Source organism: Haliotis rubra, unplaced genomic scaffold, assembly GCF_003918875.1.
Source record: "Haliotis rubra isolate DU_JTF1 unplaced genomic scaffold, ASM391887v1 Scf257, whole genome shotgun sequence".
NCBI lineage: Eukaryota > Metazoa > Mollusca > Gastropoda > Lepetellida > Haliotidae > Haliotis > Haliotis rubra.
Genome location: NW_025766636.1, coordinates 290602 through 426330, shown reverse-complemented (window position 1 = coordinate 426330; position 135729 = coordinate 290602). Strand labels below are relative to the sequence as shown.

Sequence of the window (135729 nt, the reverse complement as noted above, 5' to 3'; positions counted from 1 at the left end):
TCAGTCAGTCCAAGACCAGACCACAATACCTGCATAACTTCCTCTGCCAATTCGGACCGCCTCCGTGGTGTGGGTAGAGCGTCCCCCGAGAGCGGAAGGTCGTGGGTTCAATCCCCGACCGCGTCATACCAAAAGACGTTAAAATATGGTACTTGTTGGTCCCTACCTGGCGTTCGGCATTAATGGGTACAACAAGGACTGGTCGGCTCGGAGTCAGTATAATGTGTCTGAGTGGGGTATTCATGCTTCACTGCGGCATGGTATCTCAGTTGGCTAGCACTATAAAACCAGCTTCAGTCTGGGTTAGTACAAGAAGCCGCACATACACATACACATGCATGCATGTCGTCATATGAGCGAAATATTCTCCAGCACAACGTTAAACCCAATTTCACCTCACCTCACCTCCTCTGCCACTTCCTATGTTCTCCTTGGACAAGTGGATAGACATTATGCTAGCAGAGTGGAAGGTCGGTAGTGAGTGAGTTCAGTTTTGCGCCACACTCAGCAATATTCCAGCTATATGGCGGCAGTCTGTAAATAATCGAGTCTAGACCAGACAATCCAGTGATCAACAACATGAGCATCGATCTGCGCAATTGGGAACCGATGACATGTGTCAACCAAGTCAGCGAGCCTGACCACCCAATCCCGTTAGTCGCCTCTTACGACAAGCATAGTCGCCTTTTGTGGCAAGCATGGGTTGAAGACCTATTCTACCCCGGATCTTCACGGGTCAGTTCTAATCTTGGCCTGTGTCTGGGGTATCCATGTTAGCCTGCTGTATGGTGGACCAGCACAAGTCTGGACAGCACACAACACACACAAGTCCGGACAGCACACACAAGTCCAGACAGCACACACTGCACACAAGTCCAGACAACACACACAAGTCAGGACAGCACACACTACACACACAAGTCCGCCAACACACACCACACACAAGTCCGGACAGCACACATCACACACAAGTCCAGACAGCACACATCACACACAAGTCTGGACTGCACACACAAGTCCGCCAACACACACCACACACAAGTCCAGACAGCACACATCACACACAAGTCTGGACTGCACACACAAGTCCGCCAACACACACCACACACAAGTCCGGACAGCACACACCACACACAAGTCCGGACACCACACACCACACACAAGTCTGGACACCACACACCAGTCCGGACAGCACCCACCACACACAAGTCCGGACAACACAGACCACACACAAGTCGGACAGCACACACCACACACACAAGTCCGGACAGCACACACCACACACAAGTCTGGACAGCACACACCACACACAAGTCCGGACAGCAGCACACACCACACACAAGTCCGGACAGCACACACCACACACAAGTCCGGATAGCACACACGGCTCCGTTGGTCCGTCATCGCATCTGAATTGAAATATCTTAAGAACTGTTCACTAGATTTTGGTACCTTTCATCCAATTTGGTACCTAGGTTCAAAGGTCACACACTACAAGAAAGGTCTTCAAGTCAAGGTTTCCAGGGAAGGCGTGACAGTCAATTTTGACCTTAATTTTCAAGGTCACAGAGACACTTTGAAGATTTCAGCATATTTTACCTACATGTTATGCTTGTCTCGAGATACCTCCCTTCACTGGAGTTTCCTTTATATTTAACACCAAGCTTTATCCAGGAAGGCAAGGCACAGGGCTTTGAAGATTTCAGCATATTCAATTTTGGTGACCTTCACACTTAATTTTCAAGCTTTATCCACAGAGACACTTTGAAGATTTTCAGCATATTAACCTGAAGACATGTTATGCTTGTCAGCTAGACACCTCAAGAACCATTCACTGGAGTTTCTTCATATTTGACACCAAGCTTCATCCAGGGAAGGCGCAGGGCCCAGTTGATTTTGGTGACCTTCACTTAATTTTCAAGGTCACAGAGACACTTTGAAGATTTCAGCATGTTAAATTGCTTGTTAAGATAGTCAGCAAGATATCGCAAAAATTATTCAGTGGATTTTCTTCATATTTGACACCAAGCTTCATCTAGGGAAGGCGCAGGGCCCAGTCAATTTTGGTGACCTTCACTTTAGGGTCACGACGACACTATGAAGATTTCAGAATGTTAACCTGAATTGTCAGCAAGATAAGTTAAGAACGGTTCACTGGATTTTCTTCATAGACTTTCAAGACCTCCCTTGAATGTTTTTCAATAAGCAATTTCTTTAGTACTAGTTTTGCATATTTCATACACTATGACATTCATGTCAATTCCTGTCATCAGTGTATGCCAACACACAATCAACCAAACCACCCAAATTAATGACAATCCATTCCGTAGCATCTTGCAGCTGTTCTTGGGCAGATCACAAGTACTGTCATCCATTCATATACACACTCAGGTCAGTCAGCTGCTACAGTTTGGTACTAATGCTGTTGCTGTGGGCATGTATTTCCCCAAACCAAGGAATGAAGTCCAACTTGAAATGTGCTGTATTGTGTCATGATTTCAGGTTTGCTGACATGGTTGAGATGTCATCATGGTATCCCAGTTGCATAGATCGATGCTCATGATGTTGATCACTTGATTGTCTGATCTAGACTCTTATTATTTACAGACCACCACCATATAGTTGGCATAGTGCTGAGTGCGGTGTTAAACAACAAACAAAAACATGATTTCTGGACTTCTGGAAATTGTGGTTAAGAAAGTGTTCCAGTATTCACAAGTACCTGTCAACATTTTGTAGCATTTATCAGCTCTTATGCAACCACGTGACAAAACATCTATATTGCCCCTAAATTTTCAGAGACAAAATAACCCACATTGTTTCATAAGTATTTAATAACAGAATACATTACTACAACTCATTAGAAGCCATGTATAAAGTTCAGCTTTTCTTCTTTGTAGTTTCGAAACGGCCAATAGACTCCACACAATCACAAATAGTTCACTTCCAACAATGGCCTGATGTAGCCTCATCCTGCTAACACGGTGTCTCAAGGAGAAAGCTTCATTCATACATTATGTACAATCAATATGCCTAGATGCGGTCCCATTAATCTGCCGGCTCAAATGTGTAGTGTTGCACTGCTTTCTCCTGTGCTGCCTCACCACCGTTTTCCAGGTAGAGGTTGTTGAATGGGTGTTGTTTAGGCATCTGAAACACAAACACAGGCACCTATCTGTATGTTCAAGCATGATGGGTGTATCAAAAATGGGCTTCACTCGGTGTGGGGAATCCAATCCAGGGCCTAGATTTTTAAGCTCTCTTAGAGCTAAGATAGTCGTAAGTTAATGTTAATGTAGGGCATTTCTGACCACCTTAACACTAGGAGAGCTTCGAAAACCTAGGTCCAGGTGAGGTGTACTTGAAAGTGATATACCAGCATATATCAATTTCAGCATTCGTATTCCATCAAGACAGCATCAATTAACACAGCGAATACGTCTATTCTTGAATTGTCTTCAATAGTAAAATAGTTTTAGATTTACATGCTAGTTTTATACACCATCTGTGATACTCTAATTATTTACAGTCCTTTGACAGCTGGATTTATAACAACTTGTATTTATTAAGAATTGCAAAACTTATCTGGTCATGATATAGCTGAAATATCGCTGATGTGACATTAAATTTTAACTCACTCACTCAAACAATATTTCAGTTCAGTGGTGTGGTAAAACCTAGGGTCATGGTGCTGACAAATAAAGCAACACAGGCAGCCTGAATTGGGGATTGATCCAGAGACCACCCAGACTTTTGTTCACCCTCTTTTGGGAAGGAATACTATACCACAGAGAGTCTATATAAAAGCATACTAATACAGTGAAAAACAACTTCTACTTACCACTGGCAGAAAGTGTGGGTATGGTTCTGTCAGAATATAGATTGCTAATATTGTACCAAGGAAAGCACCAGTTGATAGGAACATTGTCCGACTGAAATCAATATGCCAGACATTAGAAATGATAGTTATGATCATTATCATGATTATACTATTAGGTATGGGTATTGTGTAATTTCCACACAGTGCTTAGTATTTTCAGGGTTATCAGATCTCTACTTCGACACATCTTTGAAACAAAATGTAGAAAAAACAGCATTTTACTTGCAAACATAGGTTTAAACATCTCAGTTTCTCCATCACAAGCAGTAGATCCATATATTTTACAACTCGTCTCTTGCTGATTCATCTTGTGAAATAGACTTGTTTCATGCTAATACTGTTATACAATCCTTATTGGGACTAGGCTTTGAAGCTGATTCTTTATCTGTGACAACACTTTATGAATCACATTGACTTGTTTCTCAAATGTATTAGGAAATGCAACAAATTTTATCATAAACTTACTATGACAGTCTGGGGTTGGCGTTGATGTTGTACCTGTCTTCACCAATCATATCATGGTCCACATGCAACTGAAATATATAAAACATTTTCATCACACTTTTTAATTTCATAAGGAGCCTGCATTAATCATGAAAATAAACAGGATATTGTATTTGTAAGCACACGTATAATTAATTCATATAATTAGTCACATTTCACAAAATTCAAATTCCACAATCACCTAATGATGAACTTCTTTAATAACGTCAACATTTACATAGTTTAAATATTTAATCAACATACAGGTTCACCATAGTTTCTTTTTATCTCTGGTATATCCCAGTCCTCATTTGGATCCCTGACATCTCCAGATACATGTGGAAGTTTGGGGTAGTCTCCATATCCAGTACCATCATCTGCATACACGTCATAATCCTCGACCCGCAACCCATATCTTTTGGCAGCATTGGCTCGTTCTTCTGGGGTCATAGGATATGGACCTGGCTTCCAATCCTTATTCCAATCTGTAACAAATAATCAATTGACGTTTTACTATCTCATGAAAGGAGAAATTTATATTGTTTATATTAGACTTAAAATTCTCACTGATTCTCATCTCATTTCGTTGCTTTCAGTTGTATTTCACGTTTTGAGAATTTTGACAACTATTTTTTGTTCTTCCAGTCACAGTGTATTTTGCTTTAACTGAAACTAGTGGAATCATTTGGATCACAACATGTTTGCGCTCAGATTTTAGAGTTTAGCCTAAGTTTAGGTCAGTAAATATTTTCGGGCGCTTCAGTGAATGCATACTCTTGAGTATTACCGACTTGACGTGATACTGATTAAACACTCAAAGTAAAGACTCAGTTTACAGTACATACTTGAAACTACCGCTGAGGTCTTGATGGATCTGTTAGTTATGCATGGGCGAAACACTTTGCTTGCATGCAAAACACTCCTGAAGGTCGCCATGTTGGACGTGAAAGTCAAAGACTGAAGAGTGTTAACAAGGGCGATAACCCTTTAGCTTTTTGTCTTTCAACCCAGCTGGTTCACGGTGTATGCTGTGTTTGCACTTCCCGGGAATCAGGGTGCTGGTCTTTGAGCTGTTCTCATCAACAATATTTTCTGGGAATGAAAATATATATTTACAACAGAGTGATTGTTCCCAAAAAAAGGAAAGACTTTGAAATATTGTTTATTATTTTTTCTTCTTAAATCAAAATGGAGAATTCGTATTTTCTAATTCCAAACAGTTTTATACGCAGTTTCTGCTGTTTTTTCCAAAAGTCTTTTAAAGCAAAATTTGATATAACATACAAGTATAATGATAAACTATGAATCCAGTTGAAATATGATATATTTGACCTCAATTACTAAACATCCATCCCGGCAGGGTGGAAATAACTTTAAAATTGCTAGTGTACTCGGGTACAGTGGCACATGTAAAATCACTTGCCCTGATAATTTTTCCACTATACCGGCCATTTTCTTGTTGATTTTTTAAACAAACAACATAATTAACATTGGAATATCAACTGGACACCGGTACAGTGTGATATACAAATTTGCTTGCCCGACAGAAAAAAACACTGGACGTCGGGCGTCGGGCAATGGGTTTTTTCCACCCCTGAATCCCTCCAGGTGCCATTTCAGCCATTTAGTATTGATCAGCTATATTGTCTAGTACACTCCTCACACACTCTACTAAGAAAACTTATTTGTAGGATTTACATTTCATAAAAATATTTAAGATAACAGCTCAAAATCGTCTTACTTTACGCGGAAAATGAACAATGCCTCCATCGCCTATTACAAAAACTACTTTAGTACTGGTAAACACCGACGTACCATTCAGAAATTCGTAACTTTTGACTTTTTTTGTGGTAACTATGACACATATGGTATAAGGAATGAATGAACATACTTGTCAAAGGTTTTCATGACGTATTCATTATTCATATTAATGAAATTTGGTAGATTTGAAAAGAAATTAAACATGAGGCATGGCCAGTCTGTGAAAGGTTCGTTGTTCCCAGCATAACTATGTATTGCATTTATGGTCATTTATTGTTGAATACATTTTGATAAATTCTGTCTTGTAGAAAAAAAAAATAGATGAAAAATGTGAATCATCTAAAGGCCGACCATCCGGGTTCCCGGGCCATATAAGGAGATATAACTAGATGAGAGGCCCGGGAACTATAAAAGGTGAGAGGCACGGAAACCAGGATGACGGCCGACGAACGTCAGAACACTTTTGTGTGGTCTGCAATAATGCGGTGTTCAGAGTTCATTCCCCTTGTAAGTGAGGAAGTCGACCGACCAATGTTTCTGATTTCGCACATAAATCGTGAATGTTGTCAGTTATCTTAATGCAAATCCTGTGTCGGTCCATATAGAGTCCAGATAAAGACTTGGACTTTTAAAAGGCTCCTCGTCGGTGGAAGGTAAATCATTTGTACGGGACGCCAAATATGTACTTTGTTAATTTTGTCAGCTGACTGGCATTTTGACTCACTGTCAACACCCATTGACAGCACCTGGGTTACTGTCAACAATCTGACATATCCACTAACGGACTGTTCTTCATGTAAGACACCGGTCTGTTAATTACAGTTTTGCGCATTTCTACAAACCGTTTGCATTTTTAGTAAGTAATTATGAGGCGTTTTGTTTATTGACTAAACGTTTAACTTAATCTTACAACGCCATGAAATAATGTCTATTAGTACTGACGAGATCAGACATCATATATCGTTAATGGTCTCTCGTTCTGAACAAATGACATGCTAAAAGATGTGTTTGTGTGAAAGTAGTATTTCATGTATTTCATTTATAAGCCAGGGATTGCACTTTTGAATTAGTTGGGGCATTGTTTAGACTTTTAGAGTCTAATTAAGTTACATTTATACATGCATGCATGATTGATTGATTGATTCAGCAATAAAAACATTCCAGGTCGTTTTGATATGCAGAATCATTAATGCTTCATGTCTTCATTCGTATGACTGGAGGAATCATCTCTACGATTAAGTGACATTCAAACAGCCATGTTAATGTCATTAATGTCATGTCAAAACCCTGTAACTTCCATGAGATGTTTTACTCCAGTAGAATATCACTCTATTTGGTGATCTGAGCACACCTCAATAGGCGGTGAGCTATGAAATCAGATGCTTCTAAATCCTTGGTAATAGGAAGCAAAACACATATCTCTGTAATTCCAAAAGGTATATCGTTGAGGAAATTTAAATGAAAAGAAATAATGCACTGTTGTTGAATTGTTTTGGATATATTGTGAATCCTGTTTGTGCATAACATGGCACATACAACCAAAAGGGTCTATCCTCAAGAAACTGAGGCTGAAGAAATGAGACATCTGATTAGCTGAACCACCTACACATCCTCCTTTGTGATTAAGGGCGGTGGGGTAGCCTAGTGGTTAAAGCATTGACTCATCACACCGAAGACCTGGGTTTGAATCCCCACATGGGTACAATGTGTGAAGCCCATTTCTGGTGTCTTCCCACCATGATGTAGCTGGAAAATTGCTAAGAGCGGCGTAAAACCAAACTCAGTCAGTCAGTCAGTCCTTTGTGATTAGGCCGTCCAAGTATACTTAGGGTTTACCTAGTGTTGCTTTCTGTGCAAGTTTTTCAGATCTTGATGCAAACAAACATATACTTGTATCAGAGTAAGAGATGTGAATTTCATGAGGTTGCACCATTCCAGAACTTGAAGTACATTCCTTGTGTTTCCTGGGGTGATATATTGCTGGAATATTGCTAGAGTGATTTGTAAAACATACATGCTTCTTCATTCTTCCGTACTAAAACTTACAGTAACCATGGTAACAGTATAGACCACCAAGCCACTGATTTCAATAATAGAATAATGTAACAATATGCTGCACCCTTTCAACAACTTCACATGTTGGATGGGTACTTCACTTGTGCCAACTGACTCTCCTAATAATATGAGCAGTGTTGACTTTCATCTAAAACTCTTGTCAATTGCTGAAGTGTATTGATCTAGTTGTCATATTGGACAGTGTTCATCTTGTGAATAAAAGAGTTTTGGTAGTTATTTCTTTATCATAAATCTAATGAGGATAGAAATCTTATTGACTTTCCTTTGATGGCATTCATTTAACATTGTTTTTCTAGGTTTCAAAAATGTTTGTCTCTTTATTTCATTTCAGGAATTTGAAGAGGAGAAATATGGCTGAAGACCGAGAGATTCTCCGCGAGGTCTGGGAAGGACGAATCCCAGTGTGTTTTGCCCTAGCTTCAGAAGAAATTGAAACTGTTGAACAGCCTGATCCCTATTATGTAAGGGCTGTAATATGATCCTGTATTGTGTATATATTTCTTCATGTCTATACATTTACATCAGCTTTTTGATAATATCCAATTAGAGAGCTCTGCTTGAGAATGAGTCATCTAGATTTTGAGAGTGAAAAAGATTTTGTTTTGTTTGAAATGTTACCATGAAATGATCCAGGGTATGGTAATGGTTTGAAGACCTAAGGTTCCATTCCAATTTGAAAGCAAGATTTTGTATTGCTGAAATATTGACAAAAGCAGAAAAAACTCTACCTTCTCAAACCTGTTTTCCTCTGGATCCTGTTTGCCATGGTGTTCAAACACCATCATCATTATAATCAGTGTATGAAATAAAGCCCGTCCGAACGCCCGAGACGGGCTAGATTTCTGCCGGATGGTCTAATTTTACGGCTAGCGGTGGACGGGTGAAAAAAATATTCCGATAACATGCTCACTGGCACTCACTGGTTAAACCTCTTCTGGGCTGGTAAGTTTTTGAAGTTACCAGCCCAGATGTCTGGCTGGGTTTTTGGATTATTTCATACACTGTTATAATGTTCAAGTGCATTTTAGATAGTTCACTGTGTAGAGACAATATTTTGCTCATGGTCATAAGGTAAGGTAAGCTCAAGTTTATTTCATGAAAATAACAGTCAGTAACAAGCTGCTGAACTGAGTCAAGTGTACTAATTTTTATTAAGGCTAAGTAAGTAGGCCGCTGCTAAATATCACTGGTAATGGTCCAAATGTTAACATAGACATACAACATGATGTCTGTTCTGAGTGTTCTCTAAATATTTTAATTTCTTTACCATATTTTTAGTTGTTGGTGCCCCGACAGAGTTATTTCCCCTTAGTGACTGACAAGGTACAGAAACACTTCCTGAAGAGTGTGGAAGCTGAAAACCAGGGGGGAGATGTGGCTGGAGTTCGAAGGTCAGCCACTCAAATGGTGAGTTAAGCAAATGTGATTATATTTATTGTTATCATGCTGATAAAACACTCCTTGTCATGAGCACAAATTTGAAGGTCATGATGTTTGAAAGTTGCTAACTTTTATTAGATGAACCCTGCTTCAGCGATTAATGTGCAAATTATATCCTGACCAACATTTTAAGCTGAATTATTAATTTGTAATGATTGGTTTAAAATTGATTTGAAGAGGAAAAGAGGGAGTAAAGATACACTACAGTCATTATCCTTGCCAAGTGACATACCCTATGTCCAGGACCTGATCTTAAAGCTGGCACATGGTACCTGGCACTGAAGCAGCATTGCTAAGTCCAGTACATCTGAATGTTTCATTCTATAGGATATATAGGGTATATTTCATGACAACATGTTGTACATTACAGTAGAACTCTTGAAGATCCGGGTTAGAATTCATCTTCAGTAACCCATGCTTGTCGTAAGAGGCGACTTACGGGATCGGGTGGTCAGGGTTGCTGACTTGGTTGACACATGTCATCGGTTCACAATTGCATAGATCGATGCTCGTGTTGTTGTTCACTGGATTGTCTGGTCCAGACTCGATTATTTACAGACCGCCCCATATAGTTGGAATATGGCTGAGTGTGGCATAAAACTAAACTCACTCACATGACAGTAGAACCACAGGCTTGCTAGGAGCAACAACCACTTTTTCATCAATCAAAATATTTAGTATCTTCAAACAGCTGCCTCTGGGTTGTTAGTGAACATAATGCTGATGAGATTTAGTTTATGTTGATGTTGTGTGCACTGCTTCTTCAGTGTTGGGTGACCATTATCTGCTGAATGTACATAACTTGACCTATGTGAATGTTTACAGGCACTACCCCATTGGAGTGTTGTTTGATCTCTATGGATCAGGGACAAGCTTGCCATGGAATGTAACAGTCCACTTTCAGGTGAGTGTGTTGCAGAAGATGAACTGGGGAAATTGTTTGGATTATGTTTCATGAAGAGGAATTTTTTTTTACCCTCCCCCTCCTTCCTATAATTTTTAAGTATATTTTTTAAATATTTCTATGTAGAAAGTTGTTGACCCCACCCCCACCCCCAGTACATGCATACAAAATTCATGAACCCCCTGCCTCCACAGAACAAATTTGGTGACCCCCCCTCTAGCCATAAATTATGAACTGTTCCTAAGCCAGTGAAGAACCAGGTTTTAGCCTTGGTCCCTGTTCCAGCACTTCCCTGAGGATGAGCTGCTGCACTGTCCCAACAAGGAGGCTGTCGAGTCTCACTTCATGTCAGTGGTGAAGGAGGCAGACGCCCTCAAACATCGCAGCCAGGTGGTCAATAACATGCAGAAGAAGGACCACAAACAGCTGTGGACAGGACTTCAGAACGGTGAGCAGCAGGAGTAGGATGTTGGAGGGTCGGGAGGGCGATTTGTTGAAAGTGTTGATGGATGTTGGGATGTTGGAGGGTCGGGAGGGCGATTTGTTGAAAGTGTTGATGGATGTTGGGATGTTGGAGGGTCGGGAGGTCGATTTGTTGAAAGTGTTGATGGATGTTGGGATGTTGGAGGGTCGGGAGAGGCGATTTGTTAAAAAGTGTTGATGGATGTTGGGATGTTGGAGGGTCGGGGGCTGCGATTTGTTAAAAGTGTTGATGGATGTTGGGATGTTGGAGGGTCGGAGGGCGATTTGTTGAAAGTGTTGATGGATGTTGGGATGTTGGAGGGTCGGAGAGGCGATTTGTTAAAAGTGTTGATGGATGTTGGGATGTTGGAGGGTCGGGAGGGCGATTTGTTAAAAGTGTTGATGGATGTTGGGATGTTGGAGGGTCGGGAGGGCGATTTGTTAAAAGTGTTGATGGATGTTGGGATGTTGGAGGGTCGGGAGGGCGATTTGTTGAAAGTGTTGATGGATGTTGGGATGTTGGAGGGTCGGGAGGTCGATTTGTTGAAAGTGTTGATGGATGTTGGGATGTTGGAGGGTCGGGAGGTCGATTTGTTGAAAGTGTTGATGGATGTTGGGATGTTGGAGGGTCGGGAGGTTGATGATTTGTTAAAAGTGTTGATGGATGTTGGGATGTTGGAGGGTGGAGGGAGGGCGATTTGTTGAAAAAGTGTTGATGGATGTTGGGATGTTGGAGGGTCGGGAGGGCGATTTGTTAAAAGTGTTGATGGATGTTGGGATGTTGGAGGGTCGGGAGGGCGATTTGTTAAAAGTGTTGATGGATGTTGGGATGTTGGAGGGTCGGGAGGTCGATTTGTTAAAAGTGTTGATGGATGTTGGGATGTTGGAGGGTCGGGAGGGCGATTTGTTAAAAGTGTTGATGGATGTTGGGATGTTGGAGGGTCGGGAGGGCGATTTGTTAAAAGTGTTGATAGATGTTGGGATGTTGGAGGGTCGGCAGGGCGATTTGTTGAAAGTGTTGATGGATGTTGGGGAAGGTGTGTGTTAAAAACTGGGATGGGGGAGGGTATGAGGTGGAGGAGGGGTGTGAATGTAAGAGAGTAGGAGTAAGGGATGGGAGGAGTAAGAGGAGGGAAATAAGTCTGTTGATAAAGCAGAGGACTGCCTGACTATGGGGTTGGTTGTGTGCTATTGTAGTAAGACTCTTGGTATCAAACAATGTTTCTCATTGCAGACAAGTTTGAGCAGTTCTGGTCTGTGAACAAGAGGCTGATGGAGACTACTGTAGAAGACTCCTTCAAATACATTCCTTACAGAATATACCTGGTATGTTGGTCTGTCTGTCACAGTTGGTTTAAGTGTGATTAGTCTCTTCCTGTATTGCTTATGAGAGGCAGAAAAACCAGAAACATTTGTCTAAGGTATTATATCGTAAACATGACAGATGTTTTGTCCCTGACCATGTCTTGTCAGCAGCTCACATGGACCACTCACTCAATGACAAGAAACTTTTGCTCTAGGGGGAGTGAAAAGATCATTTTAGCATCAGCTGTAACTGCTTGCTGCTGAGGGCAATCCAAGATGTCATTAATTGCGTGTTGATGGTACTGCTGCGGTTGAATTGGGGCAGGAGGGTAGCCACGTGGTTTAAGCGTTAGTTGTCTCACTGTTCTGGTGGTGAAGTAGTCTAGTGGTTACAGCGTTCACGCATCACTCTGAAGACCCGGATTCCATTCCCCAACTGGTGCAATGTGGGAAGCCCATTTCTGGTGTATTCTGCCAGGATATTGCTGGAACATTGCTAAGAGGGGTGTAAAGCAAACTCACTCACCCACTCACTGTTTCTGGTGTCCTACATCGTGACATTGTCGGAATGTCGCTAAATGCAGTGTTATATTGTCATCTGTCCACCAGTCACCGATCCACTCACTAATTGATAAGATGGAGGTCACCTTCGAACGTCTAAGGGGCGGTGGGGTAGCCTAATGGTTAAAGTGTTGGCTCGTCATGCCGAAGACCCGGGTTCGAATCCCCACATGGGTACAATGTGTGAAGCCCATTTCTGGTGTCCCCTGCCGTGATGTTGCTGGAATATTGCTAAAAGCGGCGTAAAACCAAACTCAGTCAGTCAGTCGAACATCTAAATTCTTTTTCAGCCTGACCAACCACTTATACAAAGGTTGTTTCGACCAGTCAATGAAATGGGGGAGACTGAAACGTTGGGGACGCTGCTGGACATGTCGCTGCCCAGTGACACCAAAGAAGGTAAGCGGAGCACCACTTATTATGAAGACATGATTAGCTACCACAATGGTAGTCTCCCCTATTAACCAGTCCACGAACTATGTATAAAAGGGTGTTAAACTATAACAGTGAGATTATCATCCTTATGAATCACTTATTTTCTTTTTATAATTTCAGATCTAGAAAATGTGCATGTACTGATCCAGGGAATAGAGCCATCGTTGGACACCCCCATCTTGTGGCTGAGTGAGCACTGCAGCTATCCTGACAACTTCTTACATATATGTGTTGTTCTCAAGCGTTTAGTGCAGAGCTAGCACTAACATACAGTGTGACTGTAAAGCTGTGTATAGCTTTCACAATGAGTGGACAGGAGAACAGTACGTTCATGTTTTAAATCGGGAGGTGTTCCACCAGACAGGTGTTCTGTCATCCAAATGATAATGTCTTGTATTATCGTTTTTCAAATCCATGTTTGATGATTGATACTGTAACCATGGTAACCAGGAATTTGTGTCAGGAAATCCATGATCACTGGATAATGAAAAATCATAGATAAAATCAAAGCATAGATTAGAGATAATAATTCATGACTGGATTTTCATCCTGGTCCAACATGCCCCGCCTCAACATCATAGAGTCCCCAGGTAAATACAGGGGAAAGAAAATTGTGTTCAGTGTTTCAGTTTTATTTATATTTTATTTATTCCACAAAAATGACCTGCTTCCGAGTTGCCATCGACCTATGTGGTCGACCATTACTCCTCCCTGTATGAACAGGCGTCCAGGATTCACTGTGGTAAGCACACTGACCAACTTCAGGATAAACCAGTAAGCACTCTTCTTAAGCATCCCTACAAAGACTGCAAAATTGCATGACAGTCCATATATTCTTGTGTATATTACATAATGTTTTCGCAGAACAGGGCATTACAGAAATAGTAGATGATTTCCCTGTTACTGTTATCCCAACTAGTTTGAAACCTTTGAATGTAATTCTGGCAATTAGTTCATTGTGGACTTAAAGATTGTGATATATACATGTATCATGAGTTTTTGGATCTGAAAAGAGGAGCCTTGTTGCCCCAGACTGTATGTGTGTCAGACAGACTGCCTATATACAGCTGCTTGTCATCATCTTGTAGAGATTAACAGAAACCATTTACTACAGCAGCTACTTTACTGAGTTGGCAAAAAGACCTGACTGTACCCTAGTGGGGACGTGAGCTAGAATGTCACCACCACCCTACTGCAAGTCATGTCCCGTGGGCATGGTTCATAGTTCATGCTTTAAGTAACCACATTTGTTTAGTCAAAAATGAATATTTACTAGAGGTGTGATGATACAGAAATTTCACGATATGATACGTATCGCGATATCTTGGAACGATACGATTCGATTCGATGCATATCACGATATGCTTTCTTTAGTTATTTTCTTTAAAAAATCATATTTTAATAGCAAGAAATTTTGTCATAACTGTCAATATCTAATGAAAATTAACAATTTTAAGGTCAATGATACATATCATGATACGAAAAAATGTATCGATATAGTGATCGTCAGATAAAGTATCACGATTCTCGATACTACGATATATCGTCACAGCTCTAATATTTACAGCCAACATTAAAACAGCAGGAATATTACTTATGACACATTTGCTCTCTTGGATGTTAATTGTGTTGCCCATATTGTGTCCTCCAACTATGACATGGGTCAGTTCGTGGAATGTCTGCTTCTGTATTTGTTCTGGTGTGGGAGCATCACGATATGCTGATGAAGGAGGTACTGTAGGCGGGGACAGAGTGGCTGCAGGTACGGGTTCCTGTATCGTGTTGAACGTCAGCTGCTCTGACACTTCCTGCTGCTGTATTTGTTCTGGTGTGGGAGCATCACCGATATGCTGATGAAGGAGGTACTGTAGGCGGGGACAGAGTGGCTGCAGGTACGGGTTCCTGTATCGTGTTGAACGTCGGCTGCTCTGACACTTCCTGCTTCTGTATTTGTTCTGGTGTGGGAGCATCACCGATATGCTGATGAAGGAGGTACTGTAGGCAGGGACAGAGTGGCTGCAGGTACGGGTTCCTGTATCGTGTTGAACGTCGGCTGCTCTGACACTTCCTGCTTCTGTATTTGTTCTGGTGTGGGAGCATCACCGATATGCTGATGAAGGAGGTACTGTAGGCAGGGACAGAGTGGCTGCAGGTACCGGTTCCTGTATCGTGTTGAACGTCGGCTGCTCTGACACTTCCTGGGGCTGTAGATGAACCAGGGGAATTATTAGCTGATGTACACTGTAGGAATTACAATGGTCCATCGTCTCTTGAGGCTCCACCTACATTAATCTGAGGCTGGATGGTGTAGCCAGCACAGAACTTGACTTGCTCACTGTATATAATGTAACCACCATGTTTACACTAAATGCTGACAACAGTGACCATATGTGGCATGTGTGTATTGGGGAGGGTGTGTTGGGATGGGGATGTGTCCAGTGGTGTGGGATGGGGATGTGTCCAGGCTGGTGTGTGTCAGTGAGTGAGTGTGCTGTGAGTGTGTGTGTGTGTTGGGGAGTGTGTGTGTGTTGGGATGGGTCCAGGCTGCTGTGTGTGTGTGTGTGTGTGTGTGTGTGTGTGTGTGTGTGTGTGTGTGTGTGTGTGTGTGTGTGTGTGTGTGTGTGTGTTTGGGTGATGTGTGATGGGGCCAGGCTGGTGTGTGTGTGTGTCAGTGAGTGGTGTGTGTGTGTCGGGGAGGGTGTGTGTATGTTGGGAGGGTGTGTGTGTGTGTGTGTTGGCAAGGGTGCATGTGTGTTGGGGAGGTGTCCAACCTGGTGTGTGTGTAGAGGAGGCACGTGTGGTTTTGTCAGTATTTCCATGTGGGGAATCAAACATGGAACTACAGCATGCTGGGTAGAGACCTAGGGCCTTACAACTGGGAGGTCTCATTGTTTAGTTTTCATAGAGTCTAGTTTAGCCAGTCATGAGTAGAATGTTTTGTTTACTTGATACAAAACAATAACATGAACATTCTGTGGATTCAAACAGTTTTTCAAAGAAAATATCCACTTTCTCTAACAGTCCCATTGATGTTTTTGTAGGTACTAGTTCAGTCTGTGCCACATATGACTTATCAAAAATATTATTGGGAATATTTTGAAATATTTTGAATATTTCTGGGGAGTAGAAGTCTTGATTTATGAGTCTTCTCCACTGTTAAGTCTGCAGGTGGAATAGCTTGATACATCTTACTGCTGTTGAGGTATATCATTTGTTATACTTTCACACTTGGATTATGTGAAGAACAAACTGGCCACATTGAAGTAACAGTCTTGTTATCTTCCTTTGGTTATATAAGGGGCGGTGGGGTAGCCTAGTGGTAAAAGCGTTCGCTGAAGACCCGGTTTATAATACCCACATGGGTACAATGTGTGAAGCCCATTTCTGGTGTCCCCCCCCATGATATTGCTGGAATATTGCTAAAAGCGGTGTAAAACTAAATCACTCCTTTGGTTATATGATAATGGTGAAAGTGAAACTGATATGTTATTATGTTGTTGACCCATATATCTTCCTAGTTTTTCAGATTGGCCTGGTCTGCAAAGTGCAGGAGAAATAAAAATATAACACTTTCAGTGTTTGAGGTTAACTTCCTTGTCTTGTTTTGAACATTAAAAAACTGCAATTTTAATAATTATGTTATAATTTTAGTCAATGTATTGAAATTTGGGATGCTCTCTTTTCCATCTGTAAAATAAGAAAATGAAGTTACCTGACCCTATGGTTTATTAGCTAAAGTTCCCCTTTCAATCTCTTTAAAATCACATTTTTAATATTGATACTGTTTCACTTTCCCTGGGGTCTCAGCATACCTCTACTGCCCACATCAGGTGAAATCAAGGTGACCTTTGACCATCCAATCTGAATGAAAGTGGAAGGCGTTTTAAAATGTTTTGGTCATCTTTCTAACCCACTTTGACTTAGGGATTTCTATTCTAACAAAGACAATCCTTGCAGGACACGAATCTGTCCTGAGTCTACCTCGCTGTTGGGCGTTGATGCCAGAGAGCTCAGACATGACTGTACTTGGAGTGTCTACAACAGCTAATGGCACAGCCTTCAGTATGTACCTGGCTATATGGACCGTTTCTGGGAGAGATATCTCATACAACATCTGATTTTAATGAGGCAGTTTCTCCTTTCCCTTTCCCGGTACAAGTGAGCTTGTGTAATCACCCTGTCTGTGTCACCCTACATTTCACTGGCTTAGAATATATCAACCTCTCGTTCCTCCTGTTGAATTTTATTGGTAGAAAAGCGCACTGACCAGCTCAGGGAGGTTAAGTCATTCCAGGAAATACTCTGTGAATGTTGTCAATACTTGAATAAGAAAACTCAGCTACCATGTCTACACTACTATACTTGGGGGTTTGTAGATAAATAGTGATGTATTGGAATGATGTGCTTGTGTGAAAGTGGCAACACAAAATATAGTGGCATTTTAATGACGGTTGTTGTAAGAACGTACAGGTTATTATGGCTGATATTGCTTAAGACGGCCACAATGCTGATCACGTGATACTGTTGTTAGTGTTGTTCTGTTGTTCCGTTCCGTGTCTGTGATTGGCAGGAAGAGATGTGTTAAGTGCTATGTTGTATTTGCAAGTGTACACTGTGTGCAATAAAGATGTATCCATTTTTTGTAACCAGTTGTTTAATTATTTTAAATTCCTAATTTCATTCCGAACCAGTGCTACCCCAGAACACGGGAGTGGTGCTGACAAACCTCGTGCTTGAAGCTCCTCTGTCATTAGGTTTAACGTACATGTGTAGTAAGGGCCAGTCAAGCAGAGGGTATATATACCTATATCTGACCTATGTGCTTGAAGCTCCTCTGTCATTAGGTTTAACCTACATGTGTAGTAAGGGCCAGTCAAGCGGAGGGTATATATACCTATATCTGACCTATGTGCTTGAAGCTCCTCTGTCATTAGGTTTAACCTACATGTGTAGTAAGGGCCAGTCAAGCGGAGGGTATATATACCTTTATTACCCATGTGGTCAACGTATGGGTAGTTGCATACTAATCTCGTACGTCATATCGTTGCATGACCTGTAATAACCGATGACCTCTCTAACGATTTGATTTAGGTCACATTCTGACGTAACTATTTTTTCATTCATAACAAACACGTAAATTCATTCATTCTACAACTTAAATGCATTGTGGTAATGTAAACATTGCGAACGTTGCCGTGTCGCTGTTTAATTGTGAGTCGAACTGAGACATTATATCCGTCGAAAAACATAAACGCAATGTTTCCACCAGTGATGTTAGCCCAATGAAGCAACTGCAAACCAAGAAACAGGGAGTAGTTTACTGTAGGAGGCTGTATGAGGTGATGACAACTGACATGCATCGTGACGTCGGTTACCAAGGCAGTGACGTCATTACAGTGTGACGTCATGCAAATATTGTACTACAGTACAAAACTCTTCCGCGACCTCTTTATGAAACCGGTTTCGGTTTGAAACCAAAAAATACCAAAAATACGCTATTTTGTCAATTTGATGCATGTAAGACGTGGGTCATAAATAAAATACCACACTCAGTCTCATTACATACGAATTATACGAAACGAAACTCGTGACCTTCCTATGTTATCTGACCTCGCTTTCGCTCGGTCAGATACCATAGGAAGGACACTCGTTTCGTATAATTCGTATGTAATGAGACCTCGTGTAGTATTCTCTATATCTGACCTATGTGCTTGAAGCTCGTCTGTCATTAGGTTTAACCTACATGTGTAGTAAGGGCCAGTCAAGCGGAGGGTATATATATACCTATATCTGACCTATGTGCTTGAAGCTCCTCTGTCATGTGCTTGAAGCTCGTCTATCATTAGGTTTAACCTACATGTGTGTAAGGCCACCTAACCACCACACACACACACACATCTGACGCACGCACGCACGCACGCACGCACGCACGCACACACGCACATACACACACACGGCTAAAAACAACAACAAACAACAGACACCTAAGATACGTGCTTAACAAGATTGTTGCATATGGTTTCCATCGTTGGACTGTGTAGCCAGGATTCGAATAGTAGCGATTATTGAATTTAGTAGCTGAGTGCACCGTGACTGTTCAGTGAATGCGTACGAGAGTGCTACGCCGCTTTCAGCAGTTTCCCCGTGATATCGTAGTGTTGCCACAAGGGTATTGCTTCAGACATTGTACTCATGCACGTGCAGAATCGAACCGGGGTCCTTTGCGTGATGCACAGATGCATGAACCACAAGGCTATCTAACCGCGCACATCCTTAAATCGAAGAATTGTATAGAAGAACGAATGTTTCTCTACGAAATCACATCTGTATTAAGAGCTTTATGTATGTTCTACATACATTGTGCAGCAATTACCCATTGTCCGTCTATGTTCACGAAGAGACAGTGTATTCGTAACATCAGAGAGAAAGGTTCGATAAATACAATGTTTATTCCTAATGCAATAGCGTCTATACACATCTCATTTGTTTATTGACACTGAGAAATGTCAGTACTGGGTTATCATGATAGAACAAAGATCTAGGCGTTACATCAGAAAAGACTACAACAATACATTCCTGATATCGAAATGGAGATGACGCAGTAATATTCATTAACAAGTACAAGACCATCAGCAAGAGTGTTAACTAACAACAATTTCCAAAACCTGAAGCAAATACCATCAGCAAAACTTGTCAAGTGTCGAGGTAAATTTAAACTCAATCTGACAGCTCACTAGCCGTGAAATGGCTGATATAATGGTAAAAACGTAAAACCGCGCATAGCGTCTGGACAGGCCATACCCAATTACTGTAATTGGTTACTACAGGCGACAGACTTATCCCCACGTCTGACAACCGATATGGGCATATGCGAATGTCAAGGCTGTTTATATCATGGAGTTTTGACACTAATATTAATTTCGTCATCTGAAAGAACTATTGGCTGAGATTCATGTCTTACACATACATTTGAAATTCGTACTATATGACGTTTGACAGTTCTAGTTCTTGATACTATAGTCTGTTTGCAGTGAAAACGTACCGATGAATTCAATTTAAACAAAAAAGTAAATCGGATAAAGTGGAATTACGATTGCGAATCCTCATAATTTTACCTTGCCAAATGAACATTAAAATCTCAGAATTTTATTCAACTTAGGATAAAAGTTGTTTAACAAACTATCATAGTTTCAAATCGCTATTATTGGTTTGTATTACAAGGGGTATGCACATCAAATGAAACACCGAGAACAAGTAGAGTTGGTCTAAGTTAACGCTCATCACGAACCGCATGTGCAATTGTTTCACTGTTCCAACTACTGCTCTTACCCCTTTGTAATACAAACCATTAATAGCGATTTCATTGGATGATCGTTTGTTAAACAACTTTTATCCTAAGATGAATAAAATTCTGAGATTTAAATGTTCAATTGGCAAGGTAAAATTATGACGATTCGCAACATTAATTTCACTTTAGTTGATTTACTTTTTGTTTAAAGTGAAATTCATCGGTACGTTTTCACTGCAAACAGACTATACATGATAGTAAGAAAATACCCAAACAAACCCGATCCGCTTCAAGGTGACTGACATGCAATTGACATACCTTGTACATAAACAAGATTGTAATCATGCTGATATTTCTTACAAAATTAGATGCAGGTATTTCTACCTGTTTCGAAGATTTGAAATGATGAATGTATGCACTGTCACAGATGGTATACAGTGAAGTACCCAAATGGTGTGAAATTCGACAACCTGGTTTAACACATCAAACAAAATTTGCTATATCTCAGTTAATGTTGTGCACAACCATGACAACCATGACGATATCCCCCGTGATGACGTTGTGCGACGTGCAAGGTGTGGGTGGTGATAATTTACAGATGTCTGTGGTCGTTTCATGCCAATCTTGTGGAACCATGTCACTCATTTTCTTCTCTCACTCAATCACCTCTCTAGAAACAAGATGGATTTAATTAACGTCAAGCATGTGCTTGAATGCATCTATTCACATAATGCATTCTATACAAATAAGCAAAGTTCTGAGTTGTCAACGCGTAATGACATATGAAACAGTTAACTGGAAGTATAGCAGGGGCGTGGCATTCGGTATACTGAGTTACATACCTTAGATCACAGGGGTTCGAATCACTGTTTGGACAATAATTTTAAAAAATAAAAATCTAGACTTTTGCAATCGTATATTATTTTTATATGTTATGATTAACCTATATTTCAAATTTGAACGAGATCAGTGAAGAAATGAATTTTAAAGAAATTTCTACCGCTACACTAATTGAAACATGAAATACACGTGTTGTCAAAACAGTGATTGGAACCCCTGTGGTTTTGAAGTCAATATTCGCCGCATTTACGTGCCCAGGTTTGATATAGCAAAAGTCGTTGGAATCACCGAAGTGGTAAACGTGTTTGTAAGTTCTGTGTCAGTTCGTGTTTGCCTGTCAGTATCAAATGAAAATGATTGGTTATTTTGTTGTTTTACGCCGCACCTAGCAATTCCCAGCTATATGGCGGCGGTCTGTAAATAATCGAGTCTGGACCAAACAATCCAGTGATCAAAATCATGAACATCGATCACGATGTCAGAGGTCAATCTCGGGGAACATTCGCTGGTTCCCGTAGCACGTCCGACAGTTATTGTGTGCTCCGTGCAAATAATTGTAGGCCTCGAACCATCCTGGTTCCCTGGGTATGCTGCGCTGGCGCTTCAGTGGGACGTTCCGCAAAGCCATCGTAGACCTACGGTGATCGTAACTCCATACTTTTGCGTAGACTTACGACAGTCACTACGCTCGCTTTGTAGCGCCAGCATAGGATCCTCTGTAACCTTCTTACCTCACTGACTTGGCTCTTGCAGAAGACTAGGCCGGTGTAGATGAGGTTGGCGACGAGGATGATGAGCCCGAGCAGCATGAGTACAAAGTTGCTGATCCTGGTGTCTCGCGCTGTACACAGCTGGGTAGACTGAACCTGGACAGTTCCTACACTGTAAAACAATGACCGTCAGTTATACACTGTACACAGCTGGGTAGACTGAACCTGAACAGTCTCTACACTGTAAAACAATGACCGTGAGTTATACACTGTACACAGCTTGGTAGACTGAACCTAGACAGTCTCTACACTGGAAAACAATGATCGTGAGTTATACACTGTACACAGCTGGGTAGACTGAACCTGGACAGTCTCTACACTGGAAAACAATGACCGTGAGTTATACACTGTACACAGCTGGGTAGACTGAACCTGAACAGTCTCTACACTGGAAAACAATGACCGTCAGTTATACACTGTACGCAGCTGGGTAGACTGAACCTGAACAGTCTCTACACTGGAAAACAATGACCGTCAGTTATACACTGTACACAGCTGGGTAGACTGAACCTGGACAGTCTGTACACTGTTCAACAATGACCATCAGTTATACACTGTACACAGCTGGGTAGACTGAACCTGGACAGTCTCTACACTGTACATCAATGACCATCAGTTATACACTGTACACAGCTGGGTAGACTGAACCTGAACAGTCTCTACACTGGAAAACAATGACCATCAGTTATACACTGTACACAGCTGGGTAGACTGAACCTGGACAGTCTCTACACTGTACATCAATGACCATCAGTTATACACTGTACACAGCTGGGTAGACTGAACCTGAACAGTCTCTACACTGGAAAACAATGACCGTCAGTTATACACTGTACACAGCTGGGTAGACTGAACCTGGACAGTCTGTACACTGTACAACAATGACCGTCAGTTATACACTGTACACAGCTGGGTAGACTGAACCTGAACAGTCTCTACACTGGAAAACAATGACCGTCAGTTATACACTGTACACAGCTGGGTAGACTGAACCTGAACAGTCTCTACACTGGAAAACAATGACCGTCAGTTATACACTGTACACAGCTGGGTAGACTGAACCTGAACAGTCTCTACACTGGAAAACAATGACCGTCAGTTATACACTGTACACAGCTGGGTAGACTGAACCTGAACAGTCTCTACACTGGAAAACAATGACCGTGAGTTATACACTGTACACAGCTGGGTAGACTGAACCTGAACAGTCTCTACACTGGAAAACAATGACCGTCAGTTATACACTGTACACAGCTGGGTAGACTGAACCTGGACAGTCTCTACACTGTAAAACAATGACCGTCAGTTATACACTGTACACAGCTGGGTAGACTGAACCTGGACAGTCTCTACACTGTAAAACAATGACCGTGAGTTATACACTGTACACAGCTGGGTAGACTGAACCTGAACAGTCTCTACACTGGAGAACAATGACCGTGAGTTATACACTGTACACAGCTGGGTAGACTGAACCTGGACAGTCTCTACACTGTACAACAATGACCGTCAGTTATACACTGTACACAGTTGGGTAGACTGAACCTGAACAGTCTCTACACTGTACAACAATGACCATCAGTTATACACTGTACCCAGCTGGGTAGACTGAACCTAGACAGTCTCTACACTGTAAAACAAAGACCGTGAGTTATACACTGTACACAGCTGGGTAGACTGAACCTGGACAGTCTGTACACTGTACAACAATGACCGTCAGTTATACACTGAACACAGTTGGGTAGACTGAACCTGGACAGTCTGTACACTGTACAACAATGACCGTCAGTTATACACTGTACACAGCTGGGTAGACTGAGCCTGGACAGTCTCTTCACTGTACAAAAGTGACCATCAGTTATACACTGTACACAGCTTGGTAGACTGAACCTGGACAATCTGTACACTGTCCAACAATGACCATCAGTTATACACTGTACACAGCTGGGTAGACTGAACCTGAACAGTCTCTACACTGTAAAACAATGACCGTGAGTTATACACTGTACACAGCTGGGTAGACTGAACCTGGACAGTCTCTACACTGGAAAACAATGACCGTGAGTTATACACTGTACACAGCTGGGTAGACTGAACCTGAACAGTCTCTACACTGGAAAACAATGACCGTCAGTTATACACTGTACACAGCTGGGTAGACTGAACCTGGACAGTCTCTACACTGGAAAACAATGACCGTGAGTTATACACTGTACACAGCTGGGTAGACTGAACCTGGACAGTCTGTACACTGGAAAACAATGACCGTCAGTTATACACTGTACACAGCTGGGTAGACTGAACCTGAACAGTCTCTACACTGTAAAACAATGACCGTGAGTTATACACTGTACACATCTGGGTAGACTGAACCTGGACAGTCTCTACACTGGATAAAACAATGACCATCAGTTATACACTGTACACAGCTGGGTAGACTGAACCTGAACAGTCTCTACACTGGAAAACAATGACCGTGAGTTATACACTGTACACAGCTGGGTAGACTGAACCTGAACAGTCTCTACACTGTAAAACAATGACCGTCAGTTATACACTGTACACAGCTGGGTAGACTGAACCCGAACAGTCTCTACACTGGAAAACAATGACCGTCAGTTATACACTGTACACAGCTGGGTAGACTGAACCTGAACAGTCTCTACACTGTTAAACAATGACCGTCAGTTATACACTGTACACAGTTGGGTAGACTGAACCTGGACAGTCTCTACACTGTAAAACAATGATCGTGAGTTATACACTGTACACAGCTGGGTAGACTGAACCTGGACAGTCTGTACACTGGCAAACAATGACCGTGAGTTATACACTGTACACAGCTGGGTAGACTGAACCTGGACAGTCTCTACACTGGAAAACAATGACCGTGAGTTATACACTGTACACAGCTGGGTAGACTGAACCTGAACAGTCTCTACACTGTAAAACAAAAACCGTAAGTTATACACTGTACACATCTGGGTAGACTGAACCTGAACAGTCTCTACACTGTAAAACAATGACCGTGAGTTATACACTGTACACATCTGAGTAGACTGAACCTGAACAGTCTCTACACTGTAAAACAAAGACCTTAAGTTATACACTGTACACATCGGGGTAGACTGAAACTGAATAGTCTCTACACTGTAAAACAAAGACCTTAAGTTATACACTGTACACAGCTGGGTAGACTGAACCTGAACAGTCTCTACACTGGAAAACAATGACCGTCAGTTATACACTGTACACAGCTTGGTAGACTGAACCTGAACAGTCTGTACACTGGAAAACAATGACCGTGAGTTATACACTGTACACAGCTGGGTAGACTGAACATGGACGGTCTGTACACTGTACAACAATGACCGTCAGTTATACACTGTACACAGCTGGGTAGACTGAACCTGAACAGTCTCTACACTGGAAAACAATGACCGTCAGTTATACACTGTACACAGCTGGGTAGACTGAACCTGAACAGTCTCTACACTGGAAAACAATGACCGTGAGTTATACACTGTACACAGCTGGGTAGACTGAACCTGGACAGTCTGTACACTGTACAACAATGACCGTCAGTTATACACTGTACACAGCTGGGTAGACTGAACCTGAACAGTCTCTACACTGGAAAACAATGACCGTCAGTTATACACTGTACACAGCTGGGTAGACTGAACCTGGACAGTCTGTACACTGTACAACAATGACCGTCAGTTATACACTGTACACAGCTGGGTAGACTGAAGCTAGACAGTCTCTACACTGTTAAACAATGACCGTCAGTTATACACTGTACACAGCTGGGTAGACTGAACCTGAACAGTCTCTACACTGTAAAACAATGACCGTCAGTTATACACTGTACACATCTGGGTAGACTGAACCTGAACAGTCTCTACACTGGAAAACAATGACCGTCAGTTATACACTGTACACAGCTGGCTAGACTGAACCTGAACAGTCTCTACACTGTAAAGCAAAGACCGTAAGTTATACACTGTACACAGCTGGGTAGACTGAACCTGGACAGTCTCTACACTGTAAAACAATGACCGTGAGTTATACACTGTACACAGCTGGGTAGACTGAACCTGAACAGTCTCTACACTGTAAAACAATGACCGTCAGTTATACACTGTACACAGCTGGGTAGACTGAACCTGAACAGTCTCTACACTGGAAAACAATGACCGTCAGTTATACACTGTACACAGCTTGGTAGACTGAACCTGAACAGTCTGTACACTGGAAAACAATGACCGTCAGTTATACACTGTACACAGCTGGGTAGACTGAACCTGGACAGTCTCTACACTGTAAAACAATGACCGTCAGTTATACACTGTACACAGCTGGGTAGACTGAACCTGAACAGTCTCTACACTGTAAAACAATGACCGTCAGTTATACACTGTACACAGCTGGGTAGACTGAACCTGAACAGTCTCTACACTGTAAAACAATGACCGTGAGTTATACACTGTACACAGCTGGGTAGACTGAACCTGGACAGTCTCTACACTGTACAACAATGACCGTCAGTTATACACTGTACACAGCTGGGTAGACTGAACCTGGACAGTCTCTACACTGTAAAACAATGACCGTCAGTTATACACTGTACACAGCTGGGTAGACTGAACCTGAACAGTCTCTACACTGTAAAACAATGACCGTCAGTTATACACTGTACACAGCTGGGTAGACTGAACCTGGACAGTCTCTACACTGAAAACAATGACCGTCAGTTATACACTGTACACAGCTGGGTAGACTGAACCTGGACAGTCTCTACACTGTAAAACAATGACCGTCAGTTATACACTGTACACAGCTGGGTAGACTGAACCTGGACAGTCTCTACACTGGAAAACAATGACCGTGAGTTATACACTGTACACAGCTGGGTAGACTGAACCTGAACAGTCTCTACACTGTAAAACAAAGACCTTAAGTTATACACTGTACACATCTGGGTAGACTGAACCTGAACAGTCTCTACACTGTAAAACAAAGACCGTAAGTTATACACTGTACACAGCTGGGTAGACTGAACCTGAACAGTCTGTACACTGTAAAACAATGACCGTCAGTTATACACTGTACACAGCTGGGTAGACTGAACCTGAACAGTCTGTACACTGTAAAACAATGACCGTGAGTTATACACTGTACACAGCTGGGTAGACTGAACCTGGACAGTCTGTACACTGTACAACAATGACCGTCAGTTATACACTGTACACAGCTGGGTAGACTGAACCTGGACAGTCTCTACACTGGAAAACAATGACCGTCAGTTATACACTGTACACAGCTGGGTAGACTGAACCTGAACAGTCTCTACACTGGAAAACAATGACCGTCAGTTATACACTGTACACAGCTGGGTAGACTGAACCTGGACAGTCTCTACACTGTACAACAATGACCGTCAGTTATACACTGTACACAGCTGGGTAGACTGAACCTGAACAGTCTCTACACTGTAAAACAATGACCGTGAGTTATACACTGTACACAGCTGGGTAGACTGAACCTGGACAGTCTCTACACTGTACAACAATGACCGTCAGTTATACACTGTACACAGCTGGGTAGACTGAACCTGGACAGTCTCTACACTGTAAAACAATGACCGTCAGTTATACACTGTACACAGCTGGGTAGACTGAACCTGAACAGTCTCTACACTGTAAAACAATGACCGTCAGTTATACACTGTACACAGCTGGGTAGACTGAACCTGAACAGTCTCTACACTGGAAAACAATGACCGTCAGTTATACACTGTACACAGCTGGGTAGACTGAACCTGAACAGTCTCTACACTGTAAAACAATGACCGTCAGTTATACACTGTACACAGCTGGGTAGACTGAACCTGAACAGTCTCTACACTGGAAAACAATGACCGTCAGTTATACACTGTACACAGCTGGGTAGACTGAACCTGAACAGTCTCTACACTGTAAAACAATGACCCAGTTATACACTGTACACAGACTTAGTCTCTACACTGTAAAACAATGACCGTCACACTGTACACAGCTGGGTAGACTGAACCTGAACAGTCTCTACACTGTAAAACAATGACCGTCAGTTATACACTGTACACAGCTGGGTAGACTGAACCTGAACCTGAACAGTCTCTGTACACTGGAAAACAATGACCGTCAGTTATACACTGTACACAGCTGGGTAGACTGAACCTGAACAGTCTCTACACTGGAAAACAATGACCGTGAGTTATACACTGTACACAGCTGGGTAGACTGAACCTGAACAGTCTCTACACTGTAAAACAATGACCGTCAGTTATACACTGTACACAGCTGGGTAGACTGAACCTGAACAGTCTCTACACTGTAAAACAATGACCGTCAGTTATACACTGTACACAGCTGGGTAGACTGAACCTGAACAGTCTCTACACTGGAAAACAATGACCGTCAGTTATACACTGTACACAGCTGGGTAGACTGAACCTGAACAGTCTCTACACTGGTAAACAATGACCGTCAGTTATACACTGTACACAGCTGGGTAGACTGAACCTGAACAGTCTCTACACTGGAAAACAATGACCGTCAGTTATACACTGTACACAGCTGGGTAGACTGAACCTGAACAGTCTCTACACTGGAAAACAATGACCGTCAGTTATACACTGTACACAGCTGGGTAGACTGAACCTGAACAGTCTCTACACTGGAAAACAATGACCGTCAGTTATACACTGTACACAGCTGGGTAGACTGAACCTGAACAGTCTCTACACTGGAAAACAATGACCGTCAGTTATACACTGTACACAGCTGGGTAGACTGAACCTGGTCAGTTCCTACACTGTAAAACAATGACCGTCAGTTATACACTGTACACAGCTGGGTAGACTGAACCTGGACAGTCTCTACACTGGAAAACAATGACCGTGAGTTATACACTGTACACAGCTGGGTAGACTGAACCTGAACAGTCTCTACACTGGAAAACAATGACCGTCAGTTATACACTGTACACAGTTGGGTAGATTCTATCTGCATAGACACTGGACAATCGGTGAATATCTGTGAACAAATTAAAACTATAAAATGATTACTGGAAATTGGCCGCTGTATTCCCGTTGTTGATGGTGATGATGGTAACGTTGTTGTTGTATGCATTAACTTGTCTTGTGCAGTGTGTGATGTCCACTTTAAGGTGCCACCACCACGACATAGCTGGAATGTTGTACTGTGTTCACGGTCAGCTTTAGAATAATGACGTGTCCTCGTTGATTGAAACGACAGTGAAATGTTTCGATTACTGAGCTGGATATGGAGTCCTTTCGCTTTCTCGTAAACCACAGAAAAACTGGACAGGACTCTAAATAAACAAGTCTAATAGTCCGAGACAAATGATTTAAAGAGGTGGGGTGTGTGGGGAGGGGGTTGTACTAAGTTCAAACTGGTTGGAACCGGCTGGTTGGAACTATTTCCTTCTTCTTCTCGCTTGGGGAACTCAAATCCTTCATACATTCATAGACCTTCGGAGTTGTCGTCAGATTTAACCATGAGTTAAATCCCCAAATCCCAGGTTGTCTTAGAGGTTGCGTCTAGGGAGGAAACAGTTCCCAAAACATCAAATCGACAAAGGTTTTGTAACATAAGCAAGGAACGTTGCCGTTGTAACTTTACTCACGTGCAGGCGTACGAGTTTCCAACCTGGTTCAATGTCCACATATCTTGGCACAAGACCGCCAGCAGCCCCGCACTGGCCAGTGAGAGGATGACCAGGTGAACTAAACGCTGTAAGTCAAAGGGCATTTACTATTGTCATACTACCGTTATACATCGGACCTTTCTGAATGATGCAACATTTTATAACGCATTGTGTTTATTACAGCCAATAAGGTGATGTAAATCAATGTTACTTTTAATAACAAATGCTGCATACTACCGCAATATAAGGTGAGCTATAACATTGACCATCCACCCACCCGTCTCACCCCAACCCAAACCCCTACACTGCCCGACTTGCCTGTATTGTACAATTCACATATGAGGCTCTTACATTCTAAATATTTAACCTATCTGAAAATGTACTATGCAATATCGAAATACCCCGAAAGTAGGTGAAAGTAGTACTAGTTACAAAACGTCAGGTGTTATGACTTAATGTAGGACATATACTTACCGTGGTGGGGGATTTCTTCATGTTAGCTACTAGGGCGGTCACGCCAGGTACAATGAACTAAAAATAAAGCAAAAATTAAAACAAACCAGTTTTTGCAGCGTATGCTCCTGACACTTGTTACAAACTGTATTTCCATTTCCTTCGTTTATAGGTGAATGGTCGCATACAGTTGTATTGCACTATTCTGATCGCAGATGATATATACCGACTAGAGCAGATGATAAATACCGACTACAACAGATGTTATATACCGACTAGAGCAGATGTTATATACCGACTAGAGCAGATGTTATATACCGACTAGAGCAGATGTTATATACCGACTAGAGCAGATGTTATATACCGACTAGAGCAGATGTTATATACCGACTAGAGCAGATGTTATATACCGACTAGAGCAGATGTTATATACCGACAGATGTTATATACCGACTGGAGCAGATGTTATATACCGACTACAGCAGATGTTATATACCGACTGGAGCAGATGTTATATACCGACTAGAGCAGATGTTATATACCGACTACAGCAGATGGTATGTAGAGCAGATGTTATATAGAGAATAGATCAAATGTTATATACCGAATACAACATGTGTTATATACCGATTAAAACACATGGCATATGCTGAATACAGGTGTTATATACCGACTACAGCAGATGTTATATACCAATTACAGCTGATGTTATATAGAGAGTAGAACAGATGTTATATACCGAATACAACAGGTGTTATATACCGACTACAGCAGATGGTATATGCTGAATAAAGCAGGTGTTATATATTAAGTAGAGGAGATGTTATATACTAAGTACAGATGGTATGTACTGAATACATCAGATGTTATATACTGAATACAGCAGACGTTATATATTGTGTAGAGTTGGTGTTGTATACTGAGTAGAGCATATGTTATATACTAAGTACAGACTGAATATATAATGAATGGAGTAGGTGTTATATGTTATATACTGTGTACTGCAGATGGTATATACTGACTACAGCAGATGGTATATATGGAATACAGCAGATGTTATGTACTGAGTACAGCAGATGGTATATAATGAATACAGCAGATTTCATATACTGAGTACAACAGGTTGTATATACTGAGTATAGCAGATGTTATATACTGAGTACAGCAGATGGTATATATTGAATACAGCAGATGGTATACATTGAATACAGCACGTGATATGTACTGTGTACAGTATCCTTACAATGAGGACGACAATAAGGACGACGAGGGAGACGGCGATGTTGGGCTGTATGATGTAGGGTTCCATGGCGGAGTTGTTGCTCGTGTGGCTGAAGTTGAGGACTTGGAGGATGCATGTCTGGATACCTGCACAGAGACAAACGCACACGTACGCCGAGACCGTTAAATGTAGAACCTTAACGTCTCTATGACGTCATTGCCCGTTTCTGATCACGTGACAAACTGATGCAAACAATCATGTGCCTGTGCATTTTATATATTGATATATATATATATATCAATTCGGACAGATGTAAACCCTTCAGTCTATGTTATGTTCAAGAGTAGTGAATATTATTTACACCAGTTTGTACGTTTCAGTTCATGCGTGTCAGCTTCATGCGATTGGTAAGCTCCACATGCGTTAGGTGTTCACTACTGTTGCGAGATCTGGATAGTGCCCGTGTGTGAACACTCTCCACCGATCCTTGGATCATTAACAGAGAAATTCCAGATTTGAACCTAGAATTAGCAGATCCTACAACGCCTAAGGGACGAGAACTCGGCCAACCGTCCGAAGATGAATTCAATCTCTAGTCAACTTCCTTGGTAGTTTGAATCACTTTACCATTCATTTCTGTATTTTAGCAAAAATATTCTATCAGACAAATAGGCTACACGTTATTATATCAATAAGCGAGAAACTGCCCTCAATATCAGAAAGCATTATTGGCTACAACCATGCATCACCTTACCTAAAAATATCAACAACGTCGTAGTAAGAATGGCGATTGTTTGATCCAAGTCCGCCATGGCGTCTAGAGCTGGACAGTCAAGTTAGAGCTAAAATCTCTCCATACCCCAACGCCCAGGAATACAGGCGACCGACAGCACAATCTGGTAACACTATCCTGGGTAGCCTGAGAGCAGGTCTGTTACCGTATGTTCTCTGCCATACGCCCTGTTTGACGATCCGATCAACCGACCAATCAATTGATCTCTTCCGCTACTCCGGAATGCTTCAAGCAAGGTCGGAGGTTATCGATAAAGGCATTGCACCTTGTGTGATAACTAAAAGCAAATAAATTCGTTATCGAGTCGTAAGTATGGATTTCCTGTCAGAGATAAAGGTTTTTTACACCATTCTCGACGGGAAGAAATCGTTGTCAATGACATAGCCCTTCTATTTACAATGACATTGAAGTGCATGGAACTCTCATAAGTCGATCTGTCGCTTAACACCGGTTACGGGTTCCGACAACCTGTTCAGAAGTTCTACTCTCCCTTTTAAGGCGGATAAGTAAAATATCGGATATATCTGGGTTTTGTAACATCCAATAAAATACATCCACTCCACAAATCATTCCCGACCACGTCTTTCCTACTTACGAACGTTTCCTACTTACGAGCTCGTAACGCTACGAACGTTTTGTGGATTGGGACCCTGGGTCCCGATCCACAAAGCATTCGTAGCACTACGCCATTCGTAAACCAAACATAACCTACAGAGTTACGACAGGTCGTAACTTTACGAACGTTTTGTGGATCGGGACCCTGGTCCGTAGCTCGGGTATGATCAGTGGTGGTGCGAAACTACTTTACTGTGTTAGTGAGTGAATACAGTTTAACGCCACACTGAGTCATATCATGGCGGCCTGTAAATACAAGAATCACTGCCACCCAAACCAGTGAATGAAAGCGTGAGTAAGATGGGGATATAGCAGTGTAGGAAAGATGTAGAAAATCTAGCCTGTCCACAGGACTGGCAGGTCAAATTTTTTACCAGTCCTGCCAAAATCTAGCCTGTCCTCCAAATATAAATAAAACACCTTCGGCAGTAAATATTCAAAAAGGTTATAATCATTATATATATGTCATTGGTTTGCTAAAATTGACCCAACATGAGGACGGACTAGATATTTTTTTAACCCGTCCTCCACAAAATTCACCCGTCTCGGACGTTGGGACGGGCTATCTTTCCTACACTGGATATAGGTGGGTTAGAGTAAGCACAGCCCTGAAACCCTTACAAAGACTCATATACCCGAACATAGACTTACAGAGCTAAATTTGTTTTGAGGCACGGTTCCTTTGACTCTGTTGCTGGTCAGGAGAGGCGACTGAATTGAATCGTGTGGTCACGATTTGTGACGTGTCGATGTCATGGAGTTTTGCTTACGTTGCTCCCCTGACAAGGAATACCGAGATAACGAACCATGAATACAACATCGTATATAAAGGTCTTTTGAACTTCGGCTGTGAGGTAAACCGATATAACGAACAGTTATAGCGAACTCCTACAAAATAAACGAACCATCTAACGAATCCAGGATTGTACTCCGTCCATAACAAACGCCGGATGTAACGACCTGGGCCTAGATTTTCGAAGCTCTCTTAGCGCTAAGATAGTCGTAAGTGCCATACATTAACCTTAACTTACGACTATCTTAGCGCTAAGAGAGTTTCGAAAATCTAGGCCTGATGTCAGTTACGATAACAGCTTATTGAAACAGAAATGCATCACCGCAGAACTATAAACCTCGGCGATAAGATAATTCCAGACATGCATCGCAGTTGCCTTAATACACCCACAGGAACACCGATATATTAGGAAGCAGAGCATTCAGGTTCACATCCAATGTCTGGCTCACATCTTGGAAGTTGTCCAAACCAACGTGACAATGCACAGTGTCATACAATTCAAGATGGCGCCCATGGGCCTACGTGACACTTGGCAGGTGTCTTCCCTTCAGATCAGGATTTTTTTCCTCGTTTAAGAAGACTATGGGTAATTTATATAATCTGCTGTGTTCTCAAGGACATGGTTTGTGTAATTTATCTAGTGGTTCATCTGACTGGATAAATGTACTTCTTGATCAAATATCGCAATGAGCAACACCTACTGGTAACACGTAAAGAGTTATCACATGACGATATTTGTATGTCTTATTCATGTCTGCGTCTATGTTCTACAGTTTAAAACAGATCCAGTTACAGTCTAATGAGGCGTGCAACATGGCATGTCTTTTGTTAGCCCTGTGTGGCTTTTCTCTATCTATAGAAAGCTGACAGAGGCTTCTAAGGTAGGCAGTCAAACCGTAATTCCATTATGGTCATAATGATAAACACAAAAGTAACGTGATAGAAATCGCTAACTGGGAACCATGACCGTTTCAATTAAACAACAAAAATAACTGCTATCAAATTACGCTAACTCGCAGCAATGGAGGAATTTGTCCGAATCCAAACAGTTTTTTCCGATATGTCGACGATACCCAGAACTTGGAAGGGGCGTACAAGACGGTATTTCACGATTCTGAAACCGTGAATACGGGGTTCGAATTCTATATTCCAAAATGCTCTATAGACCCGGATGACGACAGCACGTATTTGTCTCATCACTGTGTTCTTGCTGATGCAGCGACCCAAAGCTGTTGATGCTGATGACGTCACTGTGAGCTGATGGAGTATGCACAGGCGACGGCCATCTTGTGAGGTGGTCACTCTTGGTCTGTTCTGGGACTGTCAGATGTCTAGCCAGTCGGTTTGACGCGTTTCATTAGTCTGATGATATAGCCGAACATTCTGACAGTATGGCTGTTCGAAAACCCCAATTGCAACATTAAAGTGGCTCGTTCCCGCTCCGCTTTTGATAATGTTGGCATTTTGATGTGTGCCTTTAGCATGTACACGTATACCACTTACAATCTCAGTCGAATTTATTTCATATTGCTGGTTCATGTTTATGCACGTGCGATGCAACAAAATCAGTTTTTTCATGATATCCTACGCTTAACGTCATAAAGAATATTTCTGCTGAGGGGCGGTGTCGTAGCCCAATGGTTAAAGCGTTGGCTCGTCACGCCGAAGACCCGGGTTCTATTCCCCATATGGGTACAATGTGTGAAGCCCATTTCCGGTGTCCCCGTGATATTGCTGAAACATTGCTAAAAGCGGCGAAAAGCCATACTCACTCACTATTTCTGGTGTTTTGGCAAAGCGTACACAATGCTTGTTACTTGGCTTGTTACTAAACAGAACACTTTTTCAAAATATATGTTTTTTTCTTTTGTACTTCTTCGTCATGATGTGGCTGATATATTGCCGATGTGACGTTAAATATTAACTCACTCATTTGTACTTCGGTCTACTCTAAATGTAGTCACTGCGACCACTTTGCACCCGCCGACCGTAGCACTCTACTATAGACTTACGACATCCCTAGCGCTGAGATCGCTATGTGAAAAGGGTCCATGTTTATGATCCTATGTGTCAACGAGACAGCACGGTATTTACATTTGTAGTGGTGGGGTCCTCTGAGCCAATGCTGACCCGTCCTCGAGAGTTTGGATCAATGCATATTCCATCAACCACTGTTTGCTTGCTGTAGTCTCTATTCCACACAACTGCACTGTATGAATGTTGTGCAGGTAAACTCTTCATGCGCAGAAGTGTCATAGATAATGCGCATGGGCACACGTGATGACAGAATCCGGTGTTATAGTTACAACTTTATTACAGTTTGCGTACAAACCATGAAACATATAAGGCATCTTTTTTTAACTTGGGTTTGTAATTAGAAGTGTATTTCTTTCAGAATGTACAATATTATACACATGATACACTGAATCCTTTATATCGTGGTCAATAGGGCAGGGCAGAAGTGCGGAGCCACATACATTTTGTATAAACATTACTTTCCAGATTCGCTTATCCGGACATGTGTGAATATGGACAGTTTCACTGAGAAGGATGTACTCCGGATCAACGGGATTCCACGCTGTTCACTTCTGTGGAATACTTTCCAGGGAGATATGCTGGTACGTACTGGGCACTTCTACTAGAAGCGTTTAGTGAGTTTAGTTTTACGCCGCACTCAGCAATATTCCAGCCATTTATGGCGGTCTACTAGAAGGAACTATCATCATCTCATAGCAACGATTAAGAACAGCAACGATTAAGAACATAATCTAAACTAGTCTCCTTCAGCATATAAACATGTCATTAATCTTCTCGAGGTCCCTGTTGATCACGGAATACTTGATGTAATTCTGTGACTCCAGCAGATTATAGCGGAAGCATCCTACTCGCTTGTAACTCTACTTCCGGTTCAAGATCTACTACACTATGCACATCGGAGGTCCTTTATTCATTCTGAGCTGAACTTATCGCCACTGTGGGAACCGTAGAGTTTTCAGTTGGGCCTTGACCCACAGAAGCAGAAGCCGCGCGTGGTGGACATTTTATCTGAAAAGTTTGTACAAGTAATTGTCTGGTAAAGTATTTGATTTCCGGATTTATTAAAAATATATATATTATGAATCCAATGAACTTTGATCATGCATTTGAACATTTATTGCTTCACTTCATATGCTTGTATTCAATAATGGGAACAAACAAAAAGAATTGAAAAAAGATTTGCATGACGATCTTTCACCACGTATGGTTACAATTGCCCTCACTCACCAAGAAATGTATTTCAACGCAAAAAGCTTAAACAATATAATGTCTTGAACTTGTTTCTTTCCTGAGATAACAAAAGGCTTCCGAGATGAGTTCCAAATGAACCATATACCTTTGCGATGCATTGGTAATCAAAAGTTACAGGCAGTATAATACGCACTTTAATGCATCTAATGGAGTGTCAAGATGGTATACTCACCAACTTTGCTGCAAGTAACAGGCTGAGTATCTCACAACATAATGACAGGACGATGAAGACGAGGTAGGAGATGCGCAGATTTTCGCAAGCACAGACGTTGTTGGATCTGGAAGGTGAAACATGGTCTCGGATACCCTTTAGTTAGTGAGTGAGTCGGGTTTAACGCCTCTATCAACGATATTGCAATTACATCATGGATTTTATGGAGGGTCCGAAGTGATAGTGTTTTGACGTTTATCGCACCACAAGCATACCACTGAAACAATCCGTAGGTTCAGATCATGTGTTCCAACTTAGTGGTCATGCTAATTAAATGACAAACGCCCGACACAGAAATATGTGCAATTTGCACAAATACTGATCAGTACGTTCTGTTTAGGGACCATATCAACGTTTTGACGATAAGTGAGTACGTGAGTGAGTGAGTTAGGTTTTACGCCGCACTCAGCAATATTCCAGATATATAGTGGCGGTCTGTAAATAATCGAGTCTGGACCAGATAATCCAGTGAATCCAGAAACAGCATGAGCATCGATCTGCGCAACTGGGAACCGATGACATGTGTCAACCAAGTCAGCGAGCCTGACCACCCGATCCCGTTAGTTGCCTCTTACGACAAGCATGGGTTACCGAAGGCCAATATTATAACCCGGACCTTCGCGGGTCGTTTGACGATAAAGCACCTGGGTGTGTTTTCAAACATACTAAAGTACAGAACAGGAACGTGCTGAAGTACAGAACAGGCTGCTGAAGTACAGTACAGAACAGAAACGTGCTGAAGTACAGAACAGGAACGATGAAGTACAGTACAGAACAGGAACATGTTGAAGTACAGAACAGAAACGTGCTGAAGAAGTACAGTAACAGGAACATGCTGAAGGCTTAAGTACAGAACAGGAACATGCTGAAGTACACTACATGTTGAACAGGAACATGCTGAAACATAGAATAGGAACGTGCTGAAGTACACTACAGAACAGGAACGTGCTGAAGTACAGTACAGAACAGGAACGTGCTGAAGCACACTACAGAATAGGAACGTGCTGAAGTACAGTACAGAACAGGAACATACTGAAGTACAGTACAGAACAGGAACGCTCCGGAGGTTCAGGCTCAAAGACGTTATATCGGAGATATATTTGTTTTGAGATCCTCTCGTCCTTTGGTGTTAACATACGTGGGTAGATCTGCACAAACGCAGTTGTTGTTGTCGAGATAGCAGCCGACTCCATTGATGTCGCCAATACCTGCCGCTTCGGAAGCCAGCAGCACACACAAGGTTAGTATCCCCACCAGTAGGAAGGTTACATGGACAACTCGCAGCTTCTTCTTGTAGAACCGCTGAAACAAAAACACCACTTTTACACTGCATGCACAAAACCCACACCTGTTCAGAATTTGTTTAAACACTGAACATGTGTAGAATGAAATCATGGAGATTTTATTGGGTGTTGTTGGTACCCGTTTAGATAAAACACTCGAACCGTTCTTTTCTTTATTAAACCGGTCTATTGTGCACTAAACATTTTTAGGAAATGTGTGGCTGAGGTGAGTAAATACAGAACACATTGTCACATTGATTCACAGGAAATGATTTGCATCACTGGCGTTGGTACATTGTGATGAAACACATGAAATGGGACCATGATTTGTGTGCGATTTTCTTCGGATAGCAATACTGACCATATAGAACAGTTTGACGATATAGTACCTGGGCATATGAGATGTATGTTCACAAACTTATTAAACCGTCATCAAACTTTTGAAATGGACCCCAAACAGAACTTATGGGGCAGTATGTGTGCATATTGCACATATTACTTGTGTCGGGCGCTTGTCATTATCATGGCCACTAAATTCGTACACATTGGCTTGTACGCTTACCCGTTGTGTCTCCTTCTTGATGCACGTGTAAAACAATCCTATTAACGATGGAATAAACATCTGTAAAGAAACGTGAAAACACTTATATACACATCGGATGTTTGTTTGCCACATCATGGGTCTTTTATGGTTTTATACCAGTTGGATAATAAAACAGAAATCACAAACTTTCTGGAATATATTTGAACACTATTACATGATGGGCAACAAGTACAGACCCGAACACTACATGATGGTATGCAGCCCCTAGTACTGTATCTTATCATAAAATATAAAACAATATTCCAGTATCGAAATTCATGAAACAACCAGCTCTATCCACCTTATAATTTATCTCGCACACGAGTGTCCTTTGATTCATTAGGATGTAAACATTTACCGTCATTCGAATTAAAGTTAATTTAGTTTTACGCCGCACTCAGTAATATTCCAGATGGCGTTAGTCTGTAAATAATTGAATCTGGGCCAGACAATCCAGTGATCAGCAGTATTAGCATCGATCTACGCAACTGTGAAACGATGACATGTTTCAACCAAGTCAGCGAGCCTAACCACCCGATCCCGTTAGTCGCCTCTTACGACAAGCATGGGTTACTGAAGATCAATTCTAACCCGGATCTTCAAGGGTATTTTCGAATTAGAAACAAAGTGAAGTGAAATGTATATATTTTAACAGAATACTTATGCAATACACTAGATTTTGGATGATGGATTTCATACTTTCACACAACATGACTCACCGCGACGGCTAGCAGCAGCACGTGGACACCGACGGAGATGTTTGGCTCGATCTGGTAGCCTGTCAGTTGAACTTGAACACCGGCGTCGTTGGCTTTAATGAAGGCTTTGTTCAGCGTCATGATGACAGTCGCGAGAAGATCTGCAAGACACAGTCAGCTAGCTCCTACAGGCGGATAAACTCAACAACGGATATAACGAGGTACATGGCCAATAAACTTTACTTACCTATTTCAGAAAAGACGAAGTAGCCCTTTTAGGCTCACTAGAAAATGTTAAATGAAAATTTGCGGAAAAGCGTTACAGAGGATACAGACACGGTCGCATAAATTGAGTACTTGGTAATAATAAAGTCTACCAGTCATTGTCGTTAGATAATTGCATTTAATTACAAATTACAAGAATTGTTTACACTGAGTGAATGAGTTTAGTTTTACGCTGCTTTTAGCAATATTCCAGCAATATCACGACGAGGGACACCAGACATGGGCTTCACACATTGTACCCATATGGGGAATCGAACCCGGGTCTACGGCGTGACGAGCGAGCGCGTTAACCACTAGGCTAACCCGCTGCCCGTTTACGCTGAGACACAGAAGTGTAACATAATGTACATATTAAAATACAACTCATTTTTACCTAAGGAGCAGCAGAACTTCTGCACTTGCTCAGAGGAGAAATAATTGCAAAATTAACATATCGCTGACTTCAAAAATGTTTTTTGTTTGAGTTCTGTTTACAGTCTGCCGTCGCATGGCAAGAATACTGTAGTAGGAGGCAGGCAACTAACAAACACAAATTGGTGGTGGTGATACCTCTAGGGCAGTACACGATCACAAGATCAATGCCTTGTCCATCCGATGGAATCTGTTTCGGCAGATGATCGAGACAAGGGATCCTCATGTGTATACGTTCTATATTGTCATTGTTTTGTTTCCGCCACTGATATTCTTTTATTAACAGACACAGATAAGGGAACTTAGCAAGCTAGTGATCGTGCAAAAGATTATTGATATTATTACATATGTGAATGCCTTATGATTATTAGGTACACGTCATTGCTGGATAATACTGATATCTACACAGTGTAAACACAGATTGAAATACTAACGCTTTAAATCATAACAATTTTAAAATAACCAACAACATAATCATTACATGACATGTTTGCCAAATCAAAACAGATCCTAGTTTCGTATTGTTCTTCGACATACTTCGACATACTTCGAAATCCCGTTGTATAGATACATTCTATTATACTTACATAATAGCAGCAGTCCCAGGTGGACAGTCAAACTAACCACCATTTGTAACTTCATTCTTCATTTGTTGATAAAGAAGTCTGCCAGTTACTCCATGTTTAACAAACGTCCTGATACCGTATTACTTCCTTTAGCGGCAAGGCGACCAGTTCCGTTCTGCTATACTCCCTCCCCCAGTTCTAACCACCCTCCCACCCCGTTTCCCAGCGCCAGAACGCGGCGGGAGCCTTGGTGTTGCGTGCAGCTGAGATCGATTACATACCTACCCTCATACCTACCTAAAGCATTTCAGTGTCCCTGACAGGCATGCTGTAAATCCCCAGCCAGATATCTCCTGACTTGTCAGCTTGTGCGCAACCTCATGGGGTCACACTATATACAGCTGGAAAAAAGTAAAGCACCCTAGGTAAATTTTACAAAGTTCTATGTTCCGCACAGTACGCTGGTAAAGCAGAATGCATTTGTGTAAAATTATGTCTTTATTACAAGAAAACACCCAAAAGGTCATTTTCCTTCAAAGTTTTGATAATGGATATGGCACAATACACAAATCATCTGTGGCTCAAATCGATACCTGATACAAGTATGGAGCTAGAGAGAGGATCAGGCAACATGACGTGTATGTGATGCCGAGACAAAAAACGTAAAAATGCTTTAAAAATATAAAAAAATATAAAAAACACCAAAAAAATCCCCAAACGTTTATTTGTAAACAGGGAACGCGGCAAATCAAATATCTAGTGTTCCCTCCACGTGTTTGGATACCTGCCTGTACCCATGTCGCATGACCCCGTCAGTCGTGGTATCCGTTGCACAGGAAACTGTCGCCATTCTTGGTTCAAAACTGCTTCCAGCTCAAGTAGATTTTGAACATGTGGTATACGTGTTTGAATCTATCGCCCGATAAAGTCGCAATTGTGCTCCAGGGGAAGGCGAGTCACTGCATTATTCTGAATGAAAGCTGTCACTGCACGAGCATGGCGCGGCCCAGCAGTGCCATCCATACATGCGGGTCCTGTAGCAAGAGGATGCATGGTACCCATGCAGATAAAATACCCACATGTGGCACGTGCACAAACTGCACATGTGACAATTCTGGGGTTTTCTTCTGGACATGCTCCACAGGGTGTGTTTTGGAGGCACTCTCCACCATGTACACTTGCAATAATTTCTTAAATGAACATTATCATCATACATTACCATCATGAACAAGCTGAACTTGAACACAGTTCCGTTATCGGTCATCATATTGAGAGGTGCTTAACTTTCTCCCAGGTGTATATGCTAATTGGTGTGTTGACTAAGACGCTCTTAGTGACACATGTGTGTCATCTCCTAGGAAGTGAGATGAAATAGGGTTTAACGTCACCTTCAACATTATTGCTTCAATATACGCGACGTGCATGTATATACATTTGCCAGTTTCATAGTGCAAGCCGGCTGGGATACCATGACTCAGTGTAAGGGGGACAGTCAGCCCAGTCAGCCACACTATACTGACTCGAGTGCCTTGGTTCATATCCGATGGTGCTAAACACCAGGCAGGGTAACAAAAAGTACCCTCTTATTACATCTTTGTGCTGGACGTGGCGGGGATAGACCCACTGAATTTCAACTCTTCTGACATAAAGGGTGGATGTTACCAGCAACACACAAAACACGGTTGTTGATGGGAAACAATATATCACGGGGGCTATTTACGGCCTTCTCAAAGGTCACCCCTTGCCTTCGACTGCTAAACTCGAATGAACTGACACGTGATATCGACGGGTCACAGTTCTTATTGTGTCACGTCATGTGCACTGCTGAAGAGAATTGAAATCTGATTGACAGGTCCTCAAATTTGTTGAATGGAATTGCTCGTGTTTACTCGATGTTTTGAGGGGTGTTACTCGTGATCTCGAGATACACTGGCAATTCATTTATACATTTACACATTTCAACATTTACACAACAATCCGCACAAGCTTATCAACAGCTTGAACAGCTTGGTCCCTATAGGGTTGTCGGCCTCGAAGGGAAGTGCATTAAAGTAGGTGCCGTCGTACAAAGCGATTTTAGCGCTTACGCTAAAGTCTTACGGCAGTCGTAAAGCTAATGCTGTTTTGTACAAAGGAACCAAGTTCATTTTCTACATTTCGCAGTCGATTATTTGGTTGTGACTCATGACGCTCATGGGATCGACGGGAACATGTCGGTGACTAAACCTTCGTATCCCCTAAACCTTTGTTATCGCAACGTTGTCTTTTATCTGGTATACATACTCTCAATCTTATAAATTCCCTAAATGTCAGTAAAATTTATTCAAAAAGACAAAACAAAAATATGATGCGTCGCTTTTCTTTAAATATATATTGTCTGATTTAGTTTCATTGTTAATTCCGATAAAGTACTGCAGCTTTATATCTATTTGATTTGCATTTTGGAAGCTGATGAATAATAAGAAAGGTATGATACTCTATGGATACCAACTTCTTTATTATATCATGATGCGACGTGTCGGTATAGATGTTTATAGCCGTCAATCAAGTCACATCATGATATAATAAAAAAAGGTGTTATCCATAAAGTATCATACCTTTTCTCGTCTTTATACCCTCTAAACGTTATCGCCGGGTCTATAAATGGTATAACACTGTCAGTACGTTATCGGCATATAGATGACCTCTATGGTCCAGTGGATAGAGTGTCTGTCCCGAAGGTCGGCGGTTCTATCCGCTGGACGCGTCATACCAAAGCATGGTACATGTTGTTACCCTGCCTGGTGAAGACTAAACGCCAGGGACTGTACGGTGTATGTGTTGAGTGTTCATGCTTACGGCGGCATGGTTTATCAATGATCTCGCACAATAAAACCGGCATAATTCCTGTCTAGCACAAGCAAACTCAAACACGCACACACGCACACACACTTGCACATCTTGCAGTAATCTCCTTTTTTTGGTCATTTTTCTTTTTCTATTTTTTTTTACTCCACCTTTTTTGTTGTACAGCAAATCATGTAATGTCATGTAATTAAAGTAATCTTGACTGCGACCTTGAGCAGACATTCACGTCACCTCATCGTGATATAACGGTTTTATCGGATTCACTTCTTCTCTCACAATATTAGACCCTTATACATGCAGGTTACCATCCTACCAGAGACATGGTCAGTGATACAACTGAACCAAACTTGCACAAAGGGCACTTGATATTATCGATAATATGTGTGTGATGTCTTTGATAAATATGAATCATAACCAAATATTGATAGCGCTTGACAACAATATATCACCTGGTAAATCGCTTCACAAGCGTGAGGCAACCAGCCATTGCATGATGTCAGATACACTGTATAAAGGAGTAAAATGATGAGATAGCAGGAATCGTTGGATCGACGATCTCACGGGGAGCACACATAAGACAAACTGCCAATATGGCCTACATTTAGTGAGCATGCGCAATCGAGACGGAAACACCGGTGTGAGATGAGTTCATCGCCAATGTTCGTACGTTTGAAATGGCGGGAGAGAAAGCAACGCTCTACGTTTGTATGCTGGTATTATGTGAGTTGAACTTCAATCTGTGAGTGTTTGAATACCTGAATGACTGATTGTGTGACTGAGACCGCTTGAATCACACGAACAGATAATTTCATATTTTGGTTTTCTGGGAATTTGTAAGACGCCTAGCATATGAAGCCAACAATTTCAAAACAGGCAAAATTGTTCTTCTTTAAACTCTTAGATTCTATTCTGGGAATATCCGCTTTTGTATCGGTATGCCAAATGTTTAAACAAACCCAGAGAGATGCAAGTTACAGACATTGCCCGAGTTGGATTCGAACTCGTCAAGACCACTATTTAGGGGAACACCAACAACACAGCCTCGAAATCTTACCATGTTTGATGTTTGTATCCGAACAACAGAAACCTGAAAACATTCCTAGTCTCCAAACAAATTCACACACACACACACACACACACACACACACACACACACACACACACACACACACACACACACACACACACACACACACACACACACACACACACACACACACACACACACACACACACACACACACACACACACACACACACACACACTCGAATGTCACATGGTCTTTTACATCTGTGTGTCCTGTAGTTCATTTCTCCCTCCAAGAGTTGCTTGAGGTCCAGCCGAATATGTCTATCCATACATCAATTACATGGAGAATGTTTTTTCTTGTCACCTGGCAGTTTGTTCACATGAAGTGGCGGGAAGATGTTGATCATTCAAAAGTGACGCTACTTGTCTATTCAATAATAATAACCTTTATTTGCACTTAAGAGGCCACAGGCCTATAGTACATGTATACTGACTATATTGTTATTAGGCAGTAGAGAGTACATTTCTGCTGTGTAGAAAGGCATGGTATAGGAACATTGACAACTTTTCCAGGTGTTCCTTGCTAGAATAGATTAATAGAAATATAAATTTATAAATATTGTGATGTACAAAGTAATATTTCTTAATATACTTATTTCTTAAATTGTGGTAGGCTCGACAAACACAAAGAAAATGATATTCAACTTCAATTAGATTCAAGTCACACATTTTACACACATTCTTTTTTATTCCAATATATCTACCTGTTTCTATTAACAAATCATGGGAGGAGCAACGAAATTTTGTAAGCGTGACTCTATATTTCCGTACATTCAAAGATGGTGGATAGGTTTCATTGTATATAGATTACTTAAACATTCTGTAATAGAAACATTTATTTGATACAGATAATTGGTCGAGCCAAGTCTGGAGACATATATCTTGTAACCTTTGTTTAATGGACATGAGGAAATTTGGATGCGAGTCTATGCACTGTTCTAGCCATATATTACCGAATTTTTGACATCTGTGACCCAATTACGTTTTCCATTTCTATCGTACAAAATCATCATATTGTAACATTTTTTGGGTAATCTGTAAGATGGCATATTTAAGATTTTTAACCAATATTTTACTACTTTCATTTTTGAATCAACAAATAATGGAAACCTACCACATTCACCATAAACCATCATGTTTGAAGTAGTAAATTTCTCACCGAGGAATCTTTTTACTGCATACAAATGTACTTTTTCTAGTGTATCAAATGTTTGTAGTCCCCAAACCTCAGAACCATATAAAAGTATGGGACTAATCTCAGCATCAAAGATTCTAAAAAGTGATTTTTGTGACAAGTCACCTAAAATATAAATATGTCTAATAATACCAATTAGTATTTTCTTTGCTTGTATCGATGCATTTCTGACATGTAAGGACCACGGTAGGTGGTTTGTAAAGTAAACTCCTAAGTATTTGTAAGACGTAGTTGTTTCTATCATTTAACCTTGATTATACCATTTCTCTTTTGCAGCAAGTTTACCTCCATTCTTGAACACAATTATTTTAGTTTTATCTCTATTTACGGTTGGTATCCATTCATGACAGTATGTTTCTAATTCATTTATTTCTGCCTGTAATCCGCGAATAGTGCTAGAGAAAAGTATGATATCATCCACAAATAATAGAAGAAATAGCTGTACTATATCTGGATGTAGCTGAATACCATTTGAACAGTTTTCATTAATCTGTATTGCTAATTCATTGCTAATGAAAGGAAATAAAAATGGACTCAAGATACAACCTTGTCTTACTCCTGTTTGGCTCTCAAAAGTTTCAGATATTTACTTGTCTAGTCTCGAGGTAGCATAATCGGTATTTGTCAAGAAAATTTCAGTAGTCTATTTGTTAGTAACATATCTTATGTTATAGCATTGTGTAATCCTCTACTTATTAGGTATTTTGTCACTGACCATTACTGCTCCACAAAATTCAAATGTCCTTGATGTAGGATGAAAGTAGTTTTTTGACATAAATGTTACCTAAGCCAGTAAAATGACATTTGAATCTACCATGACAATGAAATTTTTTGATTCTAATTGATTTAAAAGATGTCATCTTTTTTCCTACTGAAACCCGTTTTAAATATAGTATGACCAGAAATTATTGAGAATTTTAGGAATGTGTTTAATTGGATTTCTAGTATAAACAACCTTGACCATCTATCAAGTGCTTGGTTTCATTCAAGAGAGACAACTCCGTTAATCCTTTTTCATTAGTTTGTGAAGAGTTAAACCCCTTTGTTTACTTGCTAGCAGACGACATTTTCAGTGATCCTCAGTATGGATGATTTAGAGAAGGGGAAGTTGATTTTAGAGTATTATAACAAGGACATCAGATCAGCTAAAGTGATTTAACAGAACAGGCACCCCTTTGTCCACTGTTTATCGTATTTTGAAAAAATATTGCAAACTGATATGGCATTGAGCACCAGGGAGGCGCAGGTAGGCCCAGAAAATTGACTGTCGGTGACAGGAGGCGGCTTGGTATTCTTGTTTCTAAAAACAAACAAAGGAGTTTAGAAAACTTAAGGCTGGATATGATTGATAGAGGAACTGTGGCTGTCTGTAAGGAAACAATTAGAACTGAGCTGCATGCAATGGGTTGGAAGAAAAGTCGAGGAATTCCATAACCGATCATGAAACCTGAACAAAAGGAGCGAAGGTTGAACTGGTGCTTACAGCATAAAAATTTTAACTGGGACAATGTGATTTTCTCAGATGAAAGTTTTGTGTAGCTGTTTCCTAATGCACTGAAATTCTGGACCAAACAAACTGAAAAACCTTTGTATCAGCGCCCAAAGTACAGTCTGAAATTTAACGTGTGGGGTGGCATATCTGTGTTAGGGGCAACGCCCCTCTGTGTATTTGAAGGGAATATGAACAGTGAGCGTTACACATATATTCTCGAGGGACATTTACTTCCATCTGCTCACGTGTTCTATGGACATTTTTAGATTTTCCAGCAGGACAAGGACCCAAAACATCGTTCAAAGCATTCACAGGCCTGGTTTCGGACCCAAAATATGACATTATTAGATTAGCCAAGCTATAGCCCTGACCTAAATCCAATAGAAAATGTTTAGGGACTTATGAAGGAAAGTGTCAATAAGAAAAATCTGACAAATATTGCTGAAATGAAAGAAGAGGTGGTCTGATACTGGGACAGCATGGACCACGCCTTTCTAACTTCTTTGATCAGTAGTATGCCCCGCCGCATTGAAGCCTGCATTGCTGCCCATGGTGACTTGACAAAATACTAACTGTTCACCTGTCTTTGAATCTGGAGTTATGTTCTGCTAATATTCACATTTAATACGTGAGTAATGAGTGAAAAAAATATAGAACTTTACAATCTTTAAATTCTCAATAATTTCTGGTTGTATTGTATATTATTGCTTTTCACATGAAAAACCGTGAGTATGAATACATCAGTATGGTACATACCGATCCATAGACAATGGATGCCAATGACCCCGGATATTTTGTGTTTTCCCTTGTCTACAATGGCTTTCCGGTTCCAAATGCAGGTATCGAAACGGGCATCATCCCAAATCACAGACAGACTGAAAAGCGATGTATGTTGGTTAATGCAGAAGGTCTTCCCTCAGTATAATCTGACCTTAATTATTTGCTGACGTAATATACCAAATTATATACGCACGAGGAATAATTAAAATGAATCCAAGGGCAATTCTTAAAATTTTGGTTCAAACAGGCGATTAGACTCAAGCATACTGGAATGCACTTGTAAACCATCTTCTTCACACAATATTTCACGGCACGTGGGATACAAATTTCATGACTGCAACATGAGCACCCCACCTTTCTGAACAGATTTAAAAGAGGAATATACTAAAACTTGTCATGGCAACACGTTGAAATTCGGAAAATACACCATGACAAGTTATTGGTATGCATGTCTAGTCGTAATGTCGCCACTAACACGGGACTCTCAGATTGTTGTCGTGGATATTCACGCTTGTATGTATACCTCTCAGACTGCAAGTAAATTGTTACCAACTTTCACTTTCATATTTTTGTGCATTTAATCAGAGTGAAAAATGTTACAGTTACCATTTTAATGTGCGGAATTTGGTTTTCAAAGCATATACAACAATGTTGTGTTGTCATGGGTATCATTGGTGATAATTGATAAATGCTCTTATACCTCGTCACTCAATTACACCATATTCGTATTACACCGTATCCGCTACATTGTTTGGTCACATTCCATATGCGATACTCAGTAAATACTAGTAATTAAAACAGCTAAGAGAGACCTGGTTTTGATTTCTCCATTGCGCCCTATAAGTGACTGTTTATGAACGACGTAACTTGATTTCAGGTCTGCTGGAGATAGGTCTCTTGGCGCTGAACCGCGCCGTGTACAGCACCTTCAGCACCAGCATCGCCACAGGGTCGGGCGTCAGCATCCACGACTACCTGATACAACCGGACATTCAGCTGTATACATCCATTTTCGTCGTGTTGATTGGGGTATGGTCGTGCTAGATACGTGTTGTATACCTGCAGATACGCATTTGTTTCTTGCTTAGGCCCTAACCCACTACATCAACTGCCTGGGTTGCCTTGTGCACAAAATTTCACCCCTTAGCCCTGCCAAAAACATGTGCTAGGCAGTTCGAATCCCGGTTTGTTAACATCATACCCATTATATTCGGACATTTTTATATTACATATGAATTTCCACGCCATGCAAACACGTCACATTTTAATTTCCACGCCATGCAAACACGTCACATTTTAATTTCCACACCATGCAAACACGTCACATTTTAATTTCCACACCATGCAAACACGTCACATTTAAATTTCCACGCCATGCATACACGTCACATTTTAATTTCCACACCATGCAAACACGTCACATTTTAATTTCCACGCCATGCAAACACGTCACATTTCAATTTCCACGCCATGCAAACACGTCACATTTTAATTTCCATGCCATGCATACACGTCACATTTTAATTTCCACACCATGCAAACACGTCACATTTTAATTTCCATGCCATGCAAACACGTCACATTTTAATTTCCATGCCATGCAAAACGTCACATTCACTGTTTGCTAAATGAAAGATGATTTCTTCATTTCATATACAATAGGTCATATGTTCCATGTTCGATTAGACTGGATACGCGTCTGTGCTGCGAATGCGGCGTGTTGTAGACACGTGGGCCGGCTTCATATACAGTAAACAACAACATCTGTGATGAATATATAGCGCTGGTGTTATTTGTGTTCCAGACTCTTCTTCCTGCGGTGTCCGGAATAGCCTTTACCCGAGTAAAGAAACAATGGACAACTGTAAGCATTATAATCCAAAACCGTACTTTTGTATTGATAGTTATACGAACTGCACGACGCTGAAATGTCTGCCCAATCAAATGCAAGAGAGTGACATTCTGTGCTCATTCGTCACCACTCGCCACTTTCCGTAGCTTCGGTCCCGTAATAACGTGGATCGCGAATGATTCTGTCCTGTGTTTCAGGTAGGAGAAGTTTAGGTGATGACGTCACTTCCCATATGAATCTACAGTGGCGAGGCGTTCGCTCGTCAGGCCGAAGACCCTGGTTCGATTCCCCACATGGGCTCAATGTGTGAAGCCCATTTCTTGTGTCCCCCGCCGTGAAAACTAAAAGCGGCGTAAAACTAAACTCACTCACGCACTATAGTGGCGAATCCTGTCTTTTCATAATTCTTGACTGCCTGTATTTTAAATATTGTCCTTTTCACACTGCTTACTCTATAGAGTCTTTGAAGAGCTTACTATTAGGTTGTCATGCTATCATTTTTTTTCATACCTAACTGTAACACTCATTATTAGCTGAAGTGATATTGCATTTAACGTGACCGATGTAGAGTAAATGAAACATTTGTATGACACGTCAGCTATACGATACAATCTCATAATGATACATCCTGTCACTGCCACCGTTACCGCTTCCCAATTATTCTGAGACATGTTTCTGCAACAGAAAGCACAGGCGTGTCTGTTCGTCACAACGGTTATCGGGTTCTTGTGCACCGGTATCCTGACGGCCCTGGACGTCTCTACCATAGGAAACGTGAGCCACACCCAGTGTTGGTTCAAGTCCGACAACGGCTGCTTCTGTGGATTAGCCGTTGAGCCTTACACAACGTAAGTAGGAAGCGTTGTGGTCTAGCTGTACTTGACGTAAGTAGGAACTTGTGGTCCAGCTGTACTTGACGTAAGTAGGAAGTTGTGGTCCAGCTGTACTTGACGTAAGTAGGAAGCGTTGTGGTCTAGCTGTACTTTATATAAGTAGGAAACGTGGTCCAGCTGTACTTTTAGGAAACCTTGTCCAGCTGTACTTGACGTGTAGGAAACGTTGTGGTCCAGTAGGAAACCGTTGTGGTCCAGCTGTAGGAAACGTGGTTTTACTTCTAAGTAAGCATAAATGACGGACGGTCCATGTACGTTTTGAACATAAATCGGACGAATTCTTGAGCTAAGCTGATTTATCCCAATTTTAATTAGAGTTTTCTTATTGGCATGAGTACATAAACTATCTTCCCTATCTCCGCCAATATAGCGAGAAAGATATTCTAACAAACCCATGTTTTGTTCCAGATCTGTGATGGTGTGCGGGCAGTTTGTGGTCCGTCTGTCCTACCTGGTGTGCATGGGTCTCAGCTGCATCTCCACAATACTGTGTCTCATCACAGTAGCCTGGAAGGTAGGTCTTCAACAACAACTCTCCATTAAGTAATTCTCCCAAATATTATTTGTTTATTGTCAACGGCAATTGATTTTTAACTGACTATTCAGACTAAACCGGCCAAGAAGAAGATGCCTGGATTAAGAGACAAGAAGTCATGGCCGAGGGTGGAGCAGGTTCTTCAGAAGAAGCCTTGGCAAGTCCAATTTAATACAGTGCAGCGTGACCAGATCAGTGTGTAGATGGAAACCTGTCAGTAGATCACTGGATTGAAGACCTACTGGGAGAGCTGTGTGTCCAGCGCCTGTTGGTAGATGTGTGACATGTCTGACGGGTGCCTTGTAAACTACAGAACACGAGAAAAGATTTCTCTCTTCAGTGGACCTTCCCTCACGACTGCATACAGTGTGTCATTCGTAACCCCGACATTTTTAGCTGGTCTTGTGGAACCCTGTATTATGAAAGAAGGCCCCCGGATACACCTGCTAATTTCGCAATGTCATCAATACGATACCGCCCTTCATGACATGTCGGTTGGGTGAACATTCTTACTAGCCAATCATGCAGTGGCTGTTAAACTTTCTCCAGATTGCTTGACGTTGATTGGCTGTTAAGAAAGTTCACCTGATGCGAGCTTCTGTGTAGATGATGTCACTGAGGTATCACGTGGAGTGGAATATTGGATTTTAATGTGATTCATCTATTTGGCGACCACCGGGTGTCACTAATATACTATTTCAATACTGTAGCCAGTGTAGTGTAGTGTCCTTTGAACTATATAAGTGTATGAATAACCTTGTACCGATTAACCCCTTTGATGATGAATATGACTCCATTACACGATAGCAGTGTGGGTTCCTTGTAGCGTTGTGCGACCTGCTCTGTACCAGCGATACACTTGCTATTTCTGAAGCATGCATTGTCATCTTTGATGGGCATTTTAGAATCTTATGTCGAAACGTGGCCCTTCACAGAATAAAAGAAGTTGTATATCTATAAAAATTGTCATCATTATTCATACAATACAATGTATTCAATATAATATGTACCATGTTTACCCTGTAGTATGTATTATGTTTAGTTGTTTGTGTTTAAACGCAGTGGCCACCAGATGTACGTCTTGGAGACATAGTGGCCACCAGATATACGTCTTGGAGACATAGTGGCTACCAGATATACGTCTTGGGGACATAGTAGCCACCAGATATACGTCTTGGAGACATAGTGACCACCAAAAATACGTCGTGGAGACATAGTGGCTACCAGATATACGTCTTGGAGACATAGTGGCCACCAGATATACGTCTTGGAGACATAGTGGCTACCAGATATACGTCTTGGAGACATAGTGGCCACCAGATATACGTCTTGGAGACATAGTGACCACCAGATATACGTCTTGGAGACATAGTGACTACCAGATATACGTCTTGGAGACATAGTGACCACCAGATATACGTCTTGGAGACATAGTGACCACCAGATATACGTCTTGGGGACATAGTGGCCACCAGATATACGTCTTGGAGACATAGTGGCCACCAGATATACGTCTTGGGGACATAGTGGCCACCAGATATACGTCTTGGAGACATAGTGGCCACCAGATATACGTCTTGGAGACATAGTGGCCACCAGATATACGTCTTGGAGACATAGTGACCACCAGATATACGTCTTGGGGACATAGTGGCCACCAGATATACGTCTTGGAGACATAGTGACCACCAGATATACGTCTTGGGACATAGACATAGTCTTGAGACATAGTGACCACCAGATATACGTCTTGGAGACATAGTGGCCACCAGATATACGTCTTGGAGACATAGTGGCCACCAGATATACGTCTTGGAGACATAGTGGCCACCAGATATACGTCTTGGAGGAGATATAGTCTTGACATACCACCAGATATACGTCTTGGAGACATAGTGACCAGATATACGTCAGATATACATAGTGACCACCAGAGACATAGTGGCCACCAGATATACGTCTTGGAGACATAGTGACCACCAGATATACGTCTTGGAGACATAGTGGCCACCAGATATACGTCTTGGAGACATAGTGACCACCAGATATACGTCTTGGGGACATAGTGGCCACCAGATATACGTCTTGGAGACATAGTGACCACCAGATATACGTCTTGGAGACATAGTGGCTACCAGATATACGTCTTGGGGACATAGTGACCACCAGATATACGTCTTGGGACATAGTGGCCACCAGATATACGTCTTGGGGACATAGTGACCACCAGATATACGACTTGGGGACATACGTCTTGGAGACATAGTGACCACCAGATATACGTCTTGGAGACATAGTGACCACCAGATATACGTCTTGGAGACATAGTGACCACCAGATATACGTCTTGGAGACATAGTGACCACCAGATATACGTCTTGGAGACATAGTGACCACCAGATATACGTCTTGGAGACATAGTGACCACCAGATATACGTCTTGGAGACATAGTGACCACCAGATATACGTCTTGGAGACATAGTGGCCACCAGATATACGTCTTGGAGACATAGTGACCACCAGATATACGTCTTGGGGACATAGTGACCACCAGATATACGTCGTCTTGGAGACATAGTGACCACCAGAGATACGTCTTGGAGACATAGTGACCACCAGATATACGTCTTGGAGACATAGTGGCCACCAGATATACGTCTTTGGAGACATAGTGGCCACCACCAGATATACGTCTTGGAGACATAGTGACCACCAGATATACGTCTTGGAGACATAGTGACCACCAGATATACGTCTTGGAGACATAGTGACCACCAGATATACGTCTTGGAGACATAGTGGACCACCAGATATACGTCTTGGAGACATAATGACCACCAGATATACGTCTTGGAGACATAGTGACCACCAGATATACGTCTTGGAGACATAGTGACCACCAGATATACGTCTTGGAGACATAGTGACCACCAGATATACGTCTTGGAGACATAGTGGCCACCAGATATACGTCTTGGAGACATAGTGACCACCAGATATGCGTCTTGGAGACATAGTGGCCACCAGATATACGTCTTGGAGACATAGTGACCACCAGATATACGTCTTGGAGACATAATGACCACCAGATATACGTCTTGGAGACATAGTGGCCACCAGATATACGTCTTGGAGACATAATGACCAGATATCAGTTAAGCATAAGCACCGGATCTACGTCTAATTACACGACCGGTGAAGATCTTCAGCAACCCATGCTTGTTCGTAGAGGCGACTAACGGGATCGGGTTGTCAGGTTCGCTGACATGTCATCGGATCCCATTTGCGTAGCTCGATGCTCATGATGTTGATCACTGGATTGTCTGGCCCGGTCTCGATTATTTACAGACCGCCGCCATATAGCTGGAATATTGCTGAGTGCGGCGTTAAACAACCAACCAACCAATCTTAAAGATGCACGTGCTACACAATCAGCTACGTCTTATCACCCAATCTTGGAGACACACTGATTACACAATCCGATCAACCAGATAACTGTGTAAGTGGACAGACATTATGGTGTTTAAACTGCTTGGATGAAACCTGCGACTTTCCGGTACTAATCCCCTTGTACCGATATTTAATATGGCTAGAAAGCTGAGGCATTTCAATCAAACCTAGACAATGGAATGTAGAACATGCAACAGATGTTGTCATAAAAGTATTGCGACCCTTTGATAGTAGCCTTGCAACAGATGTAGTCTTGCACCCTATTGTAGAAAGTATTGCGAAAGTTTGATAGTAGCCTTGCACCCTTCTGTAGATAGTAGCCTTGCACCCTTCTGTAGATAGTAGCCTTGCACCCTTCTGTAGATAGTAGCCTTGCACCCTTCTGTAGATAGTAGCCTTGCACCCTTCTGTAGATAGTAGCCTTGCACCCTTCTGTAGATAGTAGCCTTGCACCCTTCTGTAGATAGTAGCCTTGCACCCTTCTGTAGATAGTAGCCTTGCACCCTTCTGTAGATAGTAGCCTTGCACCCTTCTGTAGATAGTAGCCTTGCACCCTTCTGTACAGCTTTACTGGTATTATTTCACATGCTGACTAAGCCTAGCAGCTCGCTCAAGTAGATTCAGCTGGCTACATGGGGAGTCGAGACGAGGCGTTCGCTCATTACGAACTGTGTTCGATTTAAAAAAAACTCGAATCCCATTCACTTCAAAGACCAACGATCAGCTCGGCTCAGTCAGCTAATCATAAAACTCTCAGAATGTATTTAACCAAACAATTCCCAAGAATACACATTCAGGAGTTTAGATTGTGTGGACTGTACTGACGGAACCTGCCTACAACTGTGAGGGTATTTTCAACATGGACATATTTTATCAGTCATTCGCGCGATGAGGAAACTCACTGAACACATGTGTCTTAATTGTTACTTCCAGTCCTAATGTTCCCGGCAGTGATATTGCTACCAGCAGGGTAAACTGTAATCTGTAGCTCCTTGGAAACATATAGCGTCGCTTGAATATATACATGTATGATAAAGAAGGGGGGAATATAACGATAATCTTATCCTTTGCCTGCCACCTAGTGACTGTTACAAACGTATCATCTGAATAAATTCTACTCATCTAGCTTTGAAGTTTTTAATCTCTTTAACAACAAATACATATGGCAAATAGGCAACCCTCTATCCCACGTAACTGATCTCAATGCTTGAGTTCTGAGCTTTGTTTATTGAGCATGGTATCGGCAGGGCTGTATGCGCCGCTATGGTTGCCGTACATTGATATGGGGTGTGTTTGGGAAAAGTTTCAAAGTTGTCGTGATAAGGCGTTACTGCAGTCGTGGACACCGAGATAATTGACGGGGAGAAGACGAAAAAAATATTCAGTATGTCTCGTCTGTGAACCCCTGCCAAGTTTTATGGTCGACCGTCATAGATGGCACCTAGGTAACCAACTGTCAACACGAATACATGTATCTTGTCTGATTAACTGATCTTTAAACCTCCTGGTCGGCGGGCCGTCAGTCGCTAGCATTCTTTAACTGGCTGTGTATTAGTTGTGATACTCACTTAGATCACCAACATACATAAGAATGTTCATATAAAGTCGGTGTTTTTTGTCAAGACATTCGACAAAACCTAAATAACATGTCAGAGTGCGAATGACACAACATTCTGGAATCTCGTAGTTACCAAGGAGTTACGTCCCTTAGCTTCCAGGATTTGACCTGGACTTGTTTTTCACAGATTATTTTCGGCCACTGCTTCGAAACATTCAAAGTTTAAAAGGAGCAGAGGAACAAATTTATTTTTGTAACAACAGCTTTTCCATCCCTTACAGCTAATCAACAATTTTGATTGAAATCGTTACTTAGACAGAGAACATCATGGAACGGATATCAGCATCAGCTCGGTTACAGCTTTAGATGACCCTTGACCTCCTTGATGTCACTAAAACGTCCAGTATATATCTATTGTAAAGGTGGGTCCAGTGGCGGATTAGCTGTATACATACTCGGATAATCCCCATTGCAATCCATTTGCGTGTTCAAAACTAGTATTGCAGTCTATGTTTAGTTTTGATTAAACCATAAAAAAATTCCAAGAACAAGTGAAACTCTTAAACTGAATTGTCTGCCCTTGGATTGCTACGGACCCTTTGATTGAGGACGTCAGTAACATGTGCGGACCTCACAGCAGTTATAGGTATGATAAAATGACCATGTGTGTTTGGGGTCAATCAGAGTAGAGGTCATTACATCCCGTTAAGTCCCTTCATTGAAGGATTTGACCGCCTCCGTGGTGTAGTGGTCAGTGCGTCCGCCCGTGTTCGATCCGATCATACCAATTAAAATATGGTACTTGTTGGTCCCTGCCTGGCGCTCGGCATTAATGGGTACAACAAGGACTGGTCGGCTCGGAGTCAGTATAATGTGTCTGAGTGTGGTATTCATGCTTAACAGCGACATGGTATCTCAGTGAACTAGCACTATAAAACCAGCTTAGTCTGGGCTAGTACAAGCAGCCACACATACACATACACACGCATGCACGTCGTCATATGAGCGAAATATTCATAAGTACGACGTTAAACCCAATTTCGCCTCACCTCACCTTTGAGGGATTTACTTTCACAACGTAATTGCATTTAAATTGAGAGAAAGGTGGTATGAAAATTGGTTTTTGTACCAACACATGAATGACATGTACTTGATTGATTATATCTTCCGGGATGACAAGCTAACCAGTTACTTCCTGCCACGCCCTTCCTGTCTGCCGACTGCACGTAATAACAACAAACAACTTCCACTGTAAATACGATGGACAATTAAAAGAAGAGCATTTATGTGAGTAAGATATTAGAATGCATCCAATATAGTACCTGCTATTTCATAGATTAATTCAAGTGACACGACTTGATAGAAACTCTGAATGTCACGTTTCTGAAAGACGTACAATAAATACCAATGTTAAATACAGCGCACCAATACGTCAACGAAGAAATATAATTGTTGATGTCACGTTTATCAAAGACGTTCAATACACACCAATGTTAAATACAGCGCACCAATACGTCAACGAAGAAGTATAATTGTTGATGTCAGAGGAATACGCCAATCTTCAACGCCTTGTTAAATCACATTTCATCGAACGTCATTCCAAGCAATGTCAAAATAACCTTTAATGCACGCCTTGACATAGCATCAAATACGAGTCTGTCTTCTTCCGTACCAAACACCGTAGAGCACATCACCCATATGATGCACAACACTATTGTAGAGCTAAGATTGGTAAGTTGTTTGCGACCGGGGCGCCACCATTGTAATATTGCTGTGTCTGACCGGGACATCCTTCCCCTATGAACAGAATACACAAATGAAGAATTTAAAGGTGTACATTCAAACTTGTGCCATATTTCCATATGTTTACTTTATTTAGTCTCAAAAGTGTATCAGTGAGTCAATAAGTCAGTTTGGTTCACCGCCTCTGTGAACAGTGTTCCAGTTATATCACGGTGTCTCAGCTTCGTGGGAGAAAAGCCAGAAGTGATGCCCGTCACAGACGTTTACACCGTGAATCCCGCGAAAACAAGAATGGTGCTGGAAGACCTAGAGAAATAATCGGGGCCAAGCGGGACTGGAACGGCAGCCTTCCACTTGGGTTGATCAGAGACCCAGAACAACATACAGTAACCGAATAATGCTGCACGGGTTTGTGTTTACCGCCCCACACGCGATTGCCCAGCGTAATGACGGCTGCTTGTAACCCGTCGAGTCTGTACAACCCAGTGGTCGACATCATGAGCTCCGCCACACTTCGTCCTTAGCGATGACAGACACTCAGCGAAGTCTGACCACCCGATATCGTATTCTCCTCGCAAGCATATGGAAATGGGAATCTCGACAAAGTTTGTCTAAATATTGATTTTCAAAAAAATATATCTCAAATTGTTGGCATATAGGACTCTGCCATCATAACACTTTTACCGACCATTTTCTTTACCTCTTCATGACACTACATTTGATGAATAAAGTTCTGAATAATATGCCATGAATTCTTTCACAATAAAACAGGAAAGGCAGAGAGCGTCATTGAGGAGGGAAAGATAATGCGCCCTCTTCAGTTTTGAGTATGTTATTCTATATATACTATCCAAAAAATAGAAACGCATAGGCATTTTGCATTGTAAAAAATCTATTAATTACGAATTGTGTTCAAACAATCGTCGAAATATGTAACAAAAGTGTTGATATCATGATTTTGCACAATTGCACAAGCAAAAAATCGACTTTACCTGAAGATATTAATTTTGAGATGATATTTCTTACAAGGATTAAAATGGCATCGTGACAACGCTACAGAAATCACCTTCCAGTAGAAATTGTGCAGCAAAGAGCAGGCACTGTCATGCTATCAAAATCCAGAATACTTTCGGAAATCGTCATTCGTTTTGAAGGAGTTTCAAGGTCAAATCACAACGCCACGTCTTGACGCTGCGACAGGGAACATCGCACGCTGGAGATTACCAATCCTTCTGTTGCCAGGCGTCTGAATGTTAGTCTGAGCACGATATCACGGCTTGCAGCTCGTTACAACCAAACAGGTATAACAAATGGCCGTCCCCGTACAGGAAGACCTCGAGTCACCACTGCAGCCTAAGATCGGTACATCCGGGTCCTACATTTGCGTGAACGTACTGCCACGGGTGAGAGCACAGCAGCCAGGGTGCCTGGACTTCGGAGGATATCCTGTCTAACTGTACCAATCAGAGACATTGGACTGAGAGCCAGGAAGACCCGACGTCGGGACCGTGCTACGTCACCATCGCGCTCAACGTCTCCGTTACCTAACCTTATCTACTTGGTTGTAAAGACATTTCCTTATTCTAAACTGATATAAAAGTTCATTTCCTAAAGTCTATTTGTGGACGAGTTATACATGTTTGAAAATACAAAATTTTCGCAACTGATTTCTGGGTTATGCGTTTCTTTTTAAAAATAGTATATTACTCAGTCGCTGGTTAAGAGAGCAAACGAAGAAGAAACGATGAAATGTCAACAATACAGGAGACATCACTGAATTCGCATTATCATTTGTGACGTCATGAACACTCATTGAACAGTCGATAACGCATATTGTTGGTGCACTACTTTCATAGTGTCTCGTGGGGCGGTGGAGTAGCCTAGTGGTAGGAGCGTTCGTTAGTCACGTCGAAGACCCGGGTTAGATTCCACAATGGATACAATGTGTGAAGCCTATTGCGGGTGTCCCCCATCGTGATATTGCTAGAATATTGCTAAAAGCGGCATAAAAATTGGTCTCCGCTACCGATGCTTGTTGTAAGAGACGTAACGGGATCGGGTGGCCAGGCTTCCACTGCATGTCATTGAACCCATTGCGTAGATCGATGCTGATGATGTCAAACACTGGATAGTCTGGTCCATCGTCACGTGGCAACGTGAAACAACAGCCAAACAAAACCCGTTATGATCACTTGGTTACCGGTCAGCATTCACACTTGTAACATCAAAGTCTCACCATTTTAGTTGAGAAAGACAGACTGATGACGTCACAGACGAGGTTGATACACAGCAGCGCCAGATACGTGATCCTCACCTGCTTCATGACACACACTGCTGGGCTGCTGCAAAACACAATTGTTACAGAATCAGCAAAAGCCATCAATATGTAGCATTACATCTTCTCGTCTCATTATGATATAAACTTGGGATGTCACGTCTATCCAAAACATTGACGCATCGATATTATTTCTCAAATTTTACAATAAACGACACTTACCTGTATCGTTTTATTACTTTATCCAATGTCTGTCACACATAGCCCAATTCATATTTTATTCATTTATTTTTGGGACGCATCTGAGGTGTTTCACAAACAAGCTTCTTTTCAAGACATATTTAACAACAGAAAATACAGTGGAATCTGTCAAATCCGGACTCTGTGTAATCCGTTTTTCTCCATAATCCGGACTACATTGACATGTACTTACATTGACCTTCCAGTTTTATCTGACAAAGGTATTGAAAGAATGAGCTAGATATAAGACCGGATTGTCAGGAAGTTTCCAGCCTTTCAGTAGTGTTATAGACGCTGAAGCATACACATTCACGCGACATTTCGGTAAATAAAATATCACGATACACATTCGCCATCCCGTCTCTGTGGACGCTCATAGTACTATCATAATCACCCAGTCCATAAATGTGTGTGTGTGCGTGCGTGAGTACATTTTGGCTACGAATGTTTTGGGGTTTTGGAGATATGATGGAGAATCCAAGCGACTTGGATTTCTTCCTCCGCACCGGACATATGCTATCAGATATCTTCTATTTCTATATACAATCATGTCCTTGCTTCGGCGGCAGATGTCTGACTTTCACTAGTTCAGTAGGCATACTTCTAAAAGAAGGGGCTCAACCTCGTCAACGTATAACAAGCGAGTACCAATATGGTGCAAGCATTGAGAATGGACCAAACCTTTAAACACGTCAGTCGGGTCCTGTCAGGTAGGAACTGTTCTCAGCAGCATGATGTATACCATTTGGTCCTTGAGAACAAACTAGATTAGTCCTACCATACCACTATTGTAAGGGAAAAGCTCAGATATATTACCATGCACACGTACAGAACACCATAGACGAATAGGCCCCAAACGTCACAGACACGCTTGTCGAAATGTGTGGTCAGCTATAGCTGGAATAGTGTTAAGTGCGTCGTTAAACAACTAACAAACACCCACAGAGAAGTGATGGAAACATGACTTACATTGTATTGAAGTAAAAGTCTCCACACGAGCAGTAGCCCCAGTAGTAACCGCACGACACGGAATGGATCTCATGTATACTGGTGGCCTCCGTTATCATCAGCACTGCCATACATATCGTGCCACCAACAGCGCTCACTAAGTGAACAAGACGAACGTTCTGAAAAGGAAACCATCCTTAGTACACTATGGACCCCGAGAAAAGTGAACGGTGGGTCTCTTACACCAGGTATGATCAATACTGGATAGTGATTCTTGAACATATATTATCGATATATAATATATTCAGAGAATGGAGAATGAATATCTGTCCATGATAGTTATTCTGTCATTAAGAGTATTCGTATGTTCATTTCAATTCTGATGTTGATGACAACGATGATGTTGATGATGACGACGACGACGATGTCGACGATAATGTTCAAGATGATGACGATGATGATAACGACGACGATGGCGATGCTGATGATGACAACGATGATGGTGACGATGGTGTTGATGATGCCGACAGTGATGGTGACGATGGTGTTGATGATGACGACGGTGATGGTGACGATGGTGTTGATGATGACGACGGTGATGGGGACGACGATGTTGATGACGACAACGTTGATAGTGTTGGTGATGACGATGATGATGACGACGGTGATGGTGATTATGGTGTTGATGATGACGATGATGATGACGACGGTGATGATGTTGATGATGACGATGATGATAACGACGACGATGACGATGACGACTCACGCTAGACATCTTCTTGTTGACCATAATAAGACCCAGGCCACTGACCCCTGGAATGTAGCCCTGCACAAAGATAGGACATCCACGATGTTCACAGTTGGCAGATTGGCACATGAATGGTATATCGCAATGTGTGTTGAATATTGGCAATTTGCGTAATGTATTGAAACTGAAATACTGTTCACAGAGGCTGTATGTTTTTCATTATTCATCAGCCTTGAGATATGTGATAACACGTGTTAGTGAGTGAGTGTCTGCAATATAACGCCTACACTTGTGGATGGCCAGTTTTACTTTATGTCTCAACTATCTAACACCCCGCTTCCCGGTCCTGCATCTTGTGGATGGTCAGTTTTACTTTATGTCTCAATTATCTAACACCCCGCTTCCCGGTCCTGCATCTTGTGGATGGTCAGTTTTACTTTATGTCTCAATTATTTAACACCCCGCTTCCCGGTCCTGCATCTTGTGGATGGTCAGTTTTACTTTATGTCTCAATTATCTAACACCCCACTTCCCGGTCCTGCTGCTATGGGACGAGTCGAATGAACTTACCCCGACCAGCAGGAGGAACACATGGACTTTGAAGGGTATGTCTGGCTTCATCAGATAGAAGGAAAGGTTCACGTTGTAGAAAAATACCGAAAAGTCGTCGTGGTGAAGTTTGTAGACGCCGTAGTTAAATGTCAGTAACACAGTGTTGATGACACCTGAAAACACGAGTGAGTGAGTTTAGTTTTACGCCGCTTTTAGCAATATTCCAGTAATATCACGGCGGGGGACACCAGAAATGGGCTCAAAGTATGTAAATATATATGTTTCATAGCCTTAAAAGAAGGCACACATCATTGAATGTGTAACTATTCTAAATAATATGTATGGATTATGTATTGCAATGTACATGTATATGGGCCAACGGCCGAAAGACGTGAATAAACACACTTGACACTATCCATGTGGGAAATCTGAACTGGAACTCTAACACTGAAGCCCTATACAAAAAGTGTCAACAACGTCTTTATCTCATGCGTAAACTGAGATCTGTTAATGTTAACCCATCTGTGATGTCATCTTTTTATGTAGCATTTATTCAGAGTATTTTAACATTTTCCTTCCATTGTTGGTACGGGTCTCTCTCAGTTCATCTCAAATCTAAAATAGACAAAATTGTTAACACTGCAAGTAAAATCGCTGGAGTCAGATTTGAATGTTTATCATCAATATATGAGCGGCAAATCGTGAATCAAGCTGTAAAAATTATATCTGACCGTACTCACTACTTAAATTCGGAATACAACCTCCTCCCTTCAGGCCGCCGCTACAAAGTTCCAATTGTGAAAACTAAGAGAGCCCGTACATCCTTTATTCCAAGTACCATTTCTCTCTTAAACAAATTTGAAGATAACTAAATCAATGAATTTATGTAAATATGTTTTGTATCTCTCTGATGTGTCAGTAGCTCTGCCGATGTAACACAAATTCCTGAAAAGGCATTAAAGTACTATTCTATTCTATTCTATTCTATTCTATTCTATTTAACTCGGGTCTTTGGTGAGACAAGCGAACGCTTTGACCATTTGGCTATTCCATCGCCAATAGAAAGCACGAAATTGACATTACAGTATCGTAGATGGGTACCCAGTGATATGTGAAGACAATGAGGTTGACAACATATGATCGCATGTATACTGAGTTCGGGGGTGAAAAGATTGTGTAAAGATTATGAAACGGTGAAAGAGCATCATGTACATGTATATCATCATATATATCATCATGTATATCATCATATATATCATCATGTTTAGCAGTGTTGGGAATGACAACTGGATTAATCCGCAAATTCTGCTTACTAACGATATACTTGACTTACTATAATTAATACGTTCGTAATCGACCTAGCACAGTCATGCAGTTCACTGTCTTGTATCCATTAGTTCTGTTTATATACGAGCTTCTTAACGACCTTCGTTAAACGAAAATCAGCATCTATAAGCATTCTGACCACGTTCGTGGGCTCCACCAGTCAGCTGTTCGAGGACTGTATTTCACTTCCAGCTATCCACCTCATTTTCCAAGACACACTGATAATCTAAGATAACTGAAATGCTAATCAACCAGGGTTAAACCCGAATCACCTTCTCACACACGTACTTAGACAGCATTCCAGTTATAACACGTCATGTCAGTTTGATGTGGAATAACGGTGTTTTTTGGACGTGTATAACTTTGGTTATACCCTTGCATGGGTATATGATGCTAGCAAAACAAGGAACGTAATCAGGAGATTTCTGGGATCAAAACGCAATCGTGGGTTTTTGGAACTCCTAAGGAAAGCACCTCTTCGCAGCGATCTGTGGCACCCATTGTGAAACAAATAAAGTAGAAAATACCAAAGGATAACTTACACCGCTATTTGATGTTAATCTGAAAGGAGACGATTGTGTACGACTCTCACATCTCCACAGATACATATAATGTCATATAAACAAATAGCTGCTCTGTGACAAAGTATAATTTGTTTCACGCAAATCAAAGAACACTGTGAGCCAAGAGAATTTAGAAACACCAAAACAACAAAAAGTTGGATTTGAACCCACGTATCACAGATTTGTTACACGACTAAGGGACACTACTCTTCACTTCGTATTGTGGGCAAGGCATAATGAAAGCATTTGGTCCAAACTTTATGAAATTAGGAAATTATATAAATGATTCTGTTATGGACATTTAATGAATAGAGAGGCTAAAATGTGACGAAAAGGTAAATGTTAGAGGTTTACAGAAAAGTTTTTTCTCATATCTGAACATGAACAAGTCCTTAAGACAAAATGAGTTTGTTATGAAATGTATATAAATACAAACATGTGGCAAATAATTTATACACATTTGCTCACAGCCCTAAAATCGGCGTATTGTTAGCTATACGTGCGTATACTGGTAGGTCTTGACAATAGTTCCCAGTGTAAGAAACAATGGCTAATATTTCAAAGTGCTTCTTAACTTGGCGATATTTCATTCCTGGTCTTTTGACAGTAAACCATACCTCGTGAAAGTCCGGGTTAGAATTTGTCTTTCCCAATTGCCTCTCGCAAAAAGGACTTACAGGTGGTCAGGATTGCTAAAGTGGTTAATGCATGATATCGTATCCCACTTGTGTAAATCGATGCTCATGATGTCAGTCACTGGTAGAGGATATTTACAGACTGCTGACTTGGACGTTAAACAACAACAAAAACACCTTAAAATATACTTACATAACGCCAGAATGATCCCGTGTAAGGTGTACCCAATATTTCCATTTATTTTGGCCATAATATGTACACATTAAATATCGATCACCACCTTGTACACAGGTGTACCCGTCGGTATATAACGAATATCACAAGCTGGACAAGAATCAGCCAGTGTTTGAAACACGATCGTCTTCCTGGATTTAGATTTTAGACATGCGTCAATGTCATAGGGAAATCATTTCTCTTGTCGTTAATCAAACACAAGTCGATAGGTTATCACTTCGCAAGTCTCACAGAGCATGTACTCTACACCATTTATTTTAGCTAAATACCAAGTTCGTATTGCTGATCAAGATAATGTCTGTTCATATTAACCCTAGACTGGAGAAAGTCCTTGTTTTAAAAAATGATACAAAAATCCGAGCTACATCTTTTCTCTTCCATGGTGTGTTCCGAATATCTAATAACCTCTAGGACAGTCTCTATTTTATTACTTTTGCTTAATAGTCATAGTTTTATTGTTACATTTATATGTTACATAATAAAATGAAGACTGTTCCAGTCTAGCAGCATTCCGTTTTGTCGCACAGAGAGATCTTGAGCTCATGATAACATGCAGCAGGATTGGCATGGCTGGTGTTACGTTAGACACCTAGACATGTTCTGACTCCTTCACAGAGGAGGTCTAGTCTTCCTTGGGTATATCAATATGGGAGGGAACTGTGGTAATGTACAGAGAGCTTTCTTGTCTAAGTTCAACAGAAGAGAGTGAACAAGAAAGAAGAAGAAAAAGAGAAAAATTAGAAGAGAAGAGGGGAAAGAAAGAAGAAATAAAGGAATATAGAAAGGAGAAGAAATAAAGGAATATAGAAAGGAGAAGAAGTAAAGGAAAAGAGAGGGAGAAAGAATAATACAGAATATGTGGAAAGGAGAAGAAAGAAGAGAAGAGGAAACATAATTAAGAAGGGAAAAGAAAAATAAAGAACTAGAAGAGAAAAGAAAGAGAGGCTAAGCAGCAAAAGGAAATTAAGAAAGACTGAAGTAGACTATTTCAGTGCTAAAGGCCACATGGCCAAGAGTATACTATATATAGTACGTAAGCTTTTACACGTCACAAGTCAAATTGTGCATCTGTGATTATTTTAACATTTAAATGACGACGTTCTATTGTTTTAGGTTTTCGTGTTGCTTACTTTTTCTCTTTCTCGAGGCTTACTTACATCTCAACATCGGTTTCTCTAAGTAAATAGTTGATATTAGTATACCGAATTTGTCGTATCTAAAATACTTCTGATTTTAGGAAATCACAAATTCATTACAGATTACAAAAACAAGGTTACATATCAGAACTCAAAACTCGATTTCGTAACTTCTATAAATATTTTGTGATATACTATAAGATAAGTGTGTGCATAAAATCTGTTTAGGGATATCAATAACTATATACTGCAGTTCCAGTAAATGTATTTTTGATATCATGGAAGAAATCAAGAGGTCGGCTTTAAAGTAGGGTTGGGTACCACGAAAACTTCAGTACCACGGTATACCAAGGTTTTTGTTCAAGTACCATGGTATTTACCACGGTATACCGTGCTGCAGTAACTAACTACTAACTATTGAATCCAACTGTCTTGTTAAATGATTTTGAATGAATTGGACCATGAATGATTACACATATCATTAAAAATGGTCAAAATTTGATGGCTGTGAAAACCCAGAGGGGTCAAAATGTTTTTGGTTTTTAATTTTCTGTTTTAAAATTGGTAATAACCACTTTTTCTAGTAGTTACCACTTCATTTTTTCTGCTAATTACCACTTTTAAAACTAATAATACCCATTTTTCCCCTGGTGTATACCACTTTTGAAACAATTAAATTAGAACTTGTAAATGTTACTTATACACTTATTCATATACATATTATGCGTTTTTATTATTGTTATTGCCGTAAACTATTATAAGGATAATGCTATTTTTGAGGGCAAATGATAATGCCCTCAAAAATAGCATTACCGTTATTATTGATAAAATACATGGAATTTGTGTTGAAAATAACAATGAAGGAATTTGACTGTAATTTGACCCAAATCAACTTCTGACGGGGTTGACTGTCCGAATTCAATTACGTCCTCGAACAATTCAAGTGACGTCACAACAGAAAGTGACGATATTCGACCTTGGCCTTTGACAAGACCATAGCCTGCAACATGTCAAACTATGTCAGTGTTCGGTTTTGGTCCATCAACAGTCTTAATAGTGTTAAGGTTAGCACCAACAAGAAAGCCAATATTACCACTATTTAATATTATTTTAGACAAAGTTCAAGTGCTGAAAATGACCTTTCAAAATAGGCTTCATCGAAAATGTCGCCATTTTTGACACAGTACGAAATCGCGATTCACAGCGTTATTTGCTGTATGTTTTGAAATGTGAAAACCGGATAATTACTGGGAGTATTGAATTTCAAAATAACATATTCATGATCACTCATATCAGTTTTACATGAAATCGCTAAGTAAAATTCTTGAAACGTTGCCGATGAATCTAGAATCGGTTGGGATGTTTTCTAAAATGCACTTACACGAACGCCGTAGAGCGCTTTCCGCCATATTGGATAGTGTTTACAAAATCACGTTTCGCGAAGGCCGGTATTGAGACGCATATTACATCACGTATATTTCATATTCAGCTTCGAAAAATGCATCAATAAACTCCCCATACATTTTAGACTCAAACTGCAAGTGGTCTTTGTCACCAATGCCAACTGTCTAGATAAAATGAGACGAAACATATTTGGTGTGAAAACGAACGCTGTGCTCGAAAGACTGCGCTGGTTCGAAATGTAAACAAAGACAAAAACCTATTTTACACTGTGTAGCATTTTCTGAAATTTTCCAACATTCATCCGTCTATTCATTGCTTGCAATGGCTCAATACCTTTGGCATATGCATGGAAAGAGTATCGTAACAAGAAATAGGAAATTATAAATAGATACAATGCAATGATTTGATAATTCATAAGAAATTGTCAAAGTTTCCGTGCAGCGTGACGCCATGACTGACGGAAAATCACGCAGAACGACAACGGTAATTATCTGGATTTCTGTCTTTTTTCTCTTACCTTTAGTGAAAACGATAAAAACATATAACATCGCCACAGATAGTCAGAATCATTCTGATTACTTACATCTCATATTTATGGACAAACGATCCCTGAATCAATGGAAGGGTCCTCGCAAAATCCTGTGTACCCTTGTCAGCAAAGCCGCCATTTTGTAAGAAATCGGTCAGCGGTAGTGATGTCATACGTCAACATTGTTGTACATATTAGGCAATTTCTTTGAGGTGAAGGTCGGTTGAACAAGAGTAAACACAATCGCCCAATCCTTCCGATTACACTGTCAGTATTATGGTGTATATTTTGCGTATAGTTCAGATACTTTTCATGAAACTGACTTCAGTATCCACATTTAGCCTTGTTCAATATCATATCATACGTGCGTATAGGGTTTACGGTGTTTTATTCTTTGAAAGTTTTTGATTGTTTGAATCATATTTACATAGGAAATTGACATATTTAGTGCAATACACCATATTCTAAACCTTTACACAAGTGTTAGAAGATCAAACGTAGCCATAACTGCAATTGCGTTAGTTCCGATGATGTACAATATTCAATGCATTTGGACTAATATTGCAGTTCTCACATGAACAGGTTAATGAACGGCGATTTAATTCAACCTTATAAGTAAAACTGATAAATATTAATGAAAATGATTTATATATGGTATGAAATGTATATGCACACATATTTAAAGGAATTGTCTTGTTTTTTGCACATTTGTGTGTCGGTTTATAGAGAAAACAATGATGTAAATTGATTGGCCAGGTGCGCGTTTGTCGGAAACGTTTTATGATTCACTATCATTGTTTTCGATAATATAATCAATTCATATTCGATTTAAAAATATTGTGATGACAGGATATCAAACTCTAACTATATTTATACGAAAATTGTTTAAAAATATATAAACCATGTCATGTCTTAATTTGGACAAATCTTACATCCATATTCACAATATATAGTACGTACCAGTTCCATATATAAAAAGCTATCTTTTGCATCTTCCATTGCATACTTATGAAGAGAAATAGCTACATAATCATAAACAAAAGAAATTCTTATCCTAAACAAAATATTCGGGTGTTGTGAAATGTTATTTTTCATTTACGTTAAATTGATGCCAAACAGGTGCGCGTGTTTCTCACAAAAGATACACAGTCAAACTGTCTAATTGTTGATATATTCAGGACACTATTTAAATGGAAAAATCAGTCATTTTATGTTTTGTCTAAAGAGTCTTAAATTCTGACATAGAAGCCGAGACCTTTCACACAATTAAAGGAAATAAGGTGAGATATGTACTAAACAGCATACCAGTGTCGTCTTTTTCCGACGTCGCAAAATGCATAAAACAAGCAATGACGTCAACTAAAATGGTGTATTATTTTCAGCAATTTCATTACATTTGAAGATATGGCTAGTACTCTGGTAATAACGATGCAAAAATTAGTCAAAATACATCTACACAAACAGGACAATATGGGAATCTAAGAACTAACTTATATATCGGATAGGGCCATCCAAATCGCTACATAAGTGCTTTCACATGTAATACGTTGTCATTTTTCTTGTAAATTGTGAAACTACCAAACTGCATCCGCTCACATTGGGGAACTTTGAATTGGGATAGTTTGGTTCACCATGAACATAAAATAACGAAAATATAGCGTCCGTATCCACAACAAATTCTCTCCAAGTGATCTGAGTTACATGGACCTAGTGTTACGCATAACGGAGTTATGCCCCCTTATCATTATATGTGTATGACCTCTCTGTCGTCGTTTGACGTCATAGAAGAAAATCCATTTTTGACATTTATTGCGAGTCATTTTTAATGTTGAGCGTATAACGTTATGCACAAGCACATAAACCCAATTCATATACACTTATGTCGTTCAGATATCAAGCTGTATTTTCTTCGCTAACACTTTCCGTAAAGATGCCACATTAAAAAATTCGTAGCACAGTGCTTTTATCGGTGCGCGATAAAAAGCGGATAAAATTACTGTTTTTTAACGCATAAAAAAAATTGGACAACATTTAGCAGTGTCTATTTCTCAAACCGCCGAGGTAGTTGCACTTATATTTATACCAACGGATAGGAAATTTAATATTCTACATTTCTGTGTAATTTTATAGCCGTACGTAGATCCAGGACCACGCGAGCGCAATTCTCACACAACGTTCACTTTTCAAAGCGTATGAAAATGTGCGCCTGAAAAAAAACTCGGCAGCCAGGGGGTTAAAGCGGGAATTCGGGTTGCTTTGACTTGTTTGACCCAGAATATCTGCCAGTCGAGAGCAAAATAATGTCGAATGAACCGCAAGCCCACGCACCCACTATGACGTCAGTTGACAACAGAACTGATAGTGGCCCGTCGTTAAGGTTGAGCGGTCCAATATCATTTGCAGCGGCCCGCAAGTTTCTGATAATGGGAGGGCCGTTTCATGATAATTCCATGTATTTTAGCTATAATACACTGCAGTATCTTCCACGGGCGAGTAATGACGTTAGTTGTTATCCAAAACTGTGTTCCACGGGAGATATTTCTTGTGTGAGATCAAACGATGTAGGAGATATCGTTTTGACAGTAAATTGTAAACCAAAAGTCACTGTGTTCTTTAATCTGATTGGTTGAAAAACATGATCGAATGGTATTCGATTCCCGGAAATTCGCTGCGTATTAATACGAAACACACTTTCGCCCTGAACTATTATAGTTAAAGTACGAATAAGCATTGTGACGTCACGGCCAGAGTTAACAGTTACTGTTCAGTTTTACCTGATGATGGGGCCAGAACAAGCCCTGAAACGTTGTACTCGAGAATAAAAAGAAGATGTAACCCAGAAAAAATCTCTATGTATACCTTTATTGTCTGATAATGTATTTTTTTCCATTGTTCTAACCGCTAGGCATCTTAGAATTTTGTACAATGCCCTGACGTCAATGCATGACTCACAATGCCATGACGTCAAAAACCTGATGGCATCACAAAGCTATGACATCGCTGCACTGCAAGTCTAATAGCAGTACACTCTCCTACCCAGAGTTCCATGCGGCCAGCCAGCATAGTACGTTATGCTAAGTCATCACTGCGCCGGAGTGTGATGGCAGCACCATGTTCAGAGATGTACATTTTTCATTGAAAACTAATGAAGACTGATTTTTTATGATAAATAGAATCTCACCCTCGTGTCTTCTGATATCAAATATATCAACACTCCTTGATAGAAGTAAAAATATCCTCGACAAGTCTTGGATATTTGTGACTTTATCAACTCGTGGTGATATATTAAACACTCTATATATTAAACGACTAAGTCGAAGTTTAATCATCAGTCAATCACAAAATGAAAATGCACAAAAAAAACCCCTCTAGATTTGGACAAGACATTCCTGTAACGATAAAATATGGTAAGCTCTGGATTTTCTTTAATACCGAAGCTGAAAATGTGACATGTATCTAGATATTCTGAAATCATAAAAAATATTTATAGAAACTATATGCAAACTAAAATTCAACAATCAGTACATGGCATTATTTTTTAAAATGGCAAAAATTCAAACATGATATTAAAAGATTATTTTAAAACGCATAAAATATATATGAATTAGAGCAAGTAAAATTCAAAAGGTCTAATTTACTTGTTTCAAGAGGTATTTACCAGAAAAAAGTGGTAATAACTTGTTTCTAAAGTGGTAATTACCAGTATCAAAAGTGCTATTTACCAGAAAAAAGTGGTAATTACCAAAATTAAAGTGGTTATTATAAATATTAAAACAGTAAATTAAAAAACCCCAACATTTTGAACCCTCTGGGCTTTCGTAGATGCCAGCAATATCCTATAAATGGTATCAGTAATTAAATAATACAATGTGCGCGTACACGCAAGCACTTGTATGCATGACGCAATGATGTTGGACGGGACAGTTCCCAGTTTCACACCACCCAAAAAGGGGCGCAGGGGTAGCCTAGTGGTTAAAGTTTGCTCGTCACGCCGAAGGCCCGGGTTCGAATCCCCACATGGGTACAATGTGTGAAGCCCATTTCTTGTGTCCCCCGCCATGATAATGCTGGAATATTGCTAAAAGAGGCGTAAAGCCAAACTCACTCAGTTACTCACCACCCAAAAATCCTCTTTTTGAAACACTAGTAAAATATATGATTGTCTCCACAATCCACAATCAATGGGAAGCAACTCTTGTCCAATCTCACTCGGTGGCTGATAAATATCAACTAGCTCAACTTGAGAAATAGTCACGTGACCACCGGAGGTGTTCCCTGTGGATCTAAAAATACAGGTAGGCGATTAAAGTTGAAAACACACCTGTTTAGGCCTGGATTGGCGACAAGTACGCGTTCCGGCGACAACAGTATTTCCTGCCACGACGTTCCAGTCGCATCTCTTGGTCATACGACACCAAAAACGCCCTCAATATACCGCATTCCACTGGTTTTTCACGGCCATTTTCCTGTCAAAATCAACCTTGTTTTGGTAAATTTTTATGACTTTATTTCTTTCAACCGGTTTCGGTGTAAATTGGTGATATCTCGCTGTGATGTTGGGTGTATACGAAATCGAATTATCGCCTTTCCCTGAGTCAGTTCTGGCTGGGCGTGGGTGATTTCCATGAGGAAGTTGATACTTGGATTGAATTGTCAAAATTCAACGTTAATCCTGAGCAGATGTGATTTGAGAAGGTCAATATTATGGCTATATACAGTGTATCTTATTCCGGAAGCTCTGTTATATGAATTGTAAGTAATTATCAAACGTTAAAGACCAGACTTTGAAGCATAACACTACTATGAGCATACCATTTAAATGTCTATACTAGTGTTCGACAGTTCGTACTTCTACTGCAGTGAATGCGTTAGTGTATTTGTCGTTTATGTTCATTTTGAGGAACAGGTTTCACATATATATTGTGTTGTTTTAGAATTATCCTGTAGTAAGGGAATCTTGATATCAAGAGTGTGGACAGACCCACAGACATGAAAGTGTGTCATTCGTGTGATATATACCCCAGTATTAATCTGGATCTATTTTCCTGTCATAGGGACATTCAGTGATATATCCTGGTGTCAGGTGTTTTCGATGATGTAAGTTTTTATTATACAAACCTTGAATGATAACGGATATATTCATCTATTTCACTCAAAAATATGAAGTGTTTCCTTTAAAAATTGCGTTGATGGCATCATATGGGCAAAACTGTTGCCGCTCTCCACATTTTTGGAGTGGGTATTATGATTGTTGAGTGGGACTTTGTATGTGTTTTCATACATTTTAAGCTTCTCACTGCTATACTGACAGTGAGTGTTGTGATCAATGCGAAATGGTGGCTTTTTCAATGCATATATGTTGTGATCACGTGGCTTCTTATGTATATGTTGTCCGTCACAAGCAGACGACTGATCTTACTGAATATTTGCTTGCTAAATTTTTTTATATATGCAGTTGATTTTGCATCTGAAGTGGTATTAATGATCTCGAGTAAATAATATAGATGTTTGTTTGCTATTTATATAACATAACTTCCGGATTTCCATTGTCAATAAACTTATCACGACAGTGACTGGGCATCTGCCCTACCGATGAAACTTCTTGTGCACTATGATCGCGCACATACTCCCCTGATATTTCGCGGGCAATGCGATCGTCGAAATCACCAGAACGTCGAATTCAGCTCGTGTTGGGAGATATTATTGTGTTCAGGGCATGAAAATGTGGGTCCCAGGCATGTGACACAGGGCATGCTACTTTTGATTTTCCAGAAATGAACTAATGTCATCTCACATGTTTGCTCAATGGTTTTTGTGGCCTTTCTCAATATTTCATGCTCTAGGATTAAAATTAGGGACAGTGGGGTAGCCTAGTGGTTAAAGCATTTGCTCGTGACGCCGAAGACCCGGGTTTGATTCCCCAGATTGGTACAATGTGCTAAACCCATTTATGGTATCCTCAGCTGTATTTTGATGGAATGGTTGGAGTAAGTGGAGTAAAACCATGCCCATTTCTGGTTTCCCCTGCCGTGATATTGCTGGAATATTCCTAAAAGCAACATAAAACTAAGCTCACTCACATAATATACTGATGTACCCTGTGTAAGATTGGTACAAACGATAAGTGTCGTACAATCTTGTTTATTATACTTGACATATTACATGATGGCTCGCTCTGGTCGCGCTGCCATGTGGGAGACGACAACGAGGCTCGGTGCATACTAAAACTTGGCATGCATTAATGTATAATATGGAATGTCAATCGACCGGAATATGGATTCTACATCTCCCTTTCTTTTTAAGTGACTTAGGCCTAAAAAAAAAAGCTTGTGGTTCCGATTTCCCGACCGACCCTAAATATTCCCGCCGAGCCTAACAATTTTACTCACCTCATAATAAATGAAATTTATTTTCTGACACATGAGTAATCTGAGTAATGTAAAAATATTTTGCAAAAAAACCCCAAACCTACCTACCTACCCTAGTTCTGAAATGTAGGAAATCGGAACCACAACATTTATTTTTTTGGCCTTATAATACTGTAAGAGAATAATATAGTATCATGCAGCAAGAGGGCTGTTAGAAAACTGATGATGAGGTTTGCGATTATGCTTGAACATAATAGCAAATTTGGCACTTGTTGTTTGGCACGGTTATCTGCAGAGTTCTGTTCTGAATAGCATACACTAGTGGATATGATGGGGAAATCATGGACTGTTAATGTCTTTCTCGGTCACTTTCCTTGAATTCCGTTTACAGTTTATGTTTAGCACCGAGCACAATTTATGATAGGAACAAATGTAAACTTTAAAGTTCAAATCAAACTCTTCATTAACATGATAACTGGAACGTTGAACATGTTGAACACAGTCTTTGAACAGCTGTTGAACAGTGTCTGTTTCTGATTACTATGCATATCTAGGGTTGGGATGCACAATTCTTCCACTCCTCGTTTTTGTTAGAGTATGTTGTGTTGCTGCTGGGGATGTGTGGGATGTTGGCGATGTGGTTGTTGAAGATTTCACCAGTGGTACTGGTAGCTTGATGGGTGTTCTCACAGGTGGCGGTTTGCTGGGCGATTTCAGTGGCGATGGTTTGGTAGGTGTTTGCTCCTCCAGCTGATGCCTTTGTTGTGGTTCTATCTGTTGTTTGTGTTGTGGAGATGTGTAGCATTGTCTCTTCTTGAGATCTTCAGGCACTAGAAGTAGGTGTCTTCTGTTGCGCCGGTATGTCCTGCCATCCGATTCAACAATGTAGAACCTTGGTGTGTCATGCATGTCTTTTACAACTCCTAGTTTGTCATAACCCTTTTCTGACTGTAATCTAACTTTGTCACCTGGAATGAGTTGTCCCAGTGGTTTTGCTGTTTTGTCGTATTGTTGTTTTTGATGTTGTCCGATGTTCAGCAGCCTGTTTCTGATTACTTGTGGATCCTTGAGAGAAGGTTCAAGTAGTTTTGTTGACATGGGGAGCTGTGTTTTAGTCCGTCTCGCCATCAGTCGTTGAGCTGAGGATCCCAAAATTGGATCTCTTGGTGTGTTGGGCTGATTCAGTATTGCTAGATATGGGTCTGTTCTGTCCATGTCACACTTCTCTAGAAGGCTTTTGGCTGATATCACTGCACGCTCTGCGAGTCCGTTGCTTTGTGGGTAATTAGGACTGCTGGTTTTGTGCTTGAACCCCCAAGTTGATGCAAATTCAGAGAATTCTGTTCAGGTGTATTGTGGGCCGTTGTCTGAATATTAGTATATCTCGTTTTCCGAAACGAGTGAAGTGGCTTTTCAGTTTCCTGATGATTGCGGTTGAAACTGTGCTGTCTAGTGTGTTGATCTCGTACCATCCAGAGTAAGCGTCATCTAACACAAGATGATTCCTCCCTTTCCATGTAACAAGGTCTGTTGCTACAGCTTGCCAGGGTCTCTCTGGAACACTGTGTTGTTTTAGTGGCTCTTTCTGCTGGTGTGTTTTGCAGCTGTTGCAAATCTGGCACAGTGTTGTAAGTCTGTCTATATCACTGTAGATTTTTGGCCAATATAGGAACTTTCTAGCCCTCTTCTTGGATGCCTGGGCTGAGATGTGGCCTTTGTGTACTTGTTCCATGTATTCATTCCTCAGACTTGGAGGTACCACAATCTTCTCGCCTTTGTATATAATTCCTGAGTATTCAGCGAGCTCGTCCCTGAATGAGTGATATGGCTTGGCATCTGGGTGTACATCTTTCTTGTATTCTGGCCATCCGTAGTATATGTAACGGTTTAGCAGTTGCATTAGTGGATCTTCTGCTGTTTCCCCGTTGCAGCTGCTCTGTTCGCTGTTCTGTCATGGGCAGAACTGTCAATACCTCAAACTCTTCTTCATTGTTAGAGGTATCTTCTAGGTATGCTCGTGAGAGAGTGTCGGCAATTATTAAGTCTTCCCTCTGTTGTATACCAGATCAATGGAATACTGCTGTAGTTTTAGTAGCATGCATTGTAGCCTTGCTGGTGCTGCAAACAGTGGTTTCTTGCATATGGTAATGAGTGGTTGATGGTCTGGTTCAACTGTAACTCTTTTGACATAAATGTAATCATGAAACTTCTCACAGACGAAGAGGATTGCTAACAACTCCTTCTCGATTTAAGGATAGTTTGTTTGCGATTTCGTCAGGGATTTGGACACATAGGCTATTGGATGTCCTTCCTGGATTACTGCTGCACCCAGTCCACTCTTGGAGGCGTCACATGTTAGAGTGACAGGCTTTATAACATCATAGAACTTCAGCGTAGCTGAGTTGCTGATTTTATTGCTTTATTGCTTCCGTTGCTGTCCTACATTTGGAGGACCACTCCCATGTAGTCTCTTTCTGTAAGAGCTCTCTCAGTGGTGCTGCCAACTCACTGAGATGGGGAATGAACTTTGCCAGGTAAGTAACCATTCCTAGGAATCTACGCAGTGACGGCAATCCCTCAGGTTCTGGCATATTGACAATTGCTCGGACCTTCTCAGGGTCAGGTCTGACACCTTCAGCTGCCAGTAAGTGACCAACGTAGCTCACTTTCTTTTCTTTGAAGTGGAACTTGTCCGGGTTCGGTTTCAGGCCTATTCCATCCGCTTTGTTGAGTACTGTGATGACGTTATTGTCATGCTGTTCTTCTGTTTCTCCCCAAACTAGTAGGTCATCCATTATACCTTCACATGGTAGACCACTGAATAGACTGTCCATGTGTTTCTGAAACACTTTACTGGCTGAAGTGATGCTTAACGGCATTCTTACTCTTAGGTATCTATAACGTCCATATGGGGTATTTAATGTCGTCAACATCGACGTTGCATGTGATGATGGAATCTGCCAGAATCCCCGCGATGCATCTAGCTTGGTGAAGAACTTCGCCTTGGGCATTCTTGCTATGATTTCTTCTACTGTCCTCATGGGGTAGTGCTGTCGCTTCAAAGCCTTGTTGAGGTCAATTGGATCAATACAAATCCGTATTTTGTCTGTGTTTTTCTTCTTTGCTATCACCATAGACGAGACCCAGTCCGTCATGATAACTCCTTGTTCCACCATAGAGTCTAACTCCTGCTTGACTTTGTCCTGCATTGCCACAGGAATGCGCCTAGGTGACCTGATCACAGATACTATGTCGGGGGTCCAGCTCAGCACTGTATTCTACAGGTAAGTTCCTCAGTTTTCCGTCGAAGAGAGAAGAGTACCCCTTCATAATCTGTGCCTTGGTCAGTGGTTCATAGTTTTGTGTGTTCTTCATTGTTAGTTCACACACACTGTACACATCCTCGTTGAAGGATAGTAACTTAAGGCAGAGGCCCAGATAAGCTGCATATCCGGGTAAAATACGCATAGAATTACGCATTGAAAAATAATTGTTGCGTACCAATTATGCATTTAAAAAGGTAGATACGCAAAAAGTTTAAAACAAATGCGTACAGAATATATTTATAAAATTCGCTTGCGTAATGAAAAAGACATTGATTGCTATCAAGTTGTACTGTTAGTATAGGACAAGTGTTGTAATGTCAGTATAGGATGAGTGATTTTTTTATGAAATCATTTCCATTATATTTAAGTTGGTTTTGATTAGGTATGACATAAGGCAGAACATACCTGCTTAGTAAACTTGCTCAATGACATAATACTTAGGTGAGTAAAGTGACTGAAATACGCACATATTTGAAAGCAGTGGGTAACGGAAAATGAAATACCCACTCAACATTCATAATACCCACTCCAAAAAAATACAGTGGGTACAGTACCCACATGAGCTAAATCTTATCTGGAGCTCTGTTAAGGCGTACACTGTCACTTAGTCCTACTATAGGCTTGAGCTGTTGCTCTATGACATGAAAGGTTAGCAGCTCTTCTCTGTCTTTGAATCTACACTTGATTTGGGTTCTTCCCGATGTTTTCAAGGAACTCCCTCCATAGCTGACCAATGTTACTATGTGTTGTTTGCTGATTTTTCTTTGTCTCTCACCTTTTTGAACCAGGATAGTGGTAAGACATTACATTTGACATCTGTGTCAACTTTAAGCCTTATTTCCTCATTGTTTGCATGTACGGTGGCATATGCTTCCAGTGGGGACTCCTCAATTCCATCCACCTCTAGGGAATCTATGAATAGAAAGCTGTCGGTATCACTATCAGAGTCTTCATAATATTCTTCATTAATGTCATGAACTGTTCGCTTTGCCTTGCGTTTTGTTTGCTTTTCGTGTCTCCTGTCTCCTTTTTGGGTTTTCTTTCTGATATCTCTGTGCGGAGCTTTACAAACACTTGCAAAGTGGTTCATTTTGTTACAGTTGTGACACTTCTTGCCACGTGCTGGGCAGCGTCCAACTGGATGTGAGTATGTGCAGTTCCTGCATGTAGGAGGAGATTTATGTGGTTTTCTTCTTTCATTTCTAGCACTGTGTATAGCATGTACCTCTGCTGTTGATTTGTTTGTGAGTTCTTGTAGGCCCTTTTCCGTGATTTCATTGAGAGTGCATATGGTGACAGCTGTAGCTAAAGTTAAAGCACTTTCAGTAAAGACTTCCTTAGATTGTCCGAATTTACACCACACACTATTCTGTCCCTTATCATTACGTCTTTGAGAGCGCCAAAGTTGCATGAATTTGACTTATTCACTAAATCTGTATAGAAAGTTTGGAAATGTTCACCTCTGCTCTGATTTCGAGTGAAAAATCGAAAACGCTCCAACGTAATGTTTGTCTGTGGCTTACACAGTTCGCTGAACTTATCTTTGAGAACTTGTAGGCTTGCCCTTGATTCTGTCAACCCATGTGTAAAAGACTTTTCCCTTTCGATTGCTTCCTTTCCTGCAATGTTCAAGAAGATATATGCCTGCGTTTTGTCATCCTTATCACCATGCACAGCTTCCAGGAAAATGTCAAACTCCTGTTCAAACTGTCTCCAGTTCTCGGCAATGTCACCTTCAATGAAAGCGGTTTTGGCTGGTTGAATCCGTCCGCCATTGTAACTTCGAAGCGCGCTGACCGGCTTTCGAAATTTTAGTCACTCTCACAGAATGTCCTAATCTTCATCTGTTGCGAAATGTCGCCTGATGAATCCTGGGAATATGATCCCGCTTCTGTCACCATCAGGGGTGGAAATAACTTTAAAATTGCTAGTGTACTCCGGTACAGTGTCGCATGTAAAATCACTTGCCCTGATAATTTTTCCGCTATACCGTCCATTTTCTTGTTGATTTTTTAAATAAACAACATAATTAACATTGGAAAGTCAACTGGACACCGGTACAGCATGATATACAAATTTGCTTGCCCGACAGAAAAAAACACTGGACCCCGGATGTCGGGCAATGGGTTATTTCCACCCCTGACCATGTAAGATTGGTATAAACGATGAGTGTCGTACAATCTTGTTTATTATACTTGACATATTACATGATGGCTCGCTCTGGTTGCGGCCATGTGGGAGACGACAACGAGGCTCGGTGCATACTAAAACTTGGCATGCATTAATGTATAATATGGAAGGTCAATCGACCGGAATATGGATTCTACTCCGTTCCAGGCATATCTGTGTATATGATACACAATATAACAAGTAGATTGAAACATTTATTGTTGACGTTACAATTTTATTTTTCCTGAAATGGTAAGGCGTATGAATACATAAGAAATCTATTATTATAGTGTTAGCACAAGGATCATAACCAGTTGTTCACCGTGTAGACACGGTGTATCCAGTTTGTGTTTAAATATGTTTGTGCATCATGTGTATAAAACAAATATGCAGAGTGTTAGAAATATCCTGTAAATCGTTACGATCGTTTCAATGTGTATAACATCCCTGTTGGACAGTGTTGTTTGTTGGGTGTGGGATTCCCTCAGTAAAATATGCCGGACAGCTTTAACTACTTTTTTCTCTTTAGAGTACCGGTATTGCACATACTACTGTATACAGGAGGGCTATGTAGAAAGAATGTTCAAATGTCATATTATCCATTGCCATTCATTATTGAAAGTTTACCATGGTTACATGCCAAATTGTTTGTAATATTTAACTAATTAACATGCTTAACACGGTAGGTCTTTAAATTAGGCGATTCCTAAACATTACCCTAACTGCTATGAATATACCTTGTTTTCTAGACTATGATGTGACTCACCCTGGGAGTGGCTGCTTGCTATGTCTGTCTGTCTATATCACTTTTGTACAATTTATCACAATCAGTATTTTTCACAAAAGAAAGATAAACTAGGCTCCATTATCAGGTGTTGACAGTCAAGAGATTGTGGTGAGTTTGGTGTCTTGTTTAATGGTTAAATTGTGTCTACTTCATTTGCAGCATGTTACACTTTACAGGGTGATAAATCAGGGTGGAGAACTATGACATGAGTGATGGTCTAATATGACCAAACACATGGTACAGTAGTCAAGAAATTAACCTGCAGCATTGACAGGCACTAACAGTGATAAACATATATTATGAACATTCATAAGCAAACAGACAGTTTACCAACCTACAGGAGACCGCCTCCATGGTGTAGTGGTTAGAGCGTCCGCCTGGAGAGCGGAAAGTCGCGGGTTCGGTCCCTGACCTTGTCATACCATAAGAAGTTAAAATATGATACTTGTTGGTCCCTGCCTGACGCTCGGCATTAATGGGTACAACAAGGGCTGGTCGGCTCGGAGTCAGTATAATGTGTGGTAAAGACGTAAAACCCAATTTCACCTCACCTCACCAACCTACAGGATGCTTCTAATGATGAAAAACTCTCGCAGGTGTTTCAAGTGGTGTAAAGACATGCGATACTATATCCTGATATGAGGCCCCTCAAAACATAAATTCACAAACCCTATAACGCGAAAAGTACAATACAGGGCCTAGATTTTCGAAGCTCTCTTAGTGCTAAGATAGTCGTAACTGCCATACACTAACATTAACTTTCGACTATCTTAGCGTTAAGAGAGCTTGAAAATCTAGGCCCAGTACATTGGTGAAAAAGCAACAAATCTATACTGTTGAATGATATTGACAAGCTTACACAGATTGTCTAGTATTTTCAGGCTGGCTGTATAGTATGGTGTTCAAAGTCACTCCAGTTTCTGTGTTTCCTCAATATCCCATCTTTGTTTTCTGAGTTAAAAAACAAATATGGATAGTTGTGATTCAGTGGCTACAAAAGAAAAGAACATCGAACAATGAAATATTAGTACTCTATTGTGATACAAGTCATGTCATAACCCTAATGTATTATTGCTATTACAAGTTGCATACATGGCAGTCGGTAATGAGTGGGCTGTTAGTGTTAGGCATCATTTTCAGATTTTAGCTACATTCTAAGGACTGTTTTGATAACTCAGCTTACCAGACTAGAGAAAACTTGACTGGACTCACTTAGAAATTTAGTTAATAAAAGCTATCCCTCAAGACTAGTGTAAGCCTTATGTTTGCTCACTCACTAATTGCAACTCCTTATACAGGACAAACCTATTTATCATGTTTATTATATTTAAACTTTCTAGTTTTATCCAGTTCCAAATTGTAGCAAAATTGAGAACTAGTTCAGGATTACAGCTTTTAAATGTTTCTAGCATTTTTCTCCTTCCCTTCTGCACAGTTCAGAAAGTTTCTGAGGAGAAGGCTAATGTAAATTTTGAAGGCTACAATCTGGCTACATACTTAGTGTCCAAAGTTGCGGACTGACATGATTACTTTGATCCTTCTGTCAGTATATCAGCTTGGTCTTAACCCTCTTGTTACAAGGTACAAGTCAAACATGTATATCTGCACTTTCTAGATCCTATAATAGTTGTATAATAGTTGACCTCACATGGCAAACACTACAAGCGGGAGTTGGCATTATTCAGGTCAGGGAGTGGCATTAGTATTATGGGTGTATATTCACTGAATTTGCATACATTATCCCAAGTGTTGTGCCCTTATTGTATTTGTAAATGAAATATTACTAATCACAGGTGTAAGAGTTGTAGAAATAGACCCAACTATACCCGGATGTACACTGTCTCCCAGACACAGGTATCAGAACCCAGCACTGTGTTACCACCACGTTGCTGCAAACAGTCTCAGCAATTGTACTTGCCTCACAGTATTCATGGAGGTTTGTATTAAAGTGAAAAACACAAGCTTCACATGTTCCAAGTCAATGGAAGTTTTGAAACAATTTCTGCTGTGGTAATTTTGTATTTGTCGGAGACATTGCATGTTGTCATCCTGATCATGTTGATTGTCAAATATGATGAATAAGCAAATAGTGCTTGACCGAAACCCTCTGTATATTCAAGCATAGCCAGGATGGAAATAGATAATGTTTGGACATTTTATTCATAAGGCCTAAAAAAAAAATCGGAACCACAACATTTATTTTTTTTGGCCTAACGGGGTTGGGTGGGTTGTTAAAGCATTCGCTCGTCAGGCCTCAGACTTGGGTCACAGAAATAGGGTATTTCACCAAAGAGGGATTGCTATTTTAATGCTGTGAAAGGAGAAATAAGTGGTAAGTGTTCATATGTTTGTCAGAATCGCTAATTTGTTTGGTGTTAAAAACACAAGATAGAAGATTATGGATCATGATAGATTGTGAGAGAAACAATATTCAGTGTGTGCAAAGATGTCTTCACCAATGACCGCCCATGTACTGTTTTCTATCTTAAACTCCCATCACGATATGTAGATCAACTTTAGTCGAGATATTCGACCGATCATGATGTACACTTGTTGCACATCATCATCAATCCCAGTATTTGATAAGATTTAGAACTAGGCCGAACAAAGGTTTACAAGTGACTTACACTGGACTTTACAAAAGATACATAGTTCTACCATCTCTTTGTCCCTGAAGGTATAACTTCAGTATCGAACTTGTCAATTTACTTAGTGTCTGGGAACCTTTATTCACTGATTATTTCACAATGGACTTCTGGATTTTCATGGTGATTTATATATGTCATTAATTGATTGCAATAAATCTTGTATATAGAATCCAATATTTGGTGATTATTGATCGTGCTAATTCTACGTACACTGTGTAGTCGGATAGCTTCAGTAGCAGTGAAAGTATCGGCAGGTGACCGGTTATTGCCACCACCCAGTTATGACATACAAGTGATCATGTCTGCATGTACACCATGTATATGTTACAGTCAGATTGTGAAATCAGTCATTTCGTGAAAGGACTAAGACGATCAGCCATTGGCTGTTGGCTATACAAATAGTTTTGAACGTTTCCATCAAATTTGATGTAAATGTCCTTGATAGCGATTGCCAATGTTCTTGATCCACTAAACAAATCGCCAAAACGCATTTTGTGGCCCCGACTCTCAGAAACACGAAACACATGTCTTAGTCGGATAAATGGGAAAGATTGAGCGAAAATTCAGTATAAATGGCCTGTCCAACACTACAATATCATTGCACATAAAGTCACACAGAGAGAATGCCAAGGCTAACCCAGGAAGAAAGAGAATGAGCAGAAGGGATAGTTGAATGGCTGACCCTCTTAGTAATTTCACGAAATGACTGAAATTTTTAGACATTTCACGAAATCACTGATTTCGAAATCTTACTGTAACATATACAGCTGAAGGAAGAACAGAGTAAAATAAACAGAACTTAAAAATATAAAGCACCCAAACAATACCTGTGTTCAAATGAATTAGATAATGAAAATATGCATAGGTGATATCACATGACTAGTTTTAGACAAAGAGCCAGCAACATTGCCATGGACATTTAGTTGAGTAATTGTGGTCATTGTGTAGTTTGGATTTTTTGACAAATACCTGAACATGCATGCTCAAAATGTTTCTAACATATTTTGAGAATCAATATGATGATTCAGCTAGATATTCAATCCACTTTGTGGATATCCATGAACAACATCGATCAGTGATTTGTCTGGTACAGACTGGATTATTTACAGGCTGCCACCAAATTGCGGAATGCATCATCACAGCAACTAACACAGTGTATTCAAGTATTAATGGGTCGACTCAGCTAGAATGTTGCGGAGAGTGGTATTAAACAAATGAACCCTAATCAGTTTGGATGAGGGATATCATCGCATATATAGATATCAATGTATCCCCCAAAATGTTTGTTGATACTGTATCAGTACAAACCTCTGTACATCAATACTGATAGCACTGAAACATTTAATTTCCGCCAGAATATTTACATTTTTTTCCATCACCATGTTAAAATGGACACTAAGAAGGTAATATTTCAATGTTTTACATTTGATCAATCAGTCTTGTGCACATTTTGCATGTTTAGGCCATACCAATTATATTTCTTGTTTTACGAATCCGCCTGTCGTATTTTTTCAAGAATAAGAGAAGAAAAAAATCCCCTGCTCAAAAACTAAAATCCTAATGTTTATATTGGCCAAAAATGTTAACTTACAGAAAAAAACTTTTAGATTGTTTTTTTCCCCATATACACTTCATGAATTGCCAAAAGTAAAATACTATTTGGTATTTAGAAGGAATATTACTTTAACTAGTGATTTTATTTTATTTTTTTTCTCTCCTGAAGACAAAATCCGAAATACAAGATATAAAATTGGTCTGGCCTTAGCATGAAGTTGATTTATTGCAGGTCTAGAGAGGAACATTTGCTATACCTATGCAGAATACCATTTTATGTTATGAATTGACGTATCGTAATACTTATAGAGTTGACGTATCAATTCTAAACTTTGATGCCCCCAGTTTTAATGCAACAAGCATGTACAGTGTTTGACTTGAGTTTTGCTTTATTCCAGAGTGAAGATGTCGACTCAGGATGGTTAGTTTGATGTGGTGTGAGCAGAATGAAGACCTGTAATCATGAGTAAGTATACCCTGGACAGACAGTCGATCTTATTTCAGGGGATGGTGAGGTGGCCCAGTGGTTAAGGCATTTGTTCATCATGCTGAAGACATGGGTTTGATTCCCCAAATGGGTGCGATGTGTTAAACCCATTTATGGTATCCTCAGCTGTATGTCGATGGAATTTTTGTAGTTAGTGGAGTAAAACCATAATTACTCACTCACCTGTTGTAATCCTTTAGTTGTGTTCAGTGATACTGATACAGATGTCATGATATAGCCCTATGTATAACGATAGTTTGGCAGTATTGGTAGCCATGGAAGCAAGTATGAATTGATTACACAAAAGTGATAACATGATGATGGTGACAGTTTTGTCACAATTTTGTGATATGTTAATTCATATATCATACACACATCAAAGTGTATCAACTAGAATATGTTCAGGAAAAGAAAATTAGTAACCTTTTGTGTACGATTATACCTGTTACGCATTCTAAATGAATTTTTTTGTTAAATTGTGTGTTTATATCATTGCTTCTGACCTGTATCTTAAAAATGAAGATAAACAGGCAGTTCTGTGATGAAACAAATCAAGCACTGTTATATTGTGGTGGGTAGATGTTACACACTGCGTCATGTAATACTTTCATGGCATTCACAGCCAAAAGAGAGTGCTGTAGGTTTAGGTTTTGTATGGGGTTTATAAGATGTAAAGATCAAAGTTGTCAAAAGTAGTAAGTAATGAAACAGGATAAGCCATTTTAGAAGCTGATTGGCAGGATAACCCACACATGCTTTATTTTGATTGGATGGTGAAAGATCACTCAGATAGGACTTAATGGAACCTGCTGGATTGATGATACTGTACATATATTGGGTGGATGACTCTTCTATTGATAAACTATGGCATGATTTGGTGGTTGAACTGCAAATACATTGACTGGTTGACTCAGACCTCTGGGTGCTTCGTTCTCTTACATATAACACTTTAGATAAGTTGGGTGTTTCATTCAAACCTTGTATTCGCATAGTGTTCTTTAGGTTATATTGAGGAATCAATGTTATAAATTTCATCCGTTTGGAGTATGGCATAATATGATAAGAGGAAATATGTTTCCTTTCTTTTAATATTATTGATACTGATATGAAAATGGCTTGCATGATATGAATTTTAATCCCTGATATGTGATGTGAAGTGTTTTGAAATCAAGCGTGAAAGTCCAGGTGTCTTTATCTTCATAGCCAAGATGTTGTTGTTGATGTAAGGGGTGTCCCTAGATTATCATCCTACAGGAACATAATTCAAGTAGCCCTTGACCTTCACTGATATGTACACACAGGTACACTCCTTGCTGCTCATTGATGCATTATGATGTTACATGTATGTAGCATGCCTGTAGCATGTCTGTAGCGTGTCTAATTCTCAGGGCAATCTACTGACTTGTTTGTCATTTGACCCAGCATCAGTGACTTGGGTGTGACACTTGTGCTATACTGACAGTGGTTTGAGTTAGTCTGGTTCGGAGTGCCGGGACACTCCATCAACATTCCGGGACACTCCATCAACATGTCGTCTTGCCGACTCAAGACGACTATCCTCAAATGTTAAGCATTGTGATGGGCATACTAGGCCAAACATAACCTGTTCTTGCATGCTTTGACCATTATGACTGGTTGTTTTGATGAGAATGAATATTTAAGAAAGCCGAAAACAAATTGCAAAGGGACTGTTTAATAATTGAGGAATATCCCATGAAACTGCATGGCTTATATCCTTTTGATTGTGATGTCATTTGGGAAATCACCGAGGATGATAAGCTAATTCAGTGTGTTTATTGATTGATTTTTTCATTGCTCAACAAGGAAATTGAGGGCTGATATACAGTCCTTCCCTTTCTTCAGTTATTCATGTAGCCTTGTTTACAAAACATTGAAATTTCACCTTGCCTTTGGATGATTTTGTTTGTGTTGTTGTGCAATGAAAAAAAACTGCTTGGTATTTGTAGAATTTCACTTTAGGCAGTGGTATTGTAATATGAAGGATATATTATTGTGATTTTTATTGAACTACATAATGCATGGGACATAATTATGCTTACTGTTTTCTAATGTTGCTTGCACTTTTGATCACTTGATTGTCTGGTCCTGACTAGAATATTTTGCTGACAGCCAAATTGTTCAACAACAAAAACAAATAAGAATTTAGAAGTATTATGTGAATATATTGCTAGGCTAATCATGTTTAGAGTTTATAATTAGGGATATTTACAACGTTTTCACTTGTTATTTTCTATGATTATTTACAGGCTGGTCTTACTTTGAAGGTATTGCAGATTATCAGTGTATTGCTAACAATGCTTTTGCAATAATGGACCAAACCAGCATTATACCAAACTCACTCACTCCCTCATCTTGTAGAGGTCTCTGTATCCTAATCTATGAAGTAATACTTATAAATTATAACCATGCTCTTTGCATACCAGCAATATGGTAATAACAGTTCTGATTCATGCTACAGTTACCTACTTAACAGTACTTAGCATCAGCAGAGGCCCTGTGTTATTAGTCATTGAGCAGTTATCGTAACATATATGGTGATTGGTGTGAACTGTCAAGCAGAGAGTATCATTTACTTACAATAACAGTGGGCACGGCACAGTGGTCCGATCTGTGATGGGTCACTGTGTACCTTGTTCCACGGTCATACGTTCAGATCCTATAATCCTTGGTCTCACAGCAGCATGATCATGATAACTGAGTTAACTGCGCAAACTATGACATTAATCAGGCTTCTGAAATGTCTGGAAATGACTGAAATACCCATATTAGCATTAATCCAGAATACAAAAACATGGCTTTCTCAAACATGTCGCTGCCATATAGCTGGAATATTGCTGAGTGTGGTGTAAAACTAAACTCAATTACTCACACAAACATGTTAAACTCATTTTTATGCATGTCAATACATATATGCAGCTGCCTACATGATCTAGGTCTCTTGTTTACTGATGCAGTTTTGAAAACAGAAGGAAGTAACTATGTGAGTCCAGTGTATTTGGGAGTACACTTTGTCAGTAAAGTATAGATTCCAGTACTTTTGGCTGGGTTGAGTCCCATACAGGATTCGAATCCACACCCTCAGAGTCAGGCACCTAATATCCAGCACACAAAGTCAGATGCCTAACCCACTCAGCCACCGCGACTTCCACTGAGGGTGTTGAGCGGGTGTGGGTTCAAATCCCTGGATGGGACATAATTGCAAGTATAACATGTTAGATTTGATCATTTTCTAAATGGCACTGTGTAGTCATATTTGAGTCAAGTTTGTAATCACCAAAACTTTAAAGTGACACTGCTAAGATGGGATTATTACACAGGGATTGATGGCACAATTACTTAGTTTTTGATCATATATTTACCACATATTTACAGAGGGGTCAGTTAAAGTTGATCACTAATAGGATGTTACCTAAAATAATCCTTGTCACATGCAAATGAATGAATTTAATTGATTTTCAGTGCAGTGTTTGTCATAGAGGCTTTACACAAATACTGAAAATGAAATAGCTAATTGTTTGTCATTGTATGCCAATGGTGGATCAGTCCTTACAGTAGCAGCAATATCAGTTGATAATTTACAGAACAGGTACGTGCCTGCACATGTGAGTACATATGTGTGTGTGTGCGTGCGTATGTGTGCCTGTCTGTGTGTGCATGAGGATGATGAGTACATTTGTGTGCATGAATACATCTGTGTGTCTGTGTTTATGTGGGCTGCTTGTATTAGTCCTGTCTACTGCTGTGTGCATGAATACATGTGTGTGTCTGTGTTTATGTGGGCTGCTTGTATTAGTCCTGTCTACTGCTGTGTGCATGAATACATGTGTGTGTCTGTGTTTATGTGGGCTGCTTGTATTAGTCCTGTCTACTGCTGTGTGCATGAATACATGTGTGTGTCTGTGTTTATGTGGGCTGCTTGTATTAGTCCTGTCTACTGCTGTGTGCATGAATACATGTGTGTGTCTGTGTTTATGTGGGCTGCTTGTATTAGTCCTGTCTACTGCTGAGTTTATGGTGTTTAGTGCATCCAATGAGATACCATGCTGTAGTTTATATTGAATGCCTACTCACAGTATACTGTCACTGCACCCAGCAATAACTTGTTTATTCCCTTGCTGCATATAGCTGCGAAATGGCTGATTCAGCGATAAGCAGTACTCACTCACCCACCCCTTGTTTATTCCCTTAATACAGAGGGCAGGGTAGGGTACTTTCCTATAGCTGGAATAGTATGAACTGGGATCAACCGACCCCCTGCTGTCTGGGCAGACGAATCTGCTGAAGAATAAGAAGACATATGATATCAGTTGTATATCAGATCTGTAGTCTGCGGACCGCCTCCGCGGTGTAGTGGTTAGAGCGTCCGCCCGGAGAGCGGAAGGTCGCGGGTTCGATCCCCGACCGCGTCATACCAAAAGACGTTAAAATATTGTACTTGTTGGTCCCTGCCTGGCGCTCGGCATTTTTGGGTACAACAAGGACTGGTCGGCTCGGAGTCAGTATACTGTGTCTGAGTGGGGCATTCATGCTTCACTGCGGCATGGTATCTCAGTGTGCTAGCACTATAAAACCAGCTTAAGTCTGGGCTAGTACAAGCAGTCGCACATACACATACACACGCATGCACGTCATCATATGAGCGAAATATTCTCCAGCACAACGTTAAACCCAATTTCACCTCACCTCACCTGTAGTCTGCGATTGTCCAGTAGAGAAAACATGATTTTTTTCTCCTGTTATGTTATGTAGATATATTTTTGAAAATTATAAATATGATTTTGGCTGAAAGAGTAAGTATATGAACATACAGGAATTATAATGAGCTGACAGAAGACAACTGAACACATTGAATTATATTCCAGTGCCACACCCTGTAGGTCACGTAGGAATGTTAATAGATCTCAGCAATAATTATTATCTACGGTGAGCTAAATTGGGATGGGCGTGGTCAGGAACACATTGTAACTTGTCATGATCTCAATTAATGATAGCACAATCTAATACATGATGTATTGAAATATTAACAACAGATGCCTCTATGCACAGGTCACTCTAAAACTGATTTAGGTCAGCCTTTCTTTACTGTAAGTCACAAAATGGGGACAGTGATTCCACTTCAACTCATCGACAAGTATTATTTGGTGTTGACTAATAATTCAGTTTGGTGAAATGGTTGTTAGCTTGTAAAGATGTTAAATTAAGGATTTAGAGATATCGGAAAGGATTTAGCTGCATTACATGAACGTTATTTCTTAATCTGGTTTTGTGTGTTGATTCTCTGTAAAGGTTATCCAGACAGACTAGAGGTTTTATAAACCATCAATACAGGTGATTGTGTACAACATTATCAGTTCCTTTATGGTTGCCATGGTTACAGATTTCATGTTATGACTCATGCATGGTTTCAAACTGTGGTATATGAATCATTAAACATGCTATACATGTAATCTGTTGTTACTCAGAGGAAGCAAAGAAGACGCTGATGATGGTTATCTTAAGGAAATACCGTGTCCTTGTTCATCTGGTGTCCTGGGCTGGGTTGATAATGATTTATATCCCCCACCTCTCTGTGGGATGCTGCTGTGATTCCAACAGATAACACATGATGGGGAGAAACATGGGAAGATATTAATCTTCATTCTTTTATGTGAACATTATGCACATGACATCAGATTAATTGTTTCAAGGAACATTTTGACCTTACACATGTCACTCAGTGTTTGGAATGAAGCAGAAACATTGAGGAGTTGTTGTCGTAACCCAAACATACCTTATGACTGTTAAATATGGAACAGTTTTGGAACTAAATCACAAGATATAAATGCTATTGCAGCAAGTCCCTAGATTTAATTAATATTGTATTAATCACCAGTTTCATGTAATGTAGTCCCAGAACTAACCACTGGTAATTACTATAATGTTTTTCAATAGCATTGATGACTCATTAGTGTAGCTGGCAGAGAGGTTGTTAGACATTGACAAGATGTGTGGTTTGGAAGTTTTCTGCACTATTTGAAAGGAAGGACCTCTACAATGTTACCATTCCAAGCTATAGAATAATTCTCCCTGTGGTTGTCATTTCTGCCGTTGGTGCCAAAGATTGATGTTCATAGCATCAGTCACTAGTATCTATGGTCTACACTTGATTATTGATAAGCCACTGTCATATTATAGCTGGAATATGGTCTGATGCTGCATGAAAACAACCAACAATTGACTCTAAACACACAACAGAGAAACAGACAGCAGATTGGTTTGTGTAACTGAAACCCACTGATAAGCCAATGGTCCTATTACATGCAGCTTGTATAATGGTGTAGAATTTCCATGTCAGATGTAATTGTAATGTGAGCCTGAAACTAAATGACAATTGAGAATGTTGTTTAGTCTTGAGAGAGCTGAGGATGTAATTTGAGTGCACGTTGATTTATTGTTTGGGGATATGTTTGTGTGGCTACAGATCATGCTGTATGCATGTATAGGGCACTTTATAGAATAAGGATGATGATGGTGATGATGATGATGATGGTGATGATGATGATGGTGATGATGATGATGATGATGGTGGTGGTGGTGATGATGATGATGATGATGATGATGATGATGATGACAACGACGTCATGGTTATTGCAGTATTGCTACAACTGAAACTGTTTCTGTAACTCATCATGCTCACAAATTGGGTTCCAATACTATCAATACTTAATTGCATTTCCTCGTGATGATAGGTTTGCACGACACAATGTAGCATCCAGCATTGCACTGCCATGATGAGTTAAAGGATCACAATAAAGTGGTCTGTGTGGCTAGTTATGCTGTGATTACACTGAAGGTTAGGAGGGACTAGTGAAGGGTGATTGATTGGACTGCAGTGTCTACGCTGCCACATCGTGTTTATGTAGTGTTGAAAGGTAAACTTGATGTGGTTTACAAGGTGCTTGCTCTATCTATTCCCTTGATGTTGGCACACAGGATCTGAATGCAACTAGGTCAACAAGAAAACAGGCTTATTTACGCTTTGTGTACACTTGAATGGGTTGCTGAGCAAAAACGTTTTCTTTGGCCTGTGTTTCTTGCATATTTATCGATAGATTTTGTCTCAAAGAGTTAAATATTTACATTCCAGAGTGCTTGAGTGTAGCTTCTTGTATTTCCTTTCTGTATATAAATGTCAGAGGTGATAAAAACAAATCCAGGGTGATGACATCATTGTATGTGATGAAACCATAGCCGATGTTATGAAACCATAGTGAAGGTGATGAAAACTATAGTGGATGTGATGATACCATAGCCGAGGCGGTGAACCATAGCTGAGTGATGAAATCGTAGCAGAGGTGATGAAACCATAGTAGAAGTGTTGAAACCATAGCCAAGGTGATGATACAACAGCTGAAGTGGTGAAACCATAGTTGAGGTGATGAAACCATCACCGAAGTGATGATACTTCTGCCAAGGTGATGAAACCATAGCCAAAGTGATGAAACGGTTCGGAAACCATAGTCGAGGAGGTGATGAAACCATAGTCGAGGTGATGAAACCATAGTCGAGGTGATGAAACCATAGTCAAGGTGATGAAACCATAGTCGAGGTGATGAAATTATAGCAGAGGTGATGAAACCATAGTCGAGGTGATGAAACCATAGTCAAGGTGATGAAATTATAGTAGAGGTGTTGAAACTAAAGTAAAGGTGATGAAACCATAGCCAAGGTGATGAAATTATAGCAGAGGTGATGAAACCATAGTCGAGGTGATGAAATTATAGCAGAGGTGATGATACTACAGCAGAAGTGATGAACCATACCTGACTGATGAAATCATGCTTGAAGTGATGACATGATAGCCTCTTGTATTATGTACAGAAACTTAGGTCCTGAACTGAAGTGGTTCTATTGATTTTAAGTGGAACTCTAAATATGACAGAGGTTATGTAGAATAAAGTCAAACTCAGAAAGCTGAGATGGCTCACGACAAATTGAGTTCATGTGTGACAGCAAATCGTTGATTCCTCTTAGCTGTCTGTATTCGAATCTATCCTCGGCTTGAACACTTAATCTCTTGTCGGGTGTTGCTGTCAGTGCTTAGCTAGGTGTGAACAGCACCTTTTATGATGTTTAAGTGATTCTCAAGTGGACTAGTTTGTCATGAACACCCAGACGTAGTCAAGGTATGTGTGATACTAGCACCCAGAAGGAGGTGGTATTGTGAGTCAGTGGACCTTGGCCAGTAAGAGTGTGTACGGGAAACTTCGGGCTGGGCAGTAGAGGGAAAGTATGTCCACTGACTCAAAGCCACCTATTGCCCCAGATACTGTTAGCTCTATTGCCCCAGCTAGTGTTCAGTCACTGTGGAGTCACTGTCCAGCTATCGTCCCAGCTGCAGTCGCAGCTGCATTCATCTAACTATCATTCAAGCTCTGACTGTTGTTCAGCTGTAGTCCCAGCTATCGTTACTATCCCCAGCTGCAGTCCCAGCTTTGTCCAAGCTGTTTAACCTGTCCCACCTTCCTCCTATCCTCTAACTCATCATTCAAGTCACACTTCCCATGCTTCACTCTCACAACAGGAAAGTGATCATGACTCTGACTGTTGTTCAGCTGTAGTCCCAGCTTTGTCAAACTATTGTCCAAGCTGCTTACCTTGAGGAGTTACTATCCAACTATTGTTCAGCTGTAGTCCCAGCTTTGTCCAAGCTGAATAAACTTTTGTCATCTTTTGTAATGCGTTTGTGTCTTATGTTTAACCTGTCCCACCTTCCTCCTATCCTCAATGTGAATTCCAGAGCACTCATGCATTATTTTACCCAAAACTTTGAAACTGAAAGTGTTTGTTGTATGTGATTTTGTCACACTTCCCATGCTTCACCTCACAACAGGAAAGTGATCATGACATGCCTCCCATGTTATTCTCAGTGAGAAAGCGGAGGTATTTTTCTTATAGTCACTGTACTTCACGTAAAATGAAAATATAAAAGAAACATGAATGCTCATGAGAGATCTTGACACTGTTCAGTCTACATGATGTAATCATAAGCTTGGGGGACATTGCCAACAGAAGGATTGGGGTGATTTGTCAAACTGGTGTCTGAGTAAAAAGCTCCCAAAGACAGTCAAGAAACAAACAAAACATATTCATTCTACAAGTGGTCTGCTGCCAAGGTTTAAGTTGTAGCAGACCTCCTTAACCCTGGATCCCCTGTGTTTTAACCTTGGTGTTTTTTAAAGGTTTTGAACAAAGCCTTGGAGCTTGCTTTGCAATGTGAGTAAATTTCATTGACAAACAAACATACTGAATGTGAGCGGATGTTTATGTTTTGAGTGCATGTCGAGATTGCAATATGAGATTGTTTTGTATTGAAGGTGAAGCACGTAGGTGGTAATTCATGTCATTACTGACCACATTCTAGAGTAAACAGTGGATCCAGAAGCTGTGCTTAGTTTCATGATTAAGGCTGTTCCAAAAGACATTTCCTATGACATACATCATTTCAAAATTGAGCATTATTTCAAGGGGTCCTTGTCATTACCCTGATGGTTAAAGATAAGATATGGGGGTCCCTGGACTCAATTCCCAAAGGAGCAGATCACACACCCCAGGATCTCCAGATCCTCTTCGATTCAAACACTGCAGAGTGGCTACAGTAGATGCAATATTTGCAGTAGGAATAAAAGTTTGATGTTCCTAAAACATATAGCCCTTTGAATCTTGCATGTGCATGCACACAGAATTATGCCAGAGCCACGAAGTGGCGAGGTCTCTATGGGAGTCAGTGGGCATAGCCCCCGTAAAATTTTGAAATTTCCTTGCATTTCAGAGAATTTTATCATCATTCACAAGTCAAATTAGCTGAGAGAAACTTTATTTTATTTTATTTTTTCCTTGGGGAATATATGTTTTTGGTGTACCTGTTGTGTTTCACAAGTCATCGGTTCACATGTCCACAAGTCATTATTTTGAAGAAGGATCAACTGAACTTTCACCCATTCATAAAGAATTTTGGGAGGTGTCGCACACAACACATGACTTGGAAAATTCGAACCGCAAATAACTATATAAGGTATGAATTCGTGACATGTATGGTCATACACAGTTCTGAGTTTTGCACGCCATCTGGTGAGGTCTCTATTTATAAACCTGGGGAATTCCAAGTTATGGTAACATCACCATGTCAAAACGGACAATGTTACATTTCAGTATCATGAGAATTAAGGAAGTAATTTAGTAACTACCCAGAACACAAAATTCTTTGCGTGCAGAACACGCAGGTAGAAAATATCGTGCGTGAAAGGTAGATTTATTTGCTTGAAACATGCAGGTTTTTGAGTTAAGGCGAACACAGAAGAAGATCCGGGGTAACACTGATATAGTGATTTAGTGTTATTCTGATCACAGAGCTACAGATAACTTTTTGGGTCCTTGAGTTATGTACTCCCTTGTCTTCATCTCAATTGGGTATCCTAATTTTCCTTTGAGTAACGAAATAAATTGTACTCACCTCACTCAAACTCAATTGGGTATTTTGCCATTTTCCATTAATTTTACAAAATATAATAAAGTTTAAATGTTAGTGTTTTGATTTACATTTGATCTGTAATATGGGAAACAATTAGAAAGACTGCAAGTTGTCAACTTCATTTTCTGATAGGAACCTCTCAATATACTTCAGTTAATTTATCTAACCACTGATAAGCAAGCTACGATTTGACATTTTTGTGTGTACACATGTAAGATCACATTTATTGAGTATTTACATAACTTCAAGCGTACTTGTACGCAATAGACTTAACAGGAATTGAGTTTTCACATAAATATTTAGCGTAATTTACGCAGATACGCAGCTTATCTGTACCTCTGTGTTCATGATTGTCTGATTGGTGCTTCTGCAAACATCTGTCATCAGACTATTCTTTGTCTTCTTAACTGTCTCGGAGCTACCCGGTCTTTTTAAATTGATTTTATGCCTAAGGTATGGACTGTTATAAGTTGAGCTATATATAGCTACTGGTAACTTGCTAACTAGATTGAAATTAAGGACTTTTGACGAATATTATGATGGTTATGTGAATAAAAGGAAAGTGGGTTTGATTATGTAATGTTCATGATATCAGCATGATTTAATTACTTTTATTGATGCAACAGGTGGTGATCAACATGTTCACAGTGTTTTTCTCCTTCATTGTTTCAGCAACTAGCACTGTCACCGACTATGATGAAATTCAAAGGGCTGCCAAGGAGAGGGCAGAGATTGTCGCCAGATATGACAAGGTAGATGCAATTATTCATTTTGTTGTTGAAACAACATGAGCAAACAAGGTATATTTCAAACATAGCATCAATAACTCTAATATGATGTTCAATTTTGATACAAATTTTGCCATGTCAATCAGTTGTAGATCTTTGGCTACCTGTTAGGTATAAACACACGCATACTTCCATGTATCACAACATCCCATATTTTTCATAGTTTCAATATGTTACCATTAACAACAGCATAGGAACATTTCCAAACCTCAATTTGATTTACTGTCTGGATAAATGGACCCCGAAGGAATGATAAAATGGCAAATCTAAATGTAAAAAGAAAGATTTTGACTGATCGTCACTTGGTCAGGTTTACAGTGATATGACCCCTGTCAAACAGTACTTGCTCCAAGATATTCTGTTGTGTGGATATGTAGCATTTCTGCGGTACCAAACATGAGCTTGGCCATCATTCATGAACAAAACAAATTGACTTTTATCCCCATGACCTCAAATTCCAGTGACATCTAGCTTGGCATCAAACTAGTCATGGTTCTTTGTGCACTGGGAATAGCAAGGGATGTGTGATAGGTCGTATGGCTCTATATCCTGCTGAGTTTAGGCAATTTGGACTTACTGTTGGACAAACAAGGACATGGGAGCCACTCTGTTTTCAACACACCACTTGACATCAATGGATGAAGTTTTGTGATTCTGAGGGCTGTATTTCCCCTAGGTGTTGCCACTTATGGACACCCTGAGGTCCTTCATTAGTTTGCTGATATCTTCTGGCCAATTGGCTGAGAGTCCGGGGATGACAACCAACATCTTGTGCAGTAGCCCTCAATTACATGCCAGCAATTAGCCATTTTTGAGCAGTTGACAGTTTGGGAGGCCCCACAAAAATGGCTATATAACTCAATATTGATGTCTGACACTGTGCTAGGTAAAATTGAGGAGGGTTATATAGGGATCAACTTCAATGTTTTTGCGCATATGGAGGTAAAAAACAGAACAACCAATGTACATACTCATTCCTGTGTAAATCTGTACAATGGATCCATGCTAAGTATGCACAATGGTTTTTATGTTTGTAACTCAACATAATTCTGAAAATATAAGTCAGCAATTATAGCTTTACACAATTCTTCTTCATATATCAAAACAAACAAAAACACTCTGAAATCAGTAAAATCATTGGCATGGAATCCATTGCAGTTTATTTATGTACAAATATCATTGGATGAGATGGTCTGACTCCATGTCTGGATTGCGTGTCATCAAATCCCAGTGGCTTGGTATATTACTCATGTTGTCATTGACTGGTTTGTACAGCTTACTGCCAAATCCAGGAAGACTGGGTGCATCCTCAAACACCAGACTAATCGTACATCTTTTGTTTGTGTATTCCAGGGCAGAGAAGAGGGTGCCCACATTGACCCTTGGGAGGATCCAGCATTTGAGGTCTACCAAGTGACAGACAGATTTGGCTTCATTCAGTATGTAGTTCACACTTATTAATTAACAGCTGGTTCTTCTGACTAGTTGTGGTAAAGAACATTGAGCTTAGTTACTTTTCACCAGTCCAGATTTTAAAACAGTACATCCTAATGTAATCTATGTAATCGTTTAATAATTAAAGAATACTGTAGGGATGTGTGGATTTTATCAGGGATTCCATAGTAAGAACTCAAGGCATGCAAACTGGTCTTAAAGGGGATTTCTTCAAAGTTTATCATTGTATTAATCAACAGTGTATGTAATAACCTAAAACTAAGCATTAATGTCTTCCCCTTTAAACGCCCCGATCTCAGGAAATACAAGTTCACTCGACAAGCCAACACTTAAGTTATAACTATGTTGAAATCAATTGAGATTTGGTTGTTGGGTTAATTGGTCCAGTTTTGAAATGTTTACTGAATTTGTTCTAATCTTGGGGCCAAGTATCAGCTTCTGATCAAAGACCCTATCCACAAAGGTTCAGTAGCTCTACGTCATTGGTAAGCCAGTGATATAGTTTAGAGTTACAATAGATCGTAATGCTACGAACACTTTGTGGAGCATGTCCCAGGCCTATGTACATCCCAGTGTGCGAGCTGCATGCATCATGTATACACCTGTGATCTGGTTTCATGTGTATGTATAACTAGATATTCCTCTGTCTTGCAGTGACCATGCTCTGCCTGCCACCACAGATGCTGCAGAAACCAAGGTTTGGAGTAGTGCATTCGTTGTCTGAAATTAATGCTAGCAAGTGGTAAAAATGTCATATTATAGTCTTGTTTTGCTACAATACTTTGCAGCAATTATATCAAACTGATGTTATCATTGTTAGTGTTTTCTGATCTAAAAAACTCTTGAGTAGCTAATGGAATGTATCAACATTAGTGATAGATCTGTAGCTATTCTACAGCCCTTTTAGTCATTCGAGCCATGTCAGGTTTAAGCTGTGTCAGACAAATTGCCTATACACATTTTTGTGGACATCTTACGATAATTTCATAAATTATGTGTAACACCAGACTATAGTACTGTCGGAAATAGAAAAAAACTGTTTTTAGGCTGTTACTCTGTATCCCTAAAATTGACACAATTGCAAATAGCATATGTCGAAATAACCCACTTCGGTCTAACTGGGCGTTCAGTGGGATGCGAAATACGATATCCAGAAAAGCATGTTTACTCGTAAAATCGGGCAAAAGTTGCTGCTGAAAACAATAGATCAGACTATAGATGGCAATTAGGTCGCTCAGCCAGGTTTGACTACGGACCGTCGACTCACCTGGCATGAAATGCAGGTGCTGCTTACAGGCACAAGGGGTCATCTCAAAGATATTTTGTGCTTTTTCATGTGTGTTGACTATGTCTCATCTACTGATTAACATCTTACGTGTCTTTCTTTCATAAAGTTTATGTTGAGATATGTAAGAGAGTATGATACCCGAAAACCATAGAAGCGCGATCAGAGTATATAGGTGGCATGACCACCGAAGATCGACAGGACTGGATATTATTTGTAAATTGTTATGGCGACGCGTGTACCTCCCCAGTATAATTGCCCTAAAGGATTATCTTATCTTAGCTGATATCTCTATCCCCCAGCCCGACCCCAGGTTTTGCTTTTGAGGCGACCCCTCCTATCTGTTTCTTTTTATAGTGACAGTGAGACTGCATGGTAGCTACATCCTTAATAGTTTCGGCATAAAAGTTATTATTTTTTACGTCAGCTATCGTTTATAATGTATCTACGTCTAATTTCAAATTGGGCATTTAAAAAGTGTCCTTTGTAATACAATATCGTCGCACACTAATTTGCATAAAGCCATGGTCTGTTCCAAATAAGTCTTTTTGGACTTAGAAAAAACCCTCATTGCTCATTTCTGCACTAATTTCCCCTCAGTAAAGTCCTTTTCTCACTTTCACATATCAACTACATAAATTGTAGAGATAAGTAAGAAAATACAGTTTTTTTCTATTTCCGACAGTACTATAGTTCGAGTTAACAATAAAGTTGAAGTGGTTGTCGAGAGAATAGGTTGCTTTTAAGGCTGTGCTCTCACGAAGGTGTGCTTTGGTGGTGGCCATCTGGAAATTTTAGATTGAAAATTTCACTTTAGTGTATCAGAGGACATGCAGAATGTGCAATGTTAATTCTTAACAATATGAGATACCAAGTGTTTACACCAAATGCCTATTCACTTGATAAATCAATTGTAGTTTTACTATCAGATGTTGAGACAATGTTCATAGGCCATGTAATGTTTCATTGCCTTAATGGGATGGAGAAGCTGAAGTGATGTATCATTAAAGCAGATTGAATGCTTCTTATGGTCGCCTTTTGTTTCAGGCTAAGACTCTCGAGATAGAGAGAACTCAAAAATGGTTGAAAATGCTGAAGAACTGGGACAAATATTTTCCCGGTGAAAAGGTAAATAAGGTGAAAAGCTTTACATCATTCTTCTTCATGTTGTTCGTATGAAGGTCCAAGGGCGGATCCCATAGGAGGTAGACTGATGATTTGATCTTTGTAGTGACACAGCCTTGCTTACTCTTTGTGTCCTAGTCACTTAGGTTGTTGCTTCAGCAAGTGTCACAGGTTAGGGATACTGTCATGGATAGTGGTGTCATGTGGAGAGGGATAGTTGGTTGTGGAGGAGATGGTAGTGTCATATGGAGAGGGATCGTTGGTTGTGGAGGAGATGGTAGTGTCATGTGGAAAGAGATCGTTGGTTGTGGAGGAGATGGTAGTGTCATATGGAGAGGGATCGTTGGTTGTGGAGGAGATGGTAGTGTCATGTGGAAAGAGATCGTTGGTTGTGGAGGAGATGGTAGTGTCCAATGGAGAGGGATCGTTGGTTGTGGAGGAGATGGTAGTGTCATGTGGAAAGAGATCGTTGGTTGTGGAGGAGATGGTAGTGTCATATGGAGAGGGATCGTTGGTTGTGGAGGAAATGGTAGTGTAATGTGGAGAGGGATAGTTGGTTGTGGTGAAGATTGTAGTGTAATGTGGAGAGGGATAGTTGGTTGTGGTGAAGATTGTAGTGTAATGCGGAAAGGATAGTTGGTTGTGAAGATTGTAGTGTAATGTGGAGAGGGATAGTTGGTTGTGGTGAAGATTGAAGTGAAGATTGTAGGGTAATGTGGAGAGGGATAGTTGGTTGTGATGAAGATTGAAGTGTAATGTGGAGAGGGATAGTTGGTTGTGATGAAGATTGAAGTGTAATGTGGAGAGGGATAGTTGGTTGTGGTGAAGATTGTAGTGTAATGTGGAGAGGGATAGTTGGTTGTGGTGAAGATTGAAGTGTAATGTGGAGAGGGATAGTTGTTTGTGGTGAAGATTGAAGTGTAATGTGGAGAGGGATAGTTGGTTGTGGTGAAGATTGAAGTGTAATGTGGAGAGGGATAGTTGGTTGTGGTGAAGATTGAAGTGTAATGTGGAGAGGGATAGTTGTTTGTGGTGAAGATTGAAGTGTAATGTGGGGAGGGATAGTTGGTTGTGGTGAAGATTGAAGTGTAATGTGGAGAGGGATAGTTGGTTGTGGTGAAGATTGAAGTGTAATGTGGAGAGGGATAGTTGGTTGTGAAGATTGTAGTGTAATGTGGAGAGGGATAGTTGGTTGTGGTGAAGATTGAAGTGAAGATTGAAGTGTAATGTGGAGAGGGATAGTTGTTTGTGGTGAAGATTGAAGTGTAATGTGGGAGGGATAGTTGGTTGTGGTGAAGATTGAAGTGTAATGTGGAGAGGGATAGTTGGTTGTGGTGAAGATTGAAGTGTAATGTGGAGAGGGATAGTTGGTTGTGGTGAAGATTGAAGTGTAATGTGGAGAGGGATAGTTGGTTGTGGTGAAGATTGTAGTGTAATGCGGAAGGAATAGTTGATTGTAGAGGAGATGGTAGTGTAATGTGGAAAAGGATAGTTGAATGGAGAATGGAGCCGGCACGTGGTGGACAGATTTAGATTGGGGAGGCAAGGGATATGGTATTTTATGAGTTGTTTATGATCATGTATGGTAGTCCAGACAAGAGATTAGTTGGAAGGATTGTTTCTTGAAGTTGGGTAGGTTATGTACGTCATTAGATTGCACAAATCATCAAGGAGAAGGGCTGGGTGCTTGTCATCAGCCTGTGCGTGGTACCATTCCGTGTCTTGCACCATTCATCAAAGAGAAGGGCTGGGTGCTTGTATCAGTAGTACGCGGCACGTCATTAGATTGCACAAATCATCAAGGAGAAGGGCTGGGTGCTTGTCATCAGCCTGTGCGTGGTACCGTTCCATGTCTGTATCAGTCGCTGCACGTCATTAGAGTTGGCATCCTCATCTTGGTCAGTGGTCGCACCAGGTCATATCATGTTGTCAAGATTGTTTCAAATTCATTATCATGACATATACCATCGGATATCTTTCAAGTTGTGCTTTGTCATTGAACGTTTGCAGTAGAACCACAAGTAGCACCATGTTTTGTTCCATGATATCAGGAATGTTTGGTTCTGGTTTGGGTTGCAATCCACTGGTCCGCCCTTGTCATTAACACTGTCCATCTATCTAACCATTGTCCTTGTTGTGTTTTCTAACCTTGTTATCTGTAGATTAGCTGCTTCACTATCATGTATTGTGTAGACAGTGATAAAGTACATCATTCATGTGCACTGTACCTTAATGCCATTATAGTTCATACGGAGATCAGATGGTAAACAGACAATGTCATACATTTAATTTTCCTGTCAAATAATGTCATCGTGACTTGAGGAAAAGACATTTTCCACTTTCTACTCAGTTAAAGACCCACTTGTCATATCAACAGATGAACATGTAGATGACAAGATTGGCACAGTTGTTACCTCTGAGGGAGAATCTTGATTGCTTCCTGTTTGGGATGTTGTTACAATCAGTTGTTTAGTTCGACAGTCCTGTAATTCCTTAACATATCAGTCTTGTTCCTTGATGTGTAAATACAAACATATTAGTACACTGTAAATCATGAAATTAATGTCACCAGTTGAATGTGTGTTTAGATTGCATCATGGTGTGAATGTGAACAACCTTTCTTTGAAATCTAAAAGCACCCTCTCATTAATTGACAAGCATAAAGAATGTTTGATACCATTGCATGGTGTGGAGTTTTACAGTTCGAGTTAATATTTACACTGACATTTTCACCTACTTCACTTGAATGTAGATAAGCAATGTGCTGTATTTATGAAGCGTCACAATGTAAGCTTTCATTACTGTAAGACAAACATGACATACATGGAGGCTAAGACTGCCATGACAGGTTGACCCATTTGTCTAAACAGACCATTATTTGATACTTTACCCAGTGAGAAACAGTCAAGTGCAAATGTTTTCTAGGGTTTTATGTGATAAGCTCCATTGTATGCAGTGCAGAGAACCAATTATGACAGTATGGTCTGTTAAAGTTTTCACTGTAATTTCATGATTTACAGTAGATGTTTTATGTTTGGTGTTCAGACAAACTAGGATTTCAATGCCTCAGTATTGAGAACCAGACACTGACATTGATCAGCCTTTATTAAATGACATCAGATGAAAGGGATTTTACGAATGCTTCCAACAGTGTGACTAGTTGCTTTGCTTGTGAAGTTGTGTTCATTATTCAGTATTTGCAGTGTTATTAGTTTGCTAGATACTTGCAATAGTTCTGTTCTATACAATACATTACAATAGATATTTGAGAAATATTGTTTTAATATAAATATTTAGAATGTACAGAATGACCCAGGCTTGTCTCTGTTTAATTACACTGAATTTATCATTATTACTGGAAGCTCAGTATAGACATCTTGTGTAATTTCCACATCCAAACACTTGCTTATTTGAACACAGTATTTGAATGAACTCTCCCTAAAAACCCAAACTTACAAGATGCGTGATAGTGTCAGTTGTTGATCGTTCCATATTGCTTTAATACTACTGAAACATGATTTTGTAAGAACATTTTGTAGCAGAAAGGAATAGATTAATTATAACTTGTATGTTACAGTTGATTAGTACTTCTGTTTGATTGCCATATTACAGCCTGAAATGACATTGATATGATAGGTCTGTCTCAGTATTATTAATGTTGGTGAAGAGTTTATATATATAAATAATGTGTGGTAAATATTCCATTACTTATAAGTTGTTGTTTGCTTGCTTTCTTCTTCATGCTTGAAAATGAGTTCACCCAAATGACTTATATTTGTTTCATTGTTGAGATGAGTTGAAGGACATTTTGTCATAGGTGTAGCAGTTATCGCAAAATGCTTTATAAAGAGTATTGTATTGTGTTAATAACATGCCAGTTTTTATGATGTTATTTTGCTAATGCTGGTGTTTTATGACATCTGTCAGTTAACGAGGAGGATCTACAAGGGAATCCCTGACCGACTCCGGGGAGAGGTGTGGTCTCGCATCCTGAACATCACCAAGATCAAGGCAGAGCAGGACGGTGTATACAAGGTAGGAAACACCTGAAGTGTATACAAGGTAGGAAACACCTGAAGTGTATACAGGGTAGGAAACACCTGAGGTGTATACAAGGTAGGAAACACCTGACGTGTATACAAGGTAGGAAACACCTGGAGTGTATACAAGGTAGGAAACACCTGAAGTGTATACAAGGTAGGAAACACCTGACGTGTACACAGGGTAGGAAACACCTGAAGTGTATACAGGGTAGGAAACACCTGAGGTGTATACAGGGTAGGAAACACCTGACGTGTATACAGGGTAGGAAACACCTGAAGTGTATACAAGGTAGGAAACACCTGGAAGTGTATACAAGGTAGGAAACACCTGAGGTGTATACAAGGTAGGAAACACCTGAGGTGTATACAAGGTAGGAAACACCTGAAGTGTATACAGGGTAGGAAACACCTGGAGTGTATACAAGGTAGGAAACACCTGATGTGTATACAAGGTAGGAAACACCTGGAGTGTATACAAGGTAAGAAACACCTGGAGTGTATACAGGGTAGGTGGTGTAACACCTAGGGTGTTTCTAGGGTAGTTGGTGTAATACCTGAAGTGTTTCTAGGGTGGGTGGAATTAATCATGAAGTGTTTCTAGGGTTGGTGGAATTAATCATGAAGTGTTTCTAGGGTGGGTGGAAAACACCTGAAGTGTTTCTAGGGTAGGTGGAATTAATCATGAAGTGTTTCTAGGGTAGGTGGAATTAATCATGAAGTGTTTCTAGGGTTGGTGGAATTAATCATGAAGTGTTTCTAGGGTGGGTGGAATTAATCATGAAGTGTTTCTAGGGTGGGTGGAATTAATCATGAAGTGTTTCTAGGGTAGGTGGAATTAATCATGAAGTGTTTCTAGGGTAGGTGGAATTAATCATGAAGTGTTTCTAGGGTAGGTGGAATTAATCACCTGAAGTGTATTCTAGGGTAGGTGGAACATCATGGAAGTGTATTCAGGGTAGGTGGAACAATCATGAAGTGTATACAGGGTGGGTGGAATTAATCATGAAGTGTTTGCAGGGTAGGTGAAACACCTGAAGTGTTTCAGGGTGGGTGGAATTAATCCTGAAGTGTATACTAGGGTAGGTGGAGTTGCACCTGAAGTGTATACAGGGTAGGTGGAGGAAATGGTAAGTGTATACAGGGTAGGTGGAAATACCTGAAGTGTATACAGGGTAGGAAGTTGCACCTGAAGTGTATACAGGGTAGGTGGAAACACCTGAGGGTGTGTCTACAAGGTAGGTGGAGTTGCACCTGAAGTGTATACAGGGTAGGTGAAGTTGCACCTGAAGTGTTTCTAGGGTAGGTGGAAACACCTGAAGTGTTTCAAGGTGGAGTTGCACCTGAAGTGTTTCTACAAGGTGGAGTTGCACCTGAAGTGTTTCTAGGGTAGGGAGTTGCACCTGAAGTGTTTACAGGGTAGGTAGAAACACCTGAAGTGTATACAAGGTAGGTGGAAACACCTGAAGTGTATCTAGGGTAGGTGGAGTTGCACCTGAAGTGTTTCTAGGGTAGGTGGAATATTCCTGAAGTGTGACAAAACTTGTAAGTATTTTCAGTGTAAGTTGGCTCTTTTGAAACACTGTGTAACGAGTGAGATAGACATCAGAGAAGTTCTGTTGAGTTTGTTCATGTGATTAGCCACAAATGAAGACCAAAATATTTGTGTTTCGTTCTTAAAATCTGGTGGGAATATAAAATCACCTTTTCATGTATTTAGCGAATGAGAGAGCGTGCCAGGAGGACGTCGACCCACATTCGCCAGATTGACTTGGATGTGAACCGAACGTACAGGAACCACATCATGTTCAGAGAAAGATACGGTGTCAAGTGAGTACAGGGCCGGGCAGATGGTGGGGGGATCTGGCTCCTGCTGGAGGATAGGTCTGTGGACCATTACTAGAACAATAATTGTTCACCATATGTTTGATCTCTCTCACCCATCAAACTGTCAACCTAGATCCAAGGCTGATCTGTGGCAAAAACTCTCATGAATCATACTGACCAGTTGTTGAATGTGATCTCTCATGCTTGGTTAAACACACATAGACATTATGTTGATATGAACAGGGATAGACATCACTGGTCACCTCCAACTAGGCTGCAGTGTTATCGGACTTGTTGTTTAGTACTGACTCGTCTGTCTAGATTGTTACCAGTCTTGGAATAACAGACTGGTAGAGTTTAGTGGGTGAGTGAGTTTATCTTTACGCTGCTTTTAGCACTATTCCAGCAATATCACGGCAGGGGACACCAGAAATGGGCTTCACACATTGTACCCATTTGGGGAATCGAACCCGGGTCTTCGGCATAATGAGTGAACACTTTAACCACTAGGCTACCCCACTGCCACTGGTAGTGTTTATCTATGATGACAACATATAGATCATTTGCATCAGACTCCATTTCCAAACTATTGTTTTGTTCTGTAGTGTCAGGAAATTATCCCCTATTACATAGTTTTAACAACTCAAGGTTATAGAGTTTAAGTTTCTGTGATGCTGTGTAAGAGATGATTAATGCTTGCCAATGGCGTATTCAATCCTGTTAATAGTTTTACTATTTTATTTGCTAGAAAATATATTAATAATTTTCATACCCTCTTTTCCTGAATATTTTAGCTGCTTCAAGCTTCATAGGGTTTCATGATTAAACTAGGTCCCCAACAGCACATACTTGTCATTATGGATCCAAAGATCTTACTCAGGGATTCAACATGTCATTGGGCACTTCTATTGAACGTTGCTTATGATGCCAATCACTGGTTTGTCTGGTCCAGAATATATTGTTTAAAGCCTGACGTATAGCTGTGATATGGCTGAGTGTGCCATTAAACAAGATGTAAACACACAACAAGTAACTGCCTCAAAAGGGTATCTCATCGATGTATTCCTCTTGTGTTGCAGACAACAGGCCCTGTTCCATGTCCTCGCAGCCTACTCAGTGTACAACACGGAACTGGGGTACTGCCAGGGCATGAGTGAGATCGCTGCCCTACTGCTCATGTACCTCAATGAAGAGGTATTACATGCTTAGTGTATCCCTGACTTCTTTCATCTGGCAACCCGATTTCCCTGTATTCACACCCAGAACGGTCAACAACTAGTGTACTGGTTATGGCTCTCGTGTTGCTGAATATATTATCAACACAAATCACAAAACAGAAAAATAAAAAGATTGAAAATGTTATTATTTGAATCATATATTCTGATATTCATTAGTACTGTCTCATGAAAGCATGCTCACAATGACAAACATTGGCCCTACTCATATTCATTCTTTTCTATAGGGTTTGTAGATTGGACTCTGTCATAAAATACTGTACATACATTTCTGCTATGATTTCAGGAGGCCTTTTGGGGCTTGTCCCAGCTGTTTGTCACAGAAAGACACACAGTTCATGGTAGGAACCAGATTGTGTACTGTAAATAGTTACCCAGTGTTCTTCTCGTGAAGGCATGGCGAGGTAGCCCAGCCTAGTTTCACACACACTGTGACAAAAGCTGGGAATTGTGAACAGTGTTTAGATTTTGATTGAAAAGACTTGGGATTCAGACAAAATGCCTTTATGAGATTTCATCATTCCTAACAATACTATGCATAACTGTGTAGTGCCAGAATGGATTGTTTCATATAATCCATGGTTGATGGTGCAGTTTCAAAGTGTGATGTATTGTTGACAACAACATTTACTGCATTGTGTGGCCCAGACTCAATTATTTACAGGCCACTTTTATGTATCGAGAATATTGCTGAATGAATCTTTAAACAACTAACATCAAATATTCCTGTAAGTAGCTAGTAATTGCAAATTCGGCAATAAACAATATTTTATAGGGGAGCAAACCTGGCAAAGCAATCTAAGGTCTCATCTTTGTGTAACCCTTCATCACATTTTTCAGACCATCCAGTTAATGCTCCACAGTTTTATCCAATGCTTTTTGTGTTCAGGCTTCTTCATCCATGGATTCCCCAAACTCCTGCGATTTCAGGAACATCATGATGTTGTCTTGAAAAAGTTCCTCCCCAAAATCCGAAAACATCTGGTAAGATACTTAAAGTAAATTCATTAACACACCAACTGACAGTTATTGACTATGCATGGGCTCTATTGCTGAGAATGAATGTGTAACATTCAGTGTATTCAGTATCTGCTTGATAGGGAACCTCTGTATTTAATTAGAAGTAATAATTTCAAACATTCATTGCTAAGGTAAGCTTAGGGATTGCTTGTTATAACTGGTTGTAAGCACCTTAAGTTGGTCTTATGAAGTGACTGAATGGATGGTGTGGTCGGACTTGGGGACTTCACAAACTGCTTACCAGTCGTACCCAGATCGTTGAGAATATATCTCATATTATAGCTACAATGGATAGAATTATCATTAAGATGTTATCAGAAATGAGCGGGCCACTGTAACTTGATAATGCCCAAAAATTGCTTGATGACGGGCCATTATCACGCCCGTTGTTAGTTGACTTCATAAGGAGCTCAGCTCTTGATGTTCAATCACTTACGGCTCATTTGAACTCGGGTTCAATATTGATGATATTTCTGACTCACATTGGTTCCATGTACCTGTGCGAACCTTAACAATTGTACAATAAATTACAAAATGCAGCAATGAAAACATCAACTGGAACTCTAACATTGTTGAGCATTGACAAAATTGGTGGCTGGTAGTATGGGCAAAGGTTAAGCTCGAATGTTGTCACTCTCAACAGTGACGTCATCTATGACGTTTCCATATTTGTAAAAAGTTTGTCAGTGACCTCCATTTGTTGTTAGCAGTAAATGGTTCAAAACCGATCCTGTTATTTGTTTTTGTTTTATTAAAAATTCTATCCATTTAGCTATAATAACGGTAACGCTATTTTTTTAGGGCATTATCTTTTACCCTTATAGTATCAATCACTGGTATTGTTCTTGTGCCTGGGCACATTGGAGACAGGGACACTAGCGTTGTGAGACCGCTGGAAACTAGAACACAGCCACCAGGACATCGGCTGCCGTCAACTATCCATCAGTAATTTAGCACAGAGACACTTTCAGTGGAACATGTTTTGGCACTGTGTACCTGTAAAACATTGCCACAGGCCCAACCTCCAAGGAAACATAAATATAGTGTATACGTTTTTGAAATAGTATATTTGTAACTGTTTCCAGTGCAGCATCTGTTGAAGTTTGGCTGATTTACTTGCAGGAGAGGAATGAGATTTACCCAACACTCTACACCATCAAGTGGTTCCTTCAGTGCTTCCTGGACAGGGTGAGTACAACTCATACATTGAAATAGCAGTTGATTAGTAAATAAAAATATGTATGAACAAAGGGACCTGTGACGCTGGATGAAGATCACATGTTGGGTCTGTGATGATAAAGATGGGTTTTATCGTTTTTATGTGTTTTATGTTCCAGATCTGCTTGTTTGCAGATTTGAACTTAAGAATTTAAAAAAATATCAATTTCAAAGCAGTAATCATTACTTTTTAAGGTTTATGTTATCATATTAGTATGTATCATGTTGGGTAAGCATTTTTTAAACACATTTGAAATGAGGATGTTAATATATGTTTATGTTTTAAAGACTTACATGAGTAAAGAGGGTAAACCAAATTTTCTATTGTCTTGTCTTTGCTTGTTTTGTTCCAATAGTCTGATGTACAACTACATTACCCTTTATTCAGTGGATAGCATCCTGTAGTTTCAGCATGTTTAAATAATTAAAATACAAATTGTGATGTATTGCTTGTACTTGTTAGTCAGAGTGTGATGTATGTTGTTTGCCAGACTCCCTTCCACCTGACACTGCGACTGTGGGATGTCTGGATGTTGGAGGGGGACCGAGTGCTCACCGCCATGTCCTACTGTATTGTCAAGATGCACAGAAGTAGGTACTCCACATCAGTCTGGTGTAAATACATCCAACGTAGTATATGCTTAATTAATTGACTCTCGCTTGGGAGTTGTGTCACAGGATGGTTCCTCTCTATGTTATGATTGATTGGAGTGGATAGTGAGTGAGTGAGTGAGTGAGTGTTAAAACCTTTGTCAACTGTATCCGTTATGTGGGTGTGTGCGGAATGCAAGCCCATCGTAATGCAGGCTTTAGATGTCCACCATCTTCATGAATGCCACCAGCCTGTTATTATTGTGCTGACAAACCAGTGATTATAATCAGGAGATGTTAATGATTCAACCCCTGACCACAGTAGTATAAAGTGCTGATGTGACAGAACTGGCTTCAACAAATAACAGTGCTTTATAACTGGGCCTGGCTGTTCAGTGGTGCTTGCTTCCTGAAGAGGTTTCCTCAGTTGAATAAAGTTATTTTTCTAAACAAGATATCATTTATTCTGTATTTGATGTGTCTGTTTTCATTTTGTGCATGTACAATAATTTATTGCTGTGTTGCACATGATGCCATGAATATACTAAGCTTGAACAGTATTCAGTTGTATTGAAAAGGAAACTTCTTTATCTACTGAAATTTGCACATGATGATTATGTCAGTTTTTTAATCCTTGTCCTTCCTCCTCCCAGGACGAATTGGCCGGATGCAGATGGACGACCTGTTGTCCTTCTTCCAGAGCGTACTAGAAAAGGACTTCAGCTATGATGACGATGTTGTTGTTGAACAGCTTCAGATCTGTATGGAGGAACTCAGAAAAGCCAGGATGGATGTCCCACCCAAACCGAAAGCTAATGAGTCTCCTACACTTCCATTTGGGCTTGATATCGAGCCCAGTATAGATCAGTTGATAGGCAGGAGAACGGTAGAATCTATAGATGAACATTTCAGACGGAATCCTAGAGGTGGGAAGGCAGCATATCTCCGAAAGCGCGCAATTTGGGCACAAACGGTACCCCTGAAATGTCACGCAGTCGGACTGACACCCGTTCTATACAATCAAGTCGGTTGTCTGAGTACTCTATAGATGGATCATCTTACTATGATACTGCTGGCAACTCCAGAATGTCCTTAGTAGATTACAGTGTGAGGACATCCGTGCCCAGTTCACGGACCTCGTTTGCTGATGCTTCAGAGATGAATAGCCTCAATCTTGGTCACAGTACACAAACACTCGATCGGGTGTCGGATTTTGATCCAGACAAAACCCCTGAGTATGAGCATGTAGAACCCCCCAGAATGGCCACATCTGAGTATCATCAAGGATTTGAAGTAGTTCATCCTATCACAGTAGTTGATGTTAAAGTGGAGCCCATGGAAGCTGAAACACAGCCATCGTCGGAAGCATCAGACTACGACAACCTGAACGGTATGGAGGATTACTCCGACACAGGAACCCTCCGGCCGTCAATGCCCCAGAGCAAGTCTGATGGCTACATGACGGTGCATACTGACAGTGAAATGGTTGTGATGAACGGACACGATCAAATATCTACCAACATGAGACTAACCCGCACTGAAGATAGTCTCCATCAAAGTCACTTTTCTGACCGTACAGATCATCGGGAGGTTGAGCACCAGAATGGTGTCCGGGTCGAACGTCAAATCTCACGTCAGGTTCGAGAGACATCCAGTACAACAAGGAGGGTGATCCACACCAAGTCCCACAAGGAAACAGTCTTTCTTTGAACAAATGCATCACTACACTTAGGTTATTTATTCTTCAATTAAATGAAAGTGACGTCTTTGACATCCACATCATTAGAGTGTTTTACAGATTGGTTAGAAATCCTTTTGTCAATGTTTGCCATGTCTTTTGATACAGAAATGTCATCTAAAACCTCCCAATATTAATATAATTAGGGAATGCATTGTGACAAAAATCCGCTTTGCTGTCTTCAGTTGGTACCTTCCTCATTGTCATTTTTCAAGACAGACATGTCATTGTTATGAATTCAAGGTTACAGGTTTTGAAAACCACCAGTGATGTGTGTAGTATTTACAAGTACAAACCTATTTGATAATATGTACCATTGTTTTGTATGTGGTTTTATAATTATTCATTGATATGACCAATTGTATTGCTGTATGTTGAATGTATAGGGCTTTTAGATTGTTGAGCAATAGAAATGTCTTTGCTGTCACCACTGATGTTACTCAAACTTTTACTCACATCTGTTTTAGAGACCTTGTCTGTGATACTGGGATATTTTGCTTGATGGTCATGTGTGCAAGAGCGACAACCTATGCTTTAGTGTGTCCATCTTTGTTAACAGAGAGTGTTGCTTCGTGATTCCATCAAAATCACCCATCTTTTGTACAACCAGACATGAATTTTACATGATCAAAATGGTCTTGTTCTGTAGGTCATGTTCATTGTGTCACCATGGTAACTGTTACTATAGCAACATTGAATTTCCCCAGATACCTACTTTTCAGCAGTGACTGATGTAAGACTTTATGTCGGAACTTTTAGCAATGACATATTTTTATTGTAGTTTGGTCTAAAAGCTTTTGGGGACATCGTAAAGAAAACCAGTAAAAGGTATTAGCTTTAGTATTAAAACTGGACTTCTTTGAAAATGGAAACTGACATCGATGTTGATCTCAGTGCGATCATGCATACTTGAAGTGCTACGGTCGCTTTGTTGAACACATCAGTGGAGCAGTTCAAACAGACAATTTTAGTTCTATGATCCATAAAACTTGGACAAACTCACCATAGTATTAGCTCAAAGATTGCTTTGTTGAATTGGTCCAGGGCTAGCAACCAAGCAATGTTAGCACCATGATCATAGGTAATACATGTGTGTATGCAGTAAGATCATTGTGTTGAACTTTGACTGGTACAGACATCTTCGAGATCGGAGTTCTTATCTTGTGTTAGATCTTACCTCATGCGGAAGGATCTCACACCAGAGTAGGATTTACCTTATGGACACCCAGAGACATATGTTCATAATAATTTCTGTACTCTGTCCTCACTCAACACTGTCATGTTGTTTGCACATCATCATAAGTTTAACAATGATGTCGCTATGATTGAAACTTGAATACTCTGTTTGATTACAGTTTATTACCATCTTAGATATCACTGTGAATTTCAATTTAATACCATCTTGATATCTCAGTGGATTACTCTTATGTTATGATGTTACATGAATCTTCTGATCAGACAGTCTCATTCTCTTGTGTGTACATCATCTTGCTTCCTGAGGCACAAATTGAGATACATTACGCACATCGGATTCAATCTCCTTGTCTACAGCTATCACTTTTCATCAGTGTCACATGGTCACCCACTCATCTTGACCTTGACCTATGCAACCAATATTTCAAGTGAAACTTACATTGATATCTGCTAGTCAGGGTTGTTTGATATCGGGGAACATGAACAGTAAGGACATCCTACCATGGTATGCATGGAAGGGAGAGCATAACTTGGTATGAGAGAAATACAGATTAATTCATCACCTGGTCTGATTTGGTACAGCTCCCCTAAGTTTGTCCGAACAACCAGATACTCACCACTTGTCTGAACTTCAGAACTTGAAGCTAACACATAGAAACTCAGAGAAGCTCAGGTTACAAAATGTTGATCCTAGAAGTATTATAGCGCATGTGAAAATATTATTATGATGTGAATATTGATTGTAATTTTAGATTAGCTGACGAGCTGTAATCATGAAGTAAATTCATTAGGAATGACATAACATTGTATCAGTACAGAAATGAATGAATACTATGAACATAAATACTCCAGATACATGTAGTTCTGTGTTAGAGATATTTTTCTTTTCAACTTGTTACTGTGTTAATAGAGGTGGGTGCAGATATCACAGACACTCCAGCTCATGGTGGTATCACATAGGTGTTGAGTTCTAGGTAACTGTTTTGATTTTACAACATTGGAGGATATAGTGTCCTGGTAGAGTCTGAATACTTGACTGATCTCATCCCCAGGGCTCGGCACTAACATTGTCTTCCACATGATCCCAAACATTGGGGTCTTCTTCAGTCTGTACAACATGGCTGACAGGTTAAACAGGGATCCAACACCCTCTAAGGTGTAATACAGGGAGATATAACTATACTGGACAAACTAAGTTAGGGATATTTGTATTTTTATGATTGATAATTTATCAGTGTGTCAATGAATAAAAAAATCATTATTCATAATTTCGAAATTTATCCCTAACTATTTTTGTCCAGTATATATGTCAAGGTGGGGAGTAACAGTTAGACACATGGGTACAATGTGTGAAGCCCATTTCTGGTGTCCCCTGCCGTGATGTTGCTGGAATATTGCTAAAAGCGGCGTAAAACCAAAACTCAGTCAGTCAGTCAGTAACAGTTAGACCAGGCATCACACAGATTGCAACTTTTGATGATGTAGTACGAGCTGATTCACTTGTTCTGATTGAACTGTGAAACTCAAGAATAGTGTTGACTGGTTTTCCTGTACACAGAAGTGTTTAGCAGACTGGCGACAGGTGTCTTTTTGGAGATATGTCTTCTTTAGTTTTGTCTACATTTTGGTATCTATATTATATATATTAAACATTGATGTCTTTTTTTCATGGTTTGAGTGCTTGCCTGGACACATCCTCAACTTCCCGTATCTCTTGTGGAAGGGCAGGTCAGTAAACATAAGCAGTGGCTTTACTCAGGTGATGAAGATGCATTGGTGTCTTTGCTGCCATTTTCACTGTTTTGACCAAGTCACAGAATGGGTGGGTTTACCATATTGTGTGTTAAAACCATTAGTCTGCTGTAGGTGGAAACTGTGGATGTTCAGAAGGTTCCAGTTAGCAGGGCATCCATTATAAGGGAGATAACTTTGTAAGCCTTATTGCTGCAGCCTGTGGAAAATTTGGATATTGTCAGCCCCAAGTATATAGACATATAGTACACCAAAATCACAATACATCCTAATATTTTGTTTTTGATAATGAACATTCTCATTTACATACTTGAATGGAAAACTGGAAATATATATTTCTGTTCAGAATGTGATCATATTGAATTTGTTGATTTAGTTAATATAAATATGAGTGGTTAGTAGAATCTGAATGAACAGGACATTAAAAAACAAAGGAGGAAATAAATTAAAAATGCTTTATATCTCGTGGAGTTCAAAGTGAACCCTTTAAGTCTGGACACTGTCATGCTAAACACCAGGCTTCTTTGATGCTGCTGCTAGTATACATGGATATGAAGGACATTACAACATAACCATGTATTCACCATCCCAAAACCTGGTTTAATTCTGCCCATGGATAATGGGTGTGAGAACATTCATGGTGACCCTTACATGATATTGCCGACTTACTTATACCAGCAGCAGTAGCGGGAAGCCCTGCTCCTTTCTTCTGTACTGTTGTGTGAAGGTGTATCGTTCCAGCCTTGTTTCTGCCGTGAAGTAAACGCACATCCACGTGTTCAGCTGTGTAGATATGCTTCATGATGTACATGATTCTTCTGTATATTGATGGACCCATCTTGTCATCCTTGTGTTGTCTCCAACAGGTCAGTGTTGCCCTGTGTCTGAATGTGTGCATGAGTTCTGTGGAATTGTTCTGTTTTCTGTGAAATACAGTTACTGTTATATTCCCTACCAGAACCACCGTCGGTGGTTTGTTGACGTTTTAATATGGGTAACCCAGCAGTGACCTGTATAGTTAGCTGTAAGTGTGTTAAACAAGGTACTTGGTGCATAATGTTCTGTGTGGTTTCAGTCAAATACTCTGAATGTATTTCTGTATATTTATCAGACAGTCTCCTTGGTGCATGATTTTGTTTTGTATGATTACCGTGTTGCAAGTAAATAGACATCATAAGTGGAGTCATCACTACTTACCATTTTAACCTAGTCACTAGATTTGAAAGGAAGCTACTTTTAACGTGACATGTTTGAGTTGATCAGAATTAAAATGGTTAACTGTTGCATTTTTAAGGTATTGGTAGATAGGAAATGATCAACTTTATACAAATGCAAATAGACAAGAATTAAAGCTGATGTTACTTAAACCATGTGTGTGTTTTGTGCATCCTCAGAATTAGGGTCAATGAACACAATGGATGAGGCACCATAGCAACCTCTTGATCAATATTCCAGATAGAAACAGTTCTTGGTTTTTATCACATTGTTTCCCAGCCACTCCTACATTGAGAGTTATGTCCCTCTGAGGATTTAGTACCTTTACGAAGTTTGCATTGCTAGTAGCTCACATCACTGAAAGTGAAGTGTGCTTGTGTCATGCCCTGCTTGTCCAGCATCCTTTAGTGTTGACATCAGTAAAATTCCTCTTCCCAGAAACCACAGGACCAATGAATTTTTAAACTTCATCTTCTTGATATGTTCAAAAGGTTCAAATTTTATTTTCAATGTAGCCACCATATTTGGCAGTTGGTAGGATGTTACTGCGTGTCTTGTGACATATTTGAACAATTTGTATGGGATTAGAAAATGCTTTTTTCTTCTTTGAAAGTTGAAAAGTGTTAATTTAACAATATCTTAAATAGTAGAATTGTTTTTTCGTAGCTTTTTTGATGCGGCAGTACTTCTGACCCCAATATTCATACAGAACATATTTGAATAGCAATGTTGACAGGAACTTTTGTTAGGTGTATGTCCATGTCAGCATTTCCAACTGTTGACTCAGTACATACACAGGTGAGCTGCAGTGGCGCGCTACTTTTAACAGGTTGGTTAAGAGGAAATATACATCTGGGAATGGAAAATATAGTCATTAAATTCTGAATTTAACCATACATGCCAATATATGTAGCTTTTGGTGTGGACAGTGATGAGAAAAAAGCTGGAATATTGCTGAGTGCGGCATTAAACCACAAACCAAACCAAACCAAGGACAAGAAGGGCAGTGGTGTATCTTTAACAGGTTTCAGCTCATGGGAAGATTCTTGTCTGATTGGCCTCACGGGTTCAGTGTGCAATAATTCTGTGGCTAGTCAAGACAAGAAAGTTGCTTGTCACACCCAAGGCCATTGCTCTCATCAGCATATGAGTACAAAGTGTGATGGCCATTGATGTCAGTTTCCATGATGTTGCTGGCTATCACCTAATGTGAAGAGACACTCACTGTAGAACAATAGAGTCATCATCTCATTAACAGCTTCTGGCAGCTTATGGGAAGACTTCATGGTTTCGTCATAACACCATAACACCATCCTATTTCTGATGTCCCATGCCGTGATATTGCTGGAACATTGCTGAATGTGGCATAAACCCAACTCACTCACCCTAACACCCTTACGGTGGCCAAGAGCCGTATGCTTCGATGGGCCACCATCTCCACACTATTTTCACAGAATCCATCTGAATCTATATTAAGATGCCCCATATCCAGGACCTGTATTTGTGAAAGTGATAAGCTTGGACTAATCCACTGATAACTTCATCACTATGTGTTGCACTGATACCTGATCTGTTTTGGCGTGTAGGTGTCTGTTTGTTGGCTGGTACTGACATTCAAACAACTTGGCGGAGACTCAACCTGATAATGTCTTGCTGTTGAGACAATGTTTCATTCCTTCAAGTCTGCCTTTTTGCAAAAATCTAATCTTCTATTCCTTGTTTTATGAGAATGATGAAATTCTGCCAAATTATTGCAACATGGATTGTACCGAGACATCTGTGGATACTTTGAGTCCAGCTTAGAAAATCCATGCAAGATTATTTCAGTGAATGAGAGAATGTGATAGCCAGTTTGTTTGTGCATGCACAAAAGGAGCTGTTTTGTAACACTTTTTACCATGGTAACTGTAACCATGAGAAATACTACGAAGTATAGCAAGTGTATTGCAGATGTTTATATATATTTAGAATGTGCAGGATACATCTGCCATTGTGTAGATTGTATGTACTCCAATATTGGTCTGTGATTATCATGTATATTGGCTGTATATGTTGATATAGTGCCATAGTCAGTGTGTGTATATAGTAGTCTATATTGTGTCATATTGTCAGTGTGTGTATATAGTAGTCTATATTGTGTCATATGCAATGAAACAATTGTAGAGAGTGTCTAGTTATACAAGATCTGTAATCCTTTGTATGAACACTTTTATTTTTAATCAGAGTTATTGTTATACATCAGAATGGAGAAACAGAAAATCTGATTCTTTTATCGTAGTTTCTTGACCGGTTTCCTTGTCTGGACAAATGTGTAAATGTATGTACAAGAAAAATATATGTTTAGAAAACTTTTACATTTCAATCAAAGTGGTTAAAATAGATGTTCAGTTTGAATGAAGCTAGTCTATCTTGATACTGAAACTTCCGGAGTCAAGTGGATCAGACGTTAGTCAGATTTCTATATCTTCTTTAGTTGATAATTGTTTTGTGAATAGGGGTTGTGTGCAAAAATTTGGAATATTTGTTTCCACTGTACATGACATATTTAACCAAAATTCTAAAACTCCTGTTGTGGGTGTAATTTTTTAATTCAGTCATGTGAACTTGGAAAAAGCATTATTAAATCTGTAGTTTTAAGTTGAAGAGCATGGTTCAAAGGATTCTTCAGCCATATATAGCTTCCAGTGATGTAACTTTCTGTTTGCAAGAACAAAACTGTTCAGCCAAACCTTGAGGATTTTGAAAATGTCTTTGTAGGCGTTTTTCTGTTCCTTGGTTTATGATATGTAGATTTGTTAAAGTTAAATTACAGCTTCCTAAAATGAATGCATGTCACAATGCATGTCATGGTGTCCTGTTTTAAGAAATATTCAAACAGCTGACTGATGCTGTGCAATGATCAACCTAAAGACTTCACGGTCATACTCATAGATTTCATTCCCATAATCCTCTTGCCTTAGATATAGGAAAGGTTTACCTCAGAGATATACAGGATTAAGTGCCATTATGTTCATGACCTCTGACCTGTCACTGCGAAGTACATACATACATGATCATGGCTTATTTCACCTCTGGAATCAGTACAGTTGAACTATGACGTTAAAAAGCTTCATCCTATAAAGTGCAATAGAAAATAGTGTTGTGTAAATGTGTACAAATTGACTTGAGTGTATCAAGATTATTCTGACCAAAAGAGAAATGTGATGATCCACTCAAGTAAACAGGTTTCTCACATACACTGGTAAAAAACAGGTACGGATTATGAATATTTTGGAATTGTGTGCTTAGTCCTCACTGCAAAGAAATATCCCCCAAAATATTTATAATATCTAACTTGAATTGTTCAGTATGTGATCCATTCAATACAGGAGATGTTTTGTGTAAGCACTACTGAAGCGTTACAGATATAACTAATACTGCATAGAATATGTCCATGTTTTGTGTAAATTCTCTTCCCATTCATCCACTTGAGATTCCATGCTTTTTTGCCATACTGTAGGACGGGCTAGCAACGAACCCACATGCAACAGTGAGTAGATGGTAGTTCTATGCAAATTTTCATTAATTGTGGACTTGTTTAAGGATCAGATAGTGAAGTCCCAGTGACTGTCACCGTCTATGCGTGTTGTTGTACGGCAGACTCAGGCTCTCAAGTTTCACTAGGGGAGTTTTGTGTTGCTTTTAACGGGAGGGATCTGACTGCGCAAGGTGGTTTTGTCATCATCTTTGACATTTTTCATAGTCATCACGTTTTCTACAGTGTAAGTGTATAGATTCAAACTCCAGAAAGTTATGTGTTTGATTCCATCATATTTAAATACGATGTGTTGTTTTAATTTAGCAGAATTCGTAACAAGTGATCACCTGCAATGAAAATGTCCGTGCTTAAATTCCTTACATACAGTATGTCAGCCATTATATGCACTGGTTCTCCCATGATGAAAGTGCTGCAAGTGTTGGATATTTTACAGATGGTTTGGAGACACAAACCTTTGTGATGAAAAAGTGTATTGCTACGAGTCAGTCAACCAAACTTTAATTTGGTCTGTAAAAAAATCATGTTTGGCTTTTTGTTTGTGCTGAAAACTTGCTAATGCTGCAAAACGCAGTATTCAGTGAGTTGATGTTGGTAATTGTGATTGCATTTGGAGAGGCTTCCGACTTAGTGTATTGGCTCAGAACACATAAAGAAATCCCATGTGTCCAATAAGGATGTATTGTGTAAACTACAAAGTATCCACTCCTACATCGGACATGTGTACTTCGATTTAAATATGAATGATGGATCATTGAAAATTGATAGAAACCTTTTCGCATGTTTTGTGTCCATGTTGTCTAACATATTGCAAAAAAGCGTCATGATTCGACGTCGATTAATATATTGGTAGCATCTGTTTGAAGAGAAAGCATAAGACTAACCCGCACTTACCCATGGAAGGCACTAACTATCCACTTTGAACAAACCAGACGTGGATGTCCTTTGAGGATCTGCATCACCACCACCACCACCACCACCTCCTCCAGCATGCCCACTGCATCCCATGCGTCCTCCTCCTCCTCCTCCCCGCAGGTGTTGCAGTATGCTCACACAACCATGTATATATCTGTAACTGTGTACATTTCTGTAACATAGAAACCTGGGTCCATGTCGGCCAAGTCTGTGTCGTGTAAGCTCTTTCTAAGAACTCCTGACCTGTAAACAATTGTTTGAGAGCACTGCCTGCCTCCCGCACCCGTCATTGTGTATGTGTTCGGTGTCTGGAGAACTGTGGGGACTAACTTCACCATTCAATACCACTCCTTACAACATCCTTAACTACAGGATATGATTCTCAAACAGTATTGAAATAAAATGTAGTTTTCAGCTATTGTAATGTTTTGTTTGTTTGTTTTGAGATGCATGCTTTCTGTGTACTGTTTTGGTCCTGGAACCTGCTCGGCGAAACGATCGTTGCCCCGCCACTTTGGTAAATCAGTGTTTAAGTGTGGAAGTTGCGACCGCAGTTTTCAGGTGATAAGCATCAGAGTCAGTATCTGTTCGAATCTTGGGACAAACATCTAGTTATCAACATGCATAAGCATCGATCTATGCAATCGGGGTACAGTGGCATGTGTCCACCAAGTCAGCGAGCCTGATCTAATGATCAACAGTTCCACATGGTAGTTGTTTCACATGGATATCGAATATTCACATGCACGTTTTCCACGAACCAGCAGGTGTCTAACCTATTGCAGAGTTTGCCGTTAATGGTGCACCAGATTCGTCCCAAGAATGATGCGTGTCCTGTACATATATACTCGCGCTTGTTTGTTTCACCAAAGTGGTGAACCGAACGACCTTCGTCATTCTTTGTTATTCTCAGCAGCACTGTCCAAACTCGCTGAATACAGTGTAAAAGTCTTATTGCATGGATCACTATTATAACATTTACAATTGATATTTTTAACAGAGAATACACATTTAGTGATGAAAACAGATCATAATCAACTGCCCGGAATCTTGTCATAAATGGCGACCGAAGGGATCGGGTGGTCAGACTCGCTGTCTTGGTTGACATCTGTCAACGTACCCCAATTGCATAGATCGATGCTCATGCTGTTGATTACTAGATTGTTTGGTCCAGACTTGATTATTTACAGACCGGTGCCATATAGCTGGATTAGCACGGCGTTAAACTACAAACAAAACGATACTGCCATTTCCTCAAAGTTTGTTTTGAAACGAGGCTGGTCCTATCCCCGAGGTTTGAATACATTACGGCCTACGTTCAAAGGAATTCGTAGTCGGAGCAAGTTTGATATCAAATTTTGATTGTTTTTGTTAAGTTCAGTCAATAATTGTCTGAATTTCTCACAAGGCAATGTCGCTGCTTCCCACAGCGCTTACTTCGCCGTCGGTACGTGAGTTGAGTTGAAAGGCCTGAGGTGGACATTCACAACATCCTCGCGCATTTGGTGTATGATGAAATACGCTTCCAAATGCTTGGAAATGTAAAGCTCTGTTACTCAGGATCGACCGGGATATGTATACACATGAAAAAAAGGAATGCAAAACCTGATATTTTTCATAGCATCAGTATGTTACCATTGACTATAGCAAAGGAACGTATCTAAACCTCAGTTTAACATACTGTCTTGATAAATTGACCCTCAAGGACAAATTAAATGACAAATCGGAGCTAACAAAGAACGATAAAATGTAACATATGTTTTATTTTCTTAGTATAGTACAAATTCTAGTACTTTTGTTGGGTTGAGTCCCAACCGGGATTCGAACCCATATCCTCAGAGTCAGGTACCTTATCGCCAGCACTCACTCAGCACACAGAGTCAGCCGCCTAACCCGCTCAGCCACCGCGGCTTCCACCGGTTGTCCGACTTCCATTTACCGTGGAAGCCGCGGTGGCTGAGCCTGACTCCGAGGATGTGGGCTCGAAAACCGGACTAGTATCTGTATTTTACTAAGAAAGTGTAATCCTAAGTATAGCATACGTTATATATGACCATTTTCTAAATGGCATTGTGTATTCGAAAAAATGTAGTTCATTCATAGAAGCAAACATGGCAAAACATTTTGTAGTGCTGATAACTATGGTCGTATAACGTTAACAAGTGCGGTCATGTTCATTGTTCTGGCAGACAATCCCCAAGAAATCATATAAGTGTTAATAACCGAGCACAATGTCAATATCTGGTGTAACATCCACCAACTGCAGTACCATCCCAGACCCTCATTACTGTATCGGACGTTGGATTTAACGTTGAGGTATTACAAGAATGGACGGCTCGTTCCAATACGTAAATTCTTTTTACTGGAGGATCTTTTTGACGACCCATAATGTCCCAAACCTGCTCTATGGGATTCAGATCAGGACTTCTGGAGGGCCAAAGAAGAGTTGCCATCGCCTCTTGACGTAAGAAATCACAAATGGCACGTCAACCATGAAGACTGGCCTTGTGTTCAGGGGCTGGTCATTGACCATGGTCTAGGATGTCAGCCCTGTCTAGGATGTCAGTGATGTACACACGCATGCACACATACATATTCTGTACATATTTATGTGTCATAACCGAAAGGATAAAAGAAAGTCAGTTATTTCCACTGATAGCACCGATGTGAAGCACAATGTTATCGCCAGGGAAAAGCAAATCTCATATGTCTGACAAAACAGATTCCACTAGCCTAAAACAATAAATGAATGGAACAATAAAACCCAGTGACGACACGAGGTGTTTACGAATTGGTTAACGTGTGAGTTTATGAATGAGATTGTTCGTGTTTGAAATATTTTGACCAATGGAAAATATGTCACCGAGAGAGGACATGTGGTAAAGGTTTGTTTGGTTTGGTTGTTGTTTAACGCCACACTCAGCAATAGTCCAGCTATATGAGTACATGCTATCCCATTGTAGGACATAACGTCATCAGTGTAGGACATACATAGCAAGTTGTCTCGAATGTAACTAGCTTCAGTCCGGACTATTACAAATATCTACACACACGTACATAGAGGTAGAGGTGAAGGGCTAAAGGGAGACTATGTTCGGTGACGTGCACATGGATCGGGAAGTGTGGTGTGGAGGGTAGGTGGGCTCGAGTAGGCGCGAGTGGGTGGGCAGTTGTGGATGGTAGGTGTTGCAGCCTCGCCTCGTCCTTCGTTTCAATGTGTACCCCAGGGAAAAGGAGCGCTTCGATTAAGTGTGATCGAATTTCATTTGCTTCCCTACACTGCTGAGGATAATATTGAAAACACAAAAAGGGGCCAGTCACAGCGTCTACGCGCCCGCCTCAGGACACACATATATATACATAATTATGAATGTGTTTGACAGAGAATATCTTGCTCCCAAGGAAGTTAATCTAACGGAATATCTGCTGTGTCTTGTCCTCACACTGAAGAAGTAGCCATCCGCCCCTTACTTTCATCACTTGTTCAGCTGATTTTCGTAAAATTCCAGACATATTTACCGTATGTATCGAATATTTTCGTGATTTCACTATTAACACGTTTAACAGCGCTGAAATGTAAATCATATAATTATAGTGACAGGTTCAGTAGTAACTCTCCTATGACTTGGGTGCCGTAGTACAAAATGATCTTAACGCTAAGGTGATCGTAGCTACCACACTTTAACACAGACTTACTAAGATAGCAAGTCATAAGTCTGTGTTGAAGAATGGGAGTGACAATCGTAGCACTTAGATAGCTAATCGTAAATCTGTGTTGAAGTATGGGAGTGACAATCGTATGAACTAAGATAGCTAGTCATAAATCTGTGTTGAAGTATGGGAGTGAAAATCGTAGCACTAAGGTAGCAAGTCATAAGTCTGTGTTGAAGTATGGGAGTGATGATCGTAGCACTAAGATAGCAAGTCGTAAGTCTGTGTTGAAGTATGGAGTGGCAATCGTAGCACTAAGATAGCAAGTCGTAAGTCTGTGTTGAAGTATGGAGTGACAATCGTTGCACTAAGATAGCTAGTCGTAAGTCTGTGTTGAAGAATGGGAGTGACAATCGTAGCACTAAGATAGTAAGTCGTAAGTCTGTGTTGAAGTATGGGAGTGACAATCGTAGCACTAAGATAGCAAGTCGTAAGTCTGTGTTGAAGAATGGGAGTGACAATCGTAGCACTAAGATAGTAAGTCGTAAGTCTGTGTTGAAGTATGGGAGTGACAATCGTAACACTAAGATAGCTAGTCGTAAAGTCTGTCTGTGTTGAAGTATGGGAGTGACAATCGTAGCACTAAGATAGCAAGTCGTAAGTCTGTGTTGAAGTATGGAGTGACAATCGTAGCACTAAGATAGCAAGTCGTAAGTCTGTGTTGAAGTATGGAGTGACAATCGTAGCACTAAGATAGCTAGTCGTAAGTCTGTGTTGAAGAATGGGAGTGACAATCGTAGCACTTAGATAGCTAATCGTAAATCTGTGTTGAAGTATGGGAGTGACAATCGTATGAACTAAGATAGCTAGTCATAAATCTGTGTTGAAGTATGGGAGTGAAAATCGTAGCACTAAGATAGCAAGTCGTAAGTCTGTGTTGAAGTATGGAGTGACAATCGTAGCACTAAGATAGCAAGTCGTAAGTTTGTGTTGAAGAATGGGAGTGACAATCGTAGCACTAAGATAGCTAGTCGTAAGTCTGTGTTGAAGTATGGGAGTGACAATCGTAGCACTAAGATAGCTAGTCGTAAGTCTGTGGTGAAGTATAGAAGTGACAATCGTAGCACTAAGATAGCAAGTCGTAAGTCTGTGTTGAAGAATGGAGTGACAATCGTAGCACTTAGATAGCAAGTCGTAAGTCTGTGTTGAAGAATGGGAGTGACAATCGTAGCACTAAGATAGTAAGTCGTAAGTCTGTGTTGAAGTATGGGAGTGACAATCGTAGCACTAAGATAGCAAGTCGTAAGTGTGTTGAAGAATGGGAGTGACAATCGTAGCACTAAGATAGTAAGTCGTAAGTCTGTGTTGAAGTATGGGAGTGACAATCGTAGCACTAAGATAGCAAGTCGTAAGTCTGTGTTGAAGAATGGGAGTGGCAATCGTAGCACTAAGATAACTAGTCGTCAGTCTGTGTTGAAGAATGGGAGTGACAATCGTAGCACTAAGATAGCTAGTCGTAAGTCTGTGTTGAAGTATGGGAGTGACAATCGTAGCACTAAGATAGCAAGTCGTAAGTCTGTGTTGAAGTATGGGAGTGACAATCGTAGCACTAAAATAGCAAGTCGTAAGTCTGTGTTGAAGTATGGAGTGGCAATCGTAGCACTAAGATAGCAAGTCGTAAGTCTGTGTTGAAGTATGGAGTGACAATCGTAGCACTAAGATAGCTAGTCGTAAGTCTGTGTTGAAGAATGGGAGTGACAATCGTAGCACTAAGATAGTAAGTCGTAAGTCTGTGTTGAAGTATGGGAGTGACAATCGTAGCACTAAGATAGCAAGTCGTAAGTCTGTGTTGAAGAATGGGAGTGACAATCGTAGCACTAAGATAGTAAGTCGTAAGTCTGTGTTGAAGTATGGGAGTGACAATCGTAGCACTAAGATAGCTAGTCGTAAGTCTGTGTTGAAGTATGGGAGTGACAATCGTAGCACTAAGATAGCAAGTCGTAAGTCTGTGTTGAAGTATGGAGTGGCAATCGTAGCACTAAGATAGGAAGTCGTAAGTCTTTGTTGAAGTATGGAGTGACAATCGTAGCACTAAGATAGCTAGTCGTAAGTCTGTGTTGAAGAATGGGAGTGACAATCGTAGCACTAAGATAGCTAGTCGTAAGTCTGTGTTGAAGTATGGGAGTGACAATCGTAGCACTAAGATAGCTAGTCGTAAGTCTGTGTTGAAGAATGGGAGTGACAATCGTAGCACTAAGATAGTAAGTCGTAAGTCTGTGTTGAAGTATGGGAGTGACAATCGTAGCACTAAGATAGCTAGTCGTAAGTCTGTGTTGAAGTATGGGAGTGACAATCGTAGCACTAAGATAGCAAGTCGTAAGTCTGTGTTGAAGTATGGAGTGACAATCGTAGCACTAAGATAGCAAGTCGTAAGTCTGTGTTGAAGTATGGAGTGACAATCGTAGCACTAAGATAGCTAGTCGTAAGTCTGTGTTGAAGAATGGGAGTGACAATCGTAGCACTTAGATAGCTAATCGTAAATCTGTGTTGAAGTATGGGAGTGAAAATCGTAGCACTGAGATAGCAAGTCGTAAGTCTGTGTTGAAGTATGGAGTGACAATCGTAGCACTAAGATAGCTAGTCGTAAGTCTGTGTTGAAGAATGGGAGTGACAATCGTAGCACTAAGATAGCTAGTCGTAAGTCTGTGTTGAAGTATGGGAGTGACAATCGTAGCACTAAGATAGCTAGTCGTAAGTCTGTGTTGAACTATAGAAGTGACAATCGTAGCACCAAGATAGCAAGTCGTAAGTCTGTGTTGAAGAATGGAGTGACAATCGTAGCACTTAGATAGCAAGTCGTAAGTCTGTGTTGAAGAATGGGAGTGACAATCGTAACACTAAGATAGTAAGTCGTAAGTCTGTGTTGAAGTATGGGAGTGACAATCGTAGCACTAAGATAGCAAGTCGTAAGTGTGTTGAAGAATGGGAGTGACAATCGTAGCACTTAGATAGCAAGTCGTAAGTCTGTGTTGAAGAATGGGAGTGACAATCGTAGCACTAAGATAGTAAGTCGTAAGTCTGTGTTGAAGTATGGGAGTGACAATCGTAGCACTAAGATAGCAAGTCGTACGTCTGTGTTGAAGAATGGGAGTGGCAATCGTAACACTAAGATAACTAGTCGTCAGTCTGTGTTGAAGAATGGGAGTGACAATCGTAGCACTAAGATAGCTAGTCGTAAGTCTGTGTTGAAGTATGGGAGTGACAATCGTAGCACTAAGATAGCAAGTCGTAAGTCTGTGTTGAAGTATGGGAGTGACAATCGTAGCACTAAAATAGCAAGTCGTAAGTCTATGTTGAAGTATGGAGTGGCAATCGTAGCACTAAGATAGCAAGTCGTAAGTCTGTGTTGAAGTATGGAGTGACAATCGTAGCACTAAGATAGCTAGTCGTAAGTCTGTGTTGAAGAATGGGAGTGACAATCGTAGCACTAAGATAGCAAGTCGTAAGTCTGTGTTGAAGTATGGGAGTGACAATCGTAGCACTAAGATAGCAAGTCGTAAGTCTGTGTTGAAGAATGGGAGTGACAATCGTAGCACTAAGATAGCAAGTCGTAAGTCTGTGTTGAAGTATGGGAGTGACAATCGTAGCACTAAGATAGCTAGTCGTAAGTCTGTGTTAGAAGTCGTAAGTCTGTGTTGAAGTATGGAGTGATCAAGCACTAAGATAGCAAGTCGTAAGTCTGTGTTGAAGTATGGAGTGACAATCGTAGCACTAAGATAGCAAGTCGTAAGTCTGTGTTGAAGTATGGAGTGACAATCGTAGCACTAAGATAGCTAGTCGTAAGTCTGTGTTGAAGAATGGGAGTGACAATCGTAGCACTAAGATAGCTAGTCGTAAGTCTGTGTTGAAGTATGGGAGTGACAATCGTAGCACTAAGATAGTAAGTCGTAAGTCTGTGTTGAAGTATGGGAGTGACAATCGTAGCACTAAGATAGCAAGTCGTAAGTCTGTGTTGAAGTATGGAGTGACAATCGTAGCACTAAGATAGCAAGTCGTAAGTCTGTGTTGAAGAATGGGAGTGGCAATCGTAGCACTAAGATAGCAAGTCGTAAGTCTGTGTTGAAGTATGGAGTGATCACCATGGCGCTGTGGTCGCCTTGTGGAATGAGAGCTTTGTTGAAACCAGCATTACCACCAAGACTGACGTCCATGTGTCGCTGTGGGAGCTGATATGTTAGCGCTAAGATCGCTTTGTACAACTACACCTTGCTCGACAGTGTGTCGAAGTTCGTTGCCCTTGGTTTGCCTGGTCCATGCACTTACTGATATGATAATGGCCGACTGCCGCCCACCTCAATATACCTTCACTCAAACTTGAAATACAACGTCTCATTGTCAACAATAAAAAAGATCCTTCATAGCGAAATGTTAAACCTTTAAATATATAATACCAATATCGCTGTACGTTTATAGACCTTTATATACTCTCCGAACGAAATATAAAAACGCAGACATTAAACTGGAACATTCTAATGTTCTTATATGATATTGGAAGTTCTTCAGGGCACATTAATTAGAGCTTGTCTTCGCAAAATGAGACTCCAGAACTACAGGGCCCTTTTTATATCTTGAAGCATTCCCGCCAGGCTGGTACTGCAAACATTCACATTAAAAGATACAATTTCCATTTTTCACTATGCATACAAAATCCACACAAAAAACCGCTCTAGACGCAGAACAATAAATAAATCAAAATTAATACGGAATTTGAAGAGGGTGTACATTTACAAATTAATTCACCAAATTTGAATTTCTGTTTCATCTTGGATTTAATCATGTTTTTGCTCGAGGGACGCACGGTGATCTTTGCTATTAATGCTAATAACGAATGTACTCCGTAGTGTTATAGGGTTATCAAAAGGTGAAGATTCTTTGAAAAGAGAGAACGCTTCAAAATAGGTTTAAGAGAGTCATGATAGTTCTATCGCACGGAGGGGGATTGTAAACCCGAATAATCCTTACATCAATATGTTTGTGATAACGACGACATATACATATCTGTAGTACTTGAAGCAATATAACGATATGTCCGATGATCAATTAACGGAGATAGTTGTCTGTGCTGATACTTCTCCAGGGAAACAAGGCCATGCCGCCGAGAAGGAATAATGGCAACAATTACAACATCATCAATGAAGTTTGATCATTCATTTAGAATCAGGGTAAGAATCGAGCGTCAGCTGCAAGCAAGAAATTATGATAAGCAATTATCTTGGTCGCTAGCGCTTTAAATACGATGTCTGCACTTTCTTGTCCGTCAGTTCTGGTTATGGGCTACACTACAGACGCTGCTAAAGTTAGCCGCTCGGAGTCAGCTTGCAGAGACTGGATCCAAAGTACTGAGATCTCTGGGGAATTGGATATTTTGTAAATACCTTTATCCATATTTGGAGACATTTCACACATGGAAGTTCTCTAGAACTTGATTTGATTTCTGTTCCCAATAACAAGCAATCTAATCTCCTGAATTCCCAACTTTAAGACCGATGTTTGTCTGACGGTCCACCTTCACTCTAACAGTGTGACGGTAACCTTACACAATACACGTGGATTCGGAATAGAAGAGCTGGTACATTGTTTTCACCCCATGTTGACACTTTCATTGTTAAATCAGATTTCTTTCTAAACGTTTAGATTTCTGTTGAGAGTGCCTGAGCAGCAATGCGGAGAGCCACTTAGACAAGCAAGTTTAAATCCAATAGAGTCAGCCTCTACGAGGTTACACAGACAAGGAAGTTACAGCTTTGTTGCTAGTTCATGCATCACTCCAGGAAAATGGACATAGTCGTGTTTCACATCTGATGTGTTACTTCCGCATTCAGCGAGCCAGTACGGACGGGCTGATTGGTGTACCAGGAATTGATAATGACCACATAATAGCTTTCTCTTACGGATGGTGACCGATTACACAGTGGAGTCGATAAAACCTTTTTCAACAGTTAACCCGTCAAATATAAAATTAACAATAAACAGCAAAGGGAAGACTCGTCCTACCGCCATACCAAGGCTTGCCCGGTCGTCCCGGCTGGCTTCAGTCCGATATCACCTCAATTCTGAAGAATCCGCATTGAAAGCAAATGTCATATATAAAATTGTATACATAGCATTAACACGGAAAAAATGGACAAAATGTACAAATATTTTGTCAAGCAATAACGATTGGAGATTCTGAAAATTACAATCTAACCGACTATCTTAACCCTGCCAAGGGTCCCATTGATCACGACTGTCGTACATAAAGTGGGATCACTATCTGTGATTGTGCTGGCTAGATGGCATTAAGCTAAGAGATCCACGGTGCAATATATTTATCTGTATTTACGGCTATGTTTATCATCCACTCTTATCAAATCACATGTCCCACGTATACCATGGTGGCGTACAAGCTGAGCAGCCCTCCATAAGGAACCTCACCCACAAACACCGCTGTCATCAATACCTTCATCAAAATATATTATAGAATTCTACCAAGACAGAGAAACTGAAGTTCACAATAACAACCTCATCGTCATGCTAATTAGATAACTGGATAGAGACAGAGCAACTTATATTCACAATAACAACCTCATCGTCATTCTAATTAGATAACAGGATAGAGACAGAGCAACTTATATTCGCAATAACAACACAATCAGATAATATCATTATCCGAAGCAGCTGCAGTATGTACAAATATGGTCACAAATCTCCCTCTGGGTGACTAATAAACGTGCCGTATACTCAGGTAAGGAACGTGACTATTTTCTACCTTGATCCACCTTAGTCATGTGCTTTTATATCTTTAAGCTATTGCATGGGAACTGTATGTTGTTTTCCTTTGCAATAACTAGGTTTGTGTGGAACGTGTCATACTTAGGTGTAGTTTCAGACATTCAGTACACCTGTTGGTTCTTGATACTTTAGTTCTGTTTAACTGACTGTATTGTATTATGTATTGTGACTATAATGGTATGTATTTTGTGTGAATGCCCACTCGGGTAATGTAATAGTGACAGTGTGTTGTGTTCAAGTATTCAATCATTTGTGAACTGTTGTCTTATGTCGGTTAACATGGAATACGTATGGTAACTAACATAGTGTTCACTTCGTAATGCTTCCCTACCATTTACGTTTCTGGTTATATGCACGTCTATAAATGGTTGTAGCATTCTATAAAGCTTGAGGATATATCATCTGTTGTAGACTAATTATGTCCCTCCGTGGCTGACCGACTGATAAACCCGCCGTTTGTTCTTGTATTGTTTGGTGGGTTGGTTATGTTTAGTGTTACCTTTGAAAAGCGATCTGATTCCCTCTCATTTTAAAGGTAGTTTTAATACTGGCGTTTCAGTGACCAAAATGGTGTAATGAGCAAGATCCTGTTTTGACTTGTGAGCAATGGTTCCGTCGTTTTCCAGGTGAACAAGTCACTTGTTTTCGCAAGCGTTTGTGACAGGTGTAGGATACGCTCACCTTTTAAGGACTGACTGACTGACTGAGTTTGGTTTTACGCCGCTTTTAGCAATATTCCAGCAACATCACGGAGGGGGACACCAGAAATGGGCTTCACACATTGTACCCATGTGGGGATTCGAACCCGGGTCTTCGGCGTGACGAGCCAACGCTTTAACCATTAGGCTACCCCACCGCCCCACCTTTTAAAGAACACCCGGTGTCATCACTGTGATGGTGATTCATAAACACCTGCTAATGATGTGGTCAGATGTACAGTGAACTCTTCGGATTACTGCGAGGGTTTTGTCGCTTTTATTTATTCATATTGTGATATTTCACTGTTATCATATGAGACTTCACGCTTACCTTTAGAAACAAATGATCATTTCAATAGCTTCCGATTGTTGAAACATTATTTGTTAATTTCACATCAGAGGAAAATACAACTTTAACGAATTTAATTTTCATTGACATTTCATTTGGTTATTGTAAGGGCTTTGTCACCTCAATTTGATAGAAGAATATTTAGCTGATCAAGCAGCGTTTTCTTGCCACATCAAACATCGTTACAATGTTAGATGGAAACTGTATTATGCTAATACGTGATATATGCGATACAGATACATGCAGAGAACATTCTTTTTCAATACGTATTATCTAAACATGTTCAGTGTTAGTGATGCAATCACTAAATATCCCCCGCCTGTGTAGCGCTTAACAAACACCTGCATCTACACGTTACAGAGACAGGGGATTTGGGTAGTCCAAGCATCGCTGTCAACTTGGTGATACATTGTATGTATACCTAAAAGGTTATCATACCAAATGTTAACGTTAAATATTAAAACGTCAACGCTGGAAAGAGTCTCGATTATCCGTCGAACAGATTCTGTCGGTCGTTAAAGGCAGAATGATAGTTAAACGTAATCGAATGGATCACTGAAAATCAGGGGAAAAAACACGAGGTGTTTGCAAAAATGGGTAAATGTGTGATTACCTAAATATGTAATCGATAGACATGTCAAATATGTTTAATTCACACATTCAACACATAACATCTTGTTGTGAAGTAAAATGTGCAAGTGTCGGGGTTGCAGCGGCGTGCTATATTTAGATTTTGGCAGATTTAGACAGACTGTTATAGAATGATCTGGAACGGGCTAGAACTTCCAGAACCATCTGCCTTTGAGTTATAAGTGAGAAGTTATCATGCCACATTACATCTCAAGTCACAATTATCCAGCCTTTCTTCCAAATTGGGTTATTGTTTCTTAGAGGTGAATATAACCAGCATTGTATATTATTACCTCAAACTTTGTACTGCCAATCTAGTTTCTACTGCAAGAGTGATACAGTTTAGAGATTTTGTGTTTGTGAACTTTCTTAGTTTTAGAATACATTTGTTAATTGCACCACATTTTTGTTGTTTTCACATCTAGTTCTTTCACGGACTGATTCCCGGTTAGCCTTTAGTTTCAACCTGGGAATCAACAGTGAGTGAGTGAGTGATTTTACGCCGCTTTTAGCAATATTCCAGCAATATCACGGCGGGGGGACACCAGAAATGGGCTTCACACATTGTACTCATGTGGGGAATCAAAAGCGGGTCTTCGGCTACCTCATCAACACGTAACAATATATACATACCTGCAAATATTGACCGAAAAGTCAAACATTTTTTGACCTCATAAAGGTCCAACTTTGATTACCATCCCAAAGGAAACGTTAATATCAGGAAAGAAATGACATTCTAAAGATACTTAGGAATACAGATAACTGGCATGGTCCATGTGCGGAAATATTCCAGAGATTTGTACTGTAGCGCGTAGGTGGACACCAGTTTATTTACAGTATCCATTTAGAGACTAGGACGCTGGCTGTCGCAGAGCAACCAGACGGCTACCCCACAGTCCAGGTGTCTGTAGGGAAAACAGCGCACATAGTACTTCAATCATTTCATAACGCAGTTATCATATTGTTCATACCATTCTGAATGACTAATGATTTCAACATCGGTTAGAAGTGAGTGGGTCAGTTTCGTTTGATGCCAGTTTAGGATGTATTATAGTCGTTTCATGCCGCGACATCTTACGTGGAAGGTCAACGGGGAATAAAGTCCATGTTGGCTGCAACACCTGGACGGTAAGAGATTCAGGGCAATAGCTTCACTACAATAGCTTTAACTGTACAACACCTTCACTACAACAGCTTCAACATGTACACCAATGACTCCACTACAACAGCTTCAACATGTACACCAATGACTTCGCTACAACAGCTTCAACATGTACACCAATGACTTCGCTACAACAGTTCAACATGTACACCAATGCTTCGCTACAACAGCTTCAACATGTACACCAATGACTCCGCTACAACAGCTTCAACATGTACACCAATGACTCCACTACAACAGCTTCAACATGTACACCAATGACTCCACTACAACAGCTTCAACATGTACACCAATGGCTTCGCTACAACAGCTTCAACATGTACACCAATGACTCCACTACAACAGCTTCAACATGTACACCAATGACTCCACTACAACAGCTTCAACATGTACACCACTTGCTACAACAGCTTCAACATGTACACCAATGACTCCACTACAACAGCTTCAACATGTACA

At 40.3% G+C, this 135729-nt stretch overlaps 6 protein-coding genes and 1 long non-coding RNA gene across 9 annotated transcripts; 3 read left to right on the top strand and 4 right to left on the bottom strand.

Moving 5' to 3' along the window:
* Positions 1 to 2816: 2816 nt before the first annotated feature.
* Positions 2817 to 5327, bottom strand: LOC124279812 (NADH dehydrogenase [ubiquinone] 1 beta subcomplex subunit 8, mitochondrial-like). The gene is made up of 5 exons (XM_046715691.1): positions 5209 to 5327; positions 4628 to 4848; positions 4346 to 4413; positions 3842 to 3932; positions 2817 to 3150 (listed from the first exon to the last, which is right to left on the bottom strand). The coding sequence occupies exons 1-5, from the start codon at positions 5297 to 5299 to the stop codon at positions 3049 to 3051; spliced, it is 573 nt and encodes a 190-aa protein (XP_046571647.1). The 5' UTR covers positions 5300 to 5327; the 3' UTR covers positions 2817 to 3048.
* A 1289-nt stretch (positions 5328 to 6616) lies between these two features.
* Positions 6617 to 14680, top strand: LOC124279811 (autophagy protein 5-like). The gene is given in 9 exon segments (XM_046715690.1): positions 6617 to 6777; positions 8532 to 8661; positions 9479 to 9564; positions 9566 to 9607; positions 10466 to 10544; positions 10830 to 10992; positions 12241 to 12332; positions 13163 to 13271; positions 13428 to 14680. Coding segments are annotated over 8 exon segments (822 nt in total). The 5' UTR covers positions 6617 to 6777; positions 8532 to 8550; the 3' UTR covers positions 13568 to 14680.
* A 2355-nt stretch (positions 14681 to 17035) lies between these two features.
* On the top strand, positions 17036 to 17948 carry LOC124279813. Its single transcript, XR_006899487.1, has 3 exons — positions 17036 to 17148; positions 17186 to 17187; positions 17265 to 17948. It is a non-coding gene; the product is annotated as an uncharacterized LOC124279813 (long non-coding RNA).
* Positions 17949 to 20726: 2778 nt separating this feature from the next.
* LOC124279797 lies at positions 20727 to 32544 on the bottom strand. 2 transcript variants are annotated; one of them, XM_046715676.1, is made up of 7 exons: positions 32348 to 32544; positions 31615 to 31739; positions 30393 to 30449; positions 29898 to 30004; positions 27409 to 27424; positions 22167 to 22301; positions 20727 to 21265 (listed from the first exon to the last, which is right to left on the bottom strand). In XM_046715676.1, exons 1-7 carry the CDS (start codon positions 32403 to 32405, stop codon positions 21254 to 21256), a joined length of 510 nt encoding a protein of 169 aa, XP_046571632.1. In that variant the 5' UTR covers positions 32406 to 32544; the 3' UTR covers positions 20727 to 21253. The 2 variants fall into 2 exon arrangements, with proteins under 2 accessions (XP_046571632.1, XP_046571633.1); XM_046715677.1 differs by lacking the exon at positions 27409 to 27424 and having other exon boundaries at positions 22167 to 22317.
* A 3546-nt stretch (positions 32545 to 36090) lies between these two features.
* Positions 36091 to 41300, bottom strand: LOC124279796. 2 transcript variants are annotated; one of them, XM_046715674.1, is made up of 6 exons: positions 41141 to 41300; positions 39879 to 40018; positions 39139 to 39198; positions 38420 to 38595; positions 37255 to 37360; positions 36091 to 36839 (listed from the first exon to the last, which is right to left on the bottom strand). In XM_046715674.1, the coding sequence occupies exons 1-6, from the start codon at positions 41193 to 41195 to the stop codon at positions 36738 to 36740; spliced, it is 639 nt and encodes a 212-aa protein (XP_046571630.1). In that variant the 5' UTR covers positions 41196 to 41300; the 3' UTR covers positions 36091 to 36737. The 2 variants fall into 2 exon arrangements, with proteins under 2 accessions (XP_046571630.1, XP_046571631.1); XM_046715675.1 differs by having other exon boundaries at positions 38432 to 38595.
* A 16779-nt stretch (positions 41301 to 58079) lies between these two features.
* LOC124279795 lies at positions 58080 to 66164 on the bottom strand. Its single transcript, XM_046715673.1, has 6 exons — positions 66036 to 66164; positions 63337 to 63491; positions 62785 to 62844; positions 62040 to 62197; positions 60792 to 60897; positions 58080 to 58609 (listed from the first exon to the last, which is right to left on the bottom strand). The coding sequence occupies exons 1-6, from the start codon at positions 66091 to 66093 to the stop codon at positions 58535 to 58537; spliced, it is 612 nt and encodes a 203-aa protein (XP_046571629.1). The 5' UTR covers positions 66094 to 66164; the 3' UTR covers positions 58080 to 58534.
* Positions 66165 to 73447: 7283 nt separating this feature from the next.
* Positions 73448 to 115860, top strand: LOC124279809 (USP6 N-terminal-like protein). The gene is given in 16 exon segments (XM_046715689.1): positions 73448 to 73635; positions 86397 to 86464; positions 88753 to 88770; positions 97689 to 97768; positions 99158 to 99243; positions 99914 to 99956; positions 101592 to 101672; positions 105597 to 105704; positions 107430 to 107539; positions 108616 to 108730; positions 109058 to 109112; positions 109661 to 109755; positions 110914 to 110979; positions 111501 to 111600; positions 112254 to 112552; positions 112555 to 115860. Coding segments are annotated over 15 exon segments (2016 nt in total). The 5' UTR covers positions 73448 to 73635; positions 86397 to 86460; the 3' UTR covers positions 113311 to 115860.
* The last annotated feature ends 19869 nt before the right edge of the window (positions 115861 to 135729 follow it).

Excerpts from the sequence above, each read along its gene's own strand:
- LOC124279797 (XM_046715676.1), bottom strand. The coding sequence starts at position 32,405 with ATGGCGGACTTGGATCAAACAATCGCCATTCTTACTACGACGTTGTTG. Across the intron at positions 31,740-32,347 it reads GACGTTGTTGATATTTTTAG|GTATCCAGACATGCATCCTC; the intron begins GTAAGGTGATGC and ends GTCTCTGTGCAG. Across the intron at positions 30,005-30,392 it reads TGAAGAAATCCCCCACCACG|CGTTTAGTTCACCTGGTCAT; the intron begins GTAAGTATATGT and ends TTTGACTTACAG.
- LOC124279795 (XM_046715673.1), bottom strand. The coding sequence starts at position 66,093 with ATGGCCAAAATAAATGGAAATATTGGGTACACCTTACACGGGATCATT. Across the intron at positions 62,198-62,784 it reads TCAACAAGAAGATGTCTAGC|AACGTTCGTCTTGTTCACTT; the intron begins GTGAGTCGTCAT and ends TTTCCTTTTCAG. Across the intron at positions 58,610-60,791 it reads TGTCTTTCTCAACTAAAATG|GGGAAGGATGTCCCGGTCAG; the intron begins GTGAGACTTTGA and ends TTCTGTTCATAG.
- LOC124279812 (XM_046715691.1), bottom strand. The coding sequence starts at position 5,299 with ATGGCGACCTTCAGGAGTGTTTTGCATGCAAGCAAAGTGTTTCGCCCA. Across the intron at positions 4,414-4,627 it reads AAAGAAACTATGGTGAACCT|TTGCATGTGGACCATGATAT; the intron begins GTATGTTGATTA and ends TATATATTTCAG. Across the intron at positions 3,933-4,345 it reads GCCAACCCCAGACTGTCATA|TCGGACAATGTTCCTATCAA; the intron begins GTAAGTTTATGA and ends TATTGATTTCAG.
- LOC124279796 (XM_046715674.1), bottom strand. The coding sequence starts at position 41,195 with ATGAAGTTACAAATGGTGGTTAGTTTGACTGTCCACCTGGGACTGCTG. Across the intron at positions 37,361-38,419 it reads CTACCCACGTATGTTAACAC|ATCCAACAACGTCTGTGCTT; the intron begins CAAAGGACGAGA and ends TTCACCTTCCAG. Across the intron at positions 36,840-37,254 it reads TGTTACTTGCAGCAAAGTTG|ATAAAATGTCCACCACGCGC; the intron begins GTGAGTATACCA and ends CAAACTTTTCAG.